Here is a 143,613-nt window from a genome sequence, read left to right as displayed (position 1 = left end):
AAATACCCCGAAGTGCCCACCCAAAGAAGTGACTGCCTTCTTTCAGCTAGGAATGCCCACCTCCAAAATTTCCCAGAAACTCCCATTACAGCGCTACCAGATGGGGAGCAAGCCTTTAATACATAAGCGTGGGGGTGGGGCAGCTCATGTTAAAACCGTGTGAGCAGCTAACATTTGCTCACCTCTCTTGTGCCAGGCACTATGCTGGGTGTTTAACACTCCCTTACTCTTCCAGGGCAAAGCAGTAAGTACTATTGTTGTCCCCCACTTTATGAGGAAATCAGAACCCAGAGGGATGCAGGAATTCATGAACAGACCTGGGAACTGATAGCCACAAAGAAGTGCCCCTCTGATTCAACAAGATTCAACTGGACTCCACTCAGTAATTATCATAGCATCCAAAACCTGCAATGCGCAGCTGTTGCTCAAGCCAGGTGAAGCCGGCCCAGGGGGAGAGCGAGACTGCTGTGCGCAGTGACCCTCCACCGTGTCTCTGTAAGACGCCACCTGCACCTTCTCTAAAACAGTGCAGTAAAATACCATCATGGTCTTTTATATTTAATTTGGTTTCTATGGAGGGAAACATATGGAGCGTTACCCCAGTCAATGACCTTGTTGACATATTTTCCTCTATTTTTTTTTAAATTAGATTAATATCTGCCCTGAGGTATTCTGAAGAACTGGTTTTGTTCTCTGAGTCTCTGGACTGCATTTCCTTTTATTTACCTACATATATTCTTTTTCCTGGTTAAAAGTTACATTATTGGGTTGATAATTTTTCACAAGAACCTTATTGATATCAATTTTCCTATATTTGCACCACACTAATTTTGGTATTTTGTATTTTCACTCAATTCAAAACATTTAAAAATTTCTTTTGAAGCTTTTCTCTATTCTTTGTTTAAAATATGCTGTTAAAGTTTTGAATCTCTAGGGATTTCCCAGTCATTCTTAATTTTTCTTTTTATATGTGTGTGTGTCGTGTGTGTGTGTGTGTGTGTGTGTGTGTGTTCATGCCATACTTCAGAGGTGTAGGTCAGAAGATAATTTGAGGTGCTTTTTCTCTCTTCCCGCCATGTAGATTCTGAGGATAGATCTCAGTTTATTAGACTCGAGTGCAAGAGCCCCGCCTGCTGGGCCATCTCGGTACTGCATCATTCTTTTTTGATTTCTATGTTAGTACTGTTGATGGCAAAGAAAAGGATTTGTATTATTTCTGTTCTTGCTCAGTTACTGAGATTCATTCTATGTACAGATTACTGTCTGTCTTGGGAATATTCCAGGTACATTTTAGAATAATATATTTTTTTTGCTTTCAAGTTATGATTATGATTTGTTTGCTCATCCATTGTTCTCTTAATGGTCACCTTAAGTATTTTGAGGGTCCTCTTAGGTACATCCACATATCCTATTTCAATTGGGAATCTGCATTTTATATGATATATTTTGTTGAGAAATTTATTTCTTTAGAATTTTTATTTTTCTGAGTTGTCTTATGTCTAGTATAAATGTAGCTACTTTAGTTTTCTTTTAGTTAGTGCTTTGTGTTGTGTGTGTGTGTGTGTGTGAGTGTGTGTGTGTGTGTGTGTGAGAGAGAGAGAGAGAGAGAGAGAGAGAGAGAATTAGTGTGTAGAAAAAAATTTAATACATTTGACGCATGAGCCGGGCTTGCTAGTAAGATATACTTTTATATCAAGAGTCTTCACTGTTCAGCAGACTTGAGAATGCTGGAGGAAGTGGAATAAATAAAGGTCTTAACTTGAAAATGTGTTTGATCAAGAGTTTAAACATCCATAAGATAAAATTTAAAATAAATGCCCACATTTTTGGTAAAATGAGCTCTGGATAATTGGGAAATAGAAGACTTTGATATATTCCCATATAGTTTGTGCTAACGAGGCTCCTGTGATCACACCCATTGCCCAGAACAATGGTCAGGGCTCTAGCTCCAGGAACTACACTTGCTAGTTCACATCCCAGCTCTAGCACTTCCAGGCTGAGCTAAGTGGGACAGTACTCTAACCTTGTTTTATCGCCTGTCCAGTGGGGCGGTGGTTTATCTCTGTGGGGTTCTTACATAGAACTACTTAAATAAGATGCTTTACTCAGTGCCTAGTAAGAGTAAAAGTTCAATAATTCCTAGTCACTTTGATGTGTTAGTAATTATTTTATAGTCATACAAGGCATAATTCACAAAGAGCGATTTTAAAACATTTACATAATGGCTTATTGGCAAAGATATACAAATAAGTACTGTTAGAAATAAAAATGAGGGACTGGAGAGATTGCTCAGAGGTTAAGAGCACTGACTGCTCTTCCAGAGGTCCTGAGTTCAATTCCCAGTACCATATGGTGGACTCCATTCATCTATAATAGGATCTGATGCCCTCCTGTAGCATGCAGTTGTACATGCATACAGGGCACAGTTGCATAAAATAAATAAGTCTTTAAAAATAAAAATTATATGAGTATGAGAGAATGTGAATTGAAATAGGAAGACGTCTGCATTGGGGAAAAGGTGGGAAACTTTGCAGGTGTTCTCTCTCGTGGTACCCCTGTTCTGCTTTATCTTCCCGTGTTACACTTAGCATTTGATTTGCTTTCTTTCTAGAATGATAAACCCATTATGGTCATGGACTACTGGACTGGCTGGTATGACACATGGGGGGACAGACACAAAGTTAAAAGTGCAAATGGTAAGTGAATCATAGTTTTTGGCTCTGATCAGGAAAGTCCTGTGCCATGGGTCATTCACAGAGCTCTTGGTTTATAGACATGCCTGCACAGGCACAAATATCCATCTAATCTTTGCTAATTGCAAGCACCATCCATGTTCTGAAGATGAACTTGTGAGTACAAATGATATAATATTTAACCTACGGAAATCACACAGTTGAGTGAAACTGGCAGATTGGTGGAAATGAAGACACTTCTGCACAGCCCGTATTTCAGGCTGTTCGTTGCAGCAAGACAGGTGCAGTGAGAGCAGAGGCAGGAAACGCTCTCTTCAGTCAGGGAAGGAGGTCGTGAACGTGTCTCTAAGGGTCCGGCATTCCATAAAAGGTTCTGGGCTATTCACATGATGTCTTACTCGTCTCTAGGAAAGATGGCTATGCAGCATCGTCAATGAAGTGGTAGTGATTACTAGGGGCCCCCAAGCAGTGGGAGATGGGACCGGAGATCCTAGAGCCAATGAGTGGGACTGTAACCCCAGTGCTTCAGCAGTAGCTTCGTGATCCGAGGCAGAGTTCTTTCACTTCTAGGTCGAAATGTGTGTCACCCCCACTGTGGGAATTATTTAACCTAGGTGCTCATCAGTGGATGAATGGATCAAAAGAATGTGGGTAAATCCACACAATGGAGCATTATTCAGTCATAAAAAAGGGAATCCTGCCCTCTGCAGCAGCAGGGATAGAACTGGTTTTCTCTGTATTAAGTGAGGTTGCCCAGGTAAAGCAGGGAAATGAAAAGAAATGTTGATCTCATAGAAGACTGGTGTGGAATAGTAGTTACTAGAGACTGAAATGGTGTGGAGAGAAGAAAGGAGGAAGCTGAGTTTGGAACTCCAGAATGCAGCCAGAAAGGAGACAATAGGTCTGCCTTAGTGACACAACTATTTGTTAAAACAGTCTGTGAGGAATTTACAATGACCAAAGAAAATGGCTATAAAAGACAAAGCATAAATTCACTAGTGATAAATGATACAGGCACACATCTTCTCGTGGTTTAATTAATGTGCTTTGTAGACATGTATCAAGTCACCCATGAGGCATACAAAGACTGTTGACTGAGGTTTTCTATCCTACCTGGTTTTTGTTCTCTCAATCACAACCTTTATGGCTACAGTTGAGCCCTTCACTGACATTCATGTCTGGTTGCTTCCCATAGCTAAAAATGTGAGTGGATAACCCAGGGTAGTCATCCTGCATTAGCGCTGCACACAGTGAGCAGTGCATTTGCTGTGGGACCCGGGGTCCCTTGGATTTTTCTTTCTCTTTTCTTAGGACTACTTGTCCCTGCTGTGAGAGACCACTCAGCAAAAAATGATATTTTTTTAACCTACAGTCTCTGTCTTCCCCCTGTTTTCACCCCCAACAGAAATCCAACTTACTGTGTCTAGATTTCTCCGATCTGGAATCTCCTTCAACATGTATATGTTCCATGGCGGAACCAACTTTGGTTTTATCAATGGAGCCCAGAGTATCTACCAGCACCGAGGTTTTGTGACTAGCTATGGCAAGTGATGATCATGGGGGTCTCTTCTCTGGGATGGGTGTTCGTAGAATCTGAGGGAGGAGACTCCACAGTCATGTTCTTGTATCATGAGATTTCAGCAGGCAGTCTGTGCTGAGCAATGAGGCTTTTGTCTGTGCCCCTTTATTCTTTGACATTTATGCTGCCCAGAGCTGCCATTCTAGCAGCTAGGAATCCTGGCACTCAGTGCTCGGCTACATTTGTGTGCACTGACCCCATTGTTACCAGAACTGGCTAGGTGGGGAAAGGATACCAGGTAGAAGAGACAAGAGCGTCTGTGAGAAAGTCAAAGAGCAGGGTGAGCCCCGTGTTTGCAGATAGGATTTGGGGAATGTTTCCAGGTTGACAGTTCACACCTACATCTCAGCCTGTTACAGAATGTGACAGAGACAGAGGCTGTGTGTTCCATCTATCTTAACTTGGATGGATCTGGGCTGTCACGTGTCCCCATGCAGAAGCAGGGGCTGCTGTGGAGGACTGTGTGGCCCAAACAGGGTGCTCTGTGTTGTAGACTATGATGCCGTGCTGACCGAGGCTGGAGATTACACAGAAAAGTATTTCAAGCTGCGGAAACTTTTTGCTTCTGCTCAGGTACTTAGCCCCTTAGTGGGAGATGCCACTCTCATGGGCTGCCCATAGCTGTGGAGGAGCGAGAAAAGGGAGGAGTCTTTTTTAGGGGGTAGAAGCTTGTGAGCTCTTGAGGGACAGGGCAATCTTACATCACATATCAGGTTTCCCACTGAAAAGCCAGATGGGCTGTGTGAGCCTTCTAAACCTTTTACTTTCTTTCCTGACTTATGAAAATAATGAAACTGGATTTCCATGTGATGATGTAGGCCAAAGAATTTCCCATTTGCAAAGCTGTAGTATTATGTGCTATGTAGTAACCACATATGCAGAAAGAAAATATATTATATTGACTTTAACTAAATGCATCCAACTAGGTGTCCAATGAGAGTTAGAAAAGAGCTAAAAACCAGCATTGCAAAAGTGTAACACACAGCTTTCTACTAGTCCTCTGTCTCTACGTCACTAGGTACAGGAGGTACACATATTATTAGGTACATGTGTCCACCAGGAAGTAATATTAACTAGATATGTGTCCCTATCAGACCTCAAAATGAAAAATGGCACCAATTATCTCCCTTAGAGAAGCATGAGCTAGTATAAAATTCATTTTTTCCCTTATCTCTGGATACAGAGTTTGTCATGGGAATACTTAAAGAAAAGAACGTTCATTTTAGTCATTTAGCCCTGCGATCCATTCTCATTACAGCAGGTTCCCTGCCTCAGTTGCCTCCACTTACTCCCAAGACTATATACTCCTATGTGGATCTATTATTCTACTTGCCATTGTTTGAAATCCTACCGTACTTAAATAAGGTGAGAACTACTTGGGCACTGGAGTGGCAGGAGTAGGGTAGGGCCAGGGAGAAATAATGGAGCCGGATGTGTGTCTCAGAGGAGATATTCCATCAAGGAACTTTTCTAAGGTAGAATTTGAAAATTACTTCATGGCATTGTATCTGAACCTGGAATTATTGGCCAGGAGCCATTGGTTCCTGTGGAGTAGATGATAAAGAACTTACATGAAAAATTAAGGAGAAAAAACAGGCATAGCAGGACCTGGATCTCATGGAGGATCCTACTCCCAGCTTAAAGGACGCACTTGGTGAATGTTATCATAGGGTCCACAGATGGAAATCTCTTAGCTATGAATCCATGAAAACAATCTTCTTTATTATTCATTAGTTAGCCTGTGTTTTCTTTAATTACATGTGTTTTCTCTCCCTCTAAATGAGAAACCTGTCTTATCTGTAGAAACCAAACTCTTGAATTTTTATTGGCTTCACCTCTACTGTTGCAGTTTTAGACAAGAGCAGTGATCAGTAAATGCTCTGTATAAATCAATGTTTGTTGACTTGAATATTTATTTCTCATCTTCAGTTATTTTGCAATACATTTGTTTACTGACTAATGTTTATGATTATAGTGCTTATGCAGTCGATACAATGCCCTTTTGTGTTTGTCAGTAAATGTGTTGTTATCATAGAAGCATTGTTATAGCATCTATTACACAACTGTTTTTATTCAAAAAATTTTTGAAGACCGTGGTGTGGTCCAACAAATACTGACAGGAGTGTTAAGAGAAGGATCATTAGCTTCTTCTCATTTGTCTTCTGTTTCTACCTTGTTTCCATCCTAGCCTGTTGTGTTATACACTCCGGTTACCATGGAGAATCTTCCAATAAACACCGGCAGTGGTCAGCCCTTTGGACTGGTCCTCTATGAGACTTCCATCTGCTCTGGCGGCCAGCTCTATGCTCACATCCGTGATTCGGCACAGGTAGGCAGCAGCAGGAATCTCTGGTGGCATGTGTCCCTCCTCTGCCTCTTAAGAGTCGATCACAGATTTTCTTCACCATATGCTAATATTTATTTCACTAATATGATGGAATCATAGAAAACTTACAGCCAAACCAAATACACTTTTATAGTTTGTTTTGCTCTAACTCAGAGTCTGCTGGGTAATCCTGTTCAGCTTCTAGTCACCTGAGCACTAAAGTCACTACCCATCTTGCTCTTCCTCCTGACCACTTTATTTTTTTTTATTTTATTATTTATTTATTTATTTATTAAAGATTTCTGTCTCTTCCCCGCCACTGCCTCCCATTTCCCTCCCCTTCCCCCAATTAAGTCCCCCTCTCTCGTCAGCCCAACTTTCTAACTAAAGCTCTGTCCTGCAGGCAGGCCTATCAACCTGTCTGATGCCGGCTCTTCTTTCGTAGGTGTTCATGAATGACACAAGGATAGGAGATCTGGATGAGGATACTTTTGACCTGACTATTCCTCAAATTCAGGTCAGCAATCTCGCAGTCCAGGTGATATCTTGACTGCTCCTTTAAGGCTGCCTGGTTCTGGAGCTTGACTGCCACCTCTTTCCACTGGGCTTCTCACAAAGGCTGTAGCAGGAAGGTGAAGGGCTGTAATCTTAAAGCATCTTCAAAGCTTTGGGGGTCCAGGGACCTATAAAATGAATTACTTAGCAAGAGTAGAAGTTTTTTTTTTTTTTTGGTCCCATTCAACCCCCAGCTCCTGTTTGGATCGCTTATCAAAAGCAGAATGAAAGATTCTTTCTGCCTGTCCCAACAGGAACAGCAATAAAGAAAGAATAGATGAGCCCAATAGGGTGCATGTGTGTAGGAGGGTGGGGGGGGGGCAGAGACAGAGAGATGTACTCAAAACAGGAATGTGTTCTAGAATATGAGCTGTAGGCAGGTATTTTGTTTCCACTAACTTGTTTGCCTAAGCAGGATTGTCAACTTCTGAGGATCCTGGTTGAGAACCAAGGCCAGGTAAATTTTTCATGGATAATACAACATGAGTGGAAAGGTAGGCTTTGCTGCTGAGAAACAAGTGTATCTTCTCTTCATTTACCTGAAGCTCACAGCTCTGGCTGTCTTGGGGGTTGGGAAGACAGAAATGATTCCCTGAGAATGTTACTTCATGCCTCCTCCTTTGTTCTGCTCTTTCTTGTTATCCATTGTGGGAAGGAAGAGCAATTATGTTGGATGCTGTCCCATCTTAGATCAGGATTTAGTGTTCTTTTATGAAAAATCCCTATACTAAGTAGGAAATGCTTTTAGTAGTGTGGAAGCATACAACAAGAAAATTGAAGGGAAAGAGGTCAGTGCAATATTTATACTCTTGGCTGTATTTCTTGACAGATAGCATCTATAATTCTTATTTCTCTGTCCCAAACCTTGGTGAATATTCAGCCCCTGTTGCTAGTCTTTTCTCTGCTTCTGTCCATAGGCATAGATGGGAATGTTAAAATCAATGGCACTTTGTTGAGAAATTTCACCATCTATTCTCTGGACTTGAAGATGAGTTTCTTCAAGAGGTAGGTTGCTCCCTACCCCGAATGCATCCTGAGGATCTGAGATCTCATGAATTCTTCCTCTGCTGATGAAAAGCCCAAGATTCAGACACCTGGAGTGGGGAGACTCCAGTTCCCAGATACTCCACTTCAGCACTAGAACCAATTAGGTGTTTCAATTGCTACTCTAGTACTTTGAGTTCAATTTGTCGATGAAATCCTGGTCTTCATTGGTTACGTATTGGAAGAAGATCTGGTAAGCCTTCTAAGCTGAATCTTTTGATCCCTCCTCCAGGCTCCATTCTGCCACCTGGAGGCATGCACCTGAGCATTACCTAGGTCCTGCCTTCTATAGGGGGACCTTGAAGGCTGGCTCTTCCCCCAAGGATACCTTCTTGGACCTTTCAGTAAGTAAGCCTCCTCTTCCTTTATGATGTTCTCAATATGTCTTTTCATTTGAGATGTATTTTATTTTTAAAATGAAAGTCTGTATGTGTGTTTGTATGTATGTATACATGAATGTGTGTGGTCTTTCTTGGAGGCCAGTAGAGGGAGTCAGATCCCCTGGTGTTGGAGATAGAAGCAGTTTTGAGCTGCTTGACATAGGTGCTGGTAACTGAATTCAGGTCTTCTGCAAGAGCAGTCTGTGTTCTTAGCCACTCAGCCATTCCTCGAGTCCCACACATAGCATTTTGAAGACTCTAGGACATTGCAGGAGAGGTGGCAGAACGAATGTCCGAGCATGAATGACTCCACAGAAGCACTGTCTCTGGATGCAGCAGAGCAGAGACATGAACTTGCAGTGCTGTGACAGCATGTGTAAGACCTGTGCACACCTAAGCAAGAGCAAATCCCAGAATGGAGAGCTGGGCATACAGTTCCACCACTAGCTCAGGAGCAATTGGCAATTCTTAGAAGCTGGGAGTTGTTCATGGTTCTACCATGATCCAGTGGTATGTGGGCACAGCCAAGATTTGGGAAGCACAAACTGACCTTGAGAGGGGGAAAAAAAGCTCAAAGTCTAGTAGGAATAGAGGCAGTGATGGAGGGGTTGGGGGGGGAGTTTGAATAGGGTCAATATATATATAAAATTCTCAGAGAATATATATATGTATATACATATATATAGTAAAAATATGTATAAAAGTAAAGCAAATAAAACCCAAGCAAGGCCATGATATACCTGGAAGAATATTTATTCTGTACTTCCAATAAAACTGTATGATCTTCTTCAATCATCCTAACTTATTGCTATTTCTAAGGTATATGAAAATACAATATAAAATTCAAACAATTATAAAGAACATCTACAAAACAAATGGCAGACTCTCCTTCAAACTTATCATATTCCACTTATCTGTGTTTGCCCAAAGTACATATTTACGTTTAAATGTGCTTCAATATTCAACAATAAAATTTTTCTTGGTTAGTCTACTAAAGGCTTGTGAATTTTGTCTTTTCAAAAAAAGCAAATGATAGTTTTAGTGATACTTTATATTGTTTTTTTAAAATCTCCATTTCATCTTTTGTCTACTTTTTGTTACTTCTTTCCCATTGACTTGAATTTGTGACAATGAGCCTGGCTTTCCCTTCTGGTGCTGGGAATATAGATATGACCTGCCACACTCGACCAGTTTTTTAAATCTTGGTTGAGTCTCTCATCTCTTCCTTCTATATATTTACTCTGTCTGGGACTTTTGCATTTTAATTGCTTTTCTGGTTTTAGTTGTCATGGTTTTGCCTTCAGATGTCGAACTCAATTCTCGGGACTGCTGGAATCCCCCAGTTTCCTGTTGTCTTGGGGAGGATTTACTTCTCTTTCATTTCTGAGGGACGTGTGTTCTAGGCATTGTGTTTTCTCTTTCTGGACTTTGGACATGCCAGCTCATTCGCTGTTGCCTGTAAGTTTTCTTCTGAGAAAAGCACAGCTACCCTATCGAAGATTCCCTTCTGAGCAGCTGATGCTTTTATCTTACTGATGCTGAATTCTCTTTGAAGTTTTGTTGGCTTCAGAGAAAACCTTTTTTGGTAGAATGTAATTGAGGTTCTTTGAACTTCTTGAGTGTCTAGGTCTTTTCCAATATTTGGGGAATTTTTATTATTATTTTACCAAGTATGTTTCTATGCCACTTCTCCTCTTCATTCCTGCTGTGATGTTTATGATGTGAACATTTGTTTGTCTACTGACATTTCATAATTGTCATAGGCTGCCTCCTCCTTCCTTTTTCTCCTTCCCCACCCCCCTTTTTCCTTCTCCTTCTTTTTTCCCCTTACTGGCATAATTCACACAGTGTTGAATTTCAGAAGCCCTTCTGTTTGATCTGATCCTGTTGTTGAGGCTTTCAACTGTGTTTCTTATTTACATTTTTAACTTTGTTGGTGTCAACGAAGTTTTTCTGATTGTCTCTTTTTAAAAATAACCTCTATCTCTCCTGCTTATGTAGTAATATGTCTTTAAATGTTGTAAGAAAACAAAACAAAGAAGCAAATTATAGTGTTATAGCAGGTCCCAGGGGTCCTAAGGCTTACTTTGGAATGATGATGATGATGATGATAATAATAATACGAGTAGCAGTAGTAGTAAACCAAACCCATATAGTTTTATAGAGCACACCTAACCAGTCATGCCACCCTTCTAGAATGAACAGTAGCACATCTTTGCATGGTGGTCAAGAGGGCCACCATTAGTTACTAACAAATTTCCATTAGTTACTAACAAATTTTTGTTAGTAACTAATGGAAACAAGTGTCCTTAAGGGGCATAAATTTTTTTGAGGAAGAAAAGCTCAACGTGCCTAAAGAACTTTTGTTTTTCATCTTTTTTTATATTTAATTAATTAATTATTTAAAAAACAATCTTATTCTATTTTACATACTAATCCCAGTTGCAATACTCTCCTGTCTTCCTACTCTCCCCACCTTCCACCTACTCCCCATTCACTCCTCAGCGAGGGCAAGACTTCTCATGGGGAGTCTATGAAGTCTGGCGCATCACTGTGAGGCAGAGCCAAGGCCCTCCATACTATATTTAGGCTGAGTAACATATCTCTCCAAAGGAGATGGGTTTCAAAATGCCAGTTTAAGCAGTAAGGATAAATCCTGATCCCACTGCCAGTGGCCCCACAGTCTGCCCCATCCATGCAACTGTCATCCATATTCACAGGGCCTACTTTCATCCTACGCTGGTTCCCCAGCTTTCAAACTGGAGTCAATGAGCTCCCATTAGTTCAGATAAGCTGTTTCAGTGGATGTCCTCATCTTGGTCTTGACTCCTTTGCTCATATTATTGCTCCTCCCCCTCTTTGATGGTACTTTGGGAGCTCACCCCATGCTTGGCTGTGGATCTCTGCATCTGCTGCCATCAGGTGCTGGATGAAGATTCTATGATGACAATTAAGGTAGTCATCAATCTGATTACAGGGAAGGCCAGTTCAGGAACCCTCTTCACTATTACTTAGGGTCTTAGCTGGAGTCATCTTTGTGTGTCTTCCATATTAATAACATAAGTTGATTATGCCCAGAAGTGTTCCTCCTAAAATTAAGTGTCCCATGACCTTGAAGTCTTGCCTAGGAACATGTCCACCATCTTTCCTTATAGAGTTATGACTTTAAATTGAGCACACTCATTAGCATACATCTTAAACTGAGGTTCCTCATGAATGTGCTGCTTTCTTTCAAAATGCTTTACTATACAAATATGTACAGGTTTCCTAACTGAAATTGCCAGAACAACTCTGACAGTGTTATTTATTGTGTTACTTTAGGGAAAATTTTTAAAAGCTAGGATGCGTGTCTTCTTATCTTTAAAAATAACTTTAGAAAAAGTGGGGATAGAAACAGAAGAGACATGTGATAGAATGTATCTGTCCTTGCTGAACCAGAATATAGTCTGAAGTGATTTGGCTGTTGAACACTAGTTTGACAAGGAATTTATCCTTCTCTATTGAACAGAAATGCCCCAGGCCATATTGTTAGGTACTTTCTTTAGAGTTTCAAATCATGTGTTCATGATCACCCACCAAGGCAAAAATGTTTTGTCAGATGTATGCCAAAATCCACTTTCCTTGTTCCAAGGGAAATACTCAGAAGGCTTTATTATGTCTCAGGAACAATGTTTATCACTGCCATGGGTATAAACAATCCTCCACCAAACAAAGAAATATCTTGTGTCTCATACATTGGTCTGTGTTCTCTTTACTTTGGTATAATAAATACAAGGGGCTATACTTGTATGAGTATTCAATAAGGTTGTGAAAGTTTGATTAAGAGTGGAGCCCATGGGCTCATATGTTTTGAATGCTTAATAATGGATTAGCATTATTTGGAAAGGTTTAGGGAAATGTAGTCTTGTTAGAGGAAGCATCTCACTAGGGGGCGGTTTTGAGGTTTCAAAAGCCCATACTGGGTTCAGTCTCACTCTCTCATATTGATCAGGATGTAGCTCTCAGTTACTTCTCCAGCACTGCCATGCCTGCCACCATGCTGCCTACCTTGATGATACTGGACTCAGTGTCTGGCAAGCCTTGGTCATTTTTCTATGGCAATTCTTATAACAGAAAGCATTTAATTGGGGCTGGCTTACAGTTTCAGAGATTGAGTTCATTGTCATTACAGTGGGGAGCACTCAGAAAAACATGGTGCTTGAGAAATAGTTGAGAGTTCTACATCTAGATCTACAGAGATCAAGAGGAATGACTCTGGGTCTGGTGTGGGTCTTTGAAACCTCCAAACCCGTGCCCATTGGCCCATTTCCCCAGCAAAACCACACCTCACAATACTTCTCAAATAGTGCCACTCCTTGATGACTAAGCATTCAGATATAGGAGCCTAAGTGGATCATTCGTATTCCACCCACCACACTACTCTTAAATAGACCCGATTTCCAGGTTTTGGAATGTTTATTATTCTTGTTGATAGGGGTGAAATCTTATCCCTGAATGAGAATACACATTTAAGTCTTTATACTTAATGAGGGTTGGCAATCCTTGCCCTAGATAGGTTGTGTGATTTACTGGCAGTTCCATTTCTACATCCACTGGTATGTTGGGGCTAGTACTTCCCAGGATGGTGGTACTAGAGCATTTCACAGAGGTGAACTTGCGCTTATTTGGTAGCAGCCCTCATGTGAGTCAGGACAATGGATAAAAGTAGCTTTCTGGTGAAGCTGTCTGGGCTGGCCTTAAGTGAGACTGGCCCCTTAAGGTTTGCCAGACGACTAGAGTGCCCATACGGCATTGTCCATTATGTTCCCAGCGTCTTGGAAATCCCATCCACTGTCTTGGAACTAAAAGTGGGTCCATAGTTGCTGTGGATAGACTGGTGAAACCCACACCTTGGGATAATTTCTTTTAGGGAAAGTTGAATAACTTTCCCTGATTTTTCTGTCCTGTCAGGGAAGGCTCCTCTTTCCCTTCCCAAGCCAAGGAACCCATGAAATATTTAAATCCTCCTGGGGTATTTGTTATGGTTTTGCAATCTACTTGGAAGTTCTCTCCTGGCAGTGTGCCTGTGCCTTCTCCTGCTCTTCCAAGTGAGAGAACAGTTCTTAGCTGAATGTTTTTCTTTTGGCCCCTGCATGACTTTGTTCTGGAAATCTGACTGTGGTGATGAAGGAATGAAGAAAAGACAGATACTTGGACAGAAAAGCTGGCATCAGGTGGACCATATGTGCTCTGATGGAGACACTGGCAAAAACAGTGACCTGGAAAATCTGCTTTGTTCGATACATCTTAGTTGAGGAGGTGGGCTTGTTGTATATAACTGGAGACAGACCTTGGTGTGGTGGATTGAATGAGGATGGCCCCTATTGACTCATAGTTTGCTGAAGTGTTGAGGAAAGATAAGTAGATGTGGCCTTGTTGGGGGAGGTGTGTCATGTGTCACTGAGGATGGGCTTTGATGTTTCATGAGCTAACAGCAGGCCCAGGCTCCCTCTCTATGAACTACAGCTTCAGTGCCATGGCTGCTTGCTGTCTGCTCCCAGCCATGTTATTTGAGGACCAACCTCCTGAAAATGCATGCAAGCCCCCACTTAAATGCTATCTTCTATAAGGTGCCTTGGTCATAGTGTCTCTTCATAGCTAAGAAAGTAACTATAAAGGTCTTTTTTTCCACCTTTGCGAGCTAAGAAAGGCTCTATTTAGGTTCTCAGCAGCTCCCTGAGCAAGATTTCTCCAGTGGAAAAAAGTCATCAAGAGGTCTCCTTGTCTCTTTGTTTTATTGTCCTAAATATTCTTCCTGTATTGAATATGTGCTGTATTGCCAGTAGATTAGAAAAGATTATATTCGGCATGGAATGACGGCTTAGCAGTTAAGAGCACTGGCTGCTCTTTCGGAGGCTCTGGGTTCTGTTCTTAGCACCCACATGGTGGCTCACAACTGCCTAACTCCTAAACAGTGCTCTCAAAGAAGCTCATCAAAGAATGTACTCTCTGAGTCAGGACTCTAAAAACTACACTCCAAGAAAGGGTGAAATAGAAACTTTCATTCACCAGAAACCTTAATAAGCTATCAGCTAAGTGACACAGTCAGCCTTAGGAGCAAAATTCTCTATGATTTCAATTTTGTGTTCACTATTAAACCTCCATAATAGAGCTGAAAAAGCTAAAGACTGGTTTATTTAAATGGGGATAAACACAATAATTAAAGGCTTGTAAACCCAAGGTTTGATGCCTTCTTCTGACCTCACCTAGAACAAGGCATTCAAAGTACACATATGTACATTGAGGCAAAATACTCATATCTTTACAAATAAAATGAAAAAAACATAAAAATATAATTAAAAAACATGCATCTTTCCTCACCCTCAGCAGTACTGTTTGTCCGTTTACCCTGTTCTTACTTGGGAAATAAAAATCCCTGCTTTTAAATGTAGCGCACACAACGTTCATCAGCAGACAGCAGCATCTCCGGGGAAGGCTGGCTCCACTGTCTTCTTGCTCACTCTCACACAGTGGGAAGAAGCTCTAGATGTTTCCCATTCTAAGCTGTCCATACTCGGTACCCTGAACTCCTTCATCTTGCTCTCAGGCCATAGTGTCTTAGGTTTCACTCTCTGTCCCTATGTCCTAAACCCCCATTCCTACAGAACTGGCATTATGGGTTCGTGTTCATCAATGGACACAATCTCGGAAGATATCAGGACATTGGGCCTCAGAGGACACTGTACCTTCCTGGCCCCTGGCTTCGGCCGAAAGACAATGAGGTGAGTTACTGGGCCTTGCCTCAAGGCGTCATCTACTTTTAGATGGGCCTTTGGTCTCAGTTCTATAGTGATATTTGATTAATATTTTAATAAATAAAGCTTGTTTGAATATAATAAGGGCAAAGCTAAGCCACTAGAGGTCAGACAGTGGTGTCACACGTTTTTAATTCAAAGATTTGGAAGTAACAGGCAGATGGATTTCTGTGAGCTCAAAGTCTTCCTGGGCTACATAAGATCTATGCAGAAAGAAATCCAGGAGTTGGGAGCCTACACCTTTCATCCCAGTACCAGGTAGCCACATGCCTTTAATCCCAGCACTAGAGGGGATATAAATTGTATGAGAGAGGCTTGGTCTACTTCGTCTGCTTATTCTGCTTACTCTGCTAAGCCGTGGTCACCCAGCCATGGTAGAGGTAAGACTTCTCCAGTAGCTTGTCTGCTCTGCTTTTCTGGTTTTCAGGTTGAACTCCAATGTCGGTCTCTGGGTTTTGATTATTTGTGGTACACAGTTTCATTGTCGTCTTCATCTTGTGCCAACATGATGACTGTTCTCATCACCAGTTCTCTTCCCCCACGGGTTATCATGTTCGACAAGATAAAGAAGTGTTTTTATATGTTTCTTCAGGATATTGATCACTGCTAAGAATATATATATGGTTGTCTGCAGAAAAATACAAAGCTAACCTTAATACTCAGATAAATTGTTACTTATCTTGTACTATCCATTTAATTTCTATTTTTGGACTATCATTTTGAAAATCTTTAATAAGGAAGTTTATCTATTTTTTTTTTTTTTTGGTTTTTCGAGACAGGGTTTGTCTGTGGTTTTGGAGCCTGTCCTGGAACTAGCTCTTGTAGACCAGCCTGGTCTGGAACTCACAGAGATCCGCCTGCCTCTGCCTCCCGAGTGCTGGGATTAAAGGCGTGCGCCACCACCGCCCAGCTAAATGTTTATTCTTTAGTAGGCTCTTATTCTCTGTCCAGATAAGCCTTTAGAAAGGAGCAAAATAAAAACAAGTTTAACTTCTGCTTTCTCTTGCTCAGTTGGAAAAGAATTATCTCTAACATAGGGGAGGATAAGCAAGCTGGCCTTCCAATGCAGAGTGGTCTTTGTGGTGTGTGTGTGTGTGTGTGTGTGTGTGTGTGTGTGTGTGTTTGGAGGAGGCAATATAGGCCACTGATAAATGTATGTAGGTATTTCCTTGCCTTGTTTGTCTTCAAGGTGATCTCTTGGGTCACATCCAGTCAAAGGTCAAATAGTCATTTGGTTTGCTTCAGACACGTGTGGTGGCAAAACCTGACACTGAGACCTCTATAGCTAATTTCTGCTCGGTTATTTGAATACGGTGGAGCCTCTTCTTTACAGTGGACAGGTATTAGTGAGATTAACACACACCCATACATCCATAAATAATCCAACCAATCCCAATTCACACAATTTGAAGTCAAACACATTCTCTCAAATGAAGAATATTCTGGCCCAAATTCCAGTCACTAACTTTACATGATCTTACCTCAATTATTATAGTGGTATTATATATAATATGTAATAATATATTATTATATATAGGGCTTCAAGCAACATAGTAGGTAGTCAAGTCAAATGTTTAAAAGAGGAAGAAACCACTCCCTTTATATATTCTAATTTTGAGCATCAGATTTTTGCTTGGTTTCCGTAAACATGGAAATACAGGAAGAGGACACTGATCAAGGAGTCTTTTAACAAGATTTTCAGTAGTGAACGTGTGTGGAGCTGTAGTTGCAGGAGGCTTTGAGCCACCCAAAGTGAGTTCCAGAACTGCAATTCTGGTCTTCTGCAAGAGTGGTGCCCACTTTTACGGGCTGAGCCCTCTCTAGTCCCCAGGTCTTTTAAAGTAAGAAGCAGACTGTGGGTGACCAGGAAGCACAAGCAGCTGCTAGATCTCCAGGAAGCCAGCGTCTTCGGTTTGACATCACCTGTAAAAGCGCTGGGAGAGTCGCACAGGCGATGGAGATGGACACAATTCACAATAACTGGACTCTCACATGTGTAATCAAATCTCAGCTCGCAAGAGATGTTTCTTTGATTTTATCGTTTACTGGTCACATTTTTCCTATCAAATACAGCACTTTTTTCTTCAAAATTTCCCCTCCAAAGTATAAGTTGTATGAAAAAAAACTTATAAATACATTTTTTTTCACTGGGAAGTTTCAAATACACAATCCCCATGTTACGAGGCCATTTGCATACTGATAAAATCCCATTGACATTTGGATAATCTAATACACTATATCAAATCAGGGCACAGGGGAAACAAAAACACTTAGGTCTGTTACATAAGAGATTCAGCTCTTCAGCCTAGAGACAATCAGTCACATTGTCCCTCTTCAGCACTAGTGTGGTTCTACATGTGAACATGTTCCCTCCTGTAATGTCATGTTCCATTAATATTCCAAGCCAGAATTCAGACTTCAAAACCAGCCAGCTAAGCCAAATAGGTAAACAGATGTTGATCTTCTCAAGACCTTAATCCCAATAGCTATGAAACTGATTTAGTGGTGTGACTCCAAACACCAGAAGGTGATAACAAATATTAGGTTCAGCTCCCATGGTCCTATTTTACTGTAGCATACTTGGTAGAACTCAGAGTAGAATCCGGCATTGATTCTACTTCCATACAAAGTCTAAGCAAGCCAGTTGGATTAGTTATTAACATGGGACAATAGATTTTTACTCTACTAAGTGTAGAGGTGTCCTGATACACTTTCTTTTATCTCTACAATAAAACTCCTGAGTTAGGTCATTCATAAAGAATATAGGCTTCTCTGTCTCAGTGTTCTAGAAATTCAAGAACATGGAATGAACATCTTCTGTCCTGTCTGATGGCACAGTGGCAGAAGGGGAGTTTAGGTAGTGAGTCAGAAGCAAGAGGTGTTCAGGAGCTGGATTTACTGCTGAAGTAGCAATTCAATTCAGGAAAAATAACTGGGGTGGTCTGAGGACTGGGTCAGTCCCTTCTGAAGGCAGCACCCCTAGTGATCTAACAACAGTCTTTTACTCACCCCATCCCTAAAGATTTGACTACCTTACCACTACACTCTGAGGGTCAAGATTCGAGTACGTGAACCTTTGAAGGACAAACATAAATTATAAGGAAGTGTTACTAATGGTGATGAAAATTAATTGATGTATAAAATAATTTAAAACTAAATTTCCTAAAATATGTAGTCAGAAATATGTAAATTTTCTAGCTTCATATGAGGGAATAGACAATAGAAATATTTACAATGAAAAAGTTATACTGCTTTTAAAATTGTGATATGATCAATACACATAGGTGTTAATGATGTATAAACCCCTTTGAAAATTATAATTCAGTTTTTAGTATAATCTGTTCACAAGCTTTAAAAATAACACTTTCTTTAATAAACTTTATTATATTTTTTCTAATTGCTCTGACAAAAGTCATGTTTAAAGCCACTTAGGAAAAAAAGGATTTGCTTTGCTTCACTGTTTGAATTTAATCATAAGCTGACTGACTCAGTTGAATCCTAGTTGGCAAAGAGAGAGATTAAATACTGGTCCTCGGTTTGCTGTCTTCTTTTTATTCAGCCTAGGACTGCAGACCATGGGATTGTGTCACCCACAGTCAGGGTGGGTTTTCCCACAGCAGTTAACCCAATCTAGATATTTCCTTATAGATACACTCGTGGGTTTGTCTGCTGGGTGATTCTAGATTCTGTTAATAATGACTATAAATTATCACATCAATATTGGTCATTACTCTCATAAACACCATCTAATTCTAGCATGCTTTCCTCATACCAAGAAGAAAACCTTAGGTCCTTAGCAGTCACTCATCATTGACCCTTTCCAGCATTTTCTGCCAGTCACTCATCACATTGTGTCTTTGGGATGGACTATCTGAAAACTTTGTGTTCATGTAATCATAAAATATGTGGGCCTTTTTGTTTGGCTATTATCATTTTCTTTCCTTTCTCCCTCCCTCCCTCCCTCACTCCCTCCCTTCCTCCCTCCTTCCCTTCCTCCCTTCCTTCCTCTCCTTCGTTCTTTCTGCATGTGTGCGTGCGTGTGTCTGGGTGTATATGTGTGTGTGTGTGTGTGTGTGTGTGTGTGTGTGTGTGTGTTTAGGTCAGAGGACAACTTTCAGGAATTAGTTTGTTCCTTCTGCCATGTGGGTCTGGATCAAACTCAGGTCAGCGGCTGTGTTATTTTCTTTCACTGTGATAAAAACATAAGGGCTTAAAGCAAATTAGAGGAGAAAGGGATTTGTTTTAGTTTATGGTTCCAGAGGGGATCCAGTCCATCATGGCAGGGAAGGCAGAGCAACAGCAGGCGTGGCAGAAGGTCCAGGAAGCTTGCAGAAAGGTGAGGGAGGTTGTCTATGTTTGCCGCCTGACTTGGTTATTTTCTTGTGGCTGTGATTAAAATATTCTGACAAAAGTGACTTGGAAAAGAAGTGAATTGTTCTGGCTCTCAATTTGAGGATGTAGTCTCTCGTGGCAGTGGAGGCAAGGCAGCAGGATCCTGAGATATGGGGTCACATGATACCTGCCACCAGGAAGACGAGAGAGATGCTGGCACAAAGATAACTTTCTCTTTCTTATGCAGTCCAGGACCCCAACCCAAGAAAGGGTGTCTTCTACTTTTAGGGTGGAGCTTCTCACTCTAACCTAATCATGATAGTCCCTCACTGACATGGACAGAGACTAACCTAATCAGGAAAATCCCTCACATCTGTATCTGAGGCTTGCCTACTAGGTGATTCTAGAATCTGTCAAGTTGACAAGACTATCACAGCATCTAAGTTCTTCACTCAATTTTGCCTTTCTTATATGTACCCAGCACTGAGGATCAACCTTAGGGCTTTTCTAGGCAAATGTTCTACCAGTATATTGGGTCCCCAGATTCTTAACATGTTTTTTATTTTGAACTTCCGGTGCTGCCCTTGAACTCACTGTGTATCTCAGGTGAACATAGGCTGGCTCAGGGCACCAATATCTGATGCATTACACACACATTGTTCCACTCTTGGCAGCTGCGTTACCACACTCCATCACCGCCTCTGCCTGGGGACTTTGTTCTTGTGACTTTCAGGACACACCACGTTCTGACTTCTTTTCTTCCCCCCTAGGTGCTGCTGCTTCTGTCCCAATGAGTTCCTCCTCTTTCCTTGTTAGATGTACCAGAGTTTGTACTTGGTCCCCTTCATCCATCATGCTGAGTTCATTGGGAATCTCATTCAAAGTATTCCATAAAATACGTAATTGGTATCTTCCTCCCAGACTCTTTCTCAACATCAGGCTTCTCTATGTAATACTATACTTGTATTTATATTTAACACCCCTTGGATATCTCGCCCACAGTTCAAACTCCTTAAGCACAAGCCTGAAACCCCCCAGTAAATTCATTCTCCTCATAGCTTTCCTGTCTCAAGCAATGACAACTCCAATTCCTGCAGTATTCTCAACTTTAGTATATTAGCATCACTTATTCCTCTTTATTTCCCACTCCACACACAATGGACTGTAGAAACCCACTTAGCTTTCCAAATATATCCAGAAGTCCTGCATGTCTCATCACCTCCGTTGCTATCTTCCCCTTGTGAGCCAACATCAGTTCTCATGATAATATCATTTGGATGTCAGTATTAGTTACGGTTCTATAGCGTGTGCCATCAGGTAGGTGGACTATAATGAACCTTACAAATCTATAGGACTCAGATACTATTGCATTCTTAGCTTCGGGGTTAATGGAGACCAGACAAGCACATGCTTAACAACACTTTATAGATGTCACAGGGTGTTAGGTCAGATAGGCAGGATGATAAGCATGGCCGGTGAAACATAATCCAAGATAGCTTTGACTCCTCATGTGTAACTTTCCACATCACCACATCCACACAGTTCTGCTCAGTCATGAACTTCATAGTCTATGGCTTCTGAATATAGATGTGGCTTCTCCAATGAACTGGAGTTCAGTTTTATAAATTATTTGTCTAAGATGCTTTGTGATAGTATCAGAAGGCTGAGTAATACACAGATTACAGCAAGATGCCAAATCATCTATTTTCCCTTAGTCTTTCCTGCTCCTGAGGTTCTTAAACACAACAGCCAGAACGATCTTCCTACACCATCATCAATTTCATGTCCGAAGACTGAAGTCACTACCACTTCACGTAGGGTCCAAGGCCCCACTCTTAGGTCCCACACGGCCTGGATTCTGCCTTTGTCTGACCTCATTTGCCGCCTTCGACGCCACCCTTTTCCTTTCTCACTGGCATCCCTGGCTTTCCTTGAACTGGAACACCTGGTTCTGGTCCCGCCTCAGTGCCCATGCACTCACTGGTTGTTTTCTTTGCTTGGGCAACCTTTCCTAAGCTGCTTTACCTCCAGACCTTTGCTCAGTTAACATTTCTAGGGAGTCTTTGTTCTCTGCAGCCCCTTACAGGACACACCTAACCCTCCGCTCTTGTCTAAATTTTATTTTGTTTTGGTGTTTATTACCTTTGAACATATTCTACAGTGTACTGTTTTACTACATTGATTTTTGTCAGTTTTCTTTCCCAACCAGAGTAATGAGTTTTAAAGGGAAGGACAAAAGTGATTTGGAAAAGAAATGAATTGTTCTGTTGTGTCCTCTGATGTATCCAAAGCGCCTGAAAGAATCTGAAACAGTGCTCAGCATTTAACAAGTGCTTAATAAACATTTGCTGTTTATTTTTATTTAAATAATATAATTGCATTATTTCCCACTTCCTTTTTCTCAGTCTAAACCCTCCCATATACCCCTCCTTGTTCTCTTTCAAATTCAGGGTCTCTTTTTTTCATTGTTGTTACACACACACACACACACACACACACACACACACACACCATAAATATAGTCTGTTCAGTCTATATCATGAATAGTGTATAAAACATTTTTGCATGCATATGTTTTCAGGCCCTACTGTTTTGTATTAAATAACCAATTTGTGTTCTCTTCCCTGGAGAATATTATTTCTCACACTCTCTGCATCCCTTAGTTGCCTGTAGTTCTTTGTGTGGGTTGAGGCCTCATGAGCCTTCCCTGCCCTTTTTGGCTATTTTTAAGTGAATATGATTGTGTTGTGCTAGATCATGGTCACTCAGTCTTCTAAAGGCTGAGCTTGGGGATGATGGTTTTGGACTATGAAGCAGACATGATTCTGGGCATTCTTTAGGTATGTACCAGCTCCTTCCAGCACCGCAATCACAGCATTTGGAACCTGGAGGGCTCATCTGCCTCTCAGCTTAGTTCTTTTCTTTTTCCAGGGCTAAAATTTTCACTTTAGAATTTCCTATTTCCTTTTTGTCTATGATTGAACTGGTCCTAACTTATTTCCAGAAATTCCCCCATAATCTTAATTACTTTTCTTATGAGTCCTGACACTTGTCTCCATAACTGGACAAGGCTCCCATGAACAGAGCAATATCTGGGCCAACCTCTGATACTTTGACCATGTAATGATAGGAAGGATCCTTTTAGAGGGGAGGCAAAGCAAACTTTTTATCTTTATTCTTGGAGTTGGAATTACTCTTAGTACTTATCAGTTTCACACAATTCAGACTGCAGCTGTAGAGATTCTCTACAAACCCACTCTGAAAACCTGCCTTATGCTGAGTGTGTCACTGCTCTGATGGATAGGGATCCTCTCGGTCTGGAGCCAGAAAATACTGAGTGTTACAGACTGGGTGGAAGCCAGTCTGGCAGTCAGGAGCCAGAGACTAGCACAGGACACAGTAAATGTAGCAACTTCCAGCCCCGCTCCAGGGAAAGGTTTCCTCCAAGTGACAGCACTGCCCTGGCAGGAGAGGGGTTCCCCAGTGCAGTGAAGTTGTTACAGGTTGGCTCGGGTGTTCTGAACTGTAGCAACTCTGCTCTGCTAGGGAAAGGTTTCCCCAGCAAAAGTTTAACAGCCCTGTTGCACTCTGCTCCTCCGTTTCCAGCTTCCCGGGTGCTGCTAGCAGAAGAATCCCCAAGTGAAAGTCCTGCTAGGCTCCACCTCTGCTCGGGCAAAGGAAGGTCTTCACCAAAACCTCGCTCAAGAGATTTATTGGGAGGGAAGAATCCAGGAGAGTGGCTGCCTCTGCCAGGATAAAAGAAGAGCAGCCGCAAATGGAACAGGCACAGGGCTTACAATATAGGGCTTCTTAGACACAGGGTTTTCCCAGGGAGAAGAGGGATTGTTAGTTTTCCCTGCTCAGGGATTGGTTAGTTTAGATGGTCAGGGTCAGAGATGGCTGATTTCGGAGCCACACTGTGCTTTTCTCACTGGCCTTTTTAAGCTTTTGGCTTTAGTTTGGGGGCCAGGGCATATTACTTTCTGGTTCTAGGGTCAAAGTGTGTTTCTTTGGCACTGGTTTCAGGGTCAGTGTGTATTTCTTTGGTTCTGGGTTCTGGGCTAAAGCATTTCTCTCATTAGCTTGGGTCTCAGAATCAGGGTGTGTTTCTTTCACGCCCCTCCCCCCCTTTTTGCTACACTGAGGCATAAATGCCACCAAATATTAGATAATGTCATTGGAACAATTCCGTGTCAGGGAAACTATATTCAGCTTTTCCTAAAATAATTATATTTTTTTTTAGTTATCTGTGTGTGGAACCACAAGCAGAATAGTTTGTTCTTCCCCTTAGTGCTAGTGAAACTTGAACTACACTCAGCCACCAAATTCTTAAATTCAGTCTTAAATTCTACAGTGCCCTGACTTTTAACACGAGTTTTTACTTCAAAATCATTTTTATTTTTCAAACTTCGAGTTGTTTTAAGAGACCTTTTTTTCTTTGCACTTCTGACCAGGCACACTTAATTCTTGTTTCATTATGTAATGCTGTAGGGAGTGACTTTTCCCAGAGTTTGAGTATTTGAAGAAGCAGTAACACAGGTCCAATAGTTCAGCACCTGTTGGCATTTCATATGCCGGAAAAGACCCTGCATTTAAGTGCAGGGTGGGAGGCGGGACGACCTGGGTAGATGGTAACTTCCTGCCTAAACTGGGCAGCAGGGAACTCTGTGGCACCCGGACAAGGTTGGAGGAGAACTGAGACCACCCAGCCTCCTCCTCCCTCGCCCGCCCCTCCCTGCTCTGCCCCTCCCTGCCCTGCCCCTTCCCTACCCCGCCCCTTCCCCTGCCCCGCCCGCCCAGACTCCGCCCCGCCCCTCCCCTGCCTTGTTTCGCCTTTGGCCGGGGAGGGGGAGCTTGTCTGCACAAGGCCCAGGCGGCGAGGCGGGGCCGCATGCCTCAGCCAATGGGTGCCAGCGGGTTGGGCTGGCCGTAGCACGGTTGCCGGGGTGACCCGTGTGCGGCCCCGCCCCACCGGACCGTGGCTTTGGCGGGCCGCTGAGTGCGGCTGGAGTGGGGAACCCGGGTGTCTGCCCGCAGCGTTCGCGAGATGCCCAAGTGGAGCCTGCGGCGGAGGCCGGGCCGCACACTCGGACTCGTGCTGCTGCTGTTCTTGAGCTTCCTGGTGCTCCGCAGGTGAGAGAGAGCCCCGCCCAGCACCTACGGGACTCCTCTGGTCCCAGCCGAAAGTCTCAGGTTCGAGTCTGCCACAAGCCTGGGTAACCGCGACCCTAATCCTTTCTTTCCTTAGAGCGCTCCAGCAGCTCGGAGTCCCTTTGAGCCCTCAGTCACTCACACCTTGCCTCTGGGTAACACCAGGCAGGCACTGCCCTATCAGTCCCTAGGGGTCAGTGCATTGTGTTTTCCAGTGCTCCACACTTGGTGCCGGTCTCTGCTGTTCATAGACACGTCTAGTTCTGTGGAAAGATCGGCAGAACTGGCTGGCCTTCACTTCCCTCCTCAGACGCCCCCATCACTGCTTCTTGTAGTCCCCTCTGCTTTTCTCTCACTCACAAGTCCTTCCAAGCTGGAAGTCTCTATTCTGCAGTCAGTGCTTGTGGCCCATGGCTAAAGCGGACTTAGAGTCCTAAGGACTCTGACCGTGGGTCTCTCCTAGACTCTCACTCAGCCCCGATTTATTTGCACTAGTTTGTAAGTACGCGTCTCCACTTTCTCCCTTCCCTCTTGTATGCTCTCCACCCGCTTTATAAACTGCTGCATGCAGCAGTCGGTCGTGTTAATTGGAAGAATGGTTTCCCCACTGCCCAGGAACAAGTTTTCTGGTGATCCACTCCAGAAGTTTTCCAAAACATATCTATTTATAGGAGCCTACAGTCCTTCTGCTCTTCCAGATCCATGCCTGGCACTTTACATATTCAAAATCTCCAGCGTTGCTGGGAAGCACAACAGCAAAGTGGAATGTTTAAGCAGTTAACTTGAGTCGGAGGCCCAGCCCTGGGAACTGGAGGTGGTGGGCACCCTCAATTTTGGCTTTGGTTCCCTTTTCATTCCCTTTCCTCACTTCCGTGAACTTCCTCTGGAAGATAGGGGACCCCCCCTTTTATAGATGAAGATCTATGCTTTTTTGCTGCCATGAGACCACACTTGGAAACTTCACATTGACGTCTTTTCAATGTTTTTGAGAAGATGACATTATATTGCTTGGGAGAAGAAAATGGATTTTTTTTCATCCTGGGGCCCAAGAAACTTCTAAGTCATTTCATTCTCTTAGTTTTTTCCGAACCCCTTCCCTTTCTTATCGGTTCTAACTGCCTTTCCTTTGAAGTCATGGCTTCTGTCAGCTTTCCCCAGGAGCAAGGTTGATGCAACTCCAGAGGAATCACTCAGGGCTGAGGCAACAGGAGCTCCTTCCTAGAGCAGGGAGTCCGTGGAGGTGGGGCCCCAGAGAAGTGTTTGCTTGTTTTTGATCCCAGGTACACCTGTCCCTGCAAGTGGCTGAGGTAGGTCACTGTGAGGGCAAGAGATGGAGCTGGTCAGGTAGCATTTTCTAATAGTCCTAGGGAAAATGTGTGGGAAAGAGGAAGGGTGTTTGTCACCCGCTGAGGTGTCAGGGAAGTGAGTGGGCTGTGAAGAAACCTGACCTTCTCATAGGTGAGTAACTGATTCCCACCCAGGCAAGGTAGCCATGGCAGGAATCATGCTGGGGCTGTGGAATGGGTCAGGAATAGCAGCCAAGAAAGCATAGCGGTGACTCAAGCCTGGGAAATGGGTTGAAATGCTAAGTTGCTTCATGACGCCTTCCTTTTCAGCAGGTGAGGAAGCCTAGAGAGGCTCAGACCTCAGGTCAGGGCCATCTTCTGGGATCCCCTGGGAGTCCAAGTGTCCTTGGCATCATTTGGACTGTGTCATTCCCACGTGCCTTCTGCCCAGTTCCTTCTGGCAAATTTGTGTGGGACACCGGTGCCTATGAGTTACTTAAATAGCTCTGGGGCCAAAGGAAAACAAACTGGCTCTCTCTTCCTGGCTTACCCCAGCTTTGACAGGTCATTAACTGAGCGGGTGGGTGGGTACCTCTCCCTCCCAGCTGTTGTTGAGGAATGTTGGTGTGGCCGGTGGAATATAGGTCACATGGAGACTGGCTACTCTGCTCACAGTGCTCTGGAGCCCAACCGTCAGCACCAGCCCTTTTCCGGGACCCTGACAGCAGGTATTTGGAGGTTTCCGGGAGTAAGGTGTTGGGCTTTAAAATTCCTTTCCCCCCACTTTTCCTTGGATTGGTTCATGGTTATAGTTGTTTGATTTTGTCACATTTAAGACATAGGACTAAAAAAAATGATTTGGGGGGAAGATTTCATTCAATTTCTTTTGGGAGGCTCTAAAAATGTTTTTCATTAAAAGCTATATTTATACGTAGAAGTGTAATTGCTATACAATGAAGTGTGCATAGTTTATCAATCAGCTTTGATATAGCTAACATGGGACAATACCACCACAATTAAAAGTAGTGGAAGTAGCTGTTTTTCTCCTCCCTGAATTCTTTTGTACCTTGTTGTCACCTTTTCTCCCTCTTCTTCCTGTGTAGTACCCAGTATCCACTGGGGGTTTTCTGTGACTCTGTATATTATCTAAGGTGTGTATGATCCTTTCGTGTGGCTTCTTTTCACTTGAGAATGGCAGCCTGTGTTATCAGTGTGAACCGTGTTGTTGAACTGGTTGCCTTCTTTTCTTTTCTGTCCTTCCACCTAAAGCCACACAAGAATGCCTATTTGATATGATCAGGGCATGGTCTTTTTATGGCCTTTTCCCCACAATATAAATGCTTTGCTGAGCAATAATTCAGTCAGCTCTGCATATCTCAGACTTGAGATTTTTATCTGTCCAAACTGAAGGGAGGGAGGGAGGGAGGGAGGGAGGGAGAGAGAGAGAGAGAGAGACATTCAGTTTTTCAGTCTCATGTTTCTAGTTCTGTGTATTTCTTCTCTCAGCCCTTTGTCAGCCGCTATTCCTGTACCACCAGTCTCTGGCTTCTAGGCCCTGCTGTCTACCTCTGAAACTCTTTCTTGTTAAAAGTGGATAACTTATCTATATGATGGCTGTATTTAAAAAAAAACACACACATTAGATTAACATGCTTTCCAAAGGTAACCTGTGGACAAACTGTGTCTCTCCTGCAAAGCTACTGATTTTATGAGCTTTACGTACTTTAGCACTCCACTCTGAGGCCTGAGTCATGGGCCCTGGAGTGTCCCAACTCTTAGAGGGCTGTCCCTTTCATCTTTTAGTGGTAGTAAAGTTTTCAGAATCTGGGAAGTGTCTCTGGGCAGGTGGTCACCGTACAGGTGGTGGAGCAAAGCTTCCTGGGAAGAAGCTCATAGTGCAGGAGAGTTAGTTAGTCTGTGCAGGCAGAATGGGGTTGGCACTGAGATTTTTATGGAACCGCATTAGCAAGTCTCTAAAGGAGACTGAAGTTCTCTTAGAACTTTGACATTTTTGATGGGAACAAAGAACTACATTGCATCGGGGCCAGGTGTTCCACAAGGGTGGGGGGGATTCTTCCTACCTTACTCAAATAAGTAGCAAAGAAAATACATGCCACTAATCTTTGCTAAAATGACTGTTCTACCCTCCTAACTTGTCACCCCAGCAAGGGCCAAGTCCTTTTGGTACACGGATGTTTTCTACTCCATCCAGTCCCATAGTTTGCTTTAATCTAATGCTCTGGGTATTAAAGCCCACGTTGAAAAGAGAGTTCCCCTTGTGCGGGACTGTTCCTGGGATAAAAGGGCAGGGATGGTTTTCAAGGCTTATGGTAAGGAAGTAGACACTTTCAAATTGCTCTTTGCCCAGGGGATACTCAGTTGGTATTTATGGGTCCTTTGGTGACACTTAGCACGATACTGGGTGTTTCCCATTTCAAGGAAAAACTTGGCTTTAAGTGTTTAATTTGTGAGTAGGTGGTAAATGAACATCCAGAGGATAAAGGGAGAATCAGTGAAAAGAAACGCCTGCATCCTCGCGTCCTTTTCCACCAGAGTTGCTGATGATAGATTCTTGTAGATGTGTTGTATGCGTCCACGAGACAATAGCTGTACTGTTTCCCCACTTGTCCATTAGGTACATAATTTATTTAAGCATTCCTGAGTTGATGGGCATTGATTGTTTTTAGTCTTTTAGCTACTGAAGTAAACAGCTGCAATGAATATACAATGGATGGATTTCTATAAGCAGAATTGCTGACCATAACAGATATTAATTTTAAATCTCAGAACATTCTTCCAATACAACATACTCCATTTCTCCTGGGTCATGTAAAGTATATTTTGAGCTAAATTCCCCAGGCCAAGGGAGAAAATTCTTTTTAATTTGTGTATAGGACAATATAGATTCCTAAGGTTTTATAAAAATTATTGTGTTCATTATATACCTTAGTGACATAATCCCCAGAAATAGATATTAATGCACTTAATGTAGCTGCACTGTTTCCTATATCAGAAGGTTATTCTGTTTATACCACCTCGAACACTTCTATAGGCTTATTATTAACGATCAAGAATCTTTAATCTTTTGGGTTATCAGAGTTTTCTCTTTTAGTCTGAGATGAACTAATCTGTTGATTTATGAGGCTGTTGATGGTAATTTTTTTGGGGGGGTCACAATAAAAGTACAGTATCACAGAAGACCCTTATAGTTTTGACTTTTGTTAGGTGATGAATTACTGAAAGGATCTCTGTTATTTCATTGCTGGGTCTCAAGGTATTGGTCTAATTCATGCTTCTTCATGTATATATTTCCTACAGTATTCAGAAGATGCTGCCCTCTGAATCACAAGACTGTCTTGGGGCCAAGTACTCAGATGTATTTAGTCTGGGAAGCAGTCTAGTTTCTTTCAAAGGGAAAGGTAGACATACTGGGCTTGCAATAGTGCCTTGTGTCTCTGTGGAAAGCACATACTGGTTTTGGGGTTTGGAAGTTCAGATCCCTGTGCTTGGGAGTGGAGTTGGGTGGCATTAGGGGAAGGGTGGTAGGTGGGTTGTGTTTGATGACTCTTCAGCAAAATGAGAGTCTATAGCATTTGGTTTCAACTAAAGGGCATATATTCAATAAGCTGAGCCATATGGGAGCTGTTGGGAGAAAATTTCTCTGTGTATACAATGAGTTCTTTGGGCATTTTAATGTACCTGCCATGTAAAATTGTGGTCTCTGGCTTGGCCACTGGAGTGAATGAGGTTGTGGGTATTCTCTTGGTTTCTCTGCTAGTATGGTGCCGTGAACCGATTTCAGTTGCATCTCTGGTTCAGGGGCCCTAGAAAGCTCACAGTGCATCTGGAAATTGACCCTGTAGGCTCTTATCTCAGACAACATGTTATGTTTATTACCAAAGTAATCAACCCTGGGCATCTGCAAGTTCTAGACAGCCTGCAAGTGCCCAGCTTACTACAGTGAATGTGTTGCCTGGCCTTTGCCTCTCATCTCAAGCTCAGCTGCTCCTGGTGATGTCTGTGTTGCATCAACTTCTGGGGATCCCGGGCCATCTAGGTCTGTCTGGCCAGACTGAGGTGAACAGATGCTTGCAGGAGGTGGCTGTGTCTCTAATGAAGCTTCCTAACCCCACTGAAAGCCTATTGCTGATCAGTGTTTGCAGGATTTACAGATGATCCTCTGGCATGGTGAGAGGCACTCTGAAATCAGGCTGATCTGCATATATTGTTCAAGGATGTGGTAGCAGGATCTGGTCTCCCCCTCCCCCACTCCATACCAGCATCCTACAAGATCTCCTTTGAGAGTTGAAAATCCATTCATGGGCCCTTTCAGAGTGAAAGCGGTGGTAACCTCTGACCTGCTCCTCTGTGCTTTTCTGAACACAGCCACACAACAGCACGTCTTATGTTCAGGGACATGCTTCCTGCTGGAACCTGTTCCGTACCCTCTGTCCTCATGACCCACTTTAGTTATTAGTGGCAAAGTATCAGGAAGCTTCACCCTTCATCCCGCATCCTCACAGGGCTTTCTTCATGTTTCACCGTTGCCTGTTTCTGTGTCTGTAGCCTACAAAGCTACAGTGAATACTGTGTGTTTTGCTTGGCATTAGTGGGATGAGTTGCATGAGGTCCTGTTAGGAATACATACACACACACACACACACACACACACACGCATGCACACACACACACACGCATGCCCACACACATGAATGCACCCACACATGCACACACACCCAAACACGCTAAATACATACACACACGCACGCACACACACACGCACGCACACACACATGCGCACACACACATGCACACACACAAACACGCTAAATACACACACACACACACACAAACACACTACACACACGTGCGCTCTCTCACACACACACACCATACCACACACGCGTCTTTGTCCAGGCCCCTTATCTAGACTGTGAGCATAGCTACCCTTTCTTCTAGATGGAAGAACAGAACCTAACTAAGCAGAGCCCGACAGAGCCCTTCTGGCCAAATTCCTTCCTTAAAATGAAGTCAAGATGCAGGAACAACAGAGGTTCTAGAAGAAAGCAGTGCTATAAGCGTCTAGCCCCAAAGAAGGCAGGTGCCTCCGTTTTCCTCAGCGAGAATGTGACCATGCATGAACTGCTCACTAAGGAAGACAGCAAAGCACACCAGGTTCCCCAAGGTCTGGCTAGCTCCTTGGTGACAAGCCTAACTTAGGAGTGAAGCACCTCTGATCTTTAAACTAGCCAGTCAGAACCACACAGTTGGCATTTCCTGTATTCTAATATTGTCAAGTTAATTACTCAGGAAATTATGGGGTAATTTTTAACATAGTGATCATTAGTATTAATGGTCGTGATTAGTGTGAACAGCTCTTTGCAAGGAGCTTGGTCCTGCAGTTTGGTGCACAGAGATCTCACGTGCATCACCACATTTTTCTCACAGTGAAGTCTCTGGAGAAGCCCAACATTGACCAGTGTTGTTATCTCGCCGAATTCATTCCTTTTTATGACGTATTAATGTTTTGTTTAGTAGGCTAACAGAAAATTTCCAAAAAAAAATTGCACTTTCCGGAATTCGAAATTTGATAACAGTTAGCTGTGTGCTTGCTTGCAGTGTTCATTTCCTATCTCTCGACAAGCATTTTTATTTTTTTAATCTAGAAAATGATAGGGCATAAAAAGGCAAAGAAATAGGAAGAGAAAGAGGAGTCAAGGAGGACTCCAGTGTCTGGTCCTGAACAACTGGAAGTTTGAAACTGTCAGCAGAGAAGAGAAAAAGATATATCATAGGGTGGTGGGGCACGACAAACCATCTGCTTGCTACACAGTGCAGTAAAGATGTTAAGTCATTAACTGGCTCAGGGGAGTTTGGAGCTCAAGAAAATTTGGAATGAAACTGTATATTTTCTGTGTTGTGCCTTTATTTTCCATCTCAAAGCATTTTCTGATTCCTTTCCTTGATTCATTTGTTGGTCAAGAGTGTTGTTCAAGGAGAAAGTACAGAGGGGTGCGACACTTGTATTTAACCTTGGGAATCTGGTTAAAGTGCAGGTTTTGGTTCAGTAGGCCTCAGATTTCCGCATTTCCAACAAGCTTCAGTTGGACATACTCTTCTGTCTGCAGACCACACTTGGAGAAACCAGCCTGCATTGGTCACAACTAGGTAAGGGAAGAGTGTGTGTTATTTGCAAGGAATGAGAGTCCCAGATCCTGCCTCCAGCCAGCCCCGCCCATCTCTGTGCTTAGCAGAATGAGGACTCTCTTGCTCCTATAAACAGACATTTATAGGGTCTCACTAAGGAAAGTAAGAAATCGGAATGAATGATGTGAACTTTGGCCAATATTTAGAGATTTTTTTTCAACTTCTGTCCAGAGTCCAGAGAACAAAAATTGCTACCTGATAGAAAGATCACTAACATGTATTATAAATATCTTTAAAAATAATGACATTGTGTGTGTATGTATATTTTCATAACCAGACTGTCATTGTGTTCCTCTTTTAAGACATTTAACGACAAAGAAAATAATCTATCCTTCCAGTCATTACTCATAGTAGCCTGGCAAGTCTAGCAGGTGTGTGTGTGTGTGTGTGTGTGTGTGTGTGTGTGTGTGTGTTAGGGATAGGAGAGCAGTCAAGTGAAGCAGAGTGCATTCTTCCGAGGACATGTCCTCAAACCAAGGGAGATGCACAGGTGCAAAACAGCTTGAACTGCCCAGAGCCTACAGCCTAAGAGAGATCCTGCTGAGATCCTGCTGCCAGGAGGCCTGGGAACCTCAGGGCAGCATTTGAATACCTATGGCTCCTCAAGGAGGAGAGAGATTTCAGGGTTTCTGGGCAAGGGTCAGGTATTAACTGTTCTCAGTAGCATGAGCCACACAGTCTCCACAGTAAGGCTTACCTGTGCCCCAAAGCCGCCATCCTTATATGCAAGGTGGATGTGGCAGTGTGTGAGGGTTTGGCTCTTGGCTGGAGTAAATTACATGCTGGCAGAGGAATTGGATTGGTGGGTAGGCTCTCACTGTATAGAACTTTGGTGCAAAAGTTTTGGCAGTGTAATAAGCTAGCCTGACACAAAGTTTAGTATTAGAAGTATTTACTAAAATAGGGTAATGGCAACCATGAGATTATTTCATATTAATGTCATTAAATGCACCCAGACTGTTCTTTGTGCCATGTAAGTTCACTAACATGAGCTTTGCTTTCAAACAATAGGAAGACACATTCATTGCATTCCACAGGGCATTTTATTTTTACCTGACCCTCTCAGTGGCCTTTCTGACAGGCGTCATCCCCATTCCACAAAAGAAACTCACCCGAGGAGCTAGAGCTATGAGTTTAGGGCAGCATACTTCAAGGGGACTCACATCTAGATGCTAGTTTGTTTTCATCCTCGCAAGAAGGTGAACAAATCCTCAGATGTCATTTGCCAGTCATTTGCGGGACCATGAAGCTTTCTTCCAGAGAGACAGAGGGAGATTAGGTCACAGGTTGTCCAAGATGACTAAACAGAAATGGAATCCTGGATGGGTTTGTACAGCTGCTCTGAGGACCAGCCTTCAGCAGCACAGGGATTGAGGGGATCCACTGAGCCCATGAACTAATTGCTCAACTTGACTTTTTTCTCTGAGGAAGTAAAGCTTAATTTTCTGGGGCTGGTGAGGGGGGCAAAATTCAATTCTCTGGGGCTGATGAGAAAGGGCAAACACACAAATACACCTTTAGGGCCTCTCTGCCATCTTCTCATTTCCTTATTTCTTTTCTTACCTCTTTCTAAATATATCCCTTCTGCCCTTAATTTTTCACTTACAGCTTATATACCCCATCAAAATCTTTCAAGCAGCATAAAAATTATAGTGTGGTTACATTATACGTTTCAATTGAATGATCGCAATGAATACAAGAGAAAAAGAGCATGTTTCTCATTTCCCTTACATGATTAAACATCTTATGTATCATACGTGAGAAACAAATTATTCCCAGGAACCCACATACATTCATATCCAAGCAACTTGTTATAGATTAACAGAGTGTAAGCAAGCAAGGTATTTTTCTCAGCCAGTTCTTTTGCTGGCAAGCTGGGTTTTGTGGTTAAAAGGAAAGAATAAATCACGTTATTATTTATCTTAGAAGGTTATCTTATAAAAAAGTCTCAAAAGAATCATGAATCTAAACTTTTATATGTGAAAAACAACCAGTCAGCTCATCAACAGTTTTTTATATCAGGAAGCTAAGGGCATAAATGGGCACAAGAAATTCATCATCATCTTTGATCACCAACCCATCCTAGCAAAAATGATACATCAACTAATAATAACCAGGCTTTGTTCTTGTTTCTTGACCTCTGAGTCCCTTATTCAACTATATCCCTAAACTTTAAATTGTTCCCCAAGATTTTCTACCTCAAAACCATTAACAAAAAAATCTTAATCTAACCTTAAGTCATTATTTAAATCTTTATTTTAGCTACGATGCATACTGAAACCCATAAACATATCTCCCAACATTAAAATTAAAAGAACTTGAGCTAACTTAGTTTCTGGGACACAGTTGTTGTTCTTAATCATTAACCTAAGCCACAGTCTAGCTGTATGACACTTCCTTGTTATTATTTTCTATCCTCTGCAGCCCCTGCTTTACAGGGGTGGGGACAACGCCGTATCCTGTTTTTACCTATATTAATTTTCTTATTAAACTAACCTCTATCACAATCACTTACTATATTATTAAAAATCCTCAATCATCAAAATTCTGTTTAAGCTGATACTATTATTGAATAAAATCATTGCTTTTGTTAAACAGTACAACATAAGAGGAAATCTTCATGCTAACCCACAGGTAAAAATGGCCAGTAGAACAGGGTATTTCCATGAGATAATCACACTACAATAAAGGCAGTGTGTATCCCTCCACCCCCATTCACACCATGCTAGATACCAGAGAAAAGTGGCAGCGGCAAATGTAAAGGCATAACAGTAGCAGGAAACATTCTGGAGCTGAAGCCCTCAGATCCTTGCCTGTCTGAGACTTGTCCATCAGTGCTTTGCCCCCTGGTGAGCAGTCTCCTAGAGCTCAACTGCCACCTGCTGCTCCTCAGACGTGGCTACTGGAAGGTTTGGAAACTGAGGGTGTCAGAAGCCAGAAGTCACAGACCAAAAGTAATTTTTATTGTCCATGAATTGTCCCGGAGAATCCCCAAGTTGGCCGTGATGCCTATGTAGTGTCTGCACTCTTAGTAAACTGCCTATTCTGGGGCCTCAGGGCCATAGTTCCTGGCACTATGAAATAAAAAAAGGTGACTTTTTTATGCAGAGGAGTCTGCCTGGTAATATTTCCTATCGTTGTAGGATCTATAACGAAGAAAGGTCAGCTAAAAATGGTTTTTGCACCGAATATTTTTATGTTCTTATTTTCTGTCTCCAACTTTCCTAAACCAGTTCTTGTTGACTTTTTCTAGTGACCTTTAAGAGCCTAGATAAAGAGAGAGACTTCTAGTTGTGTAAGTCACGGGGAACAAGTTGAGGGCTCCCATTGGCCAGCCAACCACTGAGACATCCATAGGAGCTTTTTCATGGACTGTAGCTGCTTCCTAGCCTTCATGGACAGGCCCCTGCCATTCTGTGTTATCCCTTGTTGATTGTAGATTATCAGAAGGTAATAACTCCATATCTGTTCAGTGAATGTATGCCATTTAATCCAGATGCCTCTTTCTAGGTATCTGAACCCCAAAGTTGGCGGCTGTGACCATGAGGGGGCTCTGAGGTACTGTTTTGGTAGCCATTGCTTTAATGTTTAGTGTGATGGCTTAGAACAACCGGCAATAGTAGAAGCCCGTGAGCTGCAGCTGTTCTTGTCTGTGACACTAGAGAACAATTCCCCACATAGCTTGACCCTTCCTCATCCTCTCTCCCTTTAGCCTACGTGTCTTCATGTTGAACATTGTGTCTGTCTTGTTCCTGGTTGCAGCATCAGCTTGCACTTCCCCTGCAGTGGGGCCCAGCCCAGGAAGTAGTGCTGAAGAAAGTCATCTGCCAAGGTTTGGCTAAGTGGGAAGGTGGGAGCTTTGCCTGGCCACCCTGGGAGCAGGCGAAAGAGAAAGCAGAGGACTTGTGAAGGACAGAAGGACACAATGTGTATCTCTGTACCCATGCTCACTGCTGTAGAAACCTCAGGGCTACATGAGGGCCTTTGATTTTTCAGGTTGAACTGGAGCACTCTGCTTCCTCTATGGCTCCAGCATCGGCGCCTGGGACTTCGAACAAAAGGTCCAGACTTCATGCTGGAGGACTCCACCTTTCAGATTTTTGGGGGATCCATACACTATTTCCGTGTGCCCAGGGAATACTGGAGGGACCGCCTGCTCAAAATGAAAGCCTGTGGCTTGAATACCCTTACCACGTAAGTGCCGCCTCCCCATCTCTCCACCAAGCTTGGCTACCAAGTTGGGGCCCCTGGTGCTTGCAGGAGGAAAGCTATGAGAGGAAGTTAGCCCAAGCTGCCTGCTTAGGTTTGCAAGCTCTATAGAGCTCCCTGCAGATAAAGTAGAGGAGATGCAACCGTACAGTACTGGAGAGAGAGAGAGAGAGAGAGAGAGAGAGAGAGAGAGAGAGAGAGAGAGACACAGAGACACAGAGACAGAAAGACACAGAGACAGAGGAGCTTAGATATGGGAGGTGATTGGTTTTTTCATCTTGTGGTTTGAATAAATAAACTTGCTTTTTCACAGTTCTGAAGGCTCACCTGCAGTCATGGCCAAGCTGTCTACAAGTCTAGTTTCTCCTGGAGCCTCTGTGCAGTGGAGAACCGTTACCTCCCTCGTGCCCTCAGATGACTTTTCCACTGTGGTTTTGCATTCCTAGTGTCTTCTCCTTTTTGTTGTTATAAAGGCTACTACAAGTGATTTTCTTTTTTGAGAAAGGTTCTCTACTGTGCAGCCCAGGCTGGCTTCAATCTCTCCATCTTCCCTGAGTAGAGTCTTGAATGCTGGGATTGCAGGTGTGCCGCGTCGTCTAGACTGACAAGCAACTTTTTTCCACAAGCAACTGCTGCTTCCCAAGTTTTAGGGTCCCAAGATGCTGACACCAATTCAGCATCTATTTTCTGGAAAGACCTCTGGATTGTTGCGACTCTCTTCCCTGCATCTAGCCTGACGGCTGTTCTGTGGCAGACACAAGATGAAATGTAGGCTAGGCAAACCAGCTAAAAAATAGGTTTAGGGGCTGGAGGAGGTGGCTGAGCAGTTAAGAGTGACTGGAGTTTGTTCTCAGCCTTCATGTCAGGCACCTCACAACCTGCTTGTTCCTGCAGCTCCAGAGGCAGCGTAGGTCTCTGTGGATCCTGCACTCACCTGCACATAGACCACTCTCCAGACACATGTTAGTAACAATTATAAAAATAAATAAAAATACTCCTGAGGTGCTATCTCTATGAAATAAAGACGACTATCAGGTAGAAATGCTGCATTATCAGGAGAAAAGCTGTGATGACTAATCAAGGACAGGGACTCCCTCATGTGGCTCGTGAGCTGACTCTGAAGACGGGTATTAAAAAGACAATCACAGCACTGTTGAGAGTAATGTGTACAGCCTCGTAGAGAACTACAGGTCATAGGAATACTACAGTGTGTGCTGACCTGGGGCACAGAGCCTGGCCTTTTATTCCATGGAGCTCATATGTCACTAAGTCTGGTTGACTTTCTGTCCGCCTAAGGAGATGTCATATTCTTCCGAGGACTTGTCTTGAGTTTTCTGCAGTCCCCATATCTGGTCTCCAAGATGTGAAGTTATCGAACGTTGTCTCTTTATTCATCATCGTGGGTGTTAGAGATAAAAAATGTTCATGTGAATGATTAAACTTACCTGCAATTATCTTGTCTCTTACAGCTATGTGCCCTGGAACCTCCATGAGCCAGAAAGAGGCAAATTCAACTTCTCTGGGAACCTGGACCTGGAGTATGTAGTCTTGGTGCTTTTATATCTGGTCTGGGATTGGAAGTTACTTGGGGTTGATGATGAGCACTCAGGATGTTGTTGCTGCTTTGACTGAGACTGAATCTGGAGCCTTGTTCTTAGCATGCTTAGAAAGGTTCTGCACTTAGGGCCTAGATGCTCCCCCGTTGTGACTCGTTACCCAGGTACTCAGCCTGTAGGCTGCAATCCTCTTTTTCACTAGAGTCCAGAGGGCCAAGATCCCAGATCCCACCAGATTCTGTGTTGGGGTCCATATGCTTGGGATAGGATTGGGGCTGTTTCTGGGTTAACAAGGCTGTTGTTGGAGACAAAGCCCTGTATCCTGTCTGACAAATCCCAGTGGTCCTGATGCAAGGAGCCAGTGCATACCCAGCTTCCAGGACTTTTGAGCCCCTATCTGGTGCAGGAATCCCCTGCTATGTTGAGCTGGGGCCAAGTCTTCGTCATCCCATGTTCCCTGGTTGAGAGAAAAAAAGGCAGGGGAGGAACAGGAGAGGTTTAATTCCCACGTGCCTGTGACTCCTCCTGTATCCTTTCTTCTGGATGCTCAGGGCTGACTTTCTTTCCCTCCCTAGGGCCTTCATCCAGCTGGCTGCGAAGATTGGACTGTGGGTGATTTTGCGACCCGGGCCCTACATCTGTAGTGAGATTGACCTCGGGGGCTTGCCCAGGTGAGAAAGGGCAGTGTGGGTCTCCAGAGTTGCCAGAGAGAGGGGTCTGGATGCCCATTCCTGAGGCTTACAGGGGTTGGCTTAGTTTTGTTTTTAAGGTAGTTTTCTTTCTGTGGCAGTGCCACGGGCTCTTTGGAAGAACGCTGCAGCGATTGCCCTTGTCGAGTACCCTTGGGTCTTTCTGTGTGTCAGCTGGCAGCAGTGGAACGCTTATCTCTTTGGAAGTGTTTCGTTCTTCTGGCCCTACTGGAGAGGCACCCAGGCAGGCTCCTTATCTGATCTGGCCCTTACTGCAACATGAGGCAAACCAAACCTGCTCTGTTTCTTGATGATATTACTGTTGATTTATTAAAACCCCCAAGTGTTGCTGTAGTTTGGAGGAGTTGGTGTTGTGGTTTCTGTCCTCAATTCTCCTGAGTCCATTTTTCTAAGTATAGTTTCCACAAAGGTCAGTGTGTTAAACATATGCTCTGGGAGTGGGGTCTGGATGGGTATCTATCACATGGACCCACATCCTTTCCTCTATCTCAGCAAGGCTGCCTTCCTTTCCCATCAAAACAAGTTCTGTCTTAATTGGCGTTGCCCTATCTGGCCACACAGCATCAATCACAGGTGGCTAGCCGTGGTCTCCGCCCACCTATGCTGTTAATTACAGGTGGCTAGCATAGCCTCCGCCCACCTGTGCTGTCCCCAGAGGAAAGAAGTAGCGTGGGGCGCTCTTTCCTCACGACACAAGTATTATGGTCAGGCTTTATCTGCTCTGTTTCCAGCAAGGCCTGCCCCTTCCTCAGGGGCACAGTTTGTCCCCTCTCCAGCATCCAGCGTCAGTCTGACCTGGCACAGTGTCCATGACAGAGCTGTGAGCCGAGGCAGAGCTGCTTGCCCCTCTTGGCGGATTAGACACCTGTGCCGCTGTCAGCAATTTTCCTTGGGCTCAGCTGGAGCCGGGCACGGGAGGCCAGCGGGGTTTAACAGTCTTAAATTAGAAGCAGTAGGGACACCCACTCTCAGATCCCTGCTCCCTTGTCATGGTTGGGGGTTCCTGCCTATTCATGAGGGTTTTCCAGGAGGGTAGGGTATCTGTGTGGTGAGAAACTAGGCCTGTTTGATAGACCGGGACATGCAGCTCAGGCTAGGGGAGACATTTCTGCCAGCCTTTCACCACCAACTGGCATCCCTGATACATTGCTGTCTCATTTCTGAGTTAGGGGAAGGGAGACCTCCGAGTCTTCTGGTAGAAAATACGTTTCTCAGGACTTCCTTTGAATGGTGCTGAGTTTCTGTGGAAATCTGTGGCCACAGCAGATCAGGGAAGGTGTCTTCTTGGCCTCCTGCTGCTGCTCAGGAGTTCCTCAGTCAGTCAGCTTAGTTCCTCTGGGACATCCTTGAAGGATGAATACTTTTGGCACTGCCTTTGCCCCTGCCTTCGGACTGGACCTGCCAACTCCCTCGTTAGCTCAGGCTGGTTTTCCTTGCGATCCTCCAGCGTCACCTGAGTGCTGGGGTTCCAGGAGTGCTCGGCCATGCCTGTTTTGATTCTTTACTGCAAATACTTGAAAAGTAGGCCTTGCTTTTCTCATTCCAGTGGACAGTGAGTACTCCTGTGGCGTGAAATTGAACTCTAAGTTCCCAAGGCATTTGGTGTGTAGGCTGGCGCAGTGCTTGCCTCTGAACTGTGTGCTTAGCTTCCTGACTTCCTAGCTAAATGGAGGTGGTGGGGTGGTGACTAACCCTTCCCTGACCTGTTCTCCAGACTCTTTCTTGAACTGCATGAAGCTGCTTCCTTCACACTGCTCATGAGCCTGCCTAAGGGAAACCACAGACCCTGGCACTGATACTCCTTTTCTTTCCTTCTCCAAGCTGGCTCCTCCAAGACCCAAACATGAAGCTGAGAACAACGTACCGTGGCTTCACTAAAGCAGTGGACCTTTATTTTGACCACCTGATGGCCAGGGTGGTGCCACTCCAGGTAAAAGAAGGAAGACTTTTTGATCCTTTCCTGCCTGCCTTATGAATATCAGGCAGCCCTTGGTAAACTCCCAGATGAGAATCCTGCAGTTCTTCTCAACACACCTATACATTCTTCACCACTGTGCGAGACCTGGAGGACTGTGATGCTTACGTTTTCAAAGAGTGTGCATCCTAGTGTGGTCTCAGCCAGTGCTGTAATGATAGCCGGGCATGAGGACTCTGTGCGGCCAGAGCTCCAGGGGCTTGAGTAGATAGGATGCCCTAGGAACTGAAGCATGCAAGTGTCAGAGTCCCCGCAACACAGTGACTCTGTGCTGCATGGCACAGTGCACATGGGAGGCCCAGGATAGACAGAAGAGAGCTGTGTCAGTACAAAGCTCTAACTGATGTTTTTAAAGTGCTACCAAAAGGTGCTGTACAATTCACACTGACCATTCAAAACAAATATACTAAAATGAAACTTAGGGAGGAAGCATCTTAATATTTTATGCAGCAATTATAAGCAATAACAAACAGGAATGGAATTAATTAACCCAGTTGCTTTGTAAAACCACAGAGAATGATGTCCGGAAATTAGTACAGCAATAAAAAACTGGTGTACTGAGAAAAAAAATATCACTCTTGGGTTAATGGTTTGGAACATTCCTAATAGCATAAGTCAGAATGAACAGCCGGATGAAACAGGTTGTTGGGGAGAGTTTGAAAGTCAGATAAACAAGGAAAAACTTTTATAAATATACCCTGATATCACTTGAGCCACGTTTATATTTACAAACTACTGCCTATTTATAGAAAATCTTCATTGTAAATCAGATGGAACTGAGTGCCTTTTTATTTACTATACCAGGCTTTGCTAAATATGAAAGAAGCAGGAAGCTTGGAAGTTCTTGGCTGAGGTTTTCCCAGGGAACACAGTTACTGAGATGGTCCAGCACATTTTGTGGTGGGAGGAGGAGGGAAGGTTGTTCTAGGAATGCATTCTGAGTCATGGGAATAATGTCGCCATCTTGTGCATGGGCACAGCACAATTGTTTCTCATGATTTTTTTTTTTTTTGATTTTTCGAGGCAGGGTTTCTCCGTAGCTTTTTGGTTCCTGTCCTGGAACTAGCTCTTCTAGACCAGGCTGGCCTCGAACTCACAGAGATCCACCTGCCTCTGCCTCCTGAGTGCTGGGATTAAAGGTGTGCGCCACCACCGCCCAGCTCTCATGATCTTTTATTGGGTAAAATGTATGTAAAAAAAAGCTGGCCCTTTCATGTATGCAGTAAATCATAATTAAATACATAAGAATCCTCCTTATCAGAGGGGACATATTCCAAGACCCTTAATGGGTGCTTGAGACTACAGATAGGAGTAAACCCTACATATATGACATGTTCCTTTTTGTAGATATGTACAGTGAAGCTAAATGGATCAGACACAGTAAGACATGAAGGCTAATAACATCATAAAATAGAACAATTATAGCAATATTCTGTAATAAAGTCAACAGAATCACTAATCTTATACTTTAGGGCCATTTGAAAGTACAGCTAGTACTACTTGAACCTAAGTAGTGAAGTCCTGCAATTCCTCTGAGACTGAGGTGGCCCTAAGTGACTGACAGACAGGTTGTTTGCTGCTGGGACAGCCTGGACAAAGAGATGACTCACAGTCAGGTTGAACACGATAGGACGGCGCCAGCTCCTGTCAGATTACTAAATTTATGGACAGCTTAAAATTTGCGAATTGTTTACAGGGAACTTCATTTCATACTGTCATTTGCCATGGGAAATTGAAACCTGCAGTACAAGCCCACTGCTGTATGATGGCTAAAAAACAGCGCTAGGGAGAAACTATTCTGAGACAGAAACAACAGCTAGGGGAGCTATGACAGCTTAAAACATCGGGAAAGCTGGAACCGTTCTGAAAGACAGAGGTCCAATCAATCAATCATTCAATCAATCAATCATTCAGTCAGTCAATCAGTCAGTCAGTCTATCAGTCAGTCAGTCTCTCCCCTCCACCCTCAATCCCTGTTGATTGTCTCCTCTGTCTCCTCCCTCCCACTTGGATGGCTCACCTGTGAAGGTGTGCATTCTGTCTCTAAAGTACCCTGCAGGCTGTGGTATTTTTCATAAGGACTCTAATGCACTCATGAGGGCTCCATCCTCATGATATAATCACTTTCCAGAGGGTCTGTCTCTTAATTCCATTTGAGGTTATGATTTCAGCATATAGATTTTGATTGACACAATTCAAACTTTTAACCTTCTAGCTCAGGACAATGTGGAAACACTGGAATTGGGAGGTGGTGCAGACCATTTACAGAACTGCTACACAAAACTTCAGGAACATCCGAAATCACCTGGGGGGGGGGGACGTGGGCTTCAGGAGACAGCAGGTATAGTGCAAGAACAGGAAATCCATCAGCTTCTAAAAATGAGAAAGATAAGGAATATAGGGAAGGTATCTGAACATAAAAAGGCACTTACAGCAAGCACTTGGCCACCATTACCCTAAACAGAGAGATACTCCAAGCATTTCCACCAAAATCAGGAAGAAGACAAGGATGTCCACTCTTTCCATAACTCAACAAAGTACTTGAAATCTTAGCTAGAGCAATCAGACAACTGCAGGAGACCAAGGGAATGCAAATGGAAAGGAAGAAGTCAAGGTATTCATGTTTGCAAACAATATGGTTATATATGTAAAAGACCCTGAGAACTCCACCAGGAAACTTCTACAGCTGATAGATATTTTCAGTAATAGTATCTGGGCACAAAATTAATACAAAAGTCAGTAGCTTCCTATATACAAATGAAAAACATACCAAGAAAGAAATCAGGGAAACAATATCTTTCATAATAACCTTAGTAAATATAAAAATTTAAGACATTGAAGAAATAAATTGGAGAAGATATTTGAAGATAGAAAAATCTGTGCTCATGAATTAGTAGGATAAATAGTAAACATGGCCACCCTACCAAAAGCAGTCTACAGATCCAATGCAACCTCCATCAAAATTCCAACACAATTCTTTACTGAAAAAAAAAAAACCCAAAACCTGAAACTTCATATGGAAGCAACAGAAAATCTAGGGTAGCTCAAACAATCTTGAATAATAAAAGACATGTTGGAAGTATCACTATCCCAGATTTAAAGTTGTGTTACAGAGCTCTCCTAATAAAAACAGCATGAGGCTGGCATTAAAACAGACATGCTGATCAATGGAACAGAACTGAAGATCCAGAGATAATTCTACACATCTATGGATACCTGCTTTTTGGCAAAGAATCAAAAGAAATACACACTGGAGAAAAGATGGCATCTTCAGCAGTGGTGTTGGTCAAACTGGATGGCTGCCAGTGGAAGAATGCAAAATGTCTGCATCACCCTACACATAACTCAACTCCAAATGGATCAGAGACCTCAATGTAAAACCCAATTCCTTGAATCTGATAGAAGAAAACGTAGAGATTCACATGAACTCATTGGCATAGGAAAGGACTTTCTTAATGGAACCTATAGCATTGGGATCAATTAATAAACGGGTCCTCATGAAGATAAAACGCTTCTGTACAGCAAAGGACATCATCGTTTTACCAAGTGGCAGCCTACAGAGTGGGGAAGATGTCTTTATCAATTATACACCTGACAGTGGTGGTTGATGACTCCGAAACTATGGCAGCATGCACAAAACCTGTGCAAGTTCAAGCCAGACACAATCCCAGCATGGGGAAGGGGAAGTGAACAGAGTTTATCTCTAACCAAGAAGCTATTTGGCATTGACAGGAGAGGGAAAGTCAGTTTTCTCCAATGGAGTGACACTGGGTATATCAACCACACCCCAGGACAGGCAACAACTTAGGAATAGGTGGACAATACAATACAAAATACATTGTATGTTTTTGTCCTTTTTGTTTGCTTGTTTTACTTTGGTATTTTTGTCTTTGTTTTGATTTTCTTTTATCATCAAGTGAGAGAAAGAATATGGAGTTGGGTGGGTTGGGAAGTAGGGAAGATCTAGGAGGAGTAGGGGAGGGGAAAGAATATGATCAAAATACATTATATGAAGAAAACTTAAAAATCCAATTAATATTAAAATTAATTTCCACAAACAATGTCATCATGCCTTATCACATGACTTTGATAACTGACTTTTTAAAATTTAAAAATTTCCTTTAATTTGAGGGATTTTCAACTATACAACTATTCTTTCTTCTATTGCTGTTCCTCCCTCCATTCCTCCTCCTTCTCCTCCTCTTCCTCCTCGTCCTCCTCCTCCTCCTCCTTCTTTTGTTTTTGTTTTGACAAGGTCTTGCTGTGTAGCTCAAGCTGACATCAAATTCACTATATATACAAGCTGGTCTTGGACTTCCAATACTTTTCAGCCTCCAAAGTGCTGGGATAACAGGTTCATGCCCTCATGCCTGGTCAGCCATTATTTCTTCAAATACACTGTTGATATAGTTCCTTTTTCAATTTAAATTTTTATTCTTTGAGAATTTTTTGCATGGGCATTATGTTTACTTCATTTCTACCTGTCTCTCTCTCCCTCCAACTTTTTCCATGTCCCTCCCCCTCCCACTTTAATTATTGACCTCTTCTTTATACATACATACATACACACACACACATATATGTATATACATACATATGTATGCTCCTGCTGAGTTCATTTAGTGTTGCTTGTATATTTGCTTATTTAGTGATTACCACTTGTTGGATAACCCATGGGGAGGCTTGTTTCTAGAGAAGACTGACTCTTCTCTAATTGGGCATTAATTGCCTATAGCTCTTCATCTAGGGGTAGGGCATCTCTTTTGCCTCCTCCTCTTCTTCTGTCCCCTCCTCCTCCATTTCAAAGACTATGTGTATTGGTCTGATTAATGGTGTCCCCTAAGTTCGTTTGGCCCTGTTCATATTTTTTCATTCATTTTTTCTTTTCTTTCCCTAAGGTAGACAACTTCAAATAATCATTTCAAGTTCATTTATTGTTTACTTTGTCTAGTAAATCTTCTCTCTCTCTCTGTGTGTGTACATGCTTTTTAGGTTTTTCTGCAGTTTTTTCCATTTATTTATTCTTTTACAGTTTCATATATGAAATATTATCACACATATGTATATGTTCTTTGATCAAAGCCCTCCTTTTCCTTCCTTTTCTGGTTTATGGTTCGTAGCATCCAAACTAGGGCGTAGCACATGCTAGCAAAGTGTTCTTCCACTGGATTATGTTCCCTTGTGTGTGTGTGTGTGTGTGTGTGTGTGTGTGTGTGTGTGCCTCGAGGCTTTTTGGTTGAACATTAGACATTGAAAAAACAATTATCTTTCCTTGTCTCTGCACATGGTCAGGGAAAACCTTCACTAACTAATGGCATTTTGAACTTAGAAAATCAGCACAGAATGAAGATACATAGTCTCTTATATTACCTGGACATATACATAGTCTCTTATATTACCTGGATATATGTTCTATCCATGCCCAAACCCTGATTTCCTTTGCATGTCATTGTGATGGATTTAAATTTAAATATTATGGTTCCCACAACCCATTTAGCTTTTAATTGTTTATCTCTTTGCCCTAGTATAAGTACGGGGGACCCATCATTGCTGTGCAAGTGGAGAATGAATATGGTTCCTATAACAAAGACCGTGCATACATGCCTTACATCAAGAAGGTAAGGGCCATTTAATTCATTTCTTTACGCTCCTTCCCTGGAATATATTACAGACTGTGACATGTTGCCCTAACACTTTCCTGAAATTAATATACCATGCCTCCAGCACCACCTTATTAATTAGTGAATTTTTTCCAGTGTTCATTTCTACAGAGTTATCACTTATTCACCCTTTGTTGATTGAGTTTAGTGTGATATGTTTAGTGCTCTTATAGCATTGTTTGTTGTTTTGCTCTTTTGGCTTTTTTGAAAGACCTGCCACCCAGCTTTCAAATAAACCACACATAGAGCCTTTTTCTTAGTTATGAATGCCTGGCTGTAGCTTGGGTTGTTTTTTTGTCAGCTTTTCCTGACTTAAATTATCCCTACTACCTTTGCCAATAGACTTTTATTTTTCTTTATTTCTGTATACCTTTCTTTACTTCTTTCTCTGTGGCTTGCTGTGTAGTTGGGTGGCTGTCCCCTGCTGCCCCCTCTCCTTGTTCTCTTGATCCTAGTTCTCTCATTCTAGGTTCTTGGTTCTCCTTCTCGTTATACTTTCTGCCTGCTATCCCCGCCTATCCTTGCTCTTGTCTTGCTATTGGCCGTTCATCTGTTTATTAAAACCATCAGGTGTTTTAGACAGGCACAGGAACACAGCTTCACAGAGCAGCGTAAACTACAGTCACATACCTGAAAATAATATTTCCCAACAATATAGTGTCCCAGGGGCTAAGAATAAAGGAATTTCCTTAATTAAGGGGAGGCCATGAAAGTTGTGTGGAGTGTCTCCCTCATCCTAGCATAAAGCCATATAGGTGGTTGTGCATGGATTTTATTGAGGGAATGTAAAGTCCCTGACTAGCTACATGCCATGCTCATCCTGAGGACCTTTGGACAGTGCTCAGGCATCTGATTCTAGAGTGACAGTGCAGGTGAGAACTGCCAGTTCACATGGCATGCCAGAGAAGGATGGCAGGGGGACAACAAAGAGAGGCCGACATCCAGATCTGGTTTCTCTCCCTTGGTTGCCGAGGCTTTAAACGAATGCCTCAGTTTCCCTAAGTTTCCTTTTATCTTTTACAAAGTGAGGTTAAAAAGAGCGCCTGCCTCTTTCATGTTATGTGATGTCAAGTGACCTGGTACACAGGAAGTTGTCAGTAAGCGACTTGGATAGCGTCGTTGGCATTTCTTTCAGTGCACTCTGGAGGGCTGGCCATGATGTGAGCTCTCTGGGTCTGGCCGACTAAATACCGATGTTGTCACCCCCAGTTTCATTTTCCGTCTAGAAATCACTTCTGTTCTCACAGACTGGAGACTGACGCCCACATGCTGCAGAGTCTAGTCTCTGACTTCATGCCTCTTCCTTCTTACTTGAAGAGAGCTCTTAGTAGGATACAGGCTGTCTAGGAAGGGTGGGATTGCTCAAGCTGGAAAGGAGCAAGGGAAGCACTGTGCATACTCTAGACAGAGCACACATCTAGCTTCCTTGTCCTGGGTTACCTGGAAAAAAGCCTATTCTGGGCACAGACTCCAGAGCCTCTCTTGCTCTGGTCCTTTGTTAGTCTCCCCAGAGCATTGTCCATCTCCAGCAGTTGTTTACCAGTGATGCAGCTAAGGAAAGCCCTGAGGAGCATCAGGAGGAGAGACTAGCATCTTAGGGGACCTTGTCTGTACAGTCATACTTCCCTGATGCCCAGAGCTCCACCTGTTTGAGGCTCTTGGGAGGATTCTCCTTTGAACTGTGTGTAACTTCTCCTGGGGGTGTGGCAAGATGTGCATCCCACTGGCATTGAATGACCTTGGCCATGAGCCCCTCAACGTTCTGAGTTCTACTCTTATCATTTACAAAATGGGCACAAGAGTGTCTTTTCCTAAGGCTTCTGAGTGTGGGAGCTCTGTGCTTGGCATTTGACTGATACTTGGGAAATAGTTACTGGCCTTTAAAGGGTAAGGTTGGAAAATTAATGCCTATAAAATTAAGGGTGTAGAAAATGAAGTGTTCTGTGTCAGTGAGTAACTAGTTAGTACTTGAAGAAGGTTGGTCCGGGGATTTTAATAGACATTTCGCCAATATTCCTCATGGCTTAAATGTTCCAGCCCCTATCATCCTGAGAGTTGGAGCCCCTTCTACTATGTCTTTGCAGCACATGGGTCTGGCATTAGGGTTAGATGCTACCCCTCTGTTTCCATAAGAATGCAGCAGGGGAGATAATCATCTCTGAGGACTGTTGGAGTCCAAAGTTCCAGAGTGGAGTCTGTGTGGGTGGACATGTGTGTTTTGAGTTCAGCCCCGCCTCTCACATGACCTCTGTAACTGATCATACTTCCTTCAGCCCTTCTGACACTGTACTGTTCAGATGTTGGCTATGAAGAGTGCAGGAGACAGTCAAGTGCTTAGTGTCATGCCTAATGTTCTGATGTCAGCAGTTACTTTGTCCCCCAAGGACAGTTTCATTTATGCCCTCCAAGGGGATTGCTTCAAGTTCTGCTGAGCGTGGGCAGTATTCGATGGCCATGCCAGGAGGTATGGCTGAGTCATAGTAGCTCCTGCCACTGACCAAGCTCACACCAGCTCAAGAGTGGGGAAGAGACAGGCTTCTTGTTTGTGGTGTGGATGAAGGGGGAATAATAGTATTCCACTGGTGCCCTCCGCAGGTAGTTACCATGTGATAGCATGGCATCTAGCCTCAGGGAGCCTGCCTCTGAGTAAACTTATGTATCCCCAAACTGAGCAGACCTTCAGGAGCAATGGAGGCCTGCCAGAGCTCAGTGGCCCTGTCCTTGCCACACTCAGAAACCAAACACTTATTGGAACTTCACTGAATATTGTAAGCATAGACGACATGCAGAGACACGCGTTGCTAGATTTCTCTCTTTCTGTGGACTAACTCAACTTCAGCAGTGACCCTGTAGGAGCTCTGAGAGATGAGGACTGAGTTTAACTGGCCTTTTATCCCCCAAACAGGCCTTGGAAGACCGTGGCATTATAGAGATGCTCCTGACCTCAGACAACAAAGACGGCCTGCAAAAGGGAGTGGTTGACGGAGGTACCTGAAGGAGGCTGCCTGCCTCTGGGCGTGGTCTGAGATAAAAGCTGGAGTTTCCCTGGTGCCTGTGGTACACAGGGCTTGGTTCTCTGGGCTGCAGGGCCATCAGGCTCCACAGCAACTCCCATGGCCCCTTCCTCTTCTTTTTAGCAAGTGCCTTACCATAGATCTTCCAGATACCCAAGTACTTGGCCGGCTGTATCTGGTCATTGTTCTTGGCTAAGCACGTGGGGCGCTCAGCGTGCTACAGGTGGCTGCCCCCATTGACAGGTTTCCTTTTTATCAGAAAACTGCAGCTCCATTTCCCCACCATATCATCAAACCTTGCAGTTATTCTCAGCCCTCTCCTGCCCGGCACAGCAGCTGCTGGCGCATTCTTTTATCTGTACTTTCCTCCTCAGGTGTGTTTTGTCACCTCGGCTGTTGCCGCTCTTCCCACCTGCAATGCTGCAGTCCTTCACGGATCCCCTTCAAGCTTGTCTTAATGCAGCAGTTTGTGCCTACCTTAGAGAATGCAACCCATGGTCAGGCCTTTGAAAGTACACCCCTAGGGAAGTGAAGGCGGGAGGGTCGGCAGTTGGAGGCCAGCTTGGGCTACAGAGTGAGTTCCAGGCCAGCCAAGACTATGTATATTCCTAGACTCCATATTCTCTAACAGATAAGCTTACGACCCAGATCATCCTGCCTTCCCTCTTGAGCTCCAAGTGCTCCATAGAGAAGAAAGAGAAGCATGTACTCCGAGAATGGCTGCATGGGCTGCCAACACAGCAACCCCTGAACACCCCTCCCCCATCTTCCCTCTCACGGCCTTTCTCCACTACCTGCACCCACAGCCCCGACATGACCCTGACTGCACCCCAGCAGTACACCTCACATTCTCCACACACGTGGCTGCCTGAGCTGCTCTCCAGTGTGTATGCTCTTTCCCCGTCTGTTCTACCGTCCTGGCTCTGGTCTGTTTCTCACAGAGCGCTCTCAGTCTGGTGACTCTGCACACCTTCTGGGAATCTGCATGGCTCGCTTCCCTGGCAGTCTTTGCAATGAGGTTTTCTCTGAGCACCCTGTTAGACCGTGCACCCCATTCACAAGGCTCAGCCCACTCTGCCATTTTGCCTTTTAACCTTTGGAATAGCTGCCCTAACTTAGTTCTCTAAGCTCTGTGAGCTCTGTGACCTGGGGCTGTCTCATAGGGCCTGTGCTTGAACATGCGCTCACGCATGATTCATGCTGACAGAGGCTGCGTTTAACTCCTGTGGGCCCCGGTGCTGTGCAGTAGCGCCTCCTCCTGTCTGTTCTGTTCGTTTTGTATTTCCCTCTCTAGACTGACCTGTTTGTAGATGGTGACTTTTAACTTGACTTCCCTTCCACAGTACCTGGCATGGTTGCCTCTGGGAATGACTGCTGGGTAGATGGGGAGGAAAAGGCTCTTATCTACAGCAAGTACCTTGAAGGAAACAGTCATGCTCCTTGGTTCTAACAAAGATCAGTAGTGATTCCTGTTAGTTCCACAAGGTGGCACCATCCACTCATGTTTTCTAGCAAGGCCCATGTGATGGGGTTATGGGGTGTGAGACAGTCTATAAAAGGCCTTTGAAGGTGCTCTCTCTCCATTCCCACCCATCCTTCCCTGCAAGCTCCCACCCTTGGGCAACGGAGATCATTGCTGCCTGGAATAATTATTTTTAATTAAAAAAGTTAAAGCATTCATTCTTATGGCCTATAAGTAAAATAATAATATTTTAAAAAATTTATCAAGAAATACACCTTCTTCCTCATCTCATTCCCCAGAAACAACCATCTGAAACTGTACCTTTTTCTTTCGACTTTCACCTTGCCTTCCTGTTTCTATACAGCCCACACATGCAACTCCACATCTATTGACTTAGCATTCTGAAGCCGTCCTTCTGTTTCCGTGGATGGCTGGGCTTTCCTTGGTCTCACACACCTTCCCTTTCTCACTGGTGCAGTACAGGGCTCATAACATAAAAATAACAATAAAATTTATAACATTAAATCTTTGCTGCAGGTCTGCTGGTGGGCTTCCCTGCTCTGCAGCGTGGGAATCAGGTGGCGAGTCAGAGTGATTAGGTCTCTCCTTCAGTGGGGTCACCATGCCATTTGCTTTTTTTAATCTCAGATCTTCCTCTCTTTTCTTCCCTGCTCCCTCCCTCCCTCCCTCCCTCCCTCCTTCCCTCCCTCTCTTTCTCTGTTGTGGGATGCTGCTAGTTTGTTCCAGGTAGCCCAGACCTGAAATAATCACACAGAAACTATATTATTTGCAATACAGTTTAGCTTAAGTATATTTCTAGCTAGTTCTTACATCTTAGATTAACCCTTTTCTATTATTTTATATTTTACCACAAGGCTCATGGTTTACTGGCAAGGTTCCAGCTGGTGTCTGCTGAGGCTGCATGGCTTCTCTCTGACTCTGCCTACTCTCTCCTCCTCTATCTGCTTGCAATTCCTGCTTTTCCCTATTCTGTGCTGCAGTAGGCACCAAACAGATTCTTTATTAACTAATGGTATTCACAGGTATTCACAGCATACAGAGAGGAATCCCACGTCCTCTCTCTCTCTCTCTCTCTCTCTCTCTCTCTCTCTCTCTCTCTCTCTCACACACACACACACACACACACACACACACACACACACACACAGTTCAGGCTGTCCTCAAACTCATGATCCTTTTCCCCGGTCCTCTTGGGTGGGATTACAAGCATTTACTGCATGCACATTAGGCTCATCCTGACCTTTGTCCCCAAGCCTTGTCACTCCCCATCTCTCCTGGTAAATGTCTTCACAGAGACCTCCCTAGCTCCCATTCTTTGCCTCCTTTGTTTGTAACATTTTATTTGTTCCTTTCATTAGTTCTGCATGCCCTGACTTTCTGTTAGGATTGTACCCAGTTTTTGAGGAGAGATGAAGCTCTCAAGATGGGTAAAGGAAGTGAGCATTTTTCTTGTGGGGGTAAGGGTGCCATGGGGACTGTCACATCAGGAATATCAAATATCAGTGTTAGAGCTACTATAGAGGCCGTCTCTGGTTCTTACACAGATATTTGAGGAACAAATGTGAGGGATGCTTAGGAGCCCCTTGCTCAGGAATCCCCTTCAGTCCTCCCTTCTACTCCTCACCCCGTGCTCCCAGGGGATCGCTTCCTGAGAGTATGTCAACCCTGCTGAAGGCATGGATACTGGAGCAAAGGAGGCTTGACAGCAGGGCTGGGAGGATGCCTGTGGATGGAGAGGGTCCCATTCATGGTCCCATTCAAAGTGGAGGAAGGACTTACGTGATCTGGTGGATAGAAACAAACCCACCCTCCTAGGCTCCTCCATGGTTTTCACTTTCCCAGGCTTTTTTGGCACCTTGTGCTCACATCCCTTCTGCATTTGCTCCCTGCAACCTTTCCATCCCTGTCGTGAATGTGATGGCGTGTCACATGACCTGGCTGTGTGTGTGTGTGTTCAGCTAGCCCTGTGCATTGGGTTGACTTTGAGATTTTAAACAAGCTTCCCGAAAGGAATGGCTACCTTTAGACAGGGAGAGTTCTAGTTGGGGATCTTCCCCTGTGGGTTGCTAGAAGACAGTGACATCACAGGATAATGTCTTGGTGTGAAGGCTCCTGAGTTTGCATCCCTGCTCTGCTGCTCACAAATCGTCGACCACGAGGGAAGTTTCTGTACCTTCACAGCCTTAGCTTTGTTTTCTTTGCTGGTTACCATGGCCCGATCTCCTGAATGGTAACTGGAAGTGGCCAGTCTTTTAGTCACTCCGGATCCCATTCATCTGCAGCTGACCATTCAAGTGGACTGTAAGCGAGGGTCCCTGGAGTCAAGTTCTACAGCTGGCTGTGACTGTGGCAGGGCCATGGCCATCAGCTAGCAGTGGCACTTTGTCTTGAGTGTGCTTTTCACTTATGGGAAGCTGTATACAATACTGGTTGCATTTTAAAAATAAACACATCGTGGAATAGAGTAGACTGAATTCTTATCAAGAAATGAGACATGAGTCTTCATTAAGATCATTGCCCTTGGCGTACAAAGGCCTCACCATTGCACTTGGCATGCCGTGTAGAGCTCAGACTCTGGTCCCTATGGCAGTAGATCAGAGAGCCTTTACTCTGCCTGCAAACATTACAACCAGTAAAATCAGATGCTGAGTGTTGTGGCTCTGTTCTTGAGTGAATGGCGGAGTTTCCAAGAACACAGTATAGGCAAGTCTCTCGGCATCACGACAGCCAGCTTCTAATGGGAGGTGGGATCAGTATTTGCACTAGCTATATATTTTTTTTATGCTGGTGGATTGAAGATTTGGGTAATTCAAAAAGTCTTTGTGACTTCAAGACTATGCGTTTTCTTTCTCTGTTGCCTTCCCAGTGCTGGCCACCATCAACTTGCAGTCACAACAGGAGCTGAAGGAACTGAACAGTATTCTCTTATCTATACAGGTAGGTCTGGCGCAAGGGATGCTGGGGATCTTCTAACATGAGTGCAGGGATTCCGCATGTCTGCACCGCTCCTGGAGTTCTGCGATGGGGGACTCTTAGCTCTCCCAGCCTCTTGGCTCATGCCACATTGCCTGGGAGGGAAGCAGCTTAGAGGCTCTGCTCTAAAGTTTTGTGGTGTAAACTGATGCCATCCAAGTGTGCTGTGCTCTGTTGAGAAGGGCACCTTTTGAAGCTTTTGGCTTTTATGGATTCTGCAAGGCACAGCTTTGCTTTGAGGGATTGAGAGTGAAAAGAAGCCTCTCTGTCCCTACCTCAACCTTCAGATCCTCATTAGCACTGGGAATGTTTCTGATATCCATAAGACAGGAGGCCTGGTTGATTCCAAGTTGAGATGAGAGAGAGGTCTCTGGGTGTGTTTCACCTTCTTCAGATTGATGTTTACACATAGCCCCATTCCAGTTGATGTCTCTGGTTTGTGTGTCTCTCCTAAACAGACAGATGTGATTGGGGCCAAGCTGTATCCCATGTGCAGAACAGAGAGCCCATTTCAGCCTGGCTTATGGAAGGATGTCAATGCTCCCAGCTTGCCCCCACCCACTGCATCTCCACCAGGGTCCTGGAGTGAAACTGCTAAGAGTGTATTGACATGGCTAGATGCCCATGGGGATCCTGAGCCAATGGGGTGGGCGTACTCGAGGTCCACTGAGTAGGTTGTTTGTTCCAGCTGTTGGCCTTTCGGAGTAGGGATGGTATCCTCAGGAACACTCACAAAGTCATAGTGACAGGTAGTACCTTGTAAGCTAACTATGGATGTTTGGTGTGACTACTCCTGCAGTATAGATGGTGGCCAGGAAGGGGCGGGAAGGATCTTAGGAGGAGGGCCAGTCTGGTCGCTGGTAGACTTCCCAGAGGGGAGGGAGAATGCAGGTACATGTTCAAGTGGAGCTCTTCCTTCTCATTTTCTTTCTCCCAGCATGTCTTAGGTCTTTCCTCTGTAGGGGTGCCTGGTCTGTCTTCCTTCATGACTGATTACAGGGCCTCTGTCTTTAAGAGTCTGTAATCTACATGGGAAGAGAGAATCCCGAGATGTTGTCTCCAAGTGGCGAAGCAGAGTTGCAGCTGAGTGCTGCCAAGGGAAGTACAGATTTCGGGAGCTGCTTAGGACCCATTTGACCACCTATTGTGGGACTTTGGACACATTGTTTGGCTCCTCTGTGTTTCTCTTTTTCTTTTATTTGAGTAGATACAATAAGAACCTTGACTTGAACAAGGTAATGTTTGAAAAGTACCTCACTTCTGGTAATGGAAGGAGTGTCTGTGTTGGTCCCTAGGAAACCTGCCATGCCAGTGCCATCGGGCTGGCTGTCCTATCAGCAGAATGGCACCGCTGAAGTACTTTCTTGTATAGTCCATGACATCTGCTGTTGCTTAAATAAAGGGCTTTGTCTAAAGGGCTTCATTGAATGGACACTAGAGACCCCAGTACTGGTTAACTCTGGGGTGTTCATTAGTCCTCGTGTGTATGCCCGGTGAGGAGGGTGATTTGTGATAGAGATTTTTTGAGTACTTCCTATATACGACAGGTTTATACACATCATTTGATCTGATTCTCCCAGTGAGCCTAGGTGCCAGCTACTGTTACTGCTACTGCTATTCATGGTCAAGCAAGGAGACAGAAAATGGATAAGGCACCCTGAAGACAGTCAGTTTAGGGTTGGTTGCACCATATTCTGCAATGAGACAGCTTGGTCCATTCTGTGCACTCACTCCCTCCCTGCACCAGAGAAGGCCATAAGCAAACAGATCCACAGTTGGCACTAAAGGTTGCTGGAATTTAGGACTTTGGCTGCTTTTCCCTTTGGGGTGACTGAAATGTATGCATAGTATGGCATATCTTGGGATGTAGACAGTTTGTAAAGAAAAGCAAAGCTACTCCTTGCTAAAAAAAAAAAAAAACAAAAAAAAACCTGTGGCTATGTTGGATTTTACTCAGGGATAAGTGGTGCCTTTTATACCGTGGACTATTAAGTATACCCCATCTCTCTGGAATATGTTCTATTCCTTTTTATGCAGTTTCAATTGTCAGGCCAGCCCATGAGAGAGGATACTTAATCAGCTGTCACTGAATAAATGAGGAATGCTTCCTGGCCCAGAGCATAAAATCTTAGCAAATGAGTCTTTTACACCTGCCTAGGTGTTTTCAGCTTTTGCAAACATGGTGGAACCAATCATAGTCCCCAGATGGTCTCCATATGCTTGGAGAAAGCAGATGTCACTTCAGTGTTCTGAAGTAACAATTAAGACTTGATCAGTATCCTAGGGGATGTATGGACCCAGATTGTTGCACCAAAGAGCTTGCACCATGAGTAGCAGCTCTGTCAAGATCTGATGCTCTGGTTTAGTTCTATAAACTGTTGTTCAAATCAGAATTAAAAGAAGACCCATCCTGAAGCCTGCTGACTTCCAAATACAGGGAAGCAGTAATTTTGGCTTGTCTGCATCCACAGTGTGGCTTTTGAATGTACTCATCCAGAATAGGACGTTCTTCTTCCCTGGTAGAAGGTAGGCAAATGTTGTCTTGAGCCATAATGAAATCCAACCAGTGTTGGAAAGGGCATCTAAGGTAGTTGGCAAATTCTGATGAAGTCTTACTTTGAGCATAGACTTGCATCTTCTTGCTAGCACCCATCATGCCCTCTCAAAATCACATTAAACATCAACTCTGGTAGCCACTTCTACATTATACCAGCAGGTGGTGAGGCCATGTGTGGTGAGTGAATGATCTTCATCTGTGCTGTGCACCTACAAGTCTCTCAGGCAAGGGGTAGATGGCCAGGGAGGACAAAGGTACTGGGGTTCCTTCTAAGAAGGGTGCCCCTCTCTCCCTTTGGACTAGCCAACCTTCCTAATTCTCATTTTGTGGTACCCAGGGGATTCAACCAAAGATGGTGATGGAGTACTGGACAGGGTGGTTTGACTCATGGGGTGGCTCCCACAATATCTTGGATTCCTCTGGTGAGTGCTTTATTTTGCCTGTATCTAGTATGTGTATTGACCCTGAGCAAGAATGTTTTCCATTCCTTGGCATTGTGTATGGAGTTGGAGGATGCTTGGATCATGGGATCATTTGTGTTCATACTCAGCTCTTGGTATTTCAGAGTCTTGACTTGAAATAACAGTAGGACTTTCATCATTGCTTTTCTGTGTTTTTGTAATTAGAAAAGTAGTATACTTATTACAAATATCTAAGAACTATAGGAAAGTTTAAGGAAGAAATAAAAGTCCTTGAGTATATACCAAGAATTTTGATGTATTTAACAAAATAGGCATCCTACAGTGTTTCTCCAGACAGAGCTAGAGACAGATTGATCAGATCTTCACACCCATCCACCCCCACCCACCCCCACATGCACACCATCCTATACTGCTGAATGTCGGAATACTTGGGGTAATTGGACATCACTCTCTTAAAGAATTTAAAGAGATCTGTTGTGTTGATGACTAAACCACCAGTTAGTGACCCAGTTCCTTACTGATGGTTACTTAGTTTTGGGATTCATTAATTGAATACTACTTACGTGAGCATCCTTGAACATCTAGTTTTGTATAGTTGGTCTATATTTCCATATGAAAACTGCTACATCAGTGCAGTTTTAATATATGTATTTACCACTCCCCTTCATAAAGTAGCCTACAGGTCATTATTAAATGAAAGTACTCATTTTCTGCAGATATATCAGTACTGAGTATTAAAACGGTTTTTTAAAAGTTTTTCCAGTTCACTATTGAGTTTGCATTTACTGTATATATCATACAAATATCTATTAATTGACCTTTTATTTTGTTGTCGGATACTCTCTTAGCATATCCTTGGCTCATTTCCTAGTTAAGAGAGGACTTAGGGATATAGTCAGGACTATTGTATAATGGGGACCCATCTTTTTTGCATTTCCTTGGGGCAGAGTAGCTACTGGGTAACATTCCGGCTGGTAGTGTAGAAACAGCCTACTGGCTACCTATTGTCCATGGAAAACTGAATGACCCAGTGATGAAATGGACCTGGAGAGAATTGGGATGTGAGGGAATTGGGATGTGGGGCTTCCCTTGTGCTCTGACCCATTCTAAACATCCCTCCTTTTTGTTCTCCTTGAAGAGGTCTTGCAAACAGTGTCTGCTATCATCAAAGCCGGCTCCTCCATCAACTTGTACATGTTCCACGGAGGCACAAATTTTGGCTTCATAAATGGAGCCATGCATTTTAATGACTACAAGGCTGATGTCACCAGCTATGGCAAGTATCCCAACTGGTTCTTCCTGTTCCTCCCCAGTGTTTATAGGATTGACGCTTTTGATGGAGAGTCCTTTAGAAAGAGTTTCTGTCTCCTTTCATGATTTTGGTTATATAATGTCCAGGGAAGATAGAGGCTTTGACTGACTATCACTTCAAAACTTCTAGAGTACCTGTGAACACCTTGCTTTGTTGAGGGAGCTCTTGGGGGACCAAGGGAAGGGAGGCAAATCTAGAGTGATAGGGGTAGGGATAGACTTCCCCCTTCTCAGGCCCTTGAGAAGGTTTGATGTTGGCCCCCCTACTTCATAATAAAGCTGCTTTTCTTCAAAATTGCTGGTTTGACAACTCTGTTCCCCCAACCCAGTTTCTCCTCCTTTCTTCTCGTTTTCTTCATCCCTTTGCACTGTTCTGGGGACAGGAGAGACTGTGAAAGGTCAATGACTGTTTTGCAGACTATGATGCTGTATTGACAGAGGCTGGAGATTATACTGCCAAATACACCAAGCTTCGAAACCTCTTTGGAACCTTCTCAGGTACAAACAGGCAGCAGTTTCAAACATCCACTTGGATCCATGCTCTTGCCCAGAGCTTTGGAGTTTCTGCCGTCTTGCTATCCTACCTCAACTCCAGTTGATCCATGGCTTTGTGGGAATCTAGTCTGTTTGGATGCTCACCTTCCTAGACCTGGATGGAAGGGGGAGGACCTTGGGTTTCCCACAGGGCAGGGAACCCTGACTGCTCTTTGGACTGGAAAGGGAAGCGGAGGGGGCCTGGGGGGGAGGGGGAAGGAAATAGAAGGAGGGGAGGAGGTGAAAATTTGTAATAATAATAATAATAAGAAGAAGAGAAGAATACTCAAAGCTACTAGGAATGTAGCTCAGTAGAACTATTGCCCAGCTTGTGTAAGGCCCTGTGTTGCACCCTGAGCACTGCCAAAAACAAACAAACAAACAAACAAAAAACAAGCAAACATTCTAGACAAAGAAAGTTTGAGAGACTATTTTCACCATGGTGTGCCCCTTGTATTTGACAAATACTAGGCCTATTTATGACATATGAAGACATGAGGAAACCCTGCCCTTGTCGACGCCTTGTGTTCTAGAGTAGTTCCAGCCCTGAATAGGGCCAGTGGTTAATTTTGCTGTCAAAATGAAAGGAGTGCATTGAGCTGTGGCTATGAGGCTGGAGGAGACAATGAGGATTGAGTCTTTAAGGGAGGGCCATGGGCCATGGTTTCTGTTGCAGGTATCCCTCCACCTCCTCCACCTGAACTTACTCTTAAGATGATCTATGAGCCAATGAGGCCATCTTTCTACCTCTCACTGTGGGATGCTATCCTGCTCTTGGATGACGTAAGTGCTGCAGGCTGGGCATCAGGGATAGTTATCAAGAAGATAGGACCAGGTCCTTTCCAAGTGGGGTTCCAGGATGAGCAAAGCCACTCTGGCATTGAGGTCTCTTCGCAACCAGGGACCTGAGCAAAGAGAATACAGTGGTGCTGGAGTAGGAATTGGGAAGGAAGAGAAAAGGTTGAACTTGTTGCCCCCTTCTTTAGCCTCTGGGTAGGCCTATGTCACGAATAGAACGAGGAGTGGAGGAAAGGATGATTCTTCCCCCAGGAGAAGGAAGAGGGCACCTGCAGTAGTTCATTCTTTTTTTTTTTTTTAGTAAAAACTATTTATTCCAAAACAAAACAAGTAAACAAAAACCTCTTGCCAAGTAGTTGACATGAAGAAGTGTTTCAATAGTGGTCTGTTTGGGGCAGGACAGAAACCAAAGTCCTCCTCAGGCTGACACTTTGCAGCCACCTCCTCCCTCCTGTTTGGAGACCACGGCAGCAGCAATGATTCCCCTGGCACCTTCAAGTAGTTCATTCTTTTGTGATGCAGAAATGATAGTGGCTTTAGGATTCTAGTAGATTACAGGACTCTAGTGTGATCTGCCTTTTCCTGCTGACCTTATTTCTGTGACTCTAATATTAGAGCCATGAGTTTAAGCTAGTAAGAAGATGGAACAGAGAAAAGAGGTTAGAGAAACCTTGCATCCTGTCCCTGGTGTTCTTGCTGCCTATGTGAAGACTTTGACTTAGGAGCAGCCTGGCTCCTGTGCCTTCTTGTGTCTTGTTATGTAGCCAGTCCAGTCTGAGACTCCCATCAACATGGAGAACCTGCCAGTAAACAACGGTAATGGGCAGGCCTTTGGGTACATCCTGTACGAGACCACCATCTTTTCATCTGGAGTCCTCAGTGGCCTTGTGTGTGACAGGGGGCAGGTAGGAGCATCTCCTCTGAATTCCCAGCACTTTGTAGTGATAAAGCATGGCAATACGTACCTTATCCTCTGCCTTCAGAACCAGCTGTTGCCAGTGGTTGTCTCTCTCCACTAGCTACAGATCACACAGTCCTTCCCTCATAACTGTGGTGCTCACTTCCCTCCATACCCATCCAGCACCTTCATAAATCCCCACAATGGCACTTGTTGTATTGTTTTGCAGAGGCTCCTCGTTTCTCCCTCCTGTTGATCATGACTTTCATCTACTTACTTTGGCAGGTCTTTTTGAACAGGGTATCCATAGGATTCTTGGACTATAAAACAACGAAGATTACTATCCCTTTGACCCAGGTTTGTTATTCCAGGGAGCTGGGTGATGGCTAGCAAACTCAGTAGGAGTCAAAGAGGAAGACCAGGAAGCCAGGAAGCTCCTTAATTAAGAACTGGAAAGAGAAGGGCACATCTAGCTTTCTGACCAGTTGGAGCTCTCACTCCCATTCTCAGAGCATAGAGAATAATAGGGACACAGAGATCCCCAAGTATAGCTAGGCTATCAGGCAGTGATAACTGGTTACTGTGTTCCTGACAGGGTCACACCATGCTGAGGATCTTGGTGGAAAATCGTGGGCGAGTCAACTATGGGGATAATATTGACACTCAGCGAAAAGGTGGGTTCTACTATAGACCAGGAGCAAAGCTATCGTCACTCCTCAGGCTTGTCTATGTGTTCGCCATGGAGCACATCACCAGGCCATTGGGCCCCTTTTAGGGAGGTGGTTTGTGGAGGCCTAATGCAGGGAGGTGGACTGAGGATGCCACTGCAACACAGGTGGCTTGTGGAGGTTTTTTGAAGGGAGATGGTGCCTGCTTTACCTGCATGCAAGTCCTGGTTAATGCATCAGGAGGATTTGGCCACTTTCTCTTTAGTGCTTCATAACTGGATAGTTCGTGTACCCCTGGAAGAGGCTCCATAAGCCATGAGCTGGCCTCTCAGTCTTTGTACTGAAATCTGCTTTGGTGGACGTGGCCTCTCTGTTTGCAAGGCTGTAGGTAAGGAGCAAGGAATGGGAGTATCCTGGAGTCCATGAAAGAATATAATATACCTACATTCCTGGGTCTTCACACTGGATTTCTGTTCTCATTTCTCTCAGGAACACTCATAGGCAATGCTCTGGGCTCAGGGGGAAGCTAGACACACAATGAACACACTGCAGTTTGCTTTCAGGCCCCTCCATGAGTATCCCTCCTGGACACTTGCCCATGTCCCTGGCTTTCTGAATCATTAGACCTTTAGTCCCTTTCTTTTCCCTGTCTGTTTATATGGGAGTAGTTTCCAGTGCAGTTTATAGAGGGAACTAAGTTAAAGTAAGATCTTCCTATGACGAGGAGTTGAGGAAATTCCATTTCTCTTCCTCCATCTGTGTTTGTGATGGAGGAAGCTTTCACCTCTCTTTCCTGGTTAGAGAATGCACATGTCCAAAAAGTGATTTGGCCTCAGCCCTTGGAGCTTCCTCTCCAGAAGAGCCTCAGATTCATTATTATAGTCCCATCTAGCACTATCCACATACCAAAGTAGCAGCATCTAGGCCGCCATCCTAGACCCACAACTGTTTTCAGTATTTCTCCCCAGGCCTTAGCACCTTGCTTAGTCTTCCTTCTCTAGAGCCATCTTACCTCTTTGGTTGTTCTGGAGTTAGGAAGACCTGTCAGACTGTCCAGTCTTTATTTCCCTGGGGTTTTAATTGAGTGTGCCCCGATCATCTGTAGAATCCCGCCCTCTTGCCCTCTTGGCCAGTTCAGTGTTTGCAGATCACAGACCTTCCCTGTGCTCACACTCTAGTCCCTGCTGTGGAGCCTGCTCCGGGACCAGCTGTCTCCACCATTCAAGTGCTGAGCAGCCGTCCTTCCCGTATGCAGGTGCTTACTGCTGGACACCGCTGTGATTTTATCATATCTTCACCATTTAAATGTCTTTAATCTTAGGTTGTGTGGAGAGTTCTGGCTGATTGACCAGGTCTTCTACGCTGAGACTCTCATGATCCACAAAATTAGGCTCTTTGTTACCATTTAGTCACATCAGAAGCCAGATGTCACACCCTGACACCTCAGCTTTGTCTCTGTCCTTGGGTGCCCTGCTCTTTATGTCAGATCCAGGGCTTGACAAACAGTGGTCTTGCTTATTGCCACTTTTAGACATCTCAAGAGAGGCTTTAGTTCAAGTGTAAAGTTCCTTAGGCAGCATCTGCTTTAGGAAAATCCTTGTTTCATCATTCCTAGATTGTCTGCACATGCCCTGACTGCAGCTTTGCCACCTGTCTCCTGACTGGGGGCTTGCTCATCTTTCTTTGCCCACTCTCTCCAGGTTTAATTGGAAATCTTTATCTGGATAATAATCCTCTGAAAAACTTCAAAATCTACAGCCTGGATATGACAAAGTCGTTCTTGCAGAGGTGGGTACCTGAGAGTTGGGTATATGAGGTCATAGCTAATATGTAGCAAGAGCCAGGAGTGCCTTGGTCTCCCTGTCTGGATTCTGCAGAGTTACAAACAGACCCAAAGGGCAAAGTGACATACCTAACGTGAGGGGTAGGGACCAGCTAAAACCTATGTTTCCAGACTGGGAAACGCCCATCCTGCTATCTTACTGCCATCCTATGACCTGGTTGGCAGGCATGTGACTTCTGGCCTTGCTGGGGGGAGGGATGTGCTTTAGGAATTAGATGAAAGTCTGGGAGCAGATGTGAGATGGTCCTTCCCTCCTTTCCCTGCTTACATCCTGTTCTTAGGCTCATCATGGACAAGTGGAGTTTCATTCCCAAAGAGCCCAGCTTTCCTGCTTTCTTCCTGGGCGCCTTGTCAGTGGGCATTTACCCCTCTGACACATTTCTGAAGCTAGAGGTTTGTAGGACCCCTTTCCTTCCCTGTCCTCCCATTTTCTTGGGGCTCTGAGCCCAGTTGGCTTCAGTGGAGTGCTCTGTGACAGCTGTGCCTAGAGACCTCCTTGTCTGTCTGTGTTGCCCCATGTGATAGGAACCCTGCAACTTCTCTGTGGCAGAGGGGTGGGCTCAGAGCAGAAGCACCTGAGGTACTTCTCAGTGTGCGTTTAGGTTCCTCTGGACAGTCTGAGGTTGACTGCCCTGCCTGGAAGACTCATAGCAGTGGGGTGGGCTGACCTACATGGATATCAAATGTTGGTTCACTTTGGTCTTTCAGGAGCATGGTGGATTTCTCACTGCATCTGTTTCTGGTGTGACTTTCCCTTTGGGGCGTTTGTAGTAAATCAAGTCTTTCCCTATTTTTTTTCAAGGGCTGGGTGAAGGGGGTTGTTTTCGTCAATGATCAAAACCTTGGGCGCTACTGGAACATAGGACCTCAGGAGACGCTCTACCTCCCAGGTGTCTGGCTAGAGAAAGGACTCAACAAGGTGGGACTACTTCTAGGCTCACTCCCCTTTCCTTGGGACTCTCTTCCCATCCCTGTTCTTCTGCTACCCCTGAAAAGCCAGGTCACAGATAGGAAAGGGTGGGTATTCCGGCCAACTTGTTCTTCGGCTTTGCTTGGTGATGACTCTGCACTTACCGCTTCCTACCTCCTTCCATCCTCATCCCCACACCCTTCCGCCCATCCTGCTGTCTCATTGTGTTCTCATCCAGCTGTAGGGCAGACCTCATAGTTCAACCCTTGTTTCCCACAGGTCATCATCTTTGAGGAGACAATGGCAGGCTCCGTGGTACAGTCTACTGATACCCCCTACCTGGGCAGGAACCAGTATGTTAACTGAACAACAGTCCCAGCCTTCCTGCTGTGGTTGGCAACGTCCTTCCGTCCTCTGCTACAGGAGGGTCTTCATACCTAGCAACCTCAGGGAACAAAGGGCTATAGTCAACTCAATCCAAAATCCTAAACTTGAGGGGACTACAGAGAAGATGGGTAGCATTGTCTAGGATACCCTCATACTGAAATGGCTTCTCTCCTGGTTTTGTGGTTGAGTCCCTTTCTGCTCCCCTAATCTTTCTGGGGAGGCCATAGAGCTATCTCCGAGGGTGGAGTATGTAGTTGGAGCACCTTCAAAGAAGGTGCTAAAGCTGGGTGGGTACTGCCGTCTTCTGGAAGTGAAAGCCTCATCAGGCCAACCTGCAGGATACAGGAAGGCTTTTTAAACATCCTAGGAGGGCGTGGCCACATCCTGTAGTTCTGCTTTCTGCTCCTGAATTTCCACTGTTTGTAGAGCAAAGAGAAAGCATGTCTTACTTGAGTCAACTTGATTTATGTTTCAACTTTCCTCAGCTATTTCTGGGGTTCTGGAAGAAACATACATTGTTTTTCCTTTTCATTCTGTCTCTTATGACATTGAGCCAGTTGATAAGCTGAGCTTAAGAGAAATAGACATGTTCAGTACTTATCTTCCTAAGTTAAGAGAGCATTTGCTATTGTTCTGGGTGAGGAGGAGAGTCACCAAAGAGGGACAGCTTCACTAGGGGAGGAGCTGGGAATTTTGGCAGAAACCACTTCATATCCATGCTCTTTGAGAGGGAATGGCAGAAGGCTCAGCTAAGTGGCCCCAGGCAGCTAGCTGCTTCTGACCCCACAGAAGAATTTGGGGTTAGCTACAAGTCACAGGTCTAGCAGAGGCCTTGTTTCCTGCTCAGTAGATTCACTGAGCACACCTTCCTTTGACTGAAAAAGCAGCAAGGAGGAGGGAAAGCGGCCAGCGTCCGCCCTGTTGTCTCAGTCCAGATTGGAGACTCTTGTTCTAGGGATTGAGTGCAACTGCTTGCTTTGGGTTTGCCACCCTAAACTGCAATAAAGCAATAGATTTGAAACAAAGCTTCCTTGTGGGTGTCTCCAGCTCTTCAAGAAGGATCCAGACACTGATGATACTCAACTGGTGGATGGCACATGCCCTGGCTTCTTACCACTTTTCCTTATTTCAGTTTTCTTTGAAATGTCATTGTGTTAAGAACAGTCCAATCGCATGTTGGTGGATAAGAATAAGAACATTCTAGAAAGCCAAAACCACAATATATAACTTAGCCATAGGTGATGGTCTCTCTTCATAAATTATATTTGGTATGTACTACTCTAAGCTTGCTATCTTCAATAATAGTGAAAACCAAAGAACACACATCTGTGAGCACAGTGTCCCTAGAGAAGCCCAGGGAAGATGGATCAGGCAAGCGCAGGGTGAGCGAGAGGCTCACAGCCTGGCAGGCTGGATCCCTGAGTGTTGCTGAGAACAAGTTTGCAGTGGAGTCTGGTGTGCAGCAACTGAGCTATGAGCCCCGATAACTTTCTTGTGGGTGGTCGTGGAGCACAGCTCATGTGTCACTGGGTCTGAGAAATTGAGTTTGTTTTTATTCTCTCTCTCTCTCTCTCTCTCTCTCTCTCTCTCTCTCTCTCTCTCTCTTAGATGTGGTCATGTTATGTAGCCCAGGCTGGCCTTGAACTTTCAGTTCTCCTGCTGTAGCTTCCCAGGGACTGAGATGATAAGGTTGTCCCATCATGCCAACTCGAAGGGAGCTTTTTTAAAAAGTCCTTTATTTGTTTTTAAAGTTTTAAAATAAAATTATACGATGATTATTTGTTTGCTGTGTGTGTGGGTTAGGTGTATGACTGCCACGGGATATGAGCAATCAGAGGACAGCCTCCTTGTGGGTTGTCAGGGTTGAGAGCAAGTGTCTTTACCCACCAAGCCATCTTGCTGGCTCTTCAAAGGGGGCTTTTTAAAGTGCAGATTACAGATGATACTTGAAGAGCAAGTCAGACTAAGTCCCCAATTTTACCCATGCTTGCAGGTTCTTCCTGAGATGTCTTGGACTATCAAGTATCCAGATAAAGTGTAGATGAGTCCAGGACTTCTTGAGTAAAGCCAGAGCCAGAGAGCAGTGTTAAATTGTCACTTTAAAGGCCTTGCAATACATACGAGCTTGTTTCTACAAAGCTTCACTAAGCAGTGCTGTCCTTCTGTAAGGGCGCAAGGAATTCTGAGTTACAGTTTTATGCATACATGATCAGGTATGTATTGGACTTTCTGTAGAAATATTTTTCTCTGCTTCCCCAGCCTGTGCCGGCTGACCTTAACTCTCCAGACAGTTTATCCAGATCCTGTGTGCCATGAAACCCATCTCAGTCCCTGCAGAGCACCTCCCCTTAACTGACTTGCCCGGAGACTTTGCTCACCCATTATTTCTTTTGTCTACTCACTGTGTGGGGGTCATGCCTGTGGGATCTTGACACCAACACTTTCCGGTTTGGTTCCCATCCTCACTGCAAGTACGCGGAGAGCTGACCCTGACTATCTGTTGCACGTGCACTACAAGGTCAGAAGCAGAACTCCATTTTCCTCTCCTACACTCTGTCCTGTATCAACAAATGGAAACTCTGGCCTGTGGCCTGGGTCATCTTGGCTGCTGTCTCTTCATCCCACACCCAGCCCTTCTTAGGCATGTTTAGATGCAGCCACTCCCTCGACTCCAGAGCTCGTGCTCCCAACCCAGCCACCAGCATCTTGTTCCTGGCTTATCACAGGGGCTGCCTCCCCAGTCCCCTGCCTTGGCCCATTTATCCTTAGCACAGGAAACAAAGTGGCCCTCGAAGGTCAGCTCCATCAGGGGCTCCTAATTGCACTTAGAGTAGAAACCAACAGCTTTATCCTGGTCTCAGAGGCCAGCTGCTTCCAGGCTTTCTTTCTGACTTGCCAACCATGTCTTCCATGCCCCTGCTCCCACCCCTGGCCCCTGCCCAGTCAATTGCAGTCACGTTACTCTTTTTTTTCTCCTGAGCTATAGGTATGAGTGCACACAGTTGGGGGCGTTTCTCTCTTATCAGGATGCTCTGCCTCAGCTGCAGGTTGGCATGCTGCTGTTCTGCTCAAGGCCCCGTACCAGGGAGGTCTTTCTTACCATGCTTTAAGGAACTTCCGCCCGTCCCACTACTACCCTCCATCCTCTCCAGCAGTTCCGCCCTTCTTCCAGTGCCTCGCACCTGAAATGCTGCATGAGAGTCCTTGTCTGTGTCCTGGATTTGGTGGGTGAGCTCCATCATGCTGGATCCTGACTAGAAGAATGCCTATTCATAGCAGGCACCTGGGAACTATTTGTTGGCTGGCTAAATTAATAAATGAGACTAAAATAAGGCAAGGCTGAAGAGGATTACAACTGTTAAAAACCATATTTGACTTTTAATTTCGAAAACAAATTAAATAGAGTTAAATTAAAACAGACCAGATGGTGCGGCAGCTTGGGCTCCACCCTTAGACCAGCCTCTGCCTGTGGAGCTCCTAAACCCCTGGCTTGACTCCTCTGCGGTGGGGCTTTCCAGCAAGGGAGCAGGGAACAGCCTGGGTTTGGAGAACAAGTTGTCAACACGGACCCAGTTCTACTTGTAACAAACTCATTCTCAAAGGCTGCAGTCCACCGGGGTTGGAATTATAAATAAATACACATGCGGCTAAGAGAGGATATTAGGTGGAAACAACTGAACTAACATCTGCCAAAAATAATAATAACAATAATAAAACCCCAGTTTGTTTTTCGTTTTCAATTTCCTAAAAAGGAGCAGTGGGTTTTGGCTAAGAAGGCAGCCTCAGCAGCTGGTTTGACCTTGGCATTCACTATCAGTTTCTATGAATGGACAGCAGAGTGCCCAGACATAAATCCACTCATCGGATAGATGCCCTGTGCCTCTTTCCTCCCTCTCCCATGCCACCTATGGGATGCTAAGGGGTCAGTTTCCAAAGCAACATCCAAAGTAGAAGTGGTCGGAGGGAATATCCTGCAAGGTGGCTGTGGGATCTGTTCCTATCGGAGGTTTTCCTGAAGACTGTGGGAAGTTAAATCCATTTCAAAATGGGCAGTCAATGCTATTCTCGGAAGGTTAGATGTGTGAACTGAGTCCCATCCACTCAAGAGTGGGTTCTGAACGACTCTTAGGCCTGTCCTATGAGTTTTAATGGAGGGGGAGCTGTTAGCCGTTAAAAAATAAACACTTCTTCAGTGGGCTTGTGGTGCCCTTTCCTTTTCCCCACTTGGAGGAAAATTGTGCTTCCAACTTGTAGGAGCTGGAGCGAGATCACCACCAGAGGGCCGCGTCCAGCCAGAGCCAGCGGCCTCTCAGATGCTGAACCCCAGGCAGAGGCTTCTCCTGGGTGGGTGGGGACAACAGCCTGGGCATACTGTTTTCTCTGAGGTGGAGAGAGTAAGTGAGCAGGAGGCCAGGCTGGCTTTGCAAGCTTTCCCATTTTGTGTAAGATAGAGTGACTTCCAAAGCAGTGTGCGATCAAGTCTCCTTTTCTTCCAGTGTTCAGACAATCCTGCTCTTATCTCCAGATCCCCTGCTAATGCACCCCTCACAGGAGTCAGTGCAGGAAAGGGCTGCGGTTGCTGGGCCTCACACCTTCTCAGGAAAAGCTCCTCCTATTTATTACTGTTAACTCCAGTCCTGAGGTCTATGAGTCTCAGGTTCTGGGAAGAGGGCATTTTGTCCCCGGTCCAAGCCAGGCAAGGGGGCGTTGCAGCCCAGGGGTATTAGAGAGGCAGTGTGGACACTGGGGTCACATGGTTCTTAATCCAGATCAATTAATGACCTGTGCTGGCTCTAGGCCCACCACCTTGCCAATTCTGGCACAGGAGGCTTGAGGGATGTGGGAAGGGGCTTTGTTCTCCCACAGCCTGAGGTACAGGGGGAGCTGTAGGTAGGCCCAGGCTCCCCAGATGCAGGGCCGGGTGCCAGATGGGATCCAAGACAGCCTTATGCCCTGTAAACATGAACCAGAGAAGAGCCAGAGGTATTTGTGATTGGGGAGCAGCTCTGCGGAAGAGCAGGTGTGAAAGAGGAGTGTTGGGGCACCTTCATGCCCCGGGCTGCTCTCTGGTCTTCACAATGTCCTGGCTGGGCACATGCTGTGTAGTCATGCTGGGCCCAAGAGCAGAGAGCAATGGAGAACCATGCTGGACTCAACAGTGGGGTTTTTCTGACCTCCCTCATCTCCAGCATCACTCCAAGTCAGGGTCACCCGCTTACACAGCCCCATCAATGCAGGAGGCTTCCAAGGAGGTGTGCAGAGCCCGGGCTTTGCTGGCTGCTGGAATCCCCAGCCCTCGGGTCTCAAGCCCCTGGCCATGGTGATGGAGAGAACAACAGGTCTGGGATTCTGTGCTTAAATTTCTGTCTTTTATCCTGGCATCAAGCTGGGCTTTCTTGGAAGCCCTCAGAATAGACAAGAGGTGATGCTGTTCCTCTGGAGTCTGCCTCAGAGTGACTATCAGCCATGGGAGAGGATGGAAGGCCAAGATCAGGGTCTGAGAAGGAGATTTCCTGTGTGGGGAAAGTAGGAACAGCACGGGTGTCAGCCTGGGGCAAGGTGGAGCTGGAACAGCAAGTCGGACAGAATGCCCAATCCTGAGCCCCTAGTGGACCCCACAGAGCCTCTCTGGATTCCCTTTGGAGACTTGTTTGAAAAGCAAGTGATGGAGATTATTCCACTGACCCAGTGAGGGCAGGAGGTGAGATGAATCTCTGTACTGACACATTCTAAGAGGCGCTGCCAAGGACTTGAAGTTCAGGGATGATTCCCTGTAGTCACAAAGACATGGAGCCTGCAGATGTGCTGAGACAAAAATCAAGGTTGTGTCTGCTGTGAGCCCCATATCTGGGGCAGGGTCTGGTCAAGGTTGTGTCTGCTGTGAGCCCCCATATCTGGGGCAGGGTCTGGTCAAAGTTGTGTCTGCTGTGAGCCCCCAGATCTGGGGCAGGGTCTGGTCAAGGTTGTGTCTGCTGTGAGCCCCCATATCTGGGGCAGGGTCTGGTCAAGTTTGTGTCTGCTGTGAGCCCTCAGATCTGGGGCAGGGTCTGGTCAAGGTTGTGTCTGCTGTGAGCCCCCAGATCTGTGGCAGGGTCTCGTCAAGGTAGGAGTCTGCTGTGATCCCCCAGATCTGTGGCAGGGTCTGGTCAAGGTTGTGTCTGTTGTGAACCCCAGATCTGTGGCAGGGTCTGGTTAAGATTCTGTCTGATGTGGGTCCCCAGATCTGTGGCAGGGTCTGGTCAAGGTTGTGTCTGCTGTGAGCCCCCATATCTGTGGCAGAGTCTGGAGGAGTAAAAGTCCTGAAAGTGATGCCTCCAAAAGTCCAGAGCACAAAAAGCCCCTCAAAAGTACTTGGCCCGGTCAGTCACGTAACACAGATCTCTTGGGCTAATGTGTCACTTTAGGCTAGTCATTTAGCTTCTTTTCCGAACATCATTGTCACTTCTCAAGTGTAGGTAAATATGGTGGTGGTCTACCCCAATGGAATTTAAATAATCGAGATTAAGAATTCTTACATAGGGGTTGTTATGTGCTACAGACTAATTTCAGTGCCCTGGCAGCCCATTCTACATATAAGAAAAACCAGGAACAGAGAAATGACACCAGGCTGAAACAGGAAAGTGGTATCCTGGCAGTGGTGTGGGCTCCAGGATTCCTGCTCAGTGAGCTCCTTCACCTACTACTGAAAGCCATAGGACCACTGATGTGGTGTAGTGTGATCTCAGCACAGCTCTATACTGGAAGTAACCCATGAACCGGGTGAAAACATCCCCCACTGTGGACCATCATGGCCAGCATGACAATAACAATAAAAGAAGGTGATGCTTGCAGAAGGACCCGGCTGTATGCATGAAGCCTGCCAATAGCTGTTGGGAGCACAAGAGGAAGGGGGTCTTTGGCCATGCTTCTGCCCACATTGGTCTTATGCTCCCAGAGCTAAGGACCATGAGGAAAAGCCCTCAGAGATGGAGGATGTGTCCCAAGAGATGGAGGATGTATCCCAAAGCCCTCAGAGATGGAGAATGTATCTCAAGAGATGGAGGATGGAGCTGTTTGTGCAGTGCCCTGGCCACGCCGGCCTTCTCTCTTACCCGCATCCTCATCCTCAGATCTCCACCGACGGGTCAGTGAAGCCCTTCTTCCCCTCATTCACCAGCACTGGCTTCTCTGTCCGTGTGTGCCAGACCAAGATCTGCATGGCCAGAGACACAAAATAAGTGGTACAGATCCCCAGCTCATTCTGCCGGCGCCTGGCTCCCTCCCACAACCTGCAAGGATTTCTTCTGCCCTTTCTCTTTCCACCATTGCCCCATCAAGATTTTTTAAACTGTTTTTTATTTCTATCTACTCATTCTAGAACTACAGAAAGAGACACCTCTCAAGATTTCCCAATATGCATGTGTGTATGTATATGTGTATTTGTGTATGCACACATAGGCAGGCATCTGTATGCATGTCTATGTACATATTTGAATATGTACATGTATGCATACATGCATCTGCCTTAGTGTATGCATGTGCATACTCAACCAGGGTCATGGAACACAGATGTCCCTATGGAGGGCCAGTGATCTTTGGAATTTCTCAATAGAAATCCCTCCCCATCTTTCTGCTTATCAGTATTATCAGTTTATAATAAGCTACCCTCCTGGATGGGGACTGTAGACAAAGCTATTTTGAGGCCCCTCTTCCTCCTGGATCTACAGGTCTGGGGGTTCTTGCCTTACTAGCCATCAGTTATGAAGAAGGTCTTACTTACCTTGGTGCAGTTTGCTGCCTTGGGCTCCAGGTCATTGAGGGTGACCAGTTCTCGAAGGAGGCTGCTCTCCTGGTAGCCTCCCTTCACACCGCGGAGTTTAAAGTAGGCTTGACTTCGCTGCAAGATGAGCCGCAGATTGACAGCAAATCCAGCCATGTCTATGGCAAATGGCCGGTGGGGGTCGAACACTGTCTTCCAGCCAACCACCTTCCCTGCCCCATTCACCCTTGGGGCCTCGTACCGAAGGCCACCAACGAAGGCCACAGGCCACACGGACACCCTCCTTGTGCTGCGCATCTACAAGGTGAGAACCTGAGTCAGGATACGGGTCTAGGATGTAAATGCTACCCTTTCCCATAGGAGGTAGATCACTTACTGGGTGTGTGTGGGTCCCTCCCAGTCTGTCTGCAGACCCCCTGCCCCTGACCTCTCGGGGAATCCCTAGAGGACTCTCACCTAGGCATTCAAGGCATCTTTCAGCTAAGATGTTGGTCAACTTCTCAATGTGGCCCGATGGCAAAAATCTCTTAATCTTGTCATTTTAAAATCTGAAACGTGCCTCTCTCCACAAAACTTAACAGGCAGGCTCAAAATGTCCACCCAAGAGATTTCTGGTGCCCATGTTAAGTGATCCCATAGAAAGGGCTCTTTCAGGGAACAAATCTCTAAGGTCAGGTTGGGGAGTTACAAGCCTCAACAGGCTTCTTTTTAATGTGCTGGGTTCCTTTACCTTATACTGAGGTTTACTTTCCCTGATTCTCTGCAGTGTGAACCAGCCCAGCCTAAGGTTTCCTGTATGTGTCTATGCATGCCTTAGCATCTCCTCATGGGGGCTACCCTCTGCTCCAATCTTGGTCTGAGCCCCACATCCTTCAGTTTTCTTGAACTCCACCTGCTACTCTCCCTCCTCTGGTCCCTAGCGCACCTCTTCAAAGAGCTCCAGACTGTAGGTGTTGTCATCATCCGCGAAGTACACTACACCTGGCTGCGTGGAGTTCCGTGGGAAGGTCTCCCGCAGCCAGCGCAGGGCCAGGTTGCGTTGCATGGTGCCGCGAGGGATGCGAGGGTCTCTGGCATCACCTCGCAGTTTGTAGTTGCGGGGTGTCTCCACATGCAAGTGTGTGTAGTTGAGGCCAGTGTCGCGCAGCAGGCGCGCTGTCAGGGGCGTCCTGCGTGGAGCGTCCTCCACCACCAGCCAGTGCAAGTTGGGCACATGCAGTAGTGTGTTGGCCATTCGTGTCAGCTCTGCCTTCTGCACCGGTCTACTGTAGGTGGGCGTCACCACGTGGATGGTGGGCAGCGTGTCCGACCACGGTGGCGGCCTCGTGTACACGTACTCTGTGCGCACCACCTCCACGATGTCTCGGTCGGACATGCAATACTCCCTAGGGTCCGCACCGGGTGGTGCCTCACGCCGGGGGTCACTGCCCTCATCTGCAGAGGTGGGAGAAGGCGGTGCGGGGAGGGGGTAGGGGACGAGGGCGCTGGCCTGGCTCTGATACTTGGCCTTCAAAGTCACCCACCCTTCCAAGACAGTCCTGTCCTCTGCCCCTCTGAAGAACTGCTTCCATCTTTAGACCTCACAGACATGGAGTGGGGGAGTCATTACTTCCTTATTTTTTTAAGTAACCTGTTTCAAGTTGGGACAGCTCTGAGGACCAAGGTTTTCTTACATCTGGAACCTTTTCCTGGCTGGGGAATCTGGCAGGCCTCCTAGGAGGAGCGATCAGGGCTATTGGCATTCTCATTTTCATCAAATCCCTGGTCTCCAAGTTGAACTTTTGGGTTTGAAGGATTCATGAGTCAAATACTATGTAGTTTCTACTGCTCACATATCTCAGCCGGGATGCTAATGGTCAGAGGGCAGACTTGGAAACCTAGGCTCAGGTGCTACTGTCTGCTGTGACTAACTGCAAGGTCTAAAACAAGTTTATTAGTTTCTGGTACCTTGATTTTTGTGGTCATAAACTGGAGCTAATAATACTAGCGAATGCTAATAACATCTGCTTGGTGGAGTTGCTGTGTAGATAACAACACACATCAAGGGCTAAACCACTACTAGGCACAGTAGATGTAGACAGAGGACACTAGCTAGCCTGCTTCCTTGTGACTCTATGTATTTATGTGAGGGCGATATGAGCAAGCCACATGAAAGGGCTGGAATGTAGACGCAGAGGGTCCTGGGTCATGGCTCCTTTGTTTTCTCCTATGGTCCTGCCATCACCATTAACACCAAGGTTTGCAAAGTGTGGAGCCCAATACAGATAAACCCAAGTGATCCACCTTTGTCTACTGCTTACAAGCTAACGTTGCAAGAGACATGGAGTCTGTTACCCAGGCCATAGATCAATACTGAGTATGTGTAGGGGGAGGTGAGGTGGGAATAGGAGGACTGGCAGGGATGTAGCTCTTCAAAGGGAACTTTGGGGTTTAATTGAAAAGAAGCAATGTTGAGGAAAAAGTGGTAACATTCAGGATATTTTGAGCAGGATGTAAGAATCTATCTATCTATCTATCTATCTATCTATCTATCTAATCTATCTGTCTATCTCTCTAGTAGCCAATATTATTTTGGAAACTGGGGCTGAGGATGAAGACTGAGAACCATTTTGTACAGCCCTCTGCTGTCCAGATCTTCCTAAACATGTGGAAGCCTATGTCCTGGGGAAGTTCTCCATGTATAGGGCTGGGCTATAGCCTGCACACTCCCCTTCCCCCTGACTTCAGGGCTTTTGCAACCCTGAATCCTAAAAGGCTGTTGGTGTGATGTCTCTGACCCTCATTCTGCCAAGAGGACAACAGACATTATGTCATTTTATATATGGTAGTTTTAACCCCTCTGAAATGATGTATTCACAGGATAGCAGTGAGTCTCAACTGACAAGCCCCAAAGAGAGGCAATGGGGTCATGAGCAGCAGATGACGTCATGCAGAAAACCAGAGCGCCCAGCAAGGGCAATGGGGTGGCTAAGAAGACTGAGGAATTTCAGAGGGAATGAAGGACTCACTGCGCCACAGAGCAACCATCTGCTAGGAAAAGAACCTGGGCATTGTCTTCTTTGCTCCCAGGGAAAATGGTACACATTGCAATGGGAGAACTGCCTGACCGAGGTTGTAACAACGAGGTGGGGCAGAAGGTAGCTTTAGTAAGTCTGAATGAGAGGTGGCTCGATGTGGGAGGCAAGGAAGGTCTGAGGGTGGAGATTTGGTTGTGAATGAAAAAGATGACTCAGGACTCATAGCCCGAAGGACATTGTTTTAATCAGTTTCCCCCTTGCTCTTGGGAAAACACTTTGACTCTTCAGGCCTCTGCCCAGTTAATCTCCTAAGCAGGCATAGGGGGCAAAGGGCGTACTGTCCTTGAAAGGTTTTGCAGCACAAACCTGGGATGTAGCTCTCTAGTTATAGCACTTACCTACCCTGCAGCAACAATTCAAAATTAAAGTTAAAACAAAAGCACTCCCTGAAATTACAATATAGACCAGGACTGTACTCCTTCCTCGGCACCCCTGCTGAGCGGCCCATCCTTGCCTAGTATGGGACTGGGTATGCAGGTTTGTATACACATCAATCCTGCTTGTTTTAATTATTTAAAATTTCATACTGCTTGGACAATTCAGAGCGTTGTGGACATCTGACATCCGACAACCAGTAGGCCAATCTTCCTCTGGCCTAAATCACCCAAGTCTGCAATACAGGGCAAGTGAACCCATCCTAATGTCCAAAATTCCACAGAAATCATCAAGTCTATCACCTTTTGAGCCTGACATGATGATGTTTGCTAGTAGTCTTAACACTTGAGAGGGTGAGGCAGAAGGGTTTTCAGGAGTGTGAAGCCAGTCTTGAACTGCACAGTACTAGGCCAGTCAGAGCTGTATAATAGTACCTTATCTCGAAAAAGGAAAATCTGACCAAATAATCCACTTCTAAGCTTGATCAGCTCTGATATGGCCCTTCTCTATCTGAAATGAGCATATTACAGGTTCCGTCCTAGCTCTCTTTGCCCCTCGGCTTCCCCACCCAGAGCCCCAGTGCTCCCCCATGCTGCCTCATAGATCACGGTATACCCACTCCTCTTGAGAGATAAAAATAACAAGTTGCCTTTCAAGCCCATTGACTTGCTGTCTGTCTGGATTGTGTCATACTTGATTATAACAGATCCCAGGTACTTAAAATTATGTGTTTAGAGAGATGGGGGGCAGGGGTGGGGTGGGGAAAGAGGGTGAGGGGAGGCTTTCAATGGAGTCTTAGAAGGCCAACATTCCCCCAAGGTAAGGTCAGGGCCCAGGTGTCAAAAGAATAATAACAGGGTAGCTTTTATTACCAAAGCCAAACCAGGGTGGGAGTGGGGTTGGGCTCACCCTTGTGCACAGCCAGCAGAGGCGCGAGGCTGCTCTGGTGCCAGACGGTGATGAGCAGCGTCCAGGGAAGCACGATGAGGACAATCGCAAGGATGTCCCGTCTCTTCGGCATCTCCAAGGCTGGCTGCACCCACAGCTCCTCATTACCTGGGCAGTGGCAAGGTCAGGGGGGAGTGGCCACGGAGGAGCATCGGCAGCACAAAGGAGAAAAGAATAGGCATTGGGCCGGCCGGCCAGGCACAGCGAGGCAGAAGCTGAACACTGGCCAGTCACTCTCACCAGCGCTCACACCCACCCATTGCGGAAGCAAGCGTGCAGAGTCCAGCCTGACGGGAGTCTGCGAAGGGGCAGTCGTCCAGGGCAAGGTCAGGAACCTTCAGAGGTTGATACCTGTAAGAAGGAGCAGTGGGAAATGACCAGAGATGTGGGCATGGATCACAGAGACTGGCCTACTCTACACCCATGGCATCCAGAATTTTTCAACCGAGCGTCAACTTCTCCAGAACTTTTTCTGTATAGCTGTCTGGGTGAATGTACCTCCATCCTTCCCTTGACATGCAGACATGTTCAGGAACAGTCGAATACAGTGCCTAAAAACACAAACTTCAGAGACATGTCCATTGGTTTAATTCTAACTGTGGCCTTTGGACAGTTCCACCAACTAGTTACTTGTACTCGTTTTTCACCTATTAATCAGTTATCTGCTTTCCAACGCTGCTCTCAGAATTAAATGAATTAATGCTCAGGAAGCACTCAGGGTGGTCCCTGACAGCAAGGTACCAGCAGCTATGGCTGCTGTGATGTGATTAGCATAGGCGGTTCCTTAATAACTTTGGTCCAGTGTCATAGTTAGGGCCTCCTTCAAGGGTACGCAGAGGTGGTTAGATTGGACATCACACAAATGCCTAGGTGTGCTCCTCTGTTTATGTGTGTAGGGGATTTTTGTAGGGCACCTTCTCCTCACAGAGTCAGCCTCAGGACAGAGCTGGCTGTCAGCAGGGAGAAGGGGCTGTTTTCTGAGGAGCTGTCAGGTAGTAGGGAGACACTCTCAAAAATGGCAGCAGTGAGAGCCCCAAGAAAGACCCTTGCTGTAGAGTCACCCAGTGGAATTCACCCCGGATTCTACAGAGGGTCTGCCGGGAGATAAACCTTTGGGAACTTGCTCTCTGCTGTGACAGGAGAATAAGAGTAGCAGCTCTCAGCTCCCTTAGGAATGCTTACATCCTTTCCTTCCTTCCTCCTCCCCTCCTGTGCAGACGCTCTGGTCCGTGGCTGGTAGAGCCCTTAGCACCTGGCCGGCCCTCATCATGCTCATCATGCTGAAGTCCATCACTCCATGGTAGACAGTCACCCTGACAGCCATCCCAGAGGCCATATTGTCTGCCCCACCCAGCCCACATATGTTCTTAGTCCCTGCCGAGCTTGAGAGTTATGACCAACCAGAACATTTTGTGACCCAGTTTTGGAAATCGCGTGCCTTTATTTTCTTTCTTATGTCTTCTCTCCTAGCCCTAGTGTCTTCTGGGAGACCAAGTCTTGCTTTCTACTTCAGAGTACCGCCCTGCGTTAGCCAGCATCCCATGCCCAGTCCTTCTCATGAAAGGCTCACAGCTTCCAGAATTAGTGTTAGCTGCCCACTGCCCCATTTCTTAGGCAATGAGACCAGAGGGTTAGATGCTACATTAGAAGCCAATCGCGAGGCACCCGGGAAGAAGCCAATGCTGAACGAGGTACAGCATTTCCTGCAGCTCCCTGTGGATGCAGTCTCTCCCCTCCGAAGCAGTGTTTGGAGGTAAGGCCTATAAGAGCTGATTATATAATTAAGAGGGATTAATGGCCTTCTCACTTCTTTGAGAACAAGTTGTTCTAAAGCAGAGGTACCGCTCATGCCTCCTCTCTTCCATGGCTGTTTACTCAACCTCCTGCCATCCTCTGTGAGCAGCACATGGTCCTCACAAGACCAGGCTCTTGCACTTCATCCTCCAGAACCACAGAGCAAAAAACTCCTTTCCTTTATAAACAGCTGGCTCTCGATTATCCTCTTACAGGAACAGGCAACAGACAAACATAGGGAGGCCAGATTTGGCCGGAGCTTCAGAAATGTCTGGTTCTCAAATGAGCCTGGAGCAGGTGAAGGTTCTGAGTTCAGATTAGGAAAAAGCAGAAGAAAGGAGGTGAGCACTCTGTCTATGTGGGTGCTTGTTTTCCTGCATCCTCACCGCTTCTTCTGGGCAGCTGCTTAGACCTGTGGCTCGCACAGCCTCTCTTGTATGTGCCTATGCCACGGCTCATGATAGCGAGCTTTCCTACAGCGTTCATGGTCTCCAACGACAAAGAGAAATGGCAGTGTTTACACTCCTTCTCTGGGCTGCACTCGGCTCCCCCAGAGGCAGGTGCCCGTGCGTCTCTATTCGCAGCTGGCTTCACTGAAGCACGATGGTAAGCATCTGCCCCTGGTCAGAGATGAAAGGATGGAGCCAGACTTACATCAAGGCCATGTGGCTCCAGGCTGTTGCCTGGATAAACACTGGCTTAAGAACCACCTTTCTTCATCATAGCCCCCTGTACTGTGAGTTCCTATATCCGCTGGATGCTGTATCAGGAAGAAGGAACAGGAAGGGACAATGAGAAGGATATTGGCATGATGTAGGGGGCATTAGGAGTGTCTGAGTCCATAACATATTTTTGGTCAAAAAAAAATCTATGCAAGAAAAGGGAGAGAAGACAGAGAGACAAGCTCTAAAAATAAGCTTAGCAATAAACCCAGTTGTGCGTTAATTACTCTGGAAGCCATTACAGCTCGAAAACCCCATAACTTTAATGGAGGCTATTATAAGCATAGTGGCAAAATCGTGGAGCTAATTACCAGGCGGTTATTAAGTAGAGCAGAGAGTGCCCCCAGACTTGGAGAATACCATCTGGCCAGCAGGGGTTGTATCTACTGGCAATGGTGCCTGGGTGTGGGCAGGAGGCCAGAGGGTGGGCCTGTCTCTGCACTGGACTCTGACACCAAGGTGGCTTGTCACACGAAGGCTTAGTCTCAGCCTAGGCTAGGAGGAATTGTGGTGATTACATCAGCACGGACCTCAGAATGGTTTCCAGAGCCTTGCTGGGATAGGTGGAAGAACCAATAGAAAGCTGGGAGACATTGGGAGACAAGGAGGAGAGAATGGTGTTTGAGAAACAGGTGGCTGAATGGGGCTTTATGGTGAGTTAGGACATGTCTGTGTGGAGAAGGCTGGGAGGTGAGGGTCATGATTTCCTATGCCATTGCTCAGACACGTGCTCCTGACTGACCTGAGTGACTGCTGGCCTCTCTGCCCAGCAAGTGTGGACACGAGGAACCTTTGTTCCCCCGGTGTTCTCTAAGCATCCCATGAGCAGGGACAAAGGCTATATTGGGAGTGTAATGGGTAAGGCTCGGTGAGGAATGGCCATTGGATGAGTAAGAGCTAGGACAGTGGCAGGGCATGTCCTGGACACCAGGAGTGGCTCTTCACACTGCTCACCTCCCTGACCTCTACTTTAGCTTTAAAGCGTGGGAGATGACTGGGATGTGAGTTTTCAGCTCTGCTATTTCAACGACCTGAAACAATGATGTCCTGCACGAGGCAAGAGAGGTCCAGGTGGGTATCCCGTCCAGAGTCAGTTTTTGAGGGCCGCCCTTACATCTGCCTATGGAACTGGGTCATGCTGAAAGCCCACAAGCCCTTGGAGATAGAGCTATTCACAGGATTTTTCTTCTGCAGGCTTCAAAGTGCTGTGGGCTACAGATAAAAAAAAGTGGGATGTGGGGGAATCAAAATGAAGAGCTCTTATTATCCAAGGCTGGAGGAGTAGTAGCCACTGGCCCAAGAGGGCCCGGGTGGTGTGTAAGGTGGGCTCAAGGCTGGCCAATTCCCCAGAGACAGAATGATTTTCTTCTGAGCCCACAGGTGTTTCAACAATGGCCCTGATACCTGAAGATGGGCTTATTGATCTCCACTTGAAAAATATTAATTGTGCTTCAAGCCTTTATGCCCAGTAATTCTGTAACATAGTTAGCTCTTCAATTAGAAGACCCATGAAGACGGATGCCTTCCAAACTGTGGGTTGTGGTTTTATTTTCAGTGAGATAATTCTTGTCTAGGGTGTGTGTGTGTGTGTGTGTGTGTGTGTGTGTGTGAATTTCTAGGCTTAATCCCCAGCATCATAAAACCAACAAACCAACCAACAAAGGAGCAAACAAACACCCATGAAACACTTTTCATCCATATAGAGAAGAATGTGGAACATTACTGAGGGGCCTGGGAGCTGACACAAGCAACAAAATCTCTTTCTAAGGGATCACAGTCAGCTTCTCAGGAGGGGCCGAAACTGGGGACCTTGGTGACTGGGGAAATTTTTTGGCTCTTCTTGGGAGTGGGGGTTAGAAACAGAAGAATGAGGAGGATTTGTAAAGAAGATAAAGATGGTGGGGTGTTGGCCCCAACCCCAGCATCTCTCTTCCTTACACAGGGCCTCTGCACAGAAGCAGAGGCACAGACTTTGTTCCAGAGATCTACAGGAGCCCCTAATGGGATCAAAGGATTAGTATTGATTCTGCAGGCACTGCTCAGGAAAAGCCCAATGCCAGAGCTAATCAGCTTGCAGCCTAGTCAATCCATACTTCATTAACCCAGCCTCAGCCCTTCAGCCACAGCACTGCTGCCTTGGGCCCATGGTCTCTCCTGGGGTGCAGGACAGGGGCACTGGCTGCTCCCAGAGTAATAGCCCCTCGAGCCTGTAGGGGGCCTACAGAGCCTTCTGCTCTTCTGTCATAGGGAAGAAGAGGGAGGGAAAGGGAAGAGGTCTTCGAAAAGTCCCCCTCTGAATCCTACCTTGACACTTGGGGGTGTGCATTTTTGTAAAGCCCAGCTCCTTCATAGTCTAAACAGCTCTTCATGGTAGGCAGGAGATATTGTCCCCACCTTGTATAGGAGGGAACAGGAGCTTAGAGATGCTACACAATAGCTTCAGATCTCAGTGTTCAATGTAGGTGAGGCTATGGAACTTGAATCCTGCTCCCTTCAAAACCACTCTGCTTCCTTTGTATGGATTCTTCCGTGTCTTGCTTTCAGGATTTTCTGGCTCACCCTCAAACCCACTCACTGGAGACTCCTACCTAGGGAAGGAGCTATCAGGCTGCCAAGACTATGGGTTTTCTTCATCATACTTTATGTTGTTTGAAGAGAGGAAAGCCTAGACTAGGAAATCATGATTCCTCCCACTTTGTGGTCTGGCCCTTGCTGCCTGGCACATGTGGGACTTTAATAGGTAGGGCAACCTGAGGCTCTGATCTCCTGTCGTCTTGTCTCCTTCCAGCCTGGAAACCAAGCTGAGGACTTAAGGAGAAGGCAGTATTATGTTACCCCAGATCTGGTGTGAACAGTGGCATTCTTTCCTTCCAGTCCAGCAGTGTCAAAAACCATGGGGTTTGTTGAATTTCTTTGAAGTTATTTCTTTTTCTTTTCTGGAAATAACCTTGAATTAGATTTAGATTATGAGTATGTGAAAAATAAAAATTGGGTTTTAGCCTAGCATGGTCCTCTGCAATCCTGAGTCCTCTCTAGTCCATGGCAGAAATTTAAACACAATAAATAATGGTCCTGGCTGGGTTTCCTGAGGCTGCCTGTGTTATGCTAGTGGTCTATAGACCAAAATACATGAGACATCCACTTTCCATGGAGCTTCTATGCAAGAGGACCTTGATCAAATACCCATATTTTGTCTTGTGGGACCGTCACATGTCCACGCCTATTGCTGAGTATAAATAGTCAGGGCATTAACAATAGATACCTCACTGCTTGACTCTTGAGGATGGGCAGAGCCAAACAGGTCACAGCAGTTGGAGAGCCGTTGGAGAACTGAGGACAGCTGGAAATGGAGGAGCGCCAGTTAGGAGCCACCATGCCGCAGAGGTATGACAGATGACTGTTTAGACTGAGGGGACAGAGTTTGGTGTTTGGGTGGGGGAAGGTGTGTAATAACCAATGATAGGGCAGTGGTTAGACAATATAGGGTCATTCAGCATTTGCCTCCATGATGTGGGAGAAAGTCCCGTGTGCAAAGAGCCCTACATTCTAATCTGAGGCCAGAAAGAGGTTCAGTTTCTCCCTCCTCCTTTGTTCTTTGTTGTTATCTCCTCTTCCTTGCCATGGGCTCCTTCTACAAGCCATGCCAACTTTTGGAGGGAATTCGCCATCCCCAGGGAGTCACATTCATTAGTTATTGTTATCTAACAAGTTACTATATGCTCAGGAACGTATTTAGCATGTATTTGCTGTCTTCATTGTCCGAGGTCAGGACTCTAGGCCTGGGTTGCCAAAGTCTCACCAAAGGATTGGCTGGGCTGCATTTTTATCTGTAGGACTGACTGGGGAAGAATCTGTTTCCATGATTACTTGGGTTGTTGGCAAAACTCACTGGGGCCACAGGTGCTTACTGCTTACCTCCTATAGCCTGTCTATGTCACAGCACCTTGTCATATAAGGCTCTCTTCTGTTTGGCTTCCTACTGTATGAATTCAGCAAGGAGAGAATCCAGAGTTAATTGAAGTCCTACGTGATGGAGTCTAACTGTGGTAGTGGTAACCACATTTTATTGGCTAGAGGCTAGTGAGAGGAATGGTAGGATATTGATTTTAAGACCGCTTGGAGTTAAAGATCTTGGGGCCATCTTAGAGGCTGCCCGCCTACCACAAACATCCAGGCGGTCCTCCCCTTTTTTAGCTCCTTAGTTCTTGCCTAACCATCACAGATTTCACCAGTAACCTCGAGGACCAGCCAAGCCATATGTTTTATCATTGTCTCTGACCCCTCTGCCAGTTCATTTCTCTTTCCTCTGCCTAGGAAGAGGGATCCATGGAGGAATGGTTCAACAGTGTAAGAGCTTGGGTCCTGGGCATCTTGCGAACCTCTCTCCTCCTACACTGTGGCAAAGGGACTTTGTTGAACCTTCATTTTTTCATGGGACCAAAATGGTGTTTCTCCAGGTAGGTTATTAGGTAGTTAGGAAAAATTAGCATAAACACTCTGTCATGTAGTTGGTACCAATAAATAGATGCTCCTGGAACCGTGATCCACTTAGCCTGGGATGGGTCTGGCATGGGATTCCTAGCTTGCTTCCCTTTGATTACTTCCACTGATACTCCAGTTGGTCCCCCAGGGCTCCCTTAAAAGAACAGGTAGAAAGGGAGAGTCTGGACTAGTCAGAGACAGTTCCTTCTCAAGGGCTAACCTTGGCTTTACCGTATGACATGAAGTCACAGAGCAGAGTCAGGGTCAAGGCGAGCCTCAGGGAAAGGGTCTTACAAATGTTCTGGGAGGAAGCCCAGTAGGGCCCTTCCAATCCATGACTCTTCTTCCACTGGAAATCTGCCTCCTTGCCATGGCATCCACCGCTTCCCCCCTATTTCTATTTGCCAGGCTTCTGCCATTGCTTGGTGTGCCTGGGAGTGAACACCTGTGTCCAGTGACTGTTACAGACCCTGGGAGGTAGAAGCCTGGTATCAGATCAGGCACTGTGCTTCTCCCCACTGCCCTTATGGAGCCGATAGGGTAGAAAAGCCGATAGGGTAGAAAGTGTTCATTTAGGAAAGGTGTCTCAGATGGCTGCCCTTCACCTTCCAAGGTTTGATATTTATAATTTAAATCTAGAAAGGGCTTGGGACTGAACCTTTCATCCAGACAACACATCAAGGCTGATGGCAAACCACAGAGCACCAACTGAGTGATTTCAGAGGGCGAGAGTTCACTTCATGACACACACACGGACTTGCACATATGAGCAGAGGTCTAGCGTGCCACCTGGGTGAGAGAGCATGAGTGTACAGCTCGGTTTTGGTTATGGCTTCTAAGGAAGGTCTCTTGGGTAATCTTGTGGTTGGGTCTCTGTTGGAATGAAAGGCTATCTCATGTGCCTTTGACTTCCGACGCTTGGGCCTGGGATTATTATAGAAGAGATGACACCATCATGCCAGTGTGCTCTCTCTGCAGTGCTGGAGTAGGAGGCAGCCCTCTAAAGATTTCATGAGGGTGGTTTCCAAGTTCTCTTGTGCTGTTTATCTCATGTAATCATTAAACCCTTATAATTCCAAATCTTTTCTTTCTTTCTTTTTTTAAATAGACAAAGAAGTTGAGGCACTGGGCAGGGGTTATATTTCCTCAACTGTCCCAGTAACAGATAGTATGACTCAACCATATGTCTTTTGACTAAAATCTGTGGTTGGCTTCCTGTTGAGATAGTCTCCTGCTTAAGAGTGGCAAGTCCTCCCTCTCAGCCCTGTGACAAAGGGCTCTTCCCCGCTGAAGCTGCATATTGGAATGGCAAATGAGAAACTGAGATTCCCTTGCCCCTGGCTCACCAAAGCTGGTGTGACCTTTATACTTAAAAAACAAATCTCAAGTAGGATGGGTCTGAAAGTGTGATGAGAGGATGTGATAACTCACAGGGGTCAACAGATCAGCCACTGGCAGACTGTGGGGCAACTGGGTATCACCAATCACCCAGGACCCATGGCTTAACCCTCCTGCAGGTGCTTAGCGGGGAAGTGGGTGTTGAGCAGAGAGGTATGCTTTTCTTTCTTCCCTTCCCTGAGCGGGTCACCAGCCTTCTCCCAGGCTTCATGATCAACCTTCAGGAACTAGCAAATCCAAATGGTGGCACTCCCTCCTGCATTATGAGCTCTCCGGGAGAGTCTGACTTGCTCAAATCAGGAGCCTTCTCATATCCTCTCCCCACCTACCTCACCTTCTACCCGGAGACAGGCACAGGACTGGCAGCGTGCTTCATTCAGCATCACAAAGGACCACATGAGGGTTTTGCCCTGCCTTTAGATTCTCCACAGTATAGCAAAATTCTCTTTATTAAGTACTTACCCACTCTGTTTTTGGAGACTCTCTCAGCTCAGCCTACTGTAATGCTTAATGCCCCGTGAGAGGCCTGTGGGCTGCTCAGGACATCTGTGGGATGGCTCTATCTCCAGTGAGTGAATACCCACTAAGCTAGCACTACCAATGGATGCCTGTTTAGCAGAGGAGGGACTCAGCCTATTTTTCTCCCAGGCAGGCAGCAGGGACTAGTAGAGCTACAGCTGCTCAAAACCATAAGCAGCAGAAGCTACTCGGGCAGTTGGCCAGGAGGCCTCATCTCCCCCTCTGCCAGCCTGCCATGCACCAACAGTTGGCAGGGAATGGTCCTAAATTGAGAAACACTGCGAAGCCCCTAGAATCATTGGCTCTGCGGCAGGGAGAGGCACTGCCTTTGCCCTCTGGAGACCCTCAAGATAGAGGACAGCCCATGACTATGTTGTCTGAATGAAGTAGGGGTGAGGGTGCCTCACATTCCCCTGGTACTGATGCCTGAGCCGTGTTTAGAGAAGGGTGCTGGCAAGGTGGGATGCCCCTGAGCCCTGTGCCTTCCTCGCCTTACCCCCGCCCCAACCAAGCCCAAGCACCCGGTATACAGTCATCAGATGCTGAGCTTTGTAAACCGCCATGCACTTGCTGGATTGATGTTTGTCCTCTAGGTCAAACCTGTGCATCCCTACCTGGAACTCAGGGCCCAACACAAAGCAGAAGCATCACCAACATCTCCGAAGCTCAGTTTCCTTAACTCAGCGGGACGATTGGTCGTTAGTTGAGGGAAGCCATGGGGAGCATCTGGTTCACCATTAGCTCCAAAATTCTTAAACCAGGAAAACTATAACACTGGCAGCCAGCACTATCGCCTTGTTTTAAAAACAGAACTCCAGGAATGGGAGGGGCATGAGAGGATAACAGCATTATCATAGTACATTCTACATATGCATGGAAATATCAAACACATTATTCTATAAAATTAATATATGCTAATAAAAACTTAAAAACTCGGTTGGAACCCACAACCTGGAGAAGATGCAAGAAGGGGATACTCCAGTTATTTCCAGGGGCCAGCACCAACTGCTTGCTGGGCAGTTTTTCTAGCATATTCCTCCTTCCATAGAGCTTGGTGGTGCAGGGATTTCAGCTTCTGCGAATGTAGGCTGCTGCCATACAGTTACATGATAAATGGGGGTGGCCTGAGGCAGGTAGGCTTCCCATGTGTGGGAAGGTTGTGTGGCCTGGAACCTGGCACCATGGCCCTGGTTCACTCTGCTTTTGTTCATGGCAGGCTTCCTTTCAAAAGTCCCAAAGCTTTTTACCTTGTGCATTCTCCCTTACAGCCTTAGGAGGGCGCTGCTTTTTCACTCTGAGTAGCAGAGGCTTGGGACAAAAGGCCAGAGGAGATGAGAGTCAGACACTGACTGCTCTGTGGTCTGTCCTCTGCCGAGTACTATTTCTTCCTTCTGCTCTTCCTGCACAGGGTAGTCTGTCTAGATTCCAAGATGCCCAACTAAAGAAGGACTATGGATTTTCTACGGCCAAAGCTGTTATGATATTAAGATACATCAGTGGGGAATCTAGGGCTAGGGATTCCTCCATACAATAATTTCCCTGTCCTTTTACCCCAGCTTGTAGGTTCCTGGGAACTTCATTCTTGTAACCCCCCAACTATAAGCTCTCTCTCCTAGCATGCCTGCTCTGTCCCTAAGGTTCACGCTGTGTGACATGAGCTATCCCCACCGACAGGATAAGAAACAGTTAACGTGAGGTGCTGGAGGTGGTTGGGTGAGCATGCTAATAAATGTGTATTAGCCAGAGTGGTCAGCTTGTGTGCGCCACTCCTTGCAAACACAGCAGGTGTGGATGTGATGGATGGAGGGCCCCTTAAATCTCATTCCCACATGTGGAGATTATGCTGACACTATCTATGTGTGTCATGGGCTGTATATTACACGGCAGGCTGCAGGGTGGCTATGCATCACTGATCACCTCTCCGGGAAGGAGCCTGAATAGCGCAAAGGCACACGCTTAAAGGCAGCTTTGCATGCTACACCCCCAGAGGGTTCGTCATGACTTCATGGGCTCTGGGTCCAGACAAATAACTGAAAAGGCAGCTAGATGCCATCTTTAGGGCTCCAGGAAGACAGTAGGTGTGATGGTGGTGCAGGACATTGGCATCCTTTGTGGTCAGGATGTGTGGAAGACCCATCCCTTTGTCTGTCCCAATACTCGCTAAGCTGCTCAGCTCCCAGGACTAGGAAAGTCATACTCATCCTGGGGACTGAACACCTAAGGATGCTTAGGAAACACAGGACGGCTGGAAGGAGCAAACAGAGGCCCAAACAGACACCAGATAAAATGGGGGCTCTCCTGCCCGTTTTATGCTCCTGTGGCATCTAGCACATAACTTCCCTCTGAGTACCAATATATCTGCTGGGTGCTTCCTGCATCAGGAAGGGCAGTTAGGGCCAACTGTCATCGATCCAGCACTTTGTACTCCATGCTTGGCAGCAAAGAACCAGTCCATGGAATGAATGTTTAAATAAAATGTTGCATGTGCATACGGTGGAACATCACTCAGCCTTTCAAAGCGGGGAGAGTCTGATACATGTTGCCAAATCAGAGATGAACTTGGAGGACCTTATAAGAGAAACAACTGAGCAGGAAAGGACAAAGAGCGTACGTATGATGTACCTCGCGTAAGGTGGAAGCCCAGGGCCAGGGTGGTGGTGCTCAGCAGATGGAGAGGTTCCCGTTTGCAAGATGGAGACTGGTTTTATAAAACATTTGTGACTATATTTGACTACTGAACTAGAAATTTAAAATGGCTAAAATGGTAAGTTTTCTGTCACATATTTTTTTCTTAACACAGTAAATTAAAAAGAGCTTGTTGTACACATGAGTCATTTAGACCTGGCCAAAAAGGACATCCCCACAGGCCCAGGGCACTGAAGAAGGAGGTCCAGCTAGGTTCCCCTGAAGCTGGGTTAGGCTTGGTGTCCTGTGTGGTACCAGGTGAGTCTCTCAGTACCTTCTGGTTGTCTCTTGGGAATGTCACCTTGAAGAAATCGGTTCAGGGCACACCTATGGGTGCACCCCTTAGAACAATGGGTATTCATTCACACGCAGCAGCCTGGCAGGGGAGGAGGCTAGAGCAGCGGCCGCTTGCTTTGAGACACAGTGAGAGATTTATGATGGGGAGAAGAAGTTAATATCGACAAGTGATGAGTTAGGAGAGTAATACGTCAGCTTAAGTTCAGAAACTCTGACGGAGAAAGAAAATCACATGCCTGGAGGCTGTTCATCATCCTAAGCAGGCTACAGAACCAGGGTCCCTGGCCTGTGGCTGAGCAGTGTGGGTGCCAGCAGGTCAGAGAACAGTGCCACGTCTCCTGTGAGGTCTGTAGGCAAAGGAAGGTGGGAAGGGAGAGAGGGAATTGATGGAGCTGATAGGAAGGACATGAAGGATGCTGAGGATATATCTCCTAAGATAACCACAAAAATGTCTCCGAAGTACAGCATCTTCCTTGATGTTATATGGCTTACTTCATTCACTGTGCTTCCCAGGGGCCCAAGCACCAACACCTCCTGGAAGCAGCTTTGCTATGACAGGGTGCCAGGGCAGTGCTGATGCGAGGTCTGGGGAGTGAACATGATCAGTACATCTCTGAGGCTCAAGAATGTGATTTTAAATCAGAAGGCTGCAGACCTGGGCTATGAGTAGTTAGGTCTTAGGCCAGTGAGGATCCCAGCCCCTGACCTACCTCTGTCACCAGGGTGTCAGGACAGTTAGAACACGCTGTGGGAGGAGACAAGTAGGCAAGGGTGGAGCCACTGTAGCAACTGTCCCATCATCTACAAAAGTAGAAAGCAGCCTGGGGCTCAGAGCCCAAGCTGGGGAAGCCTGGTGGCCCAGGCAGCCTGAACACTCATGCACCAGCTCCTCACAGGCTCACTCTTTGCTGTCCCACCTCTGCTGCTCACAGGCTCACTCTTTGCTGTCCCACCTCTGCTTTCCACCTCAGGGACACGGGTTCCTGAGGTGTGCTGCAGAGGACCTGTGCTGTGTGACTTCTTGCTGAGTGGGCATGTGCTATTGGGCTCCTGCCCCTCAGACTTCAGATGATGAAACAGGTCCCTCACAGGTTCTGCCACACCAGTAAGTTACTGACCCACCTCGGGCAAAAACTTAGGGCTCTGCTGGCTCTTTCACTCACTCAGTTGCTGGGCAGATGACAGCTGATTCCTGCTTGGCAAGACCCTTTCTGGCTTCTGTCCTCCGTTGAGTTCAGGGCCACAGCCCCCTGGCTTTGCTATTCTCAAGATCAGAGACGGGAATAGGCCCAGAAAGAGCCCCCTAAAATCCCTTTATCTCACGCAGCAAGATGTCACAGTGGCTGACCTTGTGGCTAAACCTAAATGCTGGTGTGTGTGTGTGTGCTACTCCTGTGAGCCAAAATTTCTGTTTTCCTCATCTTTGTACAGAAAAATCATCAATCATTTCAAGTAAGGACACACTCCCAGTCATACTTTGTCCCTAGGGTCATATTCTATCTCAGGTCAGAAAATAGAGGCTCTGGAGGGGTTGGTGTTGCAGGCAAGGTCACGTGCTGATGGCCGAGAGCCTGGCACAGAGGGGCTGCTCAGCAAGTGCTTCTGTGAATTGCTAAATAAATGAAGAATACAAATTGCTTTCTATTTTCAAATTTAAAAAACCCAAAAAACAAAAAAAGCACCCGTTACTGTGCGTTCTGAGCTATTAGCATGATGAACTGCAGTGAATCATCCCTCTTCAACACCTTAATATTCCTCCCATTTTAGAGATGAGGACTCAGAGGCACAGAGGTGAGCAGCACTCAAGGCCATACAGGGAAGATGAGGCAGAGATTGGATCCGAGTCCAGTCACTGCGCCACCTGCGACCACACTATGCCAAACCCTCTCTGCAAAGGCACGTTTAAGGGCTTTCTGGGCTGCAGGCAGCATTCTGAATGTATTGTTGAAGATGGCACCCATTGGCCACAGGTGACTCTTGAGCCCTTGAACTATGGCTGGGGTGGTGAGAGACTGCTTTGGTGTGCCAAGGGACACAATCCTCCCCACACTCAACATTGCTTGTTGCAAGCTCCGAACCACAGTCAAACAACTAGCAGCAGCCATGAGCTTGGAGAATTAGATCTGGCCCCAGTGGGCAGATCCTCATCTGGCCTAGAAACAAGGAAGCCAGGCTAGATAGAGATAACGGAGCATCGCCCTTAGGGCCCAGGAATGGGGAGTTATCTCTGGCACCGAGACATTACTGACCACCAAGACCTTTGTCTCTGTCCTTTCTGCCCTCCATCCCTGTCCACTTTCCTTCACATAAGCATATGGCTAGACTACACAGTTTATCCACATAAGGAGAAAAACCTTGCCTGTGGCTCCGCACACTGAGCCGAAGACCTCCAACCTCTTGGGCATGGTAAGTCCTTCAACCCATCCAGCTCTTGATCCAGGCTTAGAATCTCCACTTTGGAGCTTACTGGTGATGGCACAGCCTTAATCCATGCCAGGAGCTTGGCGCAGAACCTGCCTCTCGTGCTGCCGTCAGCTGGTGTGTGTGCAGGGAGCACAGACTCATTTTAATATTGGCCAGAGCTAAACCTCATTAGAAAAGTAAATTTGCTGTAGCTGCAGGGGAAAAATGCAAGCAATCCACACAACCTTCCCAAAGCTAAATAGAAGCACAGGGTTTATACCGTTTGATGCAGTATGTCCTCATCACCAGGTACAGAGCTTAGGCCACAGTAGGTACGGAGAGCCAATGCAAGTGGACTGAACTCGGGGTGGCTTCTGGACATAATCACCTTCCAGCGTGGAGGGTAAGTGGTCATAGATTTAGAGTGTTTGTAAATCTCAAAAAAATTGTAGATAACCATTTGCTGGTAATATGGAATGATTACAATGAAAAGTCATTAGATATGAAGATATCATTCTTCCTGCTCTTTAGTGGAGAGATGCTCTGGGTAATTTGGTTCTGGACCAAGAAGAGTTGGGTCTAGTTCAAAGTCAGAGGTTACATACTTAAATGGGTTAAGGTGGGAGGGAGCCTGACTGTAGGAGGTCTGATTAGAGAAAGGGGTCTCCATAGACGGTTTGGAGGGGGCCAACCTGAACTGGCCAGGCCTGACCACCAGCCTTCCCATTGTAGAGTTGTCCAGATACTGGGAGAGTAGGGCATGAAAGGAGAACGCAACACACACACACACACACACACACACACACACACACACACACACACACACAATATAACATTCATAGCCATGGACCCAACAGTCTAAAAAGATGATGGTCTTCCAATTTGCAGACTGTCAGGAGAACATGCCTTAGAGGACCCCTTTCTCCTTAAAGTCTTCACTTAGCTGGGAATCGAGGTACTGACATGCAGGACTTCCGGGAGCCCGTCTAGCAGCCTGTCTCTTCTCGACCATGACCATGTCTCCTTGCTGGTCTTTGGGGGATTTCTAAAGATCTTGTCTGGAGCCCTGGCAAGAAGGATGCTACATGGAGAAGGGGTCTCTCCCTCGTCCCTAGGGGTTCCTCAGGCTTGTCCATGCTCTGCCTCCTTCCCCATCACACTGCATCCCAGGACTAGGTGAGATGGGCAAAAGCACAGCAGGAAGATCTCCTTCATACTGCTGGAACACTTTGCTTTTTAGTCCATGAGCTATCCCTGTTGTGAGTCATCCTGACTCCATCAGTCTTTCTCAGTAGACCGTCCACCAGTTCCAGTGAGGGGTCTCTCCAGGAGAGAATGACTGACAATTTTGGGATACTGCAAACTTGCAGAGGAAGGCTTCGTATATTCCAACTTCTGCCACACCTCGCCTAAGGTTTCTCTCTGCTTCCTTCTCATTGCCTGTCTCAGGCTCTGATTTCTCCTTTTTCTGAGGCCTCACCTTTCCTACAGATGTCAAGCCCAGGAGCTCTGGGAATCCTCAATCTTCTTTTAGAACCACATGGGGCCACCAGAATCCCTGGCTCAGAGCCTGGTTCCTTGGTTAGCTCACCCTCTTCCATATCTTATCCTTAGAAAATTTCATCATCCTGGGCTCCATCCATATCATGAAGGCACAGTAGACTTGCTCCCCTTTTCTAAAAACGGTGGGGGAAAAATCCAAGTCTATTAAGAAGTCTGAGCAGAAGAAATGGGCTTCTTCCTCTGGGCAGCTGGTCTCTGCTACAGGCTCCCATTCTGTAGCTGAGTTCCCTTTAGTGATTTACCTATCCCAGGCTTCAGGTGGAGCTAAGTAGCACCTCATCCAGAAACACACACACATATCCGACCCATCCACAGGCACAGATGATCCCTAAGCACTTGGAGAGCAGCTATACAAATAGGAACAGCAAGACAATGGCCTCAATGCCAAGCCAGGGCACAAATGCATTCATTCTTCTGGTCCCATCCCCCAGGAAGCATTTTTCTCTTGTTGAAAGGGGCAGGGAGGAGAAGGCATGTAACTCCAAGACCTTTGGAGATCCTGGAAGTGAACTGAATAGAGTGGGAGGTTTTGTGAGGGTTTCATGGAGGAAGGATCTTTATCTTGCATGAACACAGAGAGGACTCAATATTTGGTTCAGGGCGGTCAAGAGTGGTCACCAACTGAGCAGGTTCTAAAAGGAAATGCTTCTGCTCTGTAGTGACTCTCCACAGAAGAAGGGAGATGTAAGGCCAGAAGACCTAGATCAATAGCCCTACATAGCTAAATACGCACCACACCTCCAGCTACTTCTGAAGCTGTGTGCCTGCCATTAACACATAAACCCCTACAACTCCCCCCACCACCATCATTTCTAAGCATATTTATATGCAGCTCACTTGCTTGAAACTGTGTGCCAGATAGTCCAAGATCAAGATCCTACTGGGCATTCCAGCTAAACTGGTCTCCATAGAGAAGTACTCCGCAGGCATGGGGAAAACCACTGTCAACAAAAGGCCCTTCTCAGGGTCCTGTGCAGTGGAAATCTGGGAGTCATCTCGGCTCGTTTCTATAAGCTATCACCTAGCGCATAACTAGGACTAGATCTGCCTGGGTGAGTAAGTGGTAGCCAGTCAAGACCAAGTTACTGTGTGTGTGTGGTCTTGATCTGAGCTGCTGGCACCGCTGTTTCCTGGGGTGCTGGATCGAATACTTTATTGTCTCACATCTCCGTTGCCTTTTCTGAACTTGTACAATCAAATGCACAGCGGAAGGTGACGACCTGGTCCTGCCTCCTTCCTCTTCGCTGTACTGAAGGACTCAGGGATTTGCTGTCACTTTTGACACAGTGCCTCAACACCCACAGAAAAGACGCGGCGCTTGGCTACCCTGAAAAGAATTAAATTGTAAATGTCCGGGAAAGGAGGTCGGTTGGGGTGCCTGCTGGTGAGCAGGGGTGCGGCTAGAGCTGGCCCCCATACCTCCTGTGGTCCTATGGGCCACCAGGAACCACCTGCTGAGGTGGCAAGGGAGACCAGTTGTTAGAAGACTCTCAGAACCAGTTTTTGTCTTCATCCTGATGGAGCCGGGCAGGCAGCGTCCTAGCTTTATTTCCTAGCCCCTCAGGTGCAGGCCCTGGCAGCCGGCCCTCTCGTTCCTGTTGTCCCCATTTTGAGCAACACAAACACACACACACACACACACACACACACACACCCCGCGCGTGCACGAGGGCGTACATGGTGTGGGTACTGATGGGGAGGGATAAAGGGACTCTGTGCACCGCGGCGGTAGGGGCGCGGGGCTCGGGACACTGACCTGCGGTGGCGAGTCCTTATCGTCCCCAGAGCGGTCCATCGTGGGTGGTAGTCCTATGCTCTGGCCCCAGCGCCCCAAGGCTGCTGCCTTGCGATGCGCGCGCTTCTCTCTCTGGGCGTTTTTCGGCTCCCTGTCCTCGGGGGCCACTTCATAGCCGTGGGCCCGCTCTTCCACAGCCTCGGCCGGCCCGCTGCCACCGCCCGGCTGCTTCTGGGCTCAGCCAGGCGGCGGCCAGAGCCCTGGAGCGCTCGGGAGGGCGCGGGCGGCGAGGCGCGGAGCGACGACTGGAGCCCCAAGAGGCGACGCGCAGGCTGCTTGGGCCGGGGTGGCGGGGCGCGCGGCCGGAGCCCAGCAGAGCGGGCCAGCGCGTGGTGCCCTCGGCGCTGGCGGCGGCGGATGCGCGGTGCTGCCGCGGCTGTGACAGCGCCTCCCGCCCCGCCCCCACGCACCCCGCCCCCGCGAGCGCGAGCTGCCGGCGGGACCAGAGCCACTCGCGGTCCGTACCAACCTCGCGGGCTGAGGCGGGGGCCGACACTGGACCCCTCCCCCAGCTTGGTATCACCTCCCCGCACTCCCCGCAGTGGCCCTCCCACAGGGGCGGCTTGGGCTTCGGGTGCTGGAGTGGCCGCGGGAGGGGCCCAGGGTACTCCAGCTTTGGCTCGAGGGAAGAGAGCGTGCCCGCCCGACCCGCACCCCCAGCCCATCCGCCTCCATCCTTCGATCCTGGCTGCTCAGGCCCCTTACTTGGCAGACTCTCTCAAAGGGCGATTGTTTCAAGGCTGGGATGCTGGGGGTGTGGAGTGCTGGAGAGGGGACAGTTCTAAGGGACTAAGACTAAGCTGGAAATCAAGGAGGGTGCGGCCCCCGCTTGGCTTTGGACAGTCCAAAGTGGATACAAGGCAGATTGTATGGGTTGGAGATGGGACTCCCCAGTAGCCTGCCAGTGGGGCGGCCCCACCTGTGGGCACTGTTTCTTTCTTTAAAGACCTGTCAAGTGGTGGAGGAGTGTCACTCTCTCCTCTCCCTCCCCAGTGCACTGGGCATTCTAACAAGGAGGTAGGAGGCACTGCCTAGTGCAGAGAAACCAAGAGATGGCCAAGGTGGGTGGACAGGCCATCTAGGAATTTCTCAGTACTAGGGAGCTGGGAGGCAGGGAGCAGGGTGTGTGTGTGTGTGTGTGTGTGTGTGTGTGTGTGTGTGTGTGTTTGCACAGAGGCCATGCATTCATTGAGCGGGAGGTTTCTAAAAAGTGGAGGCTTTTGTCCACTTGCCAGAGCCTAAGACAGCATCGATGTTCTTTCAGGGTGACATTCTGGACAGTCCTCGCTCACACCTGTGGTCAGGGCCTCCAGCTGTGTCCTCTTCAAAACTCCAAAAGGCCAGTTCCTGTCAATGTCAGAGCTTTCTCCAGGCTTTGTCTCCTCCTTCCTTAATCCAAAGATTCACAGCTCGGCATTGCTGGACCAAAGTGTTCTTTACCCTGTGGACTGACGCTGAGTCCCCAGATCTTTACCGTCACCTCAGTCCTGTGCTCATCTTGGGTTTAAGTGACTGGTTTAGCAGCTCTGGAACCACTTCTGTTGTTCCTGACTCTGAGGTGATGCAGGAGCCACTGACCACGTCATCCCATAGATGATAGAAGATATAATTTTTGTGTCTAGGGAGAGACTTCCTCTAGACTCTTCTCCCCTTTTTCCATGCCCAGGAGCTCCTGGAGTGCATGCTGCCCCTCTGCATCTCCCTGAGTTACCCATACTACTTAATATTACCAAGTGGCAGGGCAGATATGGCTTTGGAGACTGGCTCTTACCAACAGAGAAACTGCTGCCTCAGACAGGACCATCCGTGTGTGTGTGTGTGGGGGGGTCATACTACTCCTCATCTCTTTCCCAGGACTGTGCCCAGTCCCCAGGTGGGGAGTTCCAGACAAACAGTGGAGTAATGAACAGGTTGAAGGCACTAGCCAAGTGTCCTGGCCAAAGATCACTCTCTGAGCCCATCTCTTCAGTAATAAGACAGGCTTCCATTAAGCTGTCAGGTTCTTGTCTGGTCCCACAAGGCTGTGGCCAGTGAATGTCCTCTGGTTGTTCTATGGGGTGATTCCCCTCTAGCCTGAAGTTCAACCAGATGAAACAGGAATGGTTGCAAACTTTATCTCACTATCCTCGTGAGAACAACAGTGATAATAAAACCCCATTCTGGAGCCCTCTCTTGCAAGTTAGCCTCAGGCTCTGTTTGTGTTTTCTTAATATTAATTTATAAAGTCAATTTGAAACAATAATGTGATACTGAAATTAGTATGAGAAGGTTCGGCTAGGAGACAACAGCTTGCCTTCATTTTGGCAGTATCCCACGGTTATGGATCCACAAATACTTATGTCTATGTACACACAAAGTGGTGCACATAGAAGCAGATACATGAGTAAGCACAGAAAAATGAGTGCAAACAAATAGTCTCTTATATACCTCATGTGCATGTGTGAATGTGTGTACACACCTGCCTCACCCACTTGCTACCGCCACCAGTCCTTCACCAGGGCTCTGAACCATAGTTACCACTTTCCTATGCTCTTTGTGGAAAGGCAGCAGTGTTTCCATTCCACATCTGGATTTCCTGCATCCCCACAACTTGATCTTTGCTTCAAACATCTGGAGCAGCTTCTAGATCTCCCTGAAAGACTCATTTTTTTTCTTATTCCACTTCTCCTCTGAAGGAAAGAGCCCCTCTTCTTAGAGGCCCCCCCAAAGCCTAGCACCAGAATGTTTAGTATACAAAGCTCTGGTCCTGTCTGTCTTCTGGGGCAAGCTGCTATATAATTATTGTGCATTTAAAGCAGGACAGAAATCCCCAGTTCCCATAATCTGAATCCCAGAAGGGTACCATAAAAACAACATCTGCAATGCAAAACCAAAAACCATCTGGAACTGGATCACCTGTGCCCAAATTTAATAGGAATAGCAATCAGTTTAGTGTTGCTGGTTCGTGGTTCCTCTAGCAGTTTCTCTGCTTGGCCCTCTTTCATAGAGAGCTTTGCTCTTTCCCAGGTCTGTCACTGGTGGTTTCTTTTCAGGCCATCCATCCTTTAGCAAACTATGCAAGGAACTAAGACAAATGAGCCATGCCCTGGCCCCAGGTTATAGCAGGCTTTCTTTTGGGTCACCAACCAACTCCCAAATAAAGACACGAAGACTTCTTATTAGTTATGAATGCTCAGCCTTATCTTATGCTTGTGGCACTAGCTCTTATAACTTAAATTAAAATTTTTCTTCATATACATTTTGCCTTGGGGCCTTTTACCATTCTTTTATTTTTTTATGTCCTATTCTATGTCTTGTTTATTGGCAGCTGTCTGGCCCTGGGTGTCTCCTTCTTTTTCTCCCTTATTCTCCTCTCTCTCAAGCCTAGATTCCTCCTCCTATTTATCCTCTCTGCCTGCCTGCCCTTCCTAGTTCTCTTCTGCCTAGCTATTGGCTGTTCAGCTTTTTATTAGACTTATCAGGTGCCTTAGGCAGGCAAGGTGAAACATTTTTACATAGTTAAACAAATGCAGCATAAACAAATGTAACACATCTTTGCCTAGTTAAAGTAATATTCCACAACACCAGGTTTTTGCTTTGCCTGCCCTCTTAGCCTCTCTTAGCTGTCTGATGGTTGGGACTCTGTTTTTAGGAAGTCTCCTGCTATACCTTTTTTTTGCACTGGGAGTCCTCAGTAGTAATTTCACTACTATGAATGTACAGGCACAGTGAGGAATCCCATATTCCCTAGTGCATGAGCTCACCCATCATGGCCCAGGCAAGGACATACAAATGTGTACGTGTCTCCCCACCACCACCAGGTGAACTCTTATCCAAGCACAGTGGAACGAGGAAAGCTGTCTTTTCTCTGAACAGTAGGTTAGGGTCCCTGGGAATGGGTCATTACTTGCAAATTTTGGCAGTAAATTTCATAGGATATATGCTTTCAGAGGTATTTTTTTTCTGATTGTGTGGATGTACTATTTGAGGTGGTTAAGTTCATGGCTCTGAGAAAGGTGAACATATCTTTTTACTATCCCCCCCCCCTTTTAAAAATAGGCCATTGGTCCTGGTTTGGAATCTCAGATATACTTGTTTATCACCAGATATCTCCAGAGCAAATTGGACATGGTCATTTGGTCACAAAGACTCTCAAGCTCCCTTCTTGTGCCCCATTCCTGCCGCCTCTGAATTCCATTCATTGCCATGGTGCAGCTGCACGGCTTAGAGTACTTTTATAATTTATTGACTGCCCTTTGCATTGGGGGACTGAGGGAGATGGGAGCAGAGTCAATGGAGCAGAGCCCTGTGCCTTGGCAGAGGCTCTCTCAGAGGCAAGTCGAGGAATCTGCTGTGTGTTCTGGGGAAAGTGAGAAGAATACCTACAACCTTCCAACCTGCTCTTTCAGGGTCTCCCTGGAACTCCTTCTAAGCTGGATGTGAGCTACAGTTATCCCACAGCCTCTGCTGAGTTTCAGGTGTAAGCTACGCTTATCTGGAGGGGCGGAGCTTTTGTTTAGATGGACATGCTTTCATTCATTCCCCTAATTTCTATTGAGCTTCTGTCATACCTCAATCCACAATGTTAGAACAAGGATTGACAGCCACCAGAACAGCTAATGTTCATAAGGTCTTTTCATAGACCAGGAGAGGGTCTAAGTCTTCATGTGCATTAACTGATTTCATGGCATACGGTGTTATTTATGAGGAAACATTAATGACAAGGATCTATTATGATTTTTATTGTAGAGGTCAGCAATCCAGAGCATAGTGTTTAGGTAATTTAATCAAGGTCACCGGCTAAACAGTGACAAAGTTGGCTTTGAACCAGGTGGTTGAACTCCGGGATTCAGCTCTTCATCATCAGAGTACCTCAGGGATTTGGGGGCTGTTGGGTGCCAAATACAAGGAGCCAGGGCCCATATGGATTTAGAATGAGCTGTAGTGGAGAAATAACAGAATCAAGGTTCATAGAAGATGTTGGGCCAAGGATAGTCTCTTTAACGGAGTCACATTTGAGCTGAGACCTGCAGAGTGTAACACTAGGAATGGTGGTTGGGGCTCACCAAGGGACTAGTAAGGCAAAAACAGTGCTAGAAAAGGAAACCAATCAAGGCAAATAAAGCTGTAAAGTAATGGGTAAGGAGTCAAAGAAAGAGAGAGACATACATACATACATACAGACACACATACACACCCAGATACAGAGAAATAGAGACAAAGAGAGAAAGACAGATCGACAGATACACACACACGAAGAGAGAGAGAGAGAGAGAAAGAGAGAGAGAGAGAGAGAGAGAGAGAGAGAGAGAGAGAGAGCCATGAAGCTAGAAAGACATTCTCTCTTTGGACTTTGACCATGACTGATATCCTGCACTGGTGTCTTTCAGAGAAAAACTGTTCAATAAATATGATGGATGTAGTTGTTTAATTTCCTGCCTAAATGCTCCTCCATAGCTGGGTGATGAGAAAACATCTTAGACCTCTGGGTATTGGAAGAGCCTCTGCACAAATGACTCTGCACATCTTCTGTTTGGGACTTGGAAAATATAGGAAAGGAATAAAATGACATCTCTCATTGGTTCTCTAACTCCAGCATCTATCCATCCATCTACCTATCCACCCATTTATTCATCCATCCACCCATTCATCCATCCATCCATCCACCCACTCATCCAACTATCTACCCATCATCCATCCATCCATCCATCCATCCATTATCTAGCCATCTTTCCTTCCAGACTTCAAGAACTTCTTTAGCTATGAAATTTTCTAAGGGATGGAATCATAAAAGTAAAAGATGCATTTCTACTTCTAGGCCAATTGTTCTTTCAAGAATGAGTTTTCTGCATCTCAGTTTTCCCATCTGCTTTCCCTCTTGTGCTCCACCACAAAGGAAGAGGCAGGCAGAGGGCAGGTTTTGGGGCAGATGGAGATCCAGGAAGGGGCTGTTGTAAAGGCAGAACTGGGAGAGGAACAGAGGCAAACAGTGGGAAGCTGTCCAAATTCTTTTTGCTCTCATGTAGAGGTTTGGTATATAGTGAACTTTGGGACTCTGGGGTAGAAGGAAGAGATGCCTATAACAGATGCAAGTATATTTCAGAGATCCAGGAATTAATTTTGACTAGATGTATTTTTGAATAAAAGATCATTGTTCTGAAAGGCTTTAGAAACAACTCAGCACATTGGAAGGCAGTCTTCCCTCCATTTCCAGCTTGTTTGGGCCTGTAATTTCTCCTCAGTGCTTTTCCTGGAACCAAGAGGGTGCTGAAGCTGGAAAGAGGATGATCAAAAATTAGTGCACAGATGTCTCTTGGATTGTCTGCCTATGGCTCAAAGTATGTGCTGTGCCGACTAGGGGGTGGGGGGAATTGTTCCTGTTGCTTTCTGATGGCCACCAGTGGTGGAACTCAAAATTACTGAAGAACATTCCCTTGCTGGCTTTGTGAGACAAACTTAAGTCTGTCAGGATTTTCAGGGGATAGGGAGAGGGAATGTGGACTTTACACACTCACGGGAAGAACGTTACATGTTGAGACAAAGTTTGTTCTTCTGCATACATCTGGGAGACATGATGGGGCAAGGGCACATGGAAATCTCTGGAGCCCACTCTCAACAAATAATGCAGCAGGTAGGCTTCACTGAGATCCTACAGCTTGCAGTCCTTGTTGGGCTGTCCAGACAATTTACCCACAAGCCTCCACTCTTCACCCATGCTGAGAACTGGAAAAGCTGTCTTTTATCCTCTGGTTTCTTCCTGCTTGAAGGTGCACTGAAATCTCTGTGGGGAGCTGGCAATCTGTTCTCACGCCACCCAGTGAGGGATAAAGGGTTCATGGAGTTAGGGAGAGCATTAATCAGGACCCTTGGGTCTGAGCACACAACTGACAGTTTTAATTCTCCAGTTCTGTTTCCTGAAAATGGATGGTCATTTTGAGCTTTCTGGTCTCTAATCCCCCATTCAGAAAAGCAAACACCCTAAATCCTCCATAATGTAGGTTTCACAGCCTTACACACCTATCTGTGTTTCAGCACCAAGGCCAGCACCACTCGCAGGCAGCATATGTTCTCACATCTGGACTCAAGCAGTGTCCAGGCTCTGGGGGCTCAACTTGTGCTTGGCAGGAGGACATTACACTGTAGAAGCCAGGCTGACATTCTATAAGCCTCTTCTAGACATGGTAGTTGTCTATCTTTGAAAAACAATAGGCTCACTTTTATAAGTAGAAACAGGGTGTTCAGGGGATTCCAGGATAAAGCTAAGCAATCTATCAAGGATAACAAATCAATTTTACTATGCATGCCAATTCTGTAAATTTGTTGGGTATGTATGAAATGCTGTGAAATGTTCTGAAGTTATACATGGGCTAAACAAGACAGAACACCATGACTGCTTAGTGATGTTTGCTTTGATTGGGTAGTGGGATGTTAGGATAATTGTGTGTGTGTGTGTGCATTCACTTGAGTAAGAGAAAGAGAGGAGAGAGAGAGAGAGAGAGAGAGAGAGAGAGAGAGAGAGAGAGAGAGAAAGAGAATGGTGTCATTTCTAGTAACTAGATGATATTATCTAAATGTCTAATATCTATTTATTTTTGAAGATAGCATGTCCTTTTTTCTTGTTCACTCATTTAATCAACATTTTCTGAATCTTGTTAGGCTCTTGCTTCCAGGCATCACATTCTATTCACTTCCAGCCTCATCTTAGAGTCTACAACTAAAGTGATGCAAACAGATACAACTATGGTATAAAGATTGCTTGGAAGGCTTTGTGACATGTTCTTGGGGCACAGAAATCATGAAGAGTTCTTGGTCAGTGGGTTGCTTAGATCAAGTTATGATCATTTCCACAAGTGGGCAGCCCGTAGGAATCCTGAATAGGGGTTTCTAAGAGTGAAGCTCTGATATCTACTGCAAGTCCCCCCCCCCCCATGACACAAGCATTCTGATAAAACTATACATGGCTTTTGTCTAGTATTTCAACCTGTGTGACTACAAAGTCCACATCTATGTCTACCTTGGTTTTGGACAACAGAGCCCCATGGGTACCATAGGGAAGGACTAGCAAGTCCTAGCCAGAAATCACCATTTGATCTTCAAATGCTATTTCAGGGGTGGCAAAGGGGAGTAGGATGTTTGCATTCTGGACTGAGGCTGAGGTACAAGAATGGGGATGCCGATATATGTGAGCCATAGTTTAGGAAGTCATTATGAGTTAACTCCAGGTGTTTCAAAACAATTCTTTCCTATGAGGTTGCAGAATCAATAGCTGCAACAAATCTTTCTTATGCCTATTCTTCTTATTCTGTGGTACATTGCTATTACTTTTGTAGATCTTCATGTTATTTATTTGTGAAAAATAAGGCAAAGTGGATATTTTGTAATTGGGTATACCAAAGCCCAGGGAGGAAAGGAAGCTACCAAACCATATGTCATGGCATGACCTTCAGTAGGCACCAACCCGAGAAGGCTTTGAAAACCAGAGCACACCCAGAGTCAGGAGCCTTCAGTGACTAAATTGAAACCCTACCATTCATCACAGTGGTAAGCAGCAAATATTCCTGCCTTGTTTGAAGATCCCACAATTAAATAGGCAGAGAAATGTATTTCATGAAATATGCATATTGTTTCCTTCCAACAATAGCACTTTAATCTCTCTTAACTCATAGCCCAGATGAGCAATGGGAGGAAGAATCTCTCACTGCACATGAAAATCAGTTGTCAGCAAGCACTGTCTTCTGGGGTGAACTCTTATCATTGTCCTCATTATTACCAATCCATTATCATCATCCCCATTATTTCTTTTTACAGTCAGTGTACAAGTTCACAAGAGTTCTACAGAAGTATAGACTGTCCTACTCTTTCACTGAGTAAAATGTTTGGTACATGCCCTATGAATGTCTGATGGAGTGAATATCATTAAATGGATAAGTGAATGAGCTTTAACATAAATTATGTTGTTTGTTCTTAAGTGTGACCCCATGCGATGAGCTTCCGTCTGTTACCATAACCTTATCTGAATCTAAGGCAACAGATGCACAGGACATTGTCTTGAAATAGACCTTGCATTGTGGCCTGACCATATGGAGATATATTATGCTTGGGTCAAGTTTCCCTTCCTCCTGAGCATCTGATCACCAGGATCTCTGCCTCAGTCTCCCTCTTGGTTCTGTCTTACATTCATTCCCACCCCCACTTAGCCCCTGTGACCTGGCAGATGAGCTCACTCCCATGGATAATGGCTCCTTGTCAGCACTAGAGCCTGAGGAACACATTTTTCATTATTGGACAAAGCTGACATGCAAGAACAATTGGACTAAATTGATTGTATTTTCCAAATCATTGCCCAGCTTCTAATTCTATCTGTGAGATGGACTAATTTAAACGAGAATTAGCTTCTAAATTGAGAATCCAGGCCCTTGACCAGGAGGGGAGAGAGGGTCCTTGTGCCATCCAGCAAGGAAAAAGTCTACAGACTTCCAAGAATTACATTCACAATAGACCTGCTCACACCGTCTATTTATTCTGCTTCCATCTTCAATTTCCTCCACACTCAGTGATGCTATCTTAAAACCAGCTCAGAACAGCAGTGACATAGATTCTGGCTCCACTGCCACCCGAAATGAAACCACAGCAATGGATAGCAGCCTCAGGGTTAGAAGGCAGCCACTTGTTGTTTCCAAGCCCCTATGGATTCCCCATCCTTCATCTCAGAGAAAAGCTGGTCCTACTACTTCTGCTTCAACAGAAGTAGTTGAAATGGCAGAGGCCCCATGGCTTTCCACATACACTACTTCATTTCCAGTCTGCTCCCTACAGAAGAAAGCTTTTCTTAGCCAAACTGAAACCTGCCTCCCATGGGGACTTGTGGATTTGTCATTTTGTACAGTATCCTTCAGACTTAAAATATCCAGGAACTTTCTGATTAGCATATGATTAAAGTATATATTCTGATGAATGAGCTTCAAGATACTGCCTTTCCAAGTGATGAGGATGTTTCTGGTCTACAAATGTCCCTCGGAGTAATAACAAGACCTTTCAGGCACAGGTTGACTTGTGCTAAGGTGGGATGGTGCTCACCTTTAGATTTGATGGTGCTCACTTTTAGACAGGATAATTCTCACCTTTGGATGGGATATTCTCACCTTTGGATGGGATATTCTCATCTTTACATGGGACAGTTCTCACCTTTACATGGGATGGTGCTCACCTTTAAGTGGGATGGTGCTCACCTTTACATGGGACAGTGCTCACCTTTACATGGGATGGTGCTCACTTTTAAGTGGGATGGTGCTCACCTTTACATGGGACAGTGCTCACCTTTACGTGGGATGGTGTTCACCTTTACATGGGATGGTGTTCACCTTTACATGGGATGGTGCTCACCTTTAGATGCGATGAGGCCCACCTTTGGATGGGATATGCTCACCTTTACATGGGATGGTGCTCACCTTTAGATGTGATGATGCCCACATCCCATCTTTGGATGGGATATGCTCAACTTTGGATGGGATATACTCACCTTTGGATAGGATATGCTCCCCTTCAGATGGGATATGCTCACCTTAACATGGAATAGTACTCATCTTTACATGGGATGGTGCTCACTTTTACTTGGGATGATGATCACCTCTACATGGGATGGTGTTCACATTTAGATGGGATGATGCTCACCTTTGGATGGGATATGCTTACCTTCAGATGGGCTAGTACTCACCTTTACATGGGATGGTGCTCACACTTACATAAGATGATGATCACCTTTAGTCTCTTCACCAGGATCAAAGACATACATTCGATAAGCACAGAGTAAACAGGTTTTAGAAGTTCACAGAATATCAAGTCTTGATGGAATCTTCTCCTTCAAAGGAGATAAAGCAACTGTCAGGGAAAATATGCAATGAAGGTATAATGGAAACAGGTTATTAGAGCCTTCTAATATAGAGAAAGCAATAATGAAGGTAGAGGAGGGAAGGAACTGGATCCCTTCACACATTTCAGAGAAAATAGGCATCCATAGTCCCATTCGTACAGTACTTAGCCCTCATCTTCATACAATACTTAGGTCCCTGAACAGCATCTTCTGTTTGCATATATGCTTTCTAATTTCCATGCAGTAAGCAGCCCAGGATCAGGAGCCTAATCACCTATCCTAAGGCCTTGCATATAGTAGATACTTAATGCATATTTGTTGCATGCCTAATACTGAATAAATATTTAGAAGTAGAATGTTAAAATGCAGAACTGTACATCGTGATTACTATAGACAAAAGGACAGATTTTGCTAAGAGAATCTGGTAACTGAGTTTGATGACTTTGGCTTCACACCGTGAAGGAAGTTATATGATGAAGGTAACTCCTAGTTTGTGGGTTAAGGAAGAAGGTATATGTCAGAGTGATAAATTTCTTAGAAAAAGCAAAAGTTCTGTGTTGGGCATTAGGTTTAAGATATATATTAAATATTTCGAGAGAGATGCTAGCAGTTGGATGTGATTGTTCTTGGGTCCAGAAAATCTTTAGAAGACTGTAGAGGCAAGTCTCTCTCTCTCTCTCTCTCTCTCTCTCTCTCTCTCTCTCTCTCTCTCACACACACACACACACACACACACACACACTATTATATTGGGAGGGGTAGCATGGTGATTTTCTCTTAAGCATCTATAGAGGAAGGACAGCTTACCATGTTCTTGGAACTCAGCAGCTTGGAAGGCTCCAAGGTAAGCTGTCGAGAATGAAAACACAAGTAAGGCAACCATTGAGAGGGAAGCATGGCCAGAGTACCCACCATAGCTGCTATGTGCCATTGGGCAAAACTTGGAGCTCCAGGAGGCATAAGACAGAAGTCTGGGGAAGAGGCAACCATGGCACAATGAACACTTTCTGGCACCGAAAATCCTGTTTTTCAATCAGAAAATTTAGTAGCTAAACTAAAGGAGATGGCAATGATTGAGAAGTAAATTAGTGGCTTCTAAGATCAGTGGGAGGAAGAAGCTCAATCATAGAATCAGAAATAGTTGAAAATACAAAGGAGAAATAGGGTATTTGGAAGATGGATTCTGAAGACGGCTTGTGAAATTTGGAAAAGTGAATAGAGAAATATCACTAAAAAAGAATGAATGCAGGGTTTTTTTTTTGTTAGTTTGTTTTTGGTTTGCCAGGTACTTAACTTGAGGGATCAAAAGTCTGCAGTTTTAGGTAAGACTGACAAAAATGTCCTCCCCAGACAGGCATGCCTTTGGAGGAGCTCAGGGGTGTGCTGTCTTCATCAAAACCCCCACTCATCAAGAAACAGGCTTCGTTACCTGAGCCTGCCATTTCTCTTGGTTACTGCCCCAAGAGGGGCTTTGTGGGAAGGCTCAGCTTTGTAGTGCAAGGATGCTGGGCATCCACATGAGCACATGTGCTGAATCTCATGTGTGTACTAATGGGAAGGGAAGGCTCAGGGTTAGGGCCCGTCTACAAGTCTAAGTCAGGAGGATTGACACTCGAGGTTATCTTTGCACACTTCCTTTCTTGTGTGTACATGCCAGTGTGTCTGAATGACACAAAGGTATCACAGAGCTCTGAGAAAGTAATGGTTAAAAACTGGGCTATGGCCGGGCCGTGGTGGCGCACGCCTTTAATCCCAGCACTCGGGAGGCAGAGGCAGGCGGATCTCTGTGAGTTCGAGACCAGCCTGGTCTACAAGAGCTAGTTCCAGGACAGGCTCCAAAACCACAGAGAAACCCTGTCTCGAAAAACCAAAAAAAAAAAAAAAACTGGGCTATGCCTCTACACCCCTGGGTTGTCATGATTAAGGTACTGGTATGAAGACACCACAGCGTCAGTTTGTGGTGCACCTGATAGTAATTTTAAGGTACCAAGCAGAACTCATCCAAGCAAAATACATGGTAATCACCATTCATTGAATATAACAAGCCTTTACCATAAGTTCTTTGGACTGACTGTGATGGGTACCAAGAAGTCTCATCATGGTGTCTCCAGCAAGAGACCTTATGCTTGCCTCAGAATGCCTTCCTTTGACCTCTGTGCTGTGCTGAAAGCATGTGAACAGGGAGGGTGCATGGATGGGCAACAGTGTACAGCAATATAGAATCTAACCTTGCAGTAGGAATTAGGAGAACTTGGAAGAACATAAGGTCATCGGGTCTACCACAATCTTCCCAATCTTCAAGGCTCTTGTGACAGGAATGGTAATCAATAAATGGACACATCACCTATACTTTTTAGAAATTATTATCAAATGTAATTGCTCACTACATGTTGACAATACTTTCAGAAGGTAGATCAAGGTATGACTTGCTCTGCCCATTTTATAGATGGGATAATTGAAGCTCTTGCTAAAGGAAATAGTTGTAAGGCCCAGATGGGTACATGGGTACAATTCTTTACCCCTCTCTGAGTATGAAGCCTTGCTGTGCTTTTATTGTAGGCAGTGTGCCTCTCTCTCTCTTCCTGTGGAGCTGGCCTTTGGACATTAAATGGAGTAGAAGTTTCAGAGAACCGAGTCAGACGGCCTAAAGGGACTGCATGGACTTCCACATTGCCTTCTTCCCCTGTTGCTGTGGCTATGAAAGGAGTTGGTGCACTCTCAGCCTGGGCCCCAGATGAATGAACACATGAAAAACAGACTCCTACCCCACTCCACACACAAGCACTTCTATTAGAAGCTGAGCTGCCTCTGTTGACCAACAATGTCTGGGAGAAAGTGCCTATTGTTTCATGCAATTGAGATTATGTGGGCTATTCTTGCTATGTGGAATTATTATGGCAATATGAACTGATGCTTTTAGAGAGTTTATGCTATCAGCACTTCAGTTTTCATGTGCAAGAGAATTACCGTTGGTTCCTGCAAAAATACCAATTCATAAAACCCTAGGAGATTCTGGTGCACTTAAGGAAGTTAACTTCCGCTTAGAGGAAGTTAGCACTTTACAGTTCTGAGACAGCCTGCTTGCTTATTGCACAGGGAATGGGCAAAAGTCTGTAACGTGCCACACTTTCACCTGTGGCCGGTGGGCATGGAGTACATTTACAAACCCAGGGCTTTGGGCTCTCAGAGCACAAATATTTTCCTCCTATGTAGCCCAGCGACAGCACACGGAATACAAGTGCGGTAGGGCAGTCTGTTAGCATTGAGGCTTGGCTGCGTCTGCGTACGATGAATGGCACAGATCTAATCTAGCAAATTGTTCCAGGAACTTAGTTAATGCTGTGCTCACAGCTGCAGCTCCTTCAAGTGAGCTGTTTCTCCCTGCGTGTGCACATGCACACACACAGACACACACACACTCGCGCACACACACACACACAGGCACATGCACGATCGCACTTTTCTTTCTGTAAGGATCAAATTGGCCTCCTTGTTCTGACTCAAAGCAGCTGTTTATTTGTTGTTCTTGTGTTTGCAACTGTTGTGATGAGCTTTGCTTCCTTCTTTAACTGAATTACACACAGTTTAGCTCTTCAGTGCAAGCTGCAGATTGAGCTGGAGCATTCTGTCACATGAGATTCAGATTCCTTCTCACCCCATAGTCCAATGAGAACGGCACAGACGCTGAGTACCTAGGTCCAGTGACCTCCAAGGAACATGACAGAAACACAGGATGTTCCTTAGGCTGCCCCTGCTCTTTCCCTCCATCTCTCTGTGGAGAGAGATGGAGAATACAACTTGAATGGGTCAGGCAGGCAGTTGGGGTTGGGTGGCCTACAGGAGCTCACTATCTCCCCCAACGTGTCCCCAGGCCCACAGTTAGAGTAGCTGGGAACCCAAACAGCCATGTCTATCCAGTTTGTCTTAATTTATGTGTGGCTGATGACACTGAGCTTATTTATGGCAGCAGAATGGAATTGTGAGAACTATCGCATAAGAAGAAAATATAGGGTATTGAAATTCTGGGAGCATAGACCAACTATCTTAGAATCTTCCTCTGCCCTCTTGGGCCTCAAGTTCAGACACAGACCTCAGAAGGGCCAGAGAAGCTGTGCCACTCAAAAATTCTTTTCTTCTTCCTGTTGCTGAGCTCTGGCCTTTGGTTCTACTCCTATCTCCTGATAGGATAGGATCAAAGCTTCCTCCACGGTGTGCAGTGGTCGCAGGGGGACATACACTGGGTTTTTAGGACAGTGCTTGCTGTGTGACTAGCAGCAACTGCTTCCCTTTACTGAGACTAAGAGTTTTAACACTGAAATGAACTGGCAGAATGTAATTTGTCTTAGCTTCATTAGTTCTTAGTAATCCTGCAGAGTTAGTTAGGTGTCATCGTGAGGAAGACATTTATTTTCAGCTTTCGCAGAAGGCTGAGGGGGGAGCCCAAAATACGTCAGGTGAGAGCAGTTGCTGGTGGTCACCCGGCAAGTGATCTCACAAGGAAGCAGTGTATATCCCTCTGCTCCCACAGCACATGGTTGAGGTAACCTTGGTCCTATCTTATTGGGAGACAGGGGACAGGAACAAAGGCCAGAACTAAAGGATAGCCCACCTGGCTGGCAGGTGAGTGCGCACACACTTGGTGCTGTCTCTTGGGGAGGGACAGAGCTGTGAAAGAGGACTTGCAGTGTGTACTGGGGGTTCTGGATCTGTCCCTGGGTGGGAGAAGAAGGGGGTGCGGCAGCTAGAGGGGAACAAGTGCTCAGCTAGGAAAAGAGGCATGGGTTTGTGTGGAAGGAGGCAGGCATGACTGTCAGGGACAGAGTGTATAGGGTCTTTGGGTGCTTCTCTCTCTAAGCCCCACATTACCTATGGGAACACCTGTGTACACTGCCGAGGAAATATTCTGAAGGAAGGACTGGATTTCTTCTCTTTCCTGGGCCACTGGGTGGGGCATGCTAATGCTCACGAGAGATGTTGGAGGGAGGATCCGCAGGGGCAATAGTTATTTTCTTCTCTGCCTCCTGATACCCAGTATATCAGTAGGGCAGTGATGTATCCTGTTAGTAGCCAGGGGCTCCAATTTTCACCTTCTGAACCCCTTACTAAATAAACCACAGCTCTCTACAGTGGAATTAAGTGGTATTTTTAATAACAATGCTAGAAGATTATATACTTTTCCTTCCCAATCAATCCTCTACTAAGGAATAAATCTCAGTGAAGACTATCTCTTAAGGCAGTAAGTCCGTGCTTTCTCCTGGGGGATGGGAAGAAAGTCATGAGTGCTGCTCGTCTCTGTGCCTGTGGTCTGTGTGGAGCTCACATGCTCTATGGTGTCACTGAAGGAGGTCCTAACAATCAAGGTGGCACATGAAGGACATTGCTCCTCTTAGCAGACCTCTGTAGCACTCTGTGAGCCTCATTGCTGGGTGTGAGTCTGTAGGGTTGCTCAGGGAGGCACCCAACTGTCTTGGCTCACCATTAATTACATGAATTCACAAGTTATCTTACCAGCTTTGTGTAAGATCAGCGCTGTACACCTTAACCCGAAGCTCCCCGAAGTTTTAAGGGACTATTCTTACAACCCCGTAGAAGCCTTTCCCAAGTGGTGCAGTCATGGGAGCGCCTGGACTTCACAACATACTGTTGGGTTCTCACATATGTATTTATTCCGGCAGAATGGATTCTCTTAGTGGGCACCGTTTTCCAATTTGGGATTTACAAAAAAAAAAAAAATTAAAAAGTCACTTTAGGTAGAAGAAATCAAAATTGTGACTGCCTTGACTGTAGGGAGGTTGGTGGTCCCACATGACAGAGTGATCAGGGGAGCCCCCAGTCTCCATTGTCTTCCACTCTTTCCTCACTGTGCGATCAGGCCCTCAGTAGGTCTGTTTGAACCAGGAGGCATGCTGAAGGCAGAAGCAGGATATGAGTCCTCCTCGGAGCTTGCAGGGAATGAACTGGGGTGCTGTGGGGTTGGGACAAAAGTCATCAGAATTCCTGTGACCTGGGAAGATTTCTATGACCTGGTTCTAGGGTCACAGTAGGATAAGGAGTTACATGAGACAGCTTGGGAAAGTATCTTGCATGCAGGGAATGGCAGATGCAGGACCGACTGAAAGCCCCCACAGCATGCTGCCTTCCCTGGATCTTTTCTGGAGAGTCAGAGAGTGCATCCGAAGGCTCTGATCCTATTTTCACTGAGAGCACCATTAGAGTGAAAGAAAATCTCCCAGAAAGAGTTCCCTGGTTCCAGCCCACAGGCAGCTGCCCAGCTGTGAGAGGCAAAGCCAAGCCAGGAAATCGCTCATCTTCTGGCTGCCTGGTGTCTGAGAACACCCCGGGGGAAGGTTAACACAGGAACATCATCATTAGCATCAGCAGACAGAAGGCCCTTTTCTGGGGCCCAGGCGGCCTCCAGGAGATGCTCTAATGATGGGAATCAGGGGCTAATTACCTCCGACCTCCCCTCTGCACCACCACCCAGCAACAGCAGGCTCTGTAGGCATGCCAGGCAGGTTCTTTCTCCTCTATTCTGTAAAGCTTGGCATCTTACCTATCCTTATGACGCACTTTGCCTGATGAAGAAGGCTCACATCCATTGGTTTACTTGTTGTGCATGTTCTTATGGTCATTTAACTGGTGTGAAGAGGAAAGGTTGAGAGGGTCTAACTTGCCTCATTAATAGGCAGAGATCAAGGATTTCTTGTTTTTGAATTATATTTCTTTCTGGGTCATCTCTCCATCTGAGCTGGGAAAAGGAAAGAAAGGGCACATCGCTGTTATTTCCATGTGGGAGGCACATTCCTTGCATTAACCCATCAAGCTAACAATGCCCATTTACAGGTGCAGCAACTGCAGCTTACGGATGTTAAATACTTAGCCAAGCGTTGTCGAATTGCTGAGAGGAGTGCTAAGAGTTGATCCCAGAGCTGTCTCGCTATGCCTTTCCTTTCCCAGGGCTCTCCTGGGCATGTGAGCTTCTCTTCCCAGTCATTCCCATGAGGGTTGACACAGTATACAACTGGATCTGGATCTGTGGAGTTCAACCTTGCAGAGGGAGTCAGTGCCTTCATTTAGCCAGCATTACATGTGTTGGGGGGCTCTGCAAAGCCTTGCCCTCTGGGTTTGGAGGTTTTCTGTGAATCAGAATTCATGTCTATGGTGGTGAGGCATTGGGGAATGGAGTGCCCTGCAATTGCTGTAGATAGGACTATAGACTTCATAGAGCAAGAGGATTGCCCCCCGAGATATCGACACTCTGTCTACAGAGTCTGGGACGGGGCCACTATTATGCCATCTTAATTTCAAAGTCTAGTAGTTAGTGGGAGTGTCCTCAGTGTCCCCTATCCCTATGTCCTGCTTTAGTCATCTGGGACATTGGCTTGTTCTTGAAATCACAGTCGTGACACAAAGTAAAATTGCATTTTGTGTAATTGGAGCAGGGGCAGTAAATGAGAACTTTCAAAATTTGCTACTCAGTGAGCAGGTTGGCATGGGCAGTGTGTGAGTGGCTGGTAGAACTTGGTGAGGAAAGGACTTTCAGACTGCTGTGGTCCACCCTACTTAACCCCCAGATGCAGAAACTGAAGCCCTGCAAGGGGAAGAGACAGCTCTGCCTGGCAGGCAGGCTGAGAGTCTCAGAGTTCCTCCTTCTCCCTACTTTCTCCTTTTCCTCCTTCCCTTTTCTCCTCTCCCTCCTTCTCCTCCCCTTTCTCCTCTTTCTTCTCTCTCCTTTTCTTCCCCTCCCCCTCCACCTGTAACTATGTCCTGCTTTTGCTATTTCCTAAATCTTTTATTTCATCTTAATTTTGGCTCAATTTACCAAATGATTTCAGATCAAAATATTCATTGGGGCTGTAAATTATCTGAATAATTGCTGTCTGAATCTCACAGGAGCACCCCCTTCAGAGATGTCACAGCGTGTGGGCCCGAACCAGCCTGGGCATTTCTCAGCCCGCAGTGGGCGATGTCTGCATGGGATAGAGTACTTCTGGTTCCCACCATGTCCTCCCAATGACACCCAGGATTCTCAGGAAGAAAGACCAGTGGGAAAGCCAAGTTGATGAAAAAAATTGTTTCTCCTCTTATTAGCATATACATTTTACTTGTTTCTTTTCATATTAATATCATATACATTTAAATGGGTTCTCCTTATATTAACATATGTGTTTAATGGATTCTCCTTATATTAAAATATACATTTAAATAGGCTCTCATATTAACATATACATTTGTTTTCCCCAAAGTCTGACTTCTTTCAGAGTGAGGGGAAGACTTAGAAATAATTTTAAAGTTTATCTGAAAATCAAACATTTGGAAATAGCCTGGAGTTATGACAAAGGCTTTGAACATAGGAAGACTCATTTTATCATGTGTTAGTACATATCACAAGTCATTGTTATGTAAGATGGAAGAGCGGAGGAACCTACTGTATGAGGTGGCCCGGAGAGACGTACACTTTTATGGCTGGGAAGAGGGGGTCACTGTGCAGACACTATCAGATCTGGGAAAATGTAAAGTTTCAAACCTCATTTTTTGCTATATCCTAAAAGGGACACACACACACACACACACACACATCAATGAAGGAAATCAAGCCATTTTAAGATTAGAAACACACTTAAGCTTGTGCTTGTTTCTAAATGAAAAAAAAATTATATTCCAGGTGAAAAAATAATGGAATGAATAACAATAGGTTTGACTATTTTTAAAAAAATCTTCCTATATCAAAAGAGTCTATAATAGGAGACAAATGTTACAGCTATAAAAGACAAAGCATGGATGCTCTGAATAGCTCACCTGTACTGCAACAAAACCATGAAGACTCTAGTAGGAAATCAAAGCTCACAGATAATTGAATCAATGACAAATACGTTAAAATTGTTAATTCTTCCCTGATATAAAATATATGCAAACTAGCAAAAACAAAAATTCCATTCTCATCTACTTTATTGGCAAATTCTTCACAGGTAAATTTTTGTTTTTTTGAGACAAGGTTTCTCTGTAGCTTTGGAGCCTGTCCTGCTGGAACTAGCTCTTGTATACCAGGCTGGTCTCGAACTCACAGAGATCCGCCTGCCTCTGCCTTTCGAGTGCTGGAATTAAAGGTGTGTGCCACCACTGCCCAACTCACAGGTACATTTTTTAATGTGCTTCTGTGTGTAGAGGACATGACAAACAGCCTTCTCCGATGATGATGAATAGTTGAAGGATAAATTGGAACTGTGCACATATGCAACAGAAACCATTCTATATGCAATGTAAGTAATCTGAGATTGAGAGTCACATGAGAATGTTTATGGTGACTTGAAAGACTTAGTTTTTATTTATGTGCATGTGCGTGTGCTGGTACTTTTTTTTGTGCACATGTTCAGGTATCCATAGAGGCTAGAGAGGATAAGAACTTTTGGGACTGGAGTTAAAAGTGGATGTGAACTACCAGATGTAGGTGCTGAGAATTGAACCTGTATATTTTTTTGGGGGGGGGGGGTGTTTCTGTAGCTTTGAAGCCTATCCTGGAACTAGCTCTTGTAGACCAGGCTTGCCTCAAACTCACAGAGATCCACCTGCCTCTGCCTCCCAAGTGCTTGGATTAAAGGCATGTGCCACCACCACCCGGCTGAAGCTGTATTGCTACGTATTCAATAGCTGAGCTTTTCTCCAGCCCCTTATGATTTATTGATAAGGACAATACATTGAAAACATTTCCCAAGGCCATTAATTATTTTATTTCTAAGTTTTAATAACTGTTAAATCTGTTCATTATAAATACTGTACTAATCGTTGGGGACACATTGCTGAGTGGAAATCACAAAGATCTGTGTTCTTTTTGTATTGCAAGAAACCAGTTTGCATTTCCCAATTTAGTGGGGAAAGATAAACAGTAAATAAAGTAGATAATAAAAGATTGTTTGAAAGTTACTATTGGACATTGGATCGAATATGCTGAATTATGGTATATCATTAAAATAAAGTATTGTATGACCATGAAAAGTAATGTTTAGGAAATAATAATGATATCTACCCTTCCAACAAATGTCTATTGAATATTTAGTATACACAAGGAGCAATGGCAGGCATAGGGAATATAGCCATCAAGTCAGGTGTAGTTCTTAAACTCGCAGGTCTTCCCAAACTAGAAACTATGATGCTGTTGAGACTGTAAGAGAAACACAAGTCTATAGGAAGGGCGTGGATGGTGAGTGGGCAGGGGTAACTTCCTGGAAGGAGTCTTCCCCGTGAGGCTGTTTTCCATTGCCACGCCACACAACACCACAACGGAATCTGGGTTTATTCCCTCACACATGCAGAGACTGGAAATCCAAGAGACAGAAAATGCTTTGATTTGACCTCTGGTGAGGGGCTGTCTCTGCGTCACATCGTGGTCAGAGCATGTGTGACACAGAGAGATCCTATAGAGACAGGAAGCCAGAGGGAGAAATGGGAGAGGGCTTGTGGTTTCATGGCAACCCTCTGATGAGAACTTCTAGGAGACCAGCATTCGTTCCTTTAGTGAGGCATGTAATGGACTTCGGTGGTAGAGCATTTGACCAATGCCCACAGCGCCCTGGTTAGATTCTTAGCATAAGAAACGTAAAATAAAACCCAAGTCAACAACAACAACAACAACAACAACAAAGTAAAAAGTGAACAGAAGAAGGGAGAGGAAGCAGAAGAGAACCCCAATAATCAAACCACCTTCCACTAGGCTGACCTCTTTAACTTTTCCTACTATCTCCCTACATAGTTATTCTGGACCACATTCTAACAGATGAAACTTTGGGGAAAACTGCACAGCAAACTTTAGCAATATCCAAGTTGGTACCCAAGAACAAGTAGGAATGAGCAAGGTAAAAAGAGGAGGGAGGAGAGATGGTGTGTGGTTTATAGGTAGAACCAGCAGCAACAGAAACAAAAATAAATAAATAAGAAAGGGAAGAGGAGAAAGCAGTGGAGAAAGAGAGGGAGAGAGGGAGGAGAGACAGAGGGAGAGAGAGAGAATGAGAGAGAGAGAGAGAGAGAGAGAGAGAGAGAGAGAGAGAGAGAATAGCGCTGTTCAAATACTGGGCAGTGTGCACAAAGGGCAGGAAACACGCTGTTGGAGCATCAATGTCATGGAAGCTGTTAAAGCAGAAACAGTGCACACAGAAATAAATTATGGTGTTAGATGTAGTTGGTGGGGTTCACTTCCTACTTTACTCCCTCCTGTGAGGTCAAGCCTGGACTTTGGTGGTCTGCCTTCTCCTTGTACATCACGGAGCATGTAACCCCAGCATTGTCTGTGAGTCTGTCAGTGGTTTGTGGAAACTCAGAGAACACAGCATGCTCATCTGGGTTCCACGCGCTGAGTTAGCAAATTGCCTAGAGCAATGAGGGATAGAAAGGGAGCCCTTACCTCCCACAGAGAGCAAGTGGAAAATGGCAATTTTAAGATAAGCTGTTTTCAGGAGACCTGCAGGTTTCTGTTTTGTTTTTGATAGGAAAAGCACTCCAAATCAAGTGTCTCTACTTGGTATGCTGTTGGAGGGTATGGAGTGAGGGTGGCTTTCTAAGTGGTTGAAGCGATGGGCATGTCCTCAAAGCCTGAGGCTTAGCCCACATTTCTCTGAGGTGGTCATCCTAGCCCCTGTTAACCAATTCTCCATCTTCTGGTTCCTGCTCTTTGGTGAACCAACCATCTCAAAGCTGCCCACATCCAGGGATGAGAGATGCTCTTGGTGACAAACCCCCTGTGCACTGCTGCTCAGGTGAAGCCCACTAAGTTTTGGAGAACTTGATAAAGCAACCATGCTCTCTCTGTGCATCTTTTTCGATCACCCCAATTCAAACAGACACCTCTTCTTACTTGGCTGCCATTTGCTGTCAGCAATGCTCAGCTGGCATTTATCATTTTGCCCTTTATTGCCAGTAGCTTGTCAAAGTGTTTATAACTCTCTTGTTGTGTGATTATAACACTGTTCTCTTTATTGAGAAAAGTTTTCCATTATCTTTCTACTTCCAGGAGGCTCAGCTCAAAAAGTCTGCTCTGGATACTCACTCTTTTTATACCCAGACAATGTTCCTGGGAAGAGAGAAATTATTTTCTCTTAGCTTCTCTTTGGTGTCTAGTTCAGTGGGAGAGGCCTGAAGGATGATGTAATTCAGTGAGGAGCCAATGAAAACAGGAGACGGGGTCAGGGGGTTGGAGTTCTGTTTGCATGTGTTATGGGTTATAGGTTAGCAGTGTTATACCTTCCCCCATACCGTTTAAAGTACTATGTACATAGCAAGCATTTAACAAATATGAATTATAGCATACTTATTGTCATAATAATTTTTAATGTTATAATTCAACACTACCATCTCCAGCCAAATATCTGTCACAGATGGGCAGGTGTTTGATCCATTGGCTTGCCATCTTTGGATAAGAAAACTTCCTTCTGGAGCATTCTGAGCCCCTCAGGATTTCTTTGTATTCAGTAATAAGGAGGTTTAAATGCTGCCCTTTCCCATCTTTGGGACTTGGTTCCTTTACTATTTCTATCTCTTTTCTCCAGGACTTGTTCCCATACATGGGAGCTGTGGTAGTTTGAATGTAATTAGCCCCCATATGCTCATACGGAGTGGCAGTAATAGGAGGTGGGGCTTTGTTGGAGTAAGTGTGGCCCTGTTGGAAGATGTGTGTCACTGTGGGAATGGGTTTTCAGGTATCATATATACTCAAGCTTTGCCAGTGTGTCAGTTCACTTCCTGTTGTTTTCAGGTCAGGATGTAGAACTCTCAGCTCCTTCTCCAGCACCATGTCTGCCTTCACGCTGTCATTTCTTACCATGATGAAAATAGACTAAACCTCTGAAGTTATAAGCCATCCCATTAAATGTTTTCCCTTATAAGAATTACTGTGGTCATGGTGTCTCTTCAGATCAATAGCAACCCTAACTAAGAAAAAAATGTCTATATAGACTCTGTGTCATGTGGAGACATAGGTGGTAGGTGGACAGATACCCACATCTTTTCTTCCAGACTGGTCAGCTGTGTGTTGCTTCTGTAAGTGGTACATGAGGGGAGTATCAATCAAAACATCCCAAACCATTCCCAGGGGGCTAGGATTCAGTGCCATTTGTGAGTGTCTTTGCTTCTGTGACTTACTGTTGAGACAGAGTTCAGAGTTCTTGGGCCCAGGTCCAGCATCAGCAGTTTGCATAGACAGTTCAGCCAGAAGCTGGGTGGCTCTGTCCTCTCTTTGTGCAGAGATCCCCGTGTCTCACAGCCATGCCTCAAAGAAATTCTACTGTGTCTTAGGAAAGAGAAAAAGGACAAAACAAAACAACTTCCCCAAACCCCAGCTCAGTAGAACCTCGTTGTTCTATTGGCTGAATTTGCCTTGACAATTTTTATCCCTTGTTCTTTTCTCTCAGAGTAAAGCTGTTTGGTCCCAACAACTGTAGGCGCCACAGCACAGAAATAATTAATTTTTAAAGTTACTGAGGCATCATGACTATGGAGCATCCCCACCTCTCTGGGAGAGTAGCTTCTGATGGGCACAAATGTTTCCAGCCTCTGCTTCGGGTCTTCTAGAGAAAGGCCTTCCTTGGTCCCAAGAAGGAGGTGAGGTGGTCACTGCCCAGAGTGATGCTGGTCCTTTGCCTGTTATCATGAGATGGATTTGACTCAGAAAATTCTACTGGAAAAGGATTGGTGTATAAATTCAGGACATTTCAGAAAACAGGATCAGCTGAGGGCCTAGGAATGAGGGGACAGAGGAGACCAAGCCTCTCTTGTTTAATATACATCCTGGATAGTAAAACCAATGTCAAAGACCATTTGGGGCCAAGGAAGATTCCAAGCATTCCAAAAATAGAGAAGAGATATTCATTCTTCTCAGGTGGGTCAGGATGATTCTGGAGGCAGGTGTACGGTGAAAGAGACTCACCTCCCTTGATCTACTAGGGACCACCTGAAATTCACAGAATTCTATGGCCTCCATCATCCTCAGTGCTAAATCTTTTACAGACCTTCAGCTGGGACATTCCATCCAGTGTACCTTAGCTGTGTTCTTCATATGTAGACAGTGATATTTATTGGCCTGCAGCAGAACAGGGCTTGTCCTTTATGTCCTGGGAGCTCTTCTAGTTTCTCAGAATTTCTGTTTGCTCACCAGTGAAATGAGGTATTTTGGTGGGTTAAGCCCCTTTCATTGTCTTTCCCCTGGTGGTTTCCCAGCTTATGAGTGCATGGTGCTTGGTCCAAGATTGTCCCTGAACACTGCAGTCTTCATAGTGGGCAAGACAAAGGCTGGTTCCAGGGAAGTCAGGGACATTGGAGTGATACTTCTGTCCTACACTTCCTGTACAACCTCTGGTTGTGAGAGTGAAATCAGAGCCCAGTGGTGGTTGGGCAGGCCCTGGGCTGAAAGGATGGGTGGGTATTGAAGTTCTGGAATGAGCAAACTCACCACACTCATTCTGCTAGGTTGGGTTGTGGCCTCAGTGTTGACTTATAGTTCCACCCATAAACGACCAGCCATCTTCTCTCTTTAGAGCAAGATAAGAAAACCTGGGTCACCTGGATCTGACCTACTCTGTTTTTCTCCAAGGCTTTGCTGCCCTTCATTGTGGTCCTACAACCCCATTAGTAACTTACAATGGGTTTTGACTTTAGAAGTCTGCTCAGAAAGTGGATGGGGAAAAGGTTTGGGTGTGTGTGTGTTTGGGGGGGAAGAAATGTTGAAATTAAATCCCAAGATGGGCGGTGGTGGCACACTCCTTTAATCCCAGCACTCGGGATGCAGAGACAGGCGGATCTCTGTGAGTTTGAGGCCAGTCTGGTCTACAGAGCTAGTTCCAGGACAGGCTCTAAAACCACAGCGAAACCCTGTCTCAAAAAAACCAATAAATAAACAAACAAAACGACATAAAGACTGATCATTAATGGGGCCATCTATTGGGGACTGTAAAGTGGAGGGCACACTTCCAAAACCTCAAATGATTCTTGAAAATTCCCGAGGGAAGGGGAAGATAGAGTATATCTGCTCTATCTTAATCCTCTAACAAAACCATCATACGGCTCAACATCAGGGCTGAGAGCTGGCAGAGGGACTCAGCTTTCAGGATGGATCCTCATGGTAACAGCCTTTCCTTCCTTTGAGTCCTCACAGAGGCGGATGAGCCTTGTGGAATGACTTGGTGGGCATAGTTAAGAAACCTTGTCTTCAGCCACTATCTATGCGCTATTCTGCTACTCCTCTTTTTGGAGTTGGAAAGGGAAGCCTGCTGTGTGTTTTGTGCTGTTGAGCCATCAGTTTCTCTCAGGAGCAGGGCAGGCTTCCTTTTCTGGACCGATGCTGGCTTTCTTCTCCAGTGCAATGGGTTTTGCCATTTTGAAGAGGAGCTTAAGGGAAGGATGAAAAAGACACATATGTAATGAACCTCACAGGCAAACCAGATCCTTTAAATGTGTTCTGTGCTGGGTGCAAAGGTGGATAAACACTGGACAAGGACTAGCTCCTACCCTGTGTGGGCAGAGTATGGAAGGCTAGAGTAGACAGCCACACTCATTCGTTTCCATCTGATGACAGAAGAGTCATTCTGCCAAGCAGATAGACACCTGACTGCCCTGCCCCCATGCACGTCTGCAGGTGCATCTTGCAGCAGATGCAGACCTTATCTGTTTGGCTTATTCCCTGGGGAGGCTTCCTTTGGCCTCTTTTCCTCCCTGGTTTTTAGAGGCAGCAGCCCTAAAGCTCTCTCCTCACCCATGACTCCAGAGAGCTTATCCCCTCTATAAAATGTCAGATGTTTCACACTAAGAGACAATATGACCATTGTTTTCAAGCTGGATGCTGGAAAACAGCTTTTCTCCCTCTAGTGACCGCTGCCTCCAGTGACCATGTTCAAAAGAAGAGTCACCTCCTTCCAGCTACTCTGCCCCTCTCTCCTACCCCAGGTTTTTTTGATGTCTGTGTATGACACAGGCCTCATTCTTACCTCCTTTCTGGCTCCTTGCCCGGGACTCAGGCACCTGGCTGTACCCATCTAGCCTTAGCATTAAGCCCTGCCTAGATTCCTTGAATGATGCAGCCAGATTAATCATCCCAAGGCTCTGCTTTGATGATATCCCTTTTATAGACGCATAAAAAGAAGCATTTAGGTAGTCAGTCATGCTAAATCTTAACCGTCTTTACAGAAGTTTTAGTGCAGCACATCAAAATTGTCACTAGCCTTGAAGGTCCACATTTACGTGCCCATGAAGCCACTTCTAGGCAGGAGGTGGCGACCATTGTCCACTTGGCATATCACATCTGTACTTGGCCTGGTTATGTAGCATGCCTCTCTTTGGACCAACAAGAGTGCCTTGCAAACCATACCATGGCTACATTGTCCCCATAGCTTGCCATTTTAATGGTATTTTCAGTACTTTATATATTACTCCTATTAATGAGCACTAACACCATGGTATGGGTGTCTACTCATGTGTATAACGTGTGTTTTGTCAACTGGTCTGCCAGCTTTTGAACACACAGAGTCATGTTCAAACCCTAAGGTGTGCATGGTGATTGTCAGTTATTGGGGATTTCTGCCTAACCCGCAAAGATCTGCTCCCCTGGCCTGTGTGTGCTGCCTTGCAGAGACTGAGTTGATGCTGATGCACAGAGACACTGACCATCAACCTGACAACGTGCTGTCTTGTTCTCTCCCTGATGAAAGCGTTCCATTTGCGGTAGGATGTGAATGGAATGCGTCTTCTGCCTCTCACCTCTGGAATTTAAAGGCAAAAGGCTCCTTCCCTCATCCACGTTATGGGGGAAAACAAATCTAGCCAGTAATTTCGGCAGAGGTGGCAGTCATTTTCAGCGGTCACAGGGGCAAGATGCTGACTGCAGGAAGTGCAGGCCTCTCCAAGTGTGCACTTAGCTCTGGGCCACCCAAGGCAAGGGCAGGGCAGGCTGGAGCCTTCCTGCTTTTGAGGAATAGTTACAAGGTGGGCAATTCTGTTACACACTGCAGCCGTAGCCTGTGCATGGAGCTGGCACTGTGATGCCATTAAATAATTAACCGGTACTTTGTAGAGTAAAGCACGCATTGGTCTGGGTAAAAGGCTAGATTAAGTGCTTTCACTTAATCTGTGTATGCGTTTCGAGGAGGGCCATATGAAAGGGGAGAATGTAAGTTTAAAGGCAAGCTGAGGGGCAGTTTCTCAAAAGATGACAGATGCCCCTCTTCTCAGGGAGTTGGGTCTGTTCAAAAAGATACTGAAGTTGGTGGGATAGCAGGCTTTCCTGCCCTGGGCCCTGGTCACCTTCCATAGGCTCTGTGTGAGCCTGGGTGAGGGACACGGGGATCCAGATTTTTGCTGATGGGTGGCATGTGACTAGCTTTCTCTGATGGGCTGACCTAGTTCTGCAACAGAAGAGAGAGCAACATTTGGGCTGCTTTTTTTCTGATGCTGTGGTTGGAAAAGCTCTGAGTCATTACACACCTGCATTTTGGGCCTCGCAGAAGATGCTCAGTGTTTTCAGCAAGGGCATGCACAGGCCACGAACATTCTCAGTTGCCTGTGATGCTGCTAAATGCATGAGGTAATGAGGGGGTGAGCGGAGGCACGGGGTCAGAACTTGCTTCACTTTCTACAGCTAGCCTTTGCCGCATCATCCCCCATCCACGTCCTGTCCTTAAGGATAGAGGCTGTTCTTTCTTTCCAGGCTTCCCGTCCTGAGTACAGTACCCACGGATTCTGTCACCAGATAGCCCGGCACATTTGCCTCCATGTAGATGGAGCCTTCTGGAGCTTTGAAGTAGATATATAAGAATTTGTTTTGAGTGGAAACTGACTATGGAGAAGTTAGCCAGGGGGGACAGGGGTGGTATTAACAGCTGGAGGCTAGCCACAGGAGGTGAAATTCCAACAGGGTCTTCATACATACATTCTATCCTGAACTGAGTTGGGGACTCCTTGGAGTTACTCTGGCATTCTAGGAGTTACCGTCCTTATCAGTATAGACCTCTTCCATCAAGGAAGACTTTCTGTCTCAAGTGTTTCCCATTGTGTGGTTGCTACCCCGTGACTTGTGGGTTTAGGCTCAGTGTCAACTAGGCTCAGAGTAGATGGCTCAGGGCTCACACACATGACCACTCTTGGAAAAAAAGGCCTGGAAATACTTCAGGTGACTAAAATCTGGATTGAAAGGGATCATTTCCTCAAGAAACTGTCACACCTGTAAAAAATGGTAGTGGCCGTGTGTGTGTGTGTGTGTGTGTGTGTGTGTGTGTGTGTGTGAAAAAGTCTGGGAGGGATATCCACAGGGCAAGCAGGACAGGTAAATGTACTCAACCACACAGACGTTCAGTGGATCGGAGATGAACTTCAACCCAGGCCTAGGCATAGGATTGCCACTCCAGGCTGGCCCAGCTGGGCTGTGTCTGCCGGGATCTACACTTTGGGTCTGGGCCTAGCAAGCCTCCTTTGGGGTACATAGTGCTCTCCCCGGGTGGAGGGCTGCTCGTCCTTCACACTGTTTTGTGGGGAGGATTGCTGTACCCTGCAGTTCAAAGCTTCTTCTACTCACTTTTTCTGCTGTCTCTCTCCAGGCTTCTTGTTCATGTGCCCTTTGCATGTCATGACAAAAATGTCTGAATGATTCACAGGCCTGGGCGTGGGTGTCTATGTAGGACTTGGCAAAAATGTTCATAGCGTCTCTTACATTGCCTAATGTGTATGAGAAATTACAAAATGCCCAGTGTTAAGAAAGATGAAACAGCATTAGACAAATAATAAAGGATGGTGCATAATAAATCTGTATGAAGCTCATAGAGATCCGTAAACCCTTGTAAGTGAGCAAGCAGAACTGGCTTTCCCCACCCAGCTCAGCCCTTTACATGTGCCAGTGTCCATGTGCAAAGGAGCCACGCTGTAATTCACACCTCAGACATTGTGATCGCTTGTGCAGATTCCAGGTAGGTACCTGTGACAAGGACTTGCTCATACGAGTAGGTGTTAAAGGTTTTAAAGCCATTTTTACAACCATTCAGAATTTTACAACAGGTGAAATTATATTTAAAGCCTCAAATAGTTCCTCCTTTTCCCCACCAATAAAAGTAGTGCTGGGATGGATGCCTTGTAGCAATACCAAAGGAGTTCTTACTATACTTTTTCAAAGCAGATATTTGGAACAACTGAGGCTGTGGGCGTTGCTAGAGAGAATGGCCAGTTTAGACGAAAAATGATGTGACCCCTGGACACAAATGGACAGACAGTCTCAGATGCATCATACAGATCTCCTGCTTTCCATCTATAGCAAACTGCAGCAGGTCCTGGCCCGGCTTCCAGGAAGTCTGTGGGTGCCTTCAGGGCAGGGGACAGAGCCCCCACTGCTAGTCAGGAGGGGAGGCTGCTGGAGCACAGGGCAGTTGGTAGAGGCCCTCCTTGGCCATTCTCCCAGTACCACCCTGCTGGGCTTGAGCTACCCTGAGAAGCCACAGGCGAGAGCTCAGACCTGCTGGGCTAACCTGGTGTTCTGTCCTCAGGACTGACTGCTGGCTGTCCTAGCCCACTGACTGGTCCCACCACCCTGTGAGAAGCTGCTTAGCATATTGTGCATGGTGGCAGTCCAGCACCCTCGCTGCGCCTCTTAACCCTCCAGCACTTCGTCCATCTGCTGCGTACTGAGCAGGTACCATTTCTGCTCCTCCTTCACTGAAGAAGCAGGGATGCTTCAGCAGATACCCTATTCCTCTTCTTTTGTATTTCGGATGCTTTGTCTCTTAACTCTTTTTTTTCTTTCTCCTACTTTTTAGTAATATTTAAAATTTTATTCTGTAAAATTTTTATGTATGTATACAACGTATTTTGGTGATATCCATCCTTACTATCTCCCACCAGCTCCCCCTGTAACCCTTAAACACATCTCCCTCCCAACTTTATGCTTTCTTTCTCTTTAAATAATTAACAAGCTGCTGAATTCAATTAGTGCTGTTCATGTGCACATGGGTGTGAGACTGTCCACTGGGGCATGGGCAGTTCACCTGTGGCTACATTCCCCCCCCAAGCAATTCTCCTTCCTTCCACAGACAGCCATCAATTGCCAATAGGTCCTAATCTAAAGATGGAGACTTGGGAGTCCCTCCCCTATCCCTGATGGTGGATCTCATGCAGGTATTGGGCAGGTAACCGTGGTAGCTGAGTGTGGGCTGATCTCCTTATGTCTCAAAGCCAGTGTCTTAGAGATCTCTTCTCCATCCTCCTGCGCTTACTTTCTGCCTCCCCTTCTGCAATGTTCCTTCAGCATTTGGTGTGGGGAGATGGACACACATGGCTCTCCTATGGCTGAACAGCCAGAGTCACTTATTCTCAGTGCTTTGAAAGTCACAGATCTCTGCATCAACCATGGGCAACTGCAAAAAGAAGCTTCTTTGACTGAGGTTGAGGTTTATATCCATGGGTATAAAAGTAATATCTAGAAGGCAGTTTGACAACATGACCATTTAGAAAAGTAACACTAGTATTGTTCCCTGGGACCTATGAACTCCCCATATATGGGATTTTGAACAGGCTTATAGTGCTCGGCCTGATATACTATAAAACAGGCCTCAAAGCCAATCAGAATGCAGCTGTTTGTTCCCCATAACTGTGTGCTGCGATTGCACCAGTGGGTACATCTTGCCTGGCAGGTTGGTATTGGAGCATGCAGAAGCCAGCATTGAGTAAGACCACTGATGCCATCATTCTGCCCCCTGCTTCTCTTAAAGCAGCCTGCATAGCACCTTCTGACACTATGGAAGCCAGACAGCAGGTGGAGATTTTCCTGGTCAGATCAAGATTAATTTCTCTGTGTTCTGCCCAAATCTGACATGTCTTCAGCAATAAGGTCTTGCCATCTCATTAGGGTGGGCCACTGAAGGAAAGTGACAATACCTTGTATTGTTTGGGGTGCTTATAGGATCCCCCCTGCCCAATAACTCATAGGGAAGTATCCCAAGCCTGGAACTAAGATTTTCATTTGACAACTGATGTCTTCTGGAAGCAGCGTTGTCCCCCATGCAAAGTACCTCAGTTCAAACTCCCTTTTTGAATAATATATATATATATATATATATATATATATATATATATATATTTAAAATTAGCTTCCAAATTTGTTGGTTTCAATAAGGCTTCTTCATAATCCTTAGTTTTGGTTAGCCTCATTATCCCTTCCACTTTTCTATCTTCTAGACCCATACCTGCTTAAACCTTTCCCTCCTAGTATTCCCCCTCTATCCTTTTATGCCATACACGTTCTGTTATTCCCCTATAATAGTATTTTTATATGGGTTGTGGGATCACAGGTTTTCACATACTTTCCCACAGTCCCTTCATTTTTGTTATGCCTTTCTCTGTTCCTCCATTTCCCTTTCCTCTTACTCCCTGTTCCCGCATGAAGCTCTCTGCCCTGGTATTCCAACCACCTTCCACGTTCATTTTACCTGTATTTTACTACCTTGCCTTTGGTCCATTCACCCTCTTTCTTCTGTTTTTATTTGCAAATGCGTACACAGCCCATGTGTGGGTGGCATAGATGAAGATGAGACTCGATGTCTCATATGACTCTCCATGAGTAGGTTTTTTTGAGCATCTTCCACACTTCTCTCCTCTCCATTGGTACCCCAAATATAGTGCCCAAGACCCACTCCTCCATGAGACCTCTGATACGCTCTTTTTCTACCCTCTCCCTGATGTTTCCTTCACTGTCTGGCATATCTGAACATGGGTTGCTTGGATTCTCCTGTTCTTCTCTGCCCACTCAGCCTTCAACTTCATACCATCTGGATCCTGCATCATCGCACAGCAGAAACTGCTTTCTCAAAGGTCACCAGAGACAGAAGCACCAGCCTGATGGCATTTCTTCGCTCTCCTCTTTCCGCCTCTCTGTGTGATCAGACATTGATGATTGCCTTTCATGTCTTTGTTCTTTCCTGTCTCAGCAGCATGTCCTTCCTGGCTCCTTTCTTTACCTCTGCTGGAAGGACGGGCATGGAAAATAAAGACTTTTGCAGCAGGAGAGAAGGTGGAGGACCTGTTTGTTCTTCCCTGCTCCAGGACATGTGAACATCTAAGGAGCTATCCTCATTGCTCTGAGTTTCTCTTTGGGTTTTATTCCTTGCCGTTTGAGGGTACCGAGCCCCCACAATCAGCAGAAATAATCCCAGTGTCTGTTTAGGGATCAGCAGGGAACAGTTTAGTGACCAGAGCCTGTTTTCTGGATCAGTAACTTAGATCAAATGCAAATCTCTGGAAACAGCTCACAGCCCTGCTGCCCAGCAGTCTCCCGGGCAGAGAAGCTGAACTAATCTGTCTAGCACCCAGGCCGATGATGTCCTATCTGGAAGGTGTATGTGCTGGCATCCTCCCTGTCTGCAGCTAGCTGACTAAGCGACAAACTGACTTCTGTTGGCTGCTCTCTCTATCAGTGGTTAGTGTCTTCGCTCCTCGGCACACGGAGCCCAAAAGTTAGAACAAACTAGTTCTTGTCTCAAGCTTTCCCTAGAGCAGGGCCTGGGAACAATTTGTTTAATGGACAGTAATGCTGAGTAACTGAGATGGTCTCAGTAGTAAAATGCTGCTTCTTCAAGGGTGCATGGCCAAGCCAGCTCCTGGAGCCCTGCGCACATCTGGTAGACGTCTCCAAAAGGGTCCCTGAAAGGGGAGCCAGGAAAGTGGATAACGACCCCCGGAACATCAATGTGAGCCACACTCTGACCTCTGGGACAAGCAGAAGACTAATTAATGCCAGAAAACCTCTTTGACAGTAATATTTGAGGAGCTTTCTGTGGTTGAGCAGAAGGGGAGCAGAGAACAGGCACCACCTTTCTCTATGTCATGCCCCAAGTACCCCTTCACTTGACTGTTGATCTGTGGCCTGTAGAGCAAAGGGGAAAGCACAAGCAAAGTGTTATGGGTCCAAGAAACCAAACCAGCAATCCACACCCCGAAAGGTTTATGGACAGTGACCAGAAGTGCAAGCAGCCCTGCAAAGCTTGTCAGAGGCATGTGCAGTGAGATCTTGGACGTGTCATTTTTCATAAGGAAAATAATCAGATTTTCTTCTCTCTGCTCTCTCACTTATGTGACCTGGTAGGAAAAGGGTCCTCATACACACCAAACTGTGATGTATTTGATGTTGCTATGGTACGTAATAATTCATTATCTGCCTTAAACTTGGTGTCCCATCGCATACATGAGGGTCCAGTTCCTAAGATAGCCTCTCCCAAAGCACATGCCTCCCATCTTTGACTCTGAAATTTCCTCACTCAACTAAAGGTAGTTAGTTGGAGCAGTAGATGGTAATGGTTGATGATAGGTGGTGGCAGTTGTTAAGGTCATCAGATGTCCAGATGTGTCCATAGGACAACACATCCACTATCAGTGTGCTCAGTCCGGATGCGCAAAACTGCACCTTTGAAGATACTGGGGGCAGACCCAGGCCTTGGGCAGCCATGGGTCACTAAGACTGTGGTGGTGCCTGCTAGCTGAACTGTGAGCCTGCACACAGAGAAGACAGGAAGGGGACATTGTGTGTAAAGTGCAGAGAGCCTGGGACTCCAGAAGGGTTCAGGGCTGTCAGAGACCCCTTTACATGTACAAGGTCTCAGGAGAGCTTTCAATTAGAAAAGGAAGCTTCTACCTCATCTTCTTAGTGATGCCAGTTGTAGCTGGCACCAAAGCCACGTCTTCATTGCTGCAATATGCAGCCAGGTAATAAATCACTGCATATTCAATAAGAGCTTGAACATGCTCAGTAGACTCTTAGGCTCTCTCCTGGGATCCCTGAGACACTCTCTCTAGTTAGTATACTGTACAGATAGATATCTGGGCTTGATGCTCCACTGCAGGGAGTCAATCAACAGGCAGGGGCAATAATTCAGCTTTGTGGTTGATGTCATAATGGAGAGTGAACCCAGGACTTCTCATATGGTCATCAAGTACTCTACCACTGAGCTGCATCATCAGCCCGATACCCAGAATTCCAAAGAAGCCTCTATCATTTTTGAGGACTGTGCTTGGAGAAAGAGGTAAGTCCATGCTTATCAGTCTGAATCCTGGAAGCCCAGATCCTGTTTCTGCACAGGGAGCCACCACAGGCCATTGGCTCCAGAGGATTCATCCTGGCAGCCTTCAGAGTACTCCCTAGTGGCCAGCTGGAGAGAAGAGGCCAACTGCTACTCAGTGGGCAACAGGGAGATGAACTCTGTGCAGATGGCAACATTTTAAAAGGAGACCCAAAGCCTATTGAAAGATGCAATATTTGTCCAATAATATGTTTGAGATCAAGAAGGGCTTCATGGTGTTTATCCAAGGGAATAAAATGTTAATACTCTTTTTGTGAGTCAAGACTTTGACTTTCTTTCTCTACTATTGACATGGTGTACTGCCGTATTAAGTGTGAGATGTGTGTGTACACATGTGTATCAGTTTCCTTATCCAAGGATCCCTCTTCCTGGAGAAGGAGTGTCAGCAGCTGTTCCAGATGTCTCTGCCTGTGACTTCAGAGTGGTCTCTTTTAGAGATGCATCTATAATGCTCTTCCACACATGTCTATTGTTTCAACCACTAATAGTTGCCACTGGGTTGGAACTCCATTGGAAACCTGGCCCTGCCATCATACAAGCTGAAATGACAGTGTTAGGATGGCTGCTTTCTGTTTTTAGACAGGTCTTCCTAAAAAGTCCCTTGTTATTAAGAACCAGCAGTTTTCCCATCAAAATTTTGCAGTCTTACCAGATCCTACCCCATGAGAAACACTGAAGCATTTGCTAGTCTTGTTACCATATCTGAGCAGGAATTTGCTGTGAGCAAGCATGTACACCTTGGTTGGATAGACACTTGGTTTGGAGGACACACCTGCCTCGTTCTTGGACTCATTATAAAGCAGGGCCAGTTGCCGAACTCCCACGATGCTTCTCTGTGGGGCAGGGAACATGGCAGTGCCCTTCAGTAAACTGGTGTGCCCATTAAATAAAGCTAAGTGTGTGGGGCTCTGGCACTAGAGACCACTGCATTGCCAAAGCCTGGTGATTTCGTCATATAAATATATTTTGTGGACTTGTCCACAAAAGTGTGAAATGTCCACTTCCTTCTTGCATCTCACTGTGTTTGCAACAGAAACAGAAATTGGAATATGCCTAGATTTCCTGCAAGGGCTTCAACTGAGTGTTGACTGCCTCAGGGTGTTCATGGCCAGTGGATATACTGACATCCCAAACTCCAGCTTCAGAACCTGCAGGCTCAGAGTTTGTGATCCAGAAACATACCCGTGAGACAACATAGATGGGTTCTCTAGGCCTGCAGTAATAAGGCTGCCCATTAAGTGATTTGGGGATGCTTAGTAACATTCTTGGAGCAAGAGACAAAAGTAGGCTCGCTGTACATAATTGCGAAACTCACTTAAGGGCTCCCGTAGGCTTTCAGATATTATATAGTTCCCTATGAAAGTGTTGCGTCAGCCCCCTTGTGATAGATAGAGGCAATATCGTGTGGAAAAAAAATTGAGCATCACAAGCTGTGAATTAAGAAGTGATACAGAGGAGTTGGATTTGAATGTGAAGAGGTTTTAAGAATATCTTAATTTCCTTCACTGATTTTCCCTTTTTACATATGTAAAAGCTTAATCTATAATAAAAGGCAGTGCCAAAAATAAGCCTCAACAGCTATTTGAATAAGTATCAAGTAAAAACCATGTCATAAGAATGCACTGTACTTTAATTGGCAATCTTTTTCTTAACACAGAGTAAGCATAATAATAAATATAATAGTGTCATAAGTGTCTTAGATTTAGTGAGATGTAGCATGTAAGATACAGTAGGTAAGACACAAGCCCCTTTGGTTCCTGTAAGTACTTCTCATATGGCAGAGCCTCTGGTTGTGTTTTCTTCCTTCTAGATACTTTCAGGCTGTTATATCAGACCTTCTTTATGATGGCTGATAGTGTGTGTGTATGTGTGTGTGTATTAACTTGGTGAAGTGTGGAGCAGTTGTTTGGTAAGCAAGCTCTAGTATAGATGTTACCATGGCAGTATTTCGTAGATGAGATTAACATTGACAATCGGATGACTACAAACAGTAGAAGAGATTAGAGATTATCTGCCATACTGTGAATCCTTCCAATTAGTTGAGGGCCTTGACCTCAAAAGCTGAAGTTCTTCAAGGAGGAAGGAACTCTAGTTTCCCTGAATTGTCTGCCTTTGGCTTTGCCAGCTTCCAGAATCACTTGAGTCAATTCTGCATGCAATCTGCTTCTCTAGAAGACCCTAATGTAAGTGTTTAATTTCCTAAATGATTATTGCACAGAAAGAATACCAAAAAGCAAAGACAGAGAGTAGCTTTGCAAAGCCACACACTGAGATAATATGTATGCTTTGTGACATACACTGTGTCTACCCTGGTTTTGTCTGAGGCTGGGAAACTCCTTAAAAAAAAAAAAACCAGCAAACTTCTATTAACTTTTTTCCTACAACATATTTTATTATACTATTTCTCAACACTCCAACTCCTCCCAGATCTTCCCCACCTCCCTACTCACCAAACTTAAATTCTTTCTCTCTCTTGCTCATCCATGTTCACTGCTGCTCTATACATAATAGCCAGAAACTGGAAACAACCTCGACGCCCACCAACTGATGAATGGGTCATGGACATGTGGTGCATGTATGCAGAGGAATATTATTCAGCTGTTAAGAAAAATGAAATTCTCAGGTCAATGGATGGATCAGGAAACAATCATCCTGAGGGAGGTAACTCAAACCAAAAGGACTAATATTGCATGCTTCCTCTTCTATGTGTATGTTAGCTTTTAAGCTTTTGATTTGTGTGTTTCAGGTTGAATAACCACAGAGGTTAGGTAGCTAGGAAGGCACCAGAGGGAAGCAGGGAACTTCCGAAGATGACAGACTCCTAACATATGCCTATCTGCGATCTTCACAGTTTCTGTAGACTCACGTGACTAATTTTGGCTGACTCATGCAGGAATTTATATCTGTCTCAAGTAATTACCACTTCACTAAATTTGGCCCATTTTTGTTTGTGTGTTATTTAGCACTCAGTGGGGTGTCTTCTGGTGCCCCCTCCATTAGAGAGAGACCTGTCAGCTGCAATTATGGAACCTGGGTGGATGGAGGCGTTGCCCTTGCAGGTGCCAGTGTGGTGGCACCGATTATGTCCTCATTGTAGGCATGAAGCCGCCGTCTCCAGTCCTCTCTTCACAGCTCAGCCTCTCAAGATTCAATTGCTCTGGGCTTGATCTGCACGTGGGCTGAAGTGAGTGAATTGTATTAATAGTTTCCCCGGCATAATCCATCATCCCCTCAACAATGCATTTCTGGCAGTTAATTAGAATCCACACAGTGGAATAACGAACATCGTGTTTAGAATTACAATCTATTGCTAAACAACAGGCCAGACAGCTCATTCTCTTCCGTCACCCTGGATGTCTTAAGTGTCTGGCTTCTGAATCCCATTTAGAACTCTTTAGCTGGTAATTCTGCCGAATGGTTTCAGACGGCTTAATCACACCCGTGTGGTGGAATCTCTCTATCTGTCCATGGGTGAGAGATAAAAGAGGAGAGAGCTGGAGCTGGAGAGATGGCTTTGCAGCGAAGAGCACTTGATGGTCTTCTAGAGGACTGCTTTTAGTTTCCCAGAACTCATGTTATGGGGCTCACACTGGCCTGTAACCTCAGTTCCAGTGGGTCTGACACTCTGTTCTGGCCCCTGTGTGTGCGTGCATCTGCACATGCAGAGACACACGTTCACACACACAGACACAGACTCATAAATAAATATTAAAGTACATCTTTAAAAGAGGAGGAAGCAGAACGTGGCATTTGGAGAAGGAAAGAAGCCACTACTGCCCAGAACAATGAGAGGATATGTCTGCCTTGGGATGATGCTCTGGGCTCTTCTGAGGGTGTATCATAGGAACACTCACAAAGCCTGACTTACCAGGGGCCTCAGAGAAATAGGTCTCACCCTCTTCCCATTCAGAATCTCCACGAAGGTAGTGGCACCGCATTCTACCTCACAGCCTGCTGTGCCTTCCTCTGCTTTATGGCATTGCTTCAGCCAGGCAACTCTCTTAGGAGCTCACCTGCTCTCAGGGATTCCTTTGCTGGCTTCAGAGAGATCTCTAGTGTCCTTGGCACCTCTAGACAGTAGATGATGGACTAATTCAAAATCTCCCAGTCTGGTTTCCCCTAAATTTGGTTTTTAGCCCCATGGCTCAGCTGTGAAAGGAAGCACCATCTGTGACAAGTGCCCTTGGTTTTGACAGATTGGACCTACGTTTCCATTCTTCTGTTGGTGTTATATGAGTAGTTTTCCCATTTTGGGGACTAAGGGGGAGAAGTTTCTGACACTCTGCCCCTGAGAGAATCATGGTTGCCCAGCTCCCTGGAATCCCTGTCTCCAACTCATGCTGCATTTCCTGAATGTGTTTCTCAAAGTGGGAAACTTTATTTCCAGTGTAGCAGGATTGGGAGGCTTCCCTCAGGTCTCAGCGGCTCTTCCTAACTAGCATTACCATGGGAGTAGGCTAAAGAAGGGTGCTTGTTCCACTCTCACTCTCTGGCCATGCTACCCATGTCCAGACCATGATGCTGCCCACAGGCTCTCCCCAGTTGCAGTTGTGGGTGGCCCAGTTTCACAAACTATGAATCAAATAACTATCTTTTCAGTAAAACTCATGCAGTCCGCATTATTCTGTTTTATCAACACAAAATGGGCAAAGGCATTGCTGTATTTTTGATGGTAGTTGCCCCTGCCTGGGGCTCCTATGTGTATGCACATGCTACTGTGCTCTCTGGTTTTTCTCTTGATCCCCACAAGACAATTTCCATGGAAACCCCGAGACAGAAGCTCAGCTCTATAGCACTGACTGGTCCCAGGAGTTATTAGACAAGTCAGCAAGCTTGGTCTCAGTCTCCTCATCTAAAGAATGGGCAAATATCCATGTGTTTCTCACATAGTGGAATAAATAGTACAATTGTGAAAGCTCTATATCAGTCATGAAAAAAAGACCACCCCCCAGTTCTTCACAGAGAAAGTACTAAGACAATATGTGATCTCCCCCTTCTCTCTCTCCGTGTATGTATATATGTGCATATATGTATATGTGTGTATGTGTAGGGATGGGTGTGTATTTGTGTGAGTGTGTATATATATATGTGAATGTGTGTGCATATGTGAATATTATGTATATGTATGTATGTGTATGAGTGTATGTAGGTATGTGTTATGTGTATGTTTTTGTATGTATGTGTGTATATGTATCTGTTTTTGTGCGTGTGTGTGTGTGTGTGTGTATGTATCAGAGAGGCAGTCTTACCTTATGTGAACATTAGCATTTGCTAACCTCAGTTCTCCCAGCACAGCTTGGTGGCCATTCTTGGAGATAGGTAGGACACAGATCCAAATCTCCTTTTACTTAATCAAACTCTTTGATTCTTTGAAGACAGGCTGCACCAGAATGGGTTAAAGCATAATTGAAGGACACTCAAATTCAACATATTCTAACCATTCAGATTTAGGAGCTGTGTTGTTCCAGTAAATGCTTATCAGATGGCAAGGAACCAAAGGCGTCGGTTGTGATTCCTGTACCCGTTTTCTGCTGCTATAACAGAGTAGCACAGGCCTGGCTATTTGTAAGCAATAGAGGTGACTAGGGTGCAAGAATCTAATGAGAGCAAAGTATGAGATCGAGGCAGCTCTGTATGAGAAGGGAGAGCCTTGCTGTGTTAGAATGTGCTGGGAGGGCAAGCAAACATGGGGGAACCACCGAGAGAAGCCCTTTCTCTGAAAGCAAGGGCACCTGCCCCTTGATGGAAGTTGACTCCTACTGCCCACTACCTTGGCAGTAGCAATTGCATTTCAACACAGGCTTTGGAGGGGACCTTTTTAAAAGGACAGCAGTAATGTTTGGTAGTTTGGGTGGCATAAATATTCTTTGCGTGGCTGATTCTTACATCAGGAATTTGGCAGAGTGTGTGTAGTCAGCTCTCCAGTGTAGGCTTGAGTCTGCTGTGAGCTGAGCAAGGACAGAGACACAAGGGAGTTTAGGCTCCTGGCTGGTTGAATGTCTCCACATAACCACGTCTCACTCTGCTCATGCCTATTAAAGCATGATGGAGCTAGCATGTCCCTTTTCTCAATCGTTTATCATGTCCATTCCAGGTCTGGAATCAGCATCGGCCCTGGCTGCCTTGCTGGCTCACAGCGCAGCAGTCGCAGACTTGGTTGTCACATTGGATGACATTTTAGCCACTTTTGCAACTGTGTTCTCCATCCTCCCACCCTTTCCTCATTCACAGCCTGGCATGGTGTAGGCGTTTTTTGAATTCCTGTTTAGAGTGGAGGTTTCCAATCCCGAGTCCCACATGAGAACTAGCTAGGAAAGTCCAAGACCCTTGAAACCTCCCTTTGTCTGAGTCTTGGATGGTTGGCCCAGGCTTTTCTTCCTCACTGTGTGTGTGTGTGTGTTAAGTTTACATTAGAGGCAGCCTGGTGCTTGCAGGGAATGAGGTCTGAAGTGACTCTTGTCGCCCTACTCTGTTTTTTTTATCTCACTATAACTTCTCGGTTCTACAGACTAGAGTTGGATATCAAAGTGCCTGTTGAGTGGACGAGCTTGCTCCCTGGCTCTGCCAGATGGGAGAAAGTCACACTAAATGATTCACCACCAGTTGCAATGCCTTGTTACATCCTTATGAATAAATTGGGTGACTGTGGAAAGATCACTACATCTCTGATGCAAATCCCCACAAGACGACAAATATAGATTCTGTGGTCATAATCAGGGTGGCATCTCGATCTGGCTGTGGTGATTAAAACATAACCAAACTGCCATTTAATCTCATTTCAGGCCATCTCCAAATTGTGTTGTGTAAAGATAGCGTGACGCAGCGATACTCTGTGTAGCTTGAGCTTTAGCATTTAGAGTTTGTTAAAAACTGCAGCATCTGCTGAGGAATAGCTCAGATTTGCCTGTGTTGTTGTATGTGAACACGAACAATCTCCATTGTCCTATTTTTGATTCTCTTTTCAGAGGCCATTTTTGCTCTACCTTGCAGAAGCCTTCTCCATTCGCTTATCTACTGGCAAAGAAACTCACAGTGCATCTCAGGGAAGCAGATCCCCTCCTGGGTCTACCTAGTGATGCCTAGTAGTGAATTCCTTTCAGGATCATTTTTGTGCATTGCCCTGGCTAGCATGCATATAAAGATGGCTTTCTCTAGGGACACCCTGCACTGCAGAAGCTTATGCTGAAGGTTCATGAATGTTACCTGTGCCTGAAGGAGAAGGGCCCAGGGCCTCTCCTCAGCAGAGATTTTAGGCATGAGTTAAGGAGAAAGCAGAAATAAAGGCATGAGATGAGGGTACAAGAATCTGAGAGGCCAACCAGGGATCTAGTCCAGCCAAATTGGCCAGCTGGCTCCTGTGGGCTCTGCTGTAGAAGCCTGCAGCCAAGCAGAATGATTAATCTCATTTCCCTGCAGCAATTCATTTAAGGACTTGAGGCCCATCTGCATGGACATTCTCTGGCCAGTTCTGGGCTGGCCAGGGTTGAGGAGGGCCCTAGTGACTCAACATTATTAATAGGGAGCTCCCAGAAACATCTTTTCACCTTATAGAGATCAGAATAAGACCAAAATGTGATTATGGTCCCCATGGTGGGAGAGCATACTGTGGGAGGGGCTCCTTGAACATCTGCATGTCCACTCAGAATGGAGGAAAGGCTGCTTAGGATAGAGAAGATCATCCTAAACTCTGTCTCTGTTTCTGATGTTTGAGGCATGGACTTTGGAAGTTCTAAGAGGGATCAGGAATCTAAGCTGAAAATACATAGGGAACCACAGTTGAGCTGCTGTGTGTCCCAGAGGAGAAGCTATACCTGAATATACATGTGTGTGTGCACATCTGTGTGTGGCTCTAACTGCTGGGCCAGAGACAACAGGAGAGCAAAGTCTGGCTGTGTTGGTGTAGGAATGCCTATTGTCCCTTGTTTGGGAGTGCTGTCCTGGAACCCAGAGCTGAAGCGAAGGTCTTGGGGAACATTCTGGGTGTATTACTGATGAAGCTGCAGAGCCTCTTTTCTTCCTAACGATCATTTTTTAGGACTCATTATTAGTGTGGGATTAGTCATTCAGAGAAAGATGAGGCTATATGAGGAACACTGGAAAGTGTTCCTGAGTCTGGTCAGCCCAAGGCGTATATAGTTAAAAACCACAGATTACATGTATTCTGTCTATGTGTAGGCATAGTTTATACAAGCTCAGGGCTTACATGTTAGAGGTATTATTTGTTGTTGTTGTTGGTTGGCCTCTCAAGCAAAGTAATTATAAACTTCAAATGCAACCATCACACCGTCTAGGAGAGAAGCTTAAAATAGAATGCTCTAAAGGGAGGTGAAACATTCCATTCTGCAGGGCCTCACCTTAAGCTCAGGAAACAAACAACTCAAAGACTTCAGGAAGTTGCTGAAACTGATCAGATTTACCAGGTCCCTCACTCCCTCAGTGTGTGTAGTCAGGATTCTTGAGAGATACTGTTAGACAAACAGAGCTGCCTAGAAGAGGCTCAGACCAGGAGAGCTGCTGGGAAGGAGCAGAGAGCAGCTAAGGACTAAGGAAGCAAAGACCAGCCTAACTACCTGGAAAAGAAACTCCTTAACCTGTTGAGCCGTCTGCAAGTTGTGCCATGAGCTCCAGGGTTCTACATTAAATGGATAATGAGCCATGACCCATGCTGGAGATTCTTGTGCTGCGGCTATCTTTGAGTCATTTCTGCTTCTGTAAATAACCCCTCACCCACCCTTTTGTATGTAGCCACAGTAAAACTCATTTGTTAATCGAGTTGGACTCTGGTGGTATCCTTACTTTGGTATATCATTGGTTCCCCATCTTGGGTGAGGAGACATTTGCTGTCATCTCCCCAGGGACAATGCCACACACACTAATCTCTTTATCTTCATTTTTTTTTTTAGTATCCTTTATAACACAGCTAGAAGCCTAATATATGTTTTCCATTTTTCACGAGGCACTCAGAACTAGGGAGGCTGGGTATCCTGCTGGCTAGTTAGTCAAGACTTCATGTCACAGTCCGGGCCTCGAGATTTTGGACATCAGAATGGCAAAGGGCAATCTTGAGTATCGAGCCTTAAACGTGGAGGATCCAAGCTCTTCTGGTCAGCTAATTAAATTAGAAGATCCCAAGATAGCACCTCTTGCTTTTGGAAATGAACAATCCCCACACATTTTGGAGCAAAGCCTAATCTGTGCTGTGAGCACATGGATGGAGAAACTAAGCTTGGGTTGTTTTCTACACAGCTCCAAATCCCATAGGTGAATCCTAAATGGATTTTCCACTTTCCCTCATTGTTTTCTTGCTTACCATTGGGCATCATTTTGCCGTTTTCCCTCTAAGCCACTGTTCCCACATCCCAAATGATCCACAATCCATTAGCGTTTCCTCATCTTGCATCATCACTTTGGTTTGAGACACCCTTATTCTTTTCTTGCTGATTGAAGCAGGTTTCTAACTCACCTCATGGTTTTCACTGTACCTTCCCTGTGATGAATTTTGGTTAAACTATACAACCCGAAGTTGGAGACATGACTTAGTAGTTTATAGTGCTTACTGCTCTTGTAGATGTTGGCTGTTTGGTTCCCAGCACCTGTGTTCCATGGCTCACAACCACCTGCAATTTCAGCTCCAGGGTATCTCATGCTCTTCTGGTTTGCATATACATGCAAATAGAGAAGTAAATAATACAATTATGTGTGTGTGTGTGTGTGTGTGTATATATATATATATTCACACACATTAAATTTGTATATATTCTTTAATATTTGCCTGCGTTTATTGATGCCGATACATTTGGCGCCCGCCCTGTGGGACTTTGCGGAGACCCGCCCCAAATCGGAGTCTCTTGGGGCCACTGCCCCCAGCGGTGGTCTCCCTGGGTGCGCAGACTGTACCCTTTCAGCCAGTCCGACTACGGGCTGGGGACACAGCTGAGATTCTGAGCGACTCGATCTTTCCTGGTGCCTGCTAAAAAGTCAAACGGGATGGGAGTATTAGCACTCCCTGGCCCCACCCTGCCTGACAGTGGCACAAGTGCCTCTGTAACAGCGTGATCAGTCTCTATTCCCCTCCCACCTCCACCGGCCAGCGCTCGGGTCACATGACGGTGGCCCTGCGAGCCGGCTCAAACACACCCATCCCTTTGATTTGTTCACTTTGGCAGCTTTCTCTCTGTTCCTTTTCTGGCCCAATTGCTATTAATCAGCCTGGTGTCTGCTCCAATTTTGTTTTTGAGTCATTTATTTCAGACTTAGGCCACGTGGACTCAAGTGGACTCTTTCGCCACCACTGGCAGGAACCGGTCATTGCAGGTAAAAGAATTTTTTCTTTTATAAATAAAATGTCTGAGAACGTGACTATTTCAGATTTCAACAGTTTTTTTGAGTGTACCATGTGGGGGATTTTACAAGAGGTGTCTATCATCCCATATCTATGGATATTTCTGGGATTCTTAATTTTCCTTAGCACTATGTGGTTTGATAATAGGAAAATGATAAAATCTCTTAAGGCAGAGGTTGAACGTTTAAAAACTATTGAGAATGACAACAATCTTCTCAAGAATCAGTTTGAAGTTCTCCAGGAAGAAAACAGATCTTTGTTTAACATGACTCGGTTAACTGAGCAAAATTTAGAAACGGTACAGGCTGATGTTAAGGAGAAATTCATTACTATGGAAGAAGGAACAGAGGAATTAGATCGTAAGTTCCAGCCATCCCTTTCTGTAGGAACTGAAACATTAACTGAGAGAATCAAAACTGCTGAATGTGACAATCGAATTTTGTCTAAAGCTTATGACAGATTGGCGGAAAGATTATCAATAAAGAAGGCACAGTTTATGCCATAAAAATTATGTCCAAAGATGACAAGTTATCTCTAATGGACAAATTTCATACTTTAGAATCCTCAATGAAGGCTTTGGAACATAATTCTGGACAAGAGATTCAGACATTGCAGAAGGCAATGGTGAATAGAATTGAAAAGATTGAGGAATTTCTAAATTCTGATGAAGAAGAGCAAAGGGTAGAAAGGCAAATTTTAACTACATCTGTGGATAAATCCCTCCGGGACAATTTCCACAAAGCTCTACCTACAGCTCTACATGCCCTTCCAGTAATAACAACAGAAAAGGTGATTGGTTCCAGAAACCCTAGCGTCATCAAGGAAGATACATGGGAGCCTGTCCGTATGAATGATCTCAAAGAAATTAAACAGGCTGTCATGACTTTTGGGATGCATGCCTCTTTTGTTAAAGAGATTCTAAAATCTTGGGCCACAACAAGCAGAGCAACCCCCTTGGACTGGCTCCAGCTGATCTCCGCGGTCCTTGAGAGTGGACCGCAATTGAAATGGAAATGCTTATTCAGGCAAGAGGCTAGACTTTTAGAACAGCAGGAAAAGGCAAAGGGAATTGACATTTCCCTAGACAAAATTCTAGGTGAAGGTCTCTTTTCTGACCCTCAGTAACAAGCTAATTTGGATGAAAACACACTCTCCATGTGTACTACAGCAGCCTTAAGGGCTTGGGACAGGGTACAAGGCCCAGGACAGAGAATGGAATCATTTGTCAGAGTTAAACAGGGTCAGAGAGAACCCTTTAGTGACTTTTTACAAAGACTAACTAAGGCTGTATAAATAGGGATATCTGACTCAGAAGCAAGACATATAATGATTGAGTCTTTGGCTTACGAAAATGCAAATGTGGAATGCAAAAAGATCTTGGGGCCTTTAAAGTTCAGATCAGCGTCCTTGGAAGAATGGGTCTTGCATACACTAAATGTTGACACATTTGACTATGGCACTGAAGCATGGGTAGAAGAAGCAGTTTCCAATGGTAAAAGGAGACACCAGAATACCAAATGTTTTAATTGTGGCAAAATGGGTCATATGAAAAGGAATTGTAAACAGTGGATTTTCAGAAATAATAATAATGCATCTTCTAGAAATAACAGAAATAGAAGGACTCAGCCTTCAGGTTTATGTAGAAGATGTGGAAAAAGCAGACACTGGACGAATGAATGCAGGTCTACAAGAGATAGACAAGGCAATCTGATACAGACGGCAAACGTGAGGGGGGGGCTCACAGGCCCCCATGGCAAACATGGTTCAGTCTTTTCCAGTTTCTGCAGAGAACATGCCTCGTCAGGACAATTAGGAAGCCACATGCCTACTGTTACAAGCAATAGTGATCAGAAAGATGAGTTACGTGTGTTTTGGCAAACTTCTATAAATGATCAAAGACCTAAGCTGAGAGTGTGTGTAAATGGCATTTTTATTACTGGCCTGCTGGACACAGGTGCTGATGTAAGTATCATTACCCCAGAATCTTGGCATCCATATTGGCCTCTTCAGAATGTAAATGTTCAGCTCCTGGGAATTGGAACCCTATCTCGAGTAAGGCAGAGCACGAGATGGGTTGAATGTATAGGGCCAGAGGGACAAATAGGAAAATTAAGGCCATATGTAGCCAATATTACAATGAATTTATGGGGTCGTGACCTATTACAACAGTGGAATACCCAAATTAACATTCCTGCTACTTCTAGAGCCTATATTTCTGAGAATAATATTAAAAGATATTACAAACGGAGAATACCAGCCATTAGGGCTGTGCAAGAACAAGCAATTGATGTCCCTTCAGAGATACCAACAGCCTTGCCTCTAAAATGGTTGACTGAGAAACCAATATGGACAAAGCAATGGCCTTTAGCTGAGGAAAAGTTACAGGCTTTAGAACAGCTGGTACAAGAACAACTAGATGCTGGACATATAGAAGAATCTACCAGCCCTTGGAATTCTCCTGTATTTGTGGTTAAGAAAAAATCAGGTAAATGGAGAATGGTGACAGATCTCAGGGCCATCAACAAGGTTATTCAACCTATGGGCCCTCTGCAATCTGGAATTCCTTTGCCCTCTTTATTACCAAAAGAATGGCCACTCATAGTTATTGATTTAAAGGATTGTTTTTTTCACTATACCTTTGCAAAAAGAAGATAGAGAAAAATTTGCCTTCACAGTGCCTACTTATAACAATTCTCAACCTTCGAGGAGGTACCATTGGGCCGTCCTCCCCCAGGGTATGTTAAATAGCCCCTCCCTGTGCCAATATTTTGTGAACCAACCATTGCAAATAATACGCAAGAAATTTCCCAAATCTATAGTATACCATTACATGGACGACATTTTGTTATCCGATTCAAACATAGATACCTTGAACCAGACTGTTTGAAGAAATACAGATACTTTTACCCAAATGGGGATTGCAAATTGCGCCTGAAAAGATTCAGAAGGGAGATTCTTTTGATTATTTAGGTTATAGAATAGGTTTGCAAAAAATTAAGACACAAAAGACACAAATTCAGAGAGATCGCCTATGGACTCTTAATGACTTTCAAAAACTGTTAGGAGACATTTCTAGTCTACGACCAGCTATTGGGATAACACCTGATCTAATAATTCATTTGAACAAAACCTTGGATGGTGATAAAGATTTAAACAGTCCTGGAGAATTAACAGCTGAAGCAGAAAAGGAACTGACAATGATTGAGGAGAAATTACAACAGGCACATGTGGACAGAGTGAATCCAGAGCTCGACTGTGTTTTCGTCATATTACCATCAAAAATTTCTCCTACAGGAATTTTAATGCAGAGAGATGATATTATCTTGGAATGGATCTTTTTACCACATAAACCAAGTAAGAAACTGAAAACTTATGTGGAAAAAGTCTCTCAGTTAATTATAAAAGGCAGGCTGAGACTTCGTCAACTAGCAGGCATAGACCCAGCAGAAATTATAGTGCCTTTCACTGCTGATGAACTAAAGAAATTATGGGAAGATAATGAACCATGGCAAAGAGCTTGTGCTAATTTTTTGGGAGACATTAATAACAACTATCCAAAAAGCAAGCGGCTTAACTTCATAAAGAGAACTTCTTGGATTCTTCCTCGAATCATCCGTGATGCTCCAATAACTGGAGCTCGTACATTCTATACTGATGCCAATAAATCAGGGAAGGCAGGTTACAAATCAGAAGATTTGGGTAAGGTGGAACAAAGTCCTAATGATTCTGTCCAGAAGGCAGAATTATATGCCATTCTTATGGTACTAAGAGATTTTAAAGAACCTATTAATATAGTTACTGATTCACATACGCAGAAAGAGTTATTTTACATATTGAAACTGCTGAATTTATACCTGATGATACAGAACTAACCTCATTGTTTATCCAGGTTCAAGACTGATCAGGAACAGGCTTTGCCCTATGTACATAACACACATCCGATCCCATATGGGTCTGCCAGGTCCTCTAGCACAAGGTAATGCAGAAATTGATCAATTATTGATTGGTAGTGTGCTACAAGCCTCTGAATTTCATAAAAAACATCATGTTAATAGCAAAGGTTTGAAGAAAGATTTTCCTATTACATGGCAACAAGCTAAGGAGATTGTAAAGAAATGCCCTACCTGCTCTTTCGATAACCAAACGCCACTGCCAGCAGGGGCTAATCCGAAGGGCACCCATAGGAATGAAATCTGGCAGATGGGTGTGTTCCACTTTGCAGAATTTGGCAAATTGAAGTTATGTTCATCACACTATTGACACTTAT

The 143,613-nt window shown here is 45.5% G+C and overlaps 2 protein-coding genes across 5 annotated transcripts; one reads left to right on the top strand and one right to left on the bottom strand.

Annotated features, from left to right (window-relative positions):
- Positions 1 to 24,693: 24,693 nt before the first annotated feature.
- On the top strand, positions 24,694 to 66,283 carry LOC121451550 (beta-galactosidase-1-like protein 2). 2 transcript variants are annotated; one of them, XM_041657184.1, is made up of 19 exons: positions 24,695 to 24,836; positions 36,344 to 36,541; positions 38,026 to 38,094; positions 38,688 to 38,783; positions 40,644 to 40,752; positions 46,323 to 46,415; positions 49,363 to 49,444; positions 53,821 to 53,891; positions 56,822 to 56,906; positions 58,045 to 58,182; positions 58,635 to 58,715; positions 59,428 to 59,534; positions 60,314 to 60,454; positions 60,733 to 60,804; positions 61,043 to 61,121; positions 62,816 to 62,903; positions 63,240 to 63,351; positions 63,761 to 63,877; positions 64,148 to 66,009. In XM_041657184.1, the coding sequence occupies exons 1-19, from the start codon at positions 24,751 to 24,753 to the stop codon at positions 64,232 to 64,234; spliced, it is 1,911 nt and encodes a 636-aa protein (XP_041513118.1). In that variant the 5' UTR covers positions 24,695 to 24,750; the 3' UTR covers positions 64,235 to 66,009. The 2 variants fall into 2 exon arrangements, with proteins under 2 accessions (XP_041513119.1, XP_041513118.1); XM_041657185.1 differs by lacking the exons at positions 62,816 to 62,903; positions 63,240 to 63,351; positions 63,761 to 63,877; positions 64,148 to 66,009 and adding an exon at positions 66,249 to 66,283 and having other exon boundaries at positions 24,694 to 24,836.
- B3gat1 (beta-1,3-glucuronyltransferase 1) lies at positions 58,970 to 94,591 on the bottom strand. Of its 3 annotated transcripts, XM_041657187.1 has the most exons (8): positions 94,034 to 94,587; positions 82,193 to 82,270; positions 76,671 to 76,765; positions 76,376 to 76,522; positions 72,940 to 73,448; positions 72,015 to 72,311; positions 71,347 to 71,447; positions 66,001 to 69,768 (listed from the first exon to the last, which is right to left on the bottom strand). In XM_041657187.1, the coding sequence occupies exons 3-7, from the start codon at positions 76,672 to 76,674 to the stop codon at positions 71,361 to 71,363; spliced, it is 1,044 nt and encodes a 347-aa protein (XP_041513121.1). In that variant the 5' UTR covers positions 76,675 to 76,765; positions 82,193 to 82,270; positions 94,034 to 94,587; the 3' UTR covers positions 66,001 to 69,768; positions 71,347 to 71,360. The 3 variants fall into 3 exon arrangements, with proteins under 3 accessions (XP_041513122.1, XP_041513121.1, XP_041513120.1); XM_041657188.1 differs by lacking the exons at positions 66,001 to 69,768; positions 82,193 to 82,270 and adding an exon at positions 58,970 to 59,656 and having other exon boundaries at positions 94,034 to 94,591; XM_041657186.1 differs by lacking the exon at positions 82,193 to 82,270.
- Positions 94,592 to 143,613: the final 49,022 nt, after the last annotated feature.

The sequence above is a fragment of the Microtus oregoni genome, unplaced genomic scaffold, assembly GCF_018167655.1.
Source record: "Microtus oregoni isolate MIOR12 unplaced genomic scaffold, Mior012 000008F_ref0000371, whole genome shotgun sequence".
In the NCBI taxonomy this organism is placed as follows: domain Eukaryota; kingdom Metazoa; phylum Chordata; class Mammalia; order Rodentia; family Cricetidae; genus Microtus; species Microtus oregoni.
Note: the sequence above shows the minus strand (reverse complement) of the source record. Positions and strands in the feature narration are given on the sequence as shown.

What these genes read in the sequence shown, in the direction of transcription:
- LOC121451550 (XM_041657184.1), top strand. Translation starts at nt 24,751, where the DNA reads ATGCCCAAGTGGAGCCTGCGGCGGAGGCCGGGCCGCACACTCGGACTC. An exon ending in GGCTGATGTCACCAGCTATG is followed by an intron (nt 58,183 to 58,634) that starts GCAAGTATCCCA and finishes ACTGTTTTGCAG; the next exon opens with ACTATGATGCTGTATTGACA. An exon ending in ACACATTTCTGAAGCTAGAG is followed by an intron (nt 63,352 to 63,760) that starts GTTTGTAGGACC and finishes TTTTTTTTCAAG; the next exon opens with GGCTGGGTGAAGGGGGTTGT.
- B3gat1 (XM_041657188.1), bottom strand. An exon ending in TCTGCTGGCTGTGCACAAGG is followed by an intron (nt 73,449 to 76,375) that starts GTGAGCCCAACC and finishes CCACCTCTGCAG; the next exon opens with ATGAGGGCAGTGACCCCCGG. An exon ending in AGGCAGCAAACTGCACCAAG is followed by an intron (nt 71,448 to 72,014) that starts GTAAGTAAGACC and finishes CTGGCCATGCAG; the next exon opens with ATCTTGGTCTGGCACACACG.